The 144,179-nt window shown below is 45.3% G+C and overlaps 1 long non-coding RNA gene and 1 other non-coding gene across 3 annotated transcripts; one reads left to right on the forward strand and one right to left on the reverse strand.

Moving 5' to 3' along the window:
• Window positions 1-49,411: 49,411 nt before the first annotated feature.
• Window positions 49,412-115,610, reverse strand: LOC147355336 (uncharacterized). 2 transcript variants are annotated; one of them, XR_015144435.1, is made up of 2 exons: window positions 115,448-115,610; window positions 49,412-52,000 (listed from the first exon to the last, which is right to left on the reverse strand). It is a non-coding gene; the product is annotated as an uncharacterized LOC147355336 (long non-coding RNA). The 2 variants fall into 2 exon arrangements; XR_015144434.1 differs by lacking the exon at window positions 49,412-52,000 and adding an exon at window positions 56,452-56,520 and having other exon boundaries at window positions 115,448-115,609.
• TRNAF-AAA (transfer RNA phenylalanine (anticodon AAA)) lies at window positions 76,376-76,448 on the forward strand. The gene has a single exon. It is a non-coding gene; the product is annotated as a tRNA-Phe (tRNA).
• Window positions 115,611-144,179: the final 28,569 nt, after the last annotated feature.

Raw genomic sequence — 144,179 nt, forward strand, 5'->3', positions numbered from 1 at the left:
TTTCTCAAGATTGCTTTGGCTATTCAGAGTCCTTGATGGTTCCATATGAATTTTAGACTTATTTTTTCCTTTTCTGTGAAAATGCCGCTGGAACTGAGATAGGGATTGCTTTGAGTCTACAGATAGCTTTCAGTAGTATGGACATATTAAGAATATCAACTCTTCCAATCCATGAACCAAAATGTTTCTGAATAGCAAAGGAAAGAATCGACAACATGAAATGGCAAACTACAGAGTGGGAGAAAATATTTGAAATATTTTGAAATATTTGAAAACTATTGGTATATATCTCCGACAGGGAGCTAATAGTCAAAATATATAAGGAACTCATATCAACTCAATAGCAAAAAATAACCCCCCCACACACAAATAGCCTAGTTAAAATATGAGCAGACGGCTCGAGTAGACATTTTTATGAAGAAGACATACGAATTGCCAATAGATATATTAAAAGGTGCTGATCAACATCACTGATCATCAGATAAATACAAATCAAAACCACAATGACCTATCACCTCACACATGTTAGAATGCTGTTATCAAGAAGACAAGAAATAACAGGTGTTGAGGAGGCTGTGGAGAAAAAGGAACTCTCATGCACTGTTGGTGGGAATGTAAATTGGTACAGCCACAAGGCAAAACTAGATGGAGGTTGTTCAAAACCTCAAACATAGAACTACCAAATGATCCAGCAATCCCACTTCTGGGAGTATATCTAAACTATCTCCAGAAGATACCTGTACTCCCACATTCATTGCAGACTTATTCACAGGTGCCAACGTCTGTAAACAACCTAGGTTTCTGTCAACAGATAAAGATGTGTGTGTTCAGTCACTCATTCATGTCCAACTCTTTGTGAACCCGTGGATTGTAGCCCACAAGGCTCCTCTGTTTATGGGATTTTCCAAGCAAGAATACTGAAATGGGTTGCCATTTCCTCCTCCAGGGGGGTCTTCCCAATCCAGGGATCGAACCTGTGTCTCCTTGAGGCTCCTGCAGTGGCAGACAGATTCTTTACCACTGCGCCACTTGGGAAGCCCACAAAGATGTGGTATAAGAACATATAATGGAATATTATTCAGCCATGAGAAAGGAGGAAATCTGCCATGTGTGACAGCATGGATGAGCCTAGAGGACATTACGTTAAGTGAAATAAGTCAGACACAGAAAGACAAATACTGTGTGACCTCACTTACATGTGGAATCTAAAAAAGTCGAACTCGTAGTAACAGCATAGGATGGTGGCTGCCAGGGGCTGAGGGGTGGGGGAGATGGGGAGATGTTGGTCAAAGGGTACAAACTTTCAGCTATGAGTAACTTCTGGATAGCTAGTGTACAGCATGGTGACTGACTGCAGTTAATAACACTGTATTGTATACCTCAGATTTGCTAAGAGAGTCCATCTTGTGTTCTCACCACACACACGTAAAGGAATTACGGGAGGTGATGAGTGTGTTAATTAGCTTTATGAAGCCATCACTTCATAATGTATATCAAAGCATTACCCTGTACATCTTAAAGGATATCATGGTTATTTGCCAACTGTATCTCCACAAAACTGAAAAAAAAAAAAAGAATATAATTTTTCAAGTCCATAAAGGCTCATATAGAATGAACTTGTTTATATGAAATTCTAGATAAGGCGAAATCAATAGCGACAGAAAGACATCAGGAGTCACCTGAAATTAGACGTTGGGGCTGAGGTTTACTGCAAAGGGGCACGAGGGAGCTTGGGGGTGATTGGAAAGTTCTAGATCATGACACCAATGTGGAATTCAATTACCAAAATCTGTCAGACTGTACTCTGAATAAAGCCCCAAAAAGCTGGGAAAAGAAGGTCCAGAGCACAGAGTGTGGCTACAAAGAGAGAGGGAGAATGGGCACCATTAAAGCAATCCACCGGAGAACAGGCGATGCATCAGACCCTAGGGTCTCCCGCGAGCGTTTGAGTCCCAGAGCAGAATGGCTTTGTGAAGGGTTGGCTCGGACCCCTACCAAGAACCTGCCACCGAGGATCCTCTCCTTTTTTGGCACGCACCCTCAGGTCCCGGAAATAGTGGTCACATGTGAGTTGTAGGCAGGGGCTGACTGGTTTGCAGGGGTCTCAGAGCTGGGGGGCGCACAGAGCCCTGTTGTTACCTGAAAATCCAAGGTGCTGAGGTCAGAAGTCTTCCCACCTCTACCTGCCTCCCCAGCAAGTACAAATGCTGTGCAGATCTGTACAAACCTATCCCAGCCCCCTTCTCTGATCAGTTCAACCTTTGGGTATCCAGAGCCCTGCAGGGGCCCTCCCGTCCCCTGTCCCCCAGAGTTGCAACCCCAGCTCCTCGTTTGCTCCTGGTTCCCACCCCAGTGAGCAGAGCTGGCCACTGCCTCCCGCCTTCAAATGTTTCCGAGGTCTTTTGCTTCCTGACTCTGCCCCCACTGAGACCGTCTTACTGCAGCTGTGATGGGAGCTTCCCTGCCCCAGGTCCTCCTCGCTGCCTTGGGTCCTCGGATCACAAACAGAATGACATGAAACAGCAATATCGCTTGACCTCCCCACTGCCACCTGGACCAGCTTTAGCGTCCAGCATTTCTTCACTTAAAATGTCCCCATCCCCTCCAATTCCTTGGCTGCTAAATACACCTACTCATGCCTTCTTTTACAATGACGATGATACATTTCAAACATTCAAGAAATATACATATATAACGAGCCTTTCTGTGCCTGCAACCCGTGTTTAGGAGATAAAACATTTCCAATCACTTGAGGCCCTCTGGGTACCCTTCTCAGAGGGCATTTCCCTCCTACCTGCCCCTCCCCTTCTCCGGCTGTGCCCAGTGCCCTGAACTTGGTGCTGATCATTCCTAGATGTGTCTTAGCCATTTTGCTACCTGTGTGTGAATTCCCCAAGCAGCACCTCTGTATTGTTTTGCACAGTTCAAAATCCTACCTACGTGATGTAATGTCACGGGCATTTGTCTAAGTTTGGGTTCATTTAAAAGCAGAGGCTAAGAGGGTTTAGTGCACAGTTTATGTGGGAGGTGAGGCCAGGGAGGCAGGGAAAGACAGGGAGCAGGAGACAAGGCAGTGAGGGCTGAGCTGGTGGCGGGGGGCTGCGGTGGTTAGGCTGTGTCCCCTGGGCTCCCTGAGTGTATAGAGCAGCCCTCAGAGCGCGAGCTGAGGGCTAGGATGCTGGAGTACCCGTGCCCTCCCACGCCTGCAGGGGAGTTACACCTGCAGGCAGAGGAAGTCTTTGCAGAAGGGTCACAGGTGCCTGGGGCTTCCCTGGTATCTCAACCGGTAAAGAATCTGCCAGCAATACAGGAGACCCTGGTTCAATCCCTGGATCAGGAAGATTCCCTGGAGAAGGGATAGGCTACCCACTCCAGTATTCTTGGGGTTCCCTGGTGGTTCAGAAGGTAAAGAATCCACCTGCAATGCGGGACACCTGGGTTCAGTCCCTGGGTTGGGAAGATCCCCTGGAGTAGGGCATAGCAACCCATTCCAATATTCTTGCCTGGAGAATTCCATGGACAGAGGAGCCTGGTGGGATACAGTCCATGGGCTTCCAAAGAATTGGACACGACTGAGCAACTAAGCACAGCACAGCACACAGGTGCCTGAGAAGGGGGAACAATAGCCATGCCTCTGCCAAGGGCTGGGGGTGGGGGCGGCCAGGGGGATTCGGGCCACTGTCAGCAGCATCTGTTCCTCGTTCTCCCGAAACTTGGCTTTCCCTTCTTTGTTCTATGAGATACATTCACATTTGGTGCGATGTAGCTCCAGTATTCACCCTCCCACATCCTCTTTTCTTTAGCCTTTAAAAATGCCTATAGGGACTTGCCTGATGGTCCAGTGGTGAAGAGTCTGCCTGCCGATGCAGGGGACATGGGTTCAATCCCTGGTCTGGGAAGATCCCATGTGCTACAGGGCAACTAAGCTGGTGTACCACAACTGTGAAGCCCATGCATCCTCGAATCCAGGCCCTGCAACGAAAGAAGTCACCACAGTGAGAAGCCCAAGCGCCTCAATGAGGATCCAACACAGCTAATAAATAAATAATTTTAAGAATCCGTATAGCACACAATTCACCAGTAGTGGCATTTAGTACCTTCACCACGGTGTGCAGCCACTGCCTCTATCTAGTTCTGGAATATTCTCATCATCCCCAAAGGAAACCCCATACCCATTAAAGCATCACACCTCATTCTCCCCTCCCTCGGCCCCTGGCAACCACCAAACTACTTTCTATCTCTGTGTATTTACCAATTCTGGAATGATACAACACACAGCCTTTGGAGTCTGGCTGATTTCATGTGGCACAACATTTTCAAGGTTCATCCATGCAGCAGCCTATGTCGGTGCTTTGCCCCTTTTAATGGCTGAATAGTATTCCACTATGTGGATGAACCACGTTTTGTTTATCCATCCAACTCTCCATGGACACTGAGATGTTTCCACCTTTTGGCTATTGGCAATAATCCTATCATTTTCATTCCAATCCCAAAGAAAGGCAATGCCAAAGAATGCTCAAACTACCACACAATTGCACTCATCTCACATGCTAGTAAAGTAATGCTCGAAATTCTCCAAGCCAGGCTTCAGCAATACATGAACTGTGAACTTCCAGATGTTCAAGCTGGTTTTAGAAAAGGCAGCGGAACCAGAGATCAAATTGCCAATATCTGCTGGATCATCGAAAAAGCAAGAGAGTTCCAGAAAAACATCTATTTCTGCTTTATTGACTATGCCAAAGCCTTTGACTGTGTGGATCACAATAAACTGTGGAAAATTCTGAAAGAGATGGGAATACCAGACCACCTGACCTGCCTCTTGAGAAACCTATATGCAGGTCAGGAAGCAACAGTTAGAACTGGACATGGAACAACAGACTGGTTCCAAATAGGAAAAGGAGTATGTCAAGGGTGTATATTGTCACCCTGATTATTTAACTTCTATGCAGAGTACATCATGAGAAACGCTGGGCTGGAGGAAGCACAAGCTGGAATCAAGATTGCCGGGATAAATATCAATAACCTCAGATATGCAGATGACACCACCCTCATGGCAGAAAGTGAAGAGGAACTAAAAAGCCTCTTGATGAAAGTGAAAGTGGAGAGTGAAAAGTTGGCTTAAAGTTCAACATTCAGAAATCTAAGATCATGGCATCTGGTCCCATCGCTTCATGGGAAATAGATGGGGAAACAGTGGAAACAGTGTCAGATTTTGTTTTTCTGGGCTCCAAAATCACAGCAGATGGTGATTGCAGCCATGAAATTAAAAGCCGCTTACTCCTTGGAAGGAAAGTTATGACCAACCTAGATAGCATATTCAAAAGCAGAGACATTACTTTGCCAACAAAGTTCTGTGTAATCAAGGCTATGGTTTTTCTAGTAGTCATGTATGGATGTGAGAGTTGGACTATGAAGAAAGCTGAGCGCGGAAGAATTGGTGCTTTTGAACTGTGGTGTTGGAGAAGACTCTTGAGAGTCCCTTGGACTGCAAGGAGATCCAAACAGTCCATTTTAAAGGAGATCAGTCCTAGGCATTCTTTGGAAGGAATGATGCTGAAGCTGAAACTCCAATACTTTGGCCACCTCATGCGAAGAGTTGACTCATTGGAAAAGACTCTGATGCTGGGAGGGATTGTGGGCAGGAGGAGAAGGGGACGACAGAGGATGAGATGGCTGGATGGCATCACTGACTCGATGGACGTGAGTCTGAGTGAACTCTGGGAGTTGGTGATGGACAGGAAGGCCTGGCGTGCTGCGATTCATGGGGTCTCGAAGAATCAGACATGACTGAGTGACTGAACGGAACTGACTGAACATCTGTGTACACATGTTTGTTAGAACACCTGCTTTCAGATCTTTGGAGCGTATACTCAGGAGCAGAATTGCTGGTTCCTATGGTAACTCTACGTTTACCCCACTGAAGAATGGCCAGACTGTTTTCCACGTCAGCTGCCCCATTTTACACTCCCAGCAATAAGGCACAAAGTTTCCAACGCCTCTCACATCTTCACCGACACTTGTTATTTTCTGCGTTTCTCATCTAGCCAGGATATGGGTATGGAAGCTGGTATTCCTTTGCACGAATCCATCAGTCAATCTCTCCCATCTGCTGATGGACATTTAGGGTCTTTCTGAGCTGGGGTTGCTACAGACCACAATGCTGTGCACACTCTCCCACATGACAGCTGCTGTGCCTCTTCACTTTGGACTTTGCCCCATCCTGCTCTCATTTGGGAGAATCGTTCCCACCTTCCACATCCTTCCTGTCTGATGTGTTCATCTGAGGCAGTGGTCAGGGGAAGCCAGCACCCATGACTTTGATCCACGCTGTCCAATTCTGCTGCCACTAACCTCACATAGCTGTAAGATGCTCACACTGCGGCCACTCCAAACTGAGATGGGCCATGAACAAACGATACACACAGGATTTTAAGGATGCAGTGTGGAAAAATGTGAAATATCTCACTAACAATAAAAGTAACGTTCTGTATCAATAATGTTGAGATGGAAATGTGTTAAATATACTGATGAAAATGTGTTAAAATTTTATTAAAATTAATTTCAGCACTTCCCTGGTGGTGGTCTAGTGGCTAAAACTCCATACTCCCAATGTGGGGGGCCTGGGTTCGATCCCTGGTCAGGGAACTAGATCCCACAGGCTGCGACTAAAGACCCTGCACGTAGCAATGAAGATCTCCTGTACGGCAGCTAGGACCAGGTGCAGCCAAATCAATTCAATAATTTAAAATTTTTAATTTTACCTGTTTCTTCTCACGTCTTCAAACATGTGGGTACTAGAAACTTTAAACTACTTGTCTTGCATTTGTGGCTCACATCTTTTTTCTAGAGGACAGCACAGGGTTCCTTTCTGTTTCTTTACCTGGGTTGTCCACTTCCTGAGAGACAGGAAGTGTCTCACCTTTCCTTCTTTCAGCACAGAACAGCTTTGCAGATGGTGGAAATTTAGGCAGAGTGATCTTTCAAAGAGCGGATATCTCCCAACCCCAGCTCTGTCTCCCTTTGATTGTTCAATGATTTCTATTGCCTTTGAGATAAAGTGAGACTCTTCAGTGTGGCTGTAAGGCCCTGTGGGCTCTGGGCCCTGCCCACCTTTGCATACTCCCTTCACCCCCTGTGCCCTGACCACTCTGGGGTTCTTTCCTCCTTATTGCTGCCACTGGGCCTTTGTATGTGCCAGTCTATCTGTTGGAAATGTCCTTCCTTTCCTTCACCACCAGTACCTTCTATCCATCCTTTGAATCTAAGCTCAAACACACTAGGCTGACTCTAATCAAGGCTCAGGACCAGAGAGTGTTCCCATACACCTAAAAATTGGCAAACTCCGTAATGCACTTTCATTTTTAAAATATTTATTATATTTATTTATTATTTATTTGGCTGCATTGGGTCTTAGTTGAGGCATGCAAACTCTCAGTTGTGGCATATGGGATCTAGTTCCCTGACCAGGAATCAAACCTGGGCCCCATGCATTGGAAACATGGAGTCTCAGCCCCTGGACCACCAGGGAAGTCTCCCTGCCCCTGCAATGCATCTCTTTGAACTAATTTGTACGCACCCTGTGAATTCCAGGCCCTGTGAACCAGCCAGGTAACATTCCTGCAACGTGTTCACCAGACTAGCCGGAGGAAGACACCTGAACTAGGGGATTCTGTACCTGGGTTTCAAATGTCTTTGAAATGAAATTTCAGTCCAAGAATAACATTGGCAATAAGATGCCTCGTGTCAATTTTATGGGCTGCAAATACCTTCCAGTTAGACCATGAGGTAAGTTACAGGCCTGAGCACACCCTGAGAAGCTGCCAAAATGTTTCTCAGTTGCTCTTCTAAAAATGTCTTTGTCCTTGACTCTGGGGCTGGCCACCCCTGGCCAGTGGGCACGGGGAGCAGCCAGCAGTTTCTAGCTAGGACATGATCAGGGGTCCAAGGCAGCGTTCGGGGCAAACAGGCCCACTCTGGGCAGCCAAACAATCACTGCTGTCCAATGTTGGGACATCCGAGCCACCGTGGGGATGTGAGCACCTCGCAGCCCCAGCCAGTGTGCCAGCTTTTCGGTAGAATTGATGCCAGATTTCACACGGAGACAAAGGAAACTTTCCCCCTGAGGTTGGAGGGAAAACAGGTGAGCTGTCATATCTGTGACTGCGAGCGGGCAGAGAGAGGACATCACCCCAGTCAAGTCACGGGACAGCACGGGGCCACCCCTGCGCTTTGTCTCCCTCTTTTAAGCACTCCCTAACTTTTAAAGATGTTTCACTGAGGGACTTCCCTGGTGGTCCAGTGGTTAAGAATCGCTTTCCAATGCAGGGGACGTTGGTATGATCCCTGGTCGGGGAACTGTCTGGTCTTCCCGGCCCAGGGATGGAACCTGAGTCTAGTAAATACAATTTTTTAAAATTTCTTATTTATTTTATTTAATTGAAAATAAATGTAATTATTTATTTCATTTAATACACAGAAAGGCTTCCCTGGTGGCTCAGAGGTTAAAGCATCTGCCTGCAGTGCAGGAGACCTGGGTTCGATCCCTGGATCTGGAAGATCCCCTGGAGAAGGAAATGGCAACCCACTCCAGTATTCTTGCCTGAAGAATCCCATGGATGGAGGAGCCTGGTGGGCTACAGTCCACGGGGTCGCAAAGAGTCGGACACGACTGAGCGACTTCACTTTCACTTTTCACTTCCATACACAGAAAAGTGTATAAATCAGACACACACAGTTCACTGGATTTTCACCAAGTGCACACACCCAGATAACCAGCACCCAGACGGAAGACCAGCACCTTCCCGGTTCCCCAAATATCTGCCTTGGGCCCCGCCCCAGCGTACACTCAAGGAAACCACCATCCTTGCCTCCCAACTCGAGGACGCATGCCGGCTCCCAAACTCCATGTCAAAGGAATCAGTCAGCGGGTCCCGCTCCCTGTTCTGCTCAACACCACGTATGTGGTTTTTCCGAGTTGTGCGTAGCACATGTCTGTCGATCTCACAGATGGCCCCTCGCATAGAGACCCCACTTGTCCTGTTCACCTGCTGAAGGAACTTTGGATGAGCCCCAAGTTCAGGGCGGTTTCAAAGAGTCCTGCTCTGCACATTCCAGTACGTGATTTTTGGTGGCCATACGCACATGTTCATAGAATGGCTGGGTCATAGGGTTGGTGTGTGTTGAACATTCTGAGAAACTGCTCAACCTCTTTCCCGAGTGACCGCACTCTTCCCTTCCCACCCACACTGTAGGAGAGTGTTCCACATTTTCACGTGGTATGGCTGGTCCTTTCCATTTGGGTTGGCCTTTCAGGTAGGCACTGGTGGGTATGAATATTCAATACCCATAATAAAAAAGTCCATGAACATGGAAAGTTTGAGGGAGGGCAAGACTCCTTTGTTTTGTGGGGAGGGGGTTAGAAAGATGCATACAGAAGTTTTTCTTGTATGTTTGCTTTTAATTCTTAATTTATTCTAGTGGCTAATATACTCATATCACTTGGACCTGGATAAGTAGAAACAGGAGTATGTTGAATAAGGTGTGTCTCTGAGTGAAAGAGAAAAACAAATATCATACATTAACGCATATTTGTGGAATCTAGAAAAATGGTACAGGTCAATCTATTTGCAGGGCAGGAATAAAGACTTATGGATACAGTGGGGGAAGGAGAGGGTGGAACAGCTGAGAGACTAGCATTGACATATATACACTGCCATGTGTATGCCATGTGTAACGTAGGCAGCTAGTGGGAGGCTGCTGTCCAGCACAGGGAGCTCAGCTCAGTGCCCTGTGATGACCTAGAGGGGTGGGGTGGGAGGGGGAGGGAGGCTCAAGAGGGAAGGAATATATACATACGTGAAAACGTGAAAGTGAAAGTTGCTCAGTCGTGTCCGATTCTGCAACCGCATGGACTATACAGTCCATGGAATTCTCCAGGCCAGAATACTGGAGTGGGTAGCCTTTCCCTTCTCCAGGGGATCTTCCCAACCCAGGAATCAAACTGGGGTCTCCTGCATTGCAGGCAGATTCTTTACCAACTGAGCTACCAGGGAAGCCCATACACACACACACACACACACACACACACACACACACACACATAGTTGATTCACGACTGAAGCGATTTAGCAGCAGCAGCAGCATAGTTGATTCATGTTGTTGTGCAGCAGAAACTAACACAACATTGTAAAGCAATTATATTCCAATTTAAGAAATTTTTTGAATCGGCAAAAAAAATAGAGACATGTCTCTGAGTAAAGCAAGGGGTGGACTAGCACCCCTGCTCCGTCCATCCTCAGGCTCCCAGACCCGGGCAATGGCTGTCGCCCTGGGGAGCCCTCCCGGGTGGGTCAGGTAGCTCCTGCCAGGGCACCCTGCCACAGCCCCATCCTACTGGGAGCAGGGGAGCCGTCCCAGGCCAGGGGAGGGCAGGCTCGTTCTCAGCTCATAAACTCCCTCCTTGGCATTTACAGTCAGCGTTTGATCTTATAAAGGAGTCCTCTCGACTGCTCACCAAGTTCCTCATTTCACAGAATTATTTATGGTCTGTGCCACTTACTATTACTCTATCCACTCTATTTAGTTATTTATTTATACAGACATATATTTTTACCAGGGGCTGAGGTGGTGAAAACGAAATACGCATGAGCTCATGGGGCCGAAGGAGTCTTGGCAGCCGCTGGGGCCTTGGGGACTGTGAGCTGACAGCCGGCCCTGCCTTGATCAGCTTCTTTGAGGTCCTCTCTCTGGCCAGTGATGGCCAGCAGGGCAGAGACTGGGGACTTGAGAGACTGATCAAGAAGGAGGCTGGGAAGGGGGCTAACAGCCTGGACTTTGAGGTGAAGGGCATGGACTCAAAGCTTCTCCCCACTACCTAAAGCTCTGTGCCTCAGTTTCCACATCTGCCAAGTGGGGCCACCCTGAGGATTAAATAAAGTGATGGATGTAAAGCGCTTACAGCAAAGTCTGGCACTCAGTAAGGACCCTATAAGAGTTAGTGGCTATTATTAACAGCCTAAATGACAGGGCTAATGAAATCATAGCCCTTCAGTGGCCAACCCTCCCTGTCTGCCAGAGACCAAGGACACTGGACTTTCAGTGCTAAGCCCGGGAAGGTGCCAGGAAACTGGGACAAGTCAGTCACCCGACAGAGCCTTGTCATTGGATGAACCAGCAGGGACCCATCTCTTCACTTCAACAGAAAGTCCAAATGAGGAAATAAATATTGATTAGGCATTCATTCATTCAGTAAACATTTATTAACTTCTGTTCTGTGTCAGGCATTGTTCAAGGACCTGGGAACACAGGAGAGAAGAAACCAACGTCCCAGCTGCCCTCATGCAGTCAACATTCCAGTAGACAAGGTAGATAATGAGCAAATAAACAAATAAATATTGGACTTCCCTGGTGGTCCAGTGGCTAAGACTCTGTGCTCCCAATGCTGGGGGCCTGGGTTTGATCCCCGAGCAGGAAACTAGATCCCACATGCTGCAACTAAGACCCGGCATAACGAAATAAATATATTAAAAAGAAAAAACAAATAAATATTATAGCAGCAGGTAACATATTGCTGATACACAAAGGTAAACATGGTGAGAAAAAAATGCAAGACGGGCGATAACCAAATGAGAAGGTTAAAGAAAGACCCTTTAAAGAGATGACATCTGAAAAGGAAAATAAAGTCAGAGAACAAGCCCTGGGACAATCCAAGCAACGGGCACAGCAGGTGCAAAGGCCCCGGGCGGGGGAGGTGCTATCACCAAAATGCTTTAAGGAAGAAATACCCTGATTGGTTTCATCTCAACTAACCTTAATCATCATTTGGAAACCAATGCCAAGCACTGTCAGTCAGTCAGTTCAGTTGCTCAGTCATGTCTGACTCTTTGTGACCCCATGGACTGCAGCACACCAGGCCTCCCTGTCCTTCACCAACTCCTGGAGCTTGCTCAAACTCATGGCCATCGAATTGGTGATGCCATTCAATCATCTCATCCTCTGTCATCTCCTTCTCCTGCTGCCTTCAATCTGTCCCAGCATCAGGGTCTTTTCCAATGAGTCAGTTCTTCGCATCAGGTGGCCAAACTATTGGAGTTTCAGCTTCTGCATCAGTCCTTCCAGCGAATGTTCAGAACTGATTTCCTTTAGGATTGACTGGTTTGATATTCTTGAAGTCCAAGGGACTTTCAAGAGTCTTCTCCAACACCACAGTTCAAAAGCATCAATTCTTTGGTGCTCAGCTTTCTTTATGGTCCAACTCTCACATCCATACATGACTACTGAAAAAACCACAGCTTTGACTAGACGGACCTTTGTCGGTAAAATAATGTCTCTGATTTTTAATATGCTGTCTAGGTACGTCATAGCTTTTCTTCCAAGAAGCAAGCGTCTTTTAATTTCATGTCTGCACTCACCATCTGCAGTGATTTTGGAGACCCAAAAAATAAAGTCTCTTACTGTTTCCATTGTTTCCCCATCTATTTGCCATGAAGTGATGGGACTGGATGCCACGATCTTCATTTTCTGAATGTTGAGTTTTAAGCTAGCTTTTTCGCCAAGCATTGTAGGGATAAGCAACATCAGTTTTCTCTCTGGGAAGTTACAGGTGGTGCTAAGGAAAGCTTACAATGAGAAAGAAAGTATGGGGACTTCCCTGGTGGTCCAGTGGTGAAAGCTTGGGTTTAATCAGGGAACTGGATCCCACGTGAACTGGGAGTTCACATGCTCCAGCTGAAGATTCTGCATTTGTTGTTGCTCAGTCGCTCAGTCGTGTCCAACTCTTTGAGACCCCATGGACTGCAGCATACCAGGCTTCCCTGTCCATCACCAACTCTGGAGCTTGCTCAAACTCATGTCCATTGAGTTAGTGATGTCATCTAACCATCTTGTCCTCTTTCGTCCCCTTCTCCTGGTGGGGAGTTCTGACAAAATGTGGTCCCTTGGAGAAGGGAATGGCAAACCACTTCAGCATTCTTGCCTTGAGAACCCCATGAGCAGTATGAAAAGACTCTGCATGCCACAACGAAAAGATTCCACACATCACAACGAAGATAGAGGATCCTGTGTGCCACAGTGGGACCTGGCACAGCCAAACACATATATACATATACATAAACATATGGATAAATAAATATTTTTTTAAAAGAGAGAGAGAAAGCCAGTATAATGTCATGAAAAGAACACTGCTCAGAGAGGGAGGGAGACTGGAGCCTCCTTGTGGGTGCTGGGTGACCCTGGTCAAGTCATTTAACTTCTGCCTCTCTGGACTTCCCTTTCCTCAGGCTTAACATGGGGAATAAGAGAGAAGCACTCACTGTGAGTAGGCCATAAGGCCTGATTTGAGGATGTCTCTTTAGAGGACCATGACACAGCAGGAGAGACTGCTACTTCCCAAGTGTTTGTCCTTGGCAGTGACTGAAGCTGGGGCAGGGCTGGGATCCATGTTCATGGCCCAGCTCCAAGCCTCCAAGCTTTCTCAAGTGGGCTCAAGGATGGCTATGCCCACCGAGAAAACTGGCATAATTGAGGCTCAGAAGGAGAAAGTAGCTTTCTTGCTTACCAAGAAAGAAGCTTTCTTGCTTCTATTGGTTGGGGACTCCTAGGCAGAACAGAATAAACTGCAAGATGATTTCAGAAATATCCTTCTGAGAAAACCTGTAAACGAATGTCCCATGGGCGTGGTGCTCAGGTTCTAGATCGAGCACTTCCTGGTTCATTCAAAACTGCTCTTTTTGGTGACAATTCATCTCTCTCCCTGTGTGTGCAGTGCGTGAAAAGTCTAATTCCCTGGTTTGGTTTCCACTATGGAATAGGAGCCCTGCCCCTGGTCAGTTTGGATTTCAGACAAACAGATCTGTTGTCTGTTATCACATGGCCTCTTCCTGGCTCTTCTCAGACAGGTGAAATGTAGGTCGAGTCAGTGATATGCCCTTTGATTCAAGGAGGGAGAGACTACTCCACCTATAGACCTTTTCCAGGGTGAAGCCTGTTCTGTACTGTAGACTTTTCCCCTTGTGGGGGCAGGTGATTGAACAGAGGGCACAACCCAGTGTCCGTGGCCAAGCCATCGGCTGGCTGGCAACCAGTGAGGAGGCTGAGCATGAAGATTCTACCCAAATAGGAAAACTGAGACCGAAAGATTTTACCTCTGGGGAATCTGAATTGGGAATGTGGAGAGGACTAGGTGGTTGGTGACAGGAACCAAAAGGCATGAGGTTGACAGAAGACATGGGCAGGAGGGGCACTAGAGAGCCGTGAGCAAGACAAAGCTATGCCCAAGATCAGGGTGTCTGAATGATGGAGAGAGGATACACAAGCGGGCACAGAGAGAAAAGTTGAAACAGACTAGTGGAATCCTGCCAACGGATGTGCCCTGGAGGGAAGCTCCCTGGGACCTGCAGCTGGGGCCTTTGCACTTTCTTGGGAATTTGGGCTTTCCAGTTGCCATCTCCAAGAGGCAATACCCCATGGTTGCTGCACATAGCTGTATAGGGTGTACACTGAATGTGCCATGCATAAGGTGCTGTGTACCTCCTGCAGTTGTGCAGTGTACAACATCTACAACTATACATGACGATCTTGACCAGGGCTCACTTTCTGGGTATTTGGAGACAGCCAAATATCCATTGTATGTTTATTCATTCATTCATTCAACACATCATTTTCAGGTATGTTTTTAACTGCCTGGCACTGTCTAGGGAGTAAGAGACACGATCCCTGATCTCATGAGGAGAAGAGAAAGAAAACGAACAAGTAAATGAAATCATTTCAAAATGACAACTGCTTTGAAGGCAAAATTAAATAAATATGATGGACAATGACTTGAAGGGGAGAAAGGCTATATTAGTTAGGTGGTCAGGGAAGACCTCCTGGAGGAGGGGACATTTGGACACGTATTTAAAGAATGAGTCAGAGCCTAGCACTCAAACAACTGAGGGAAGAGTGTTCTGCATGAAGGAATAGTATGTGTAAAGGCCCTGAAGCAGGAATTGCCCCAGACAGGGCCTGATCAGGTAGGACCTTGCAGCGTTTACTCTCACTGTGATGAAAAGCATTTGGAAGGCACTGGCATTTATCATAGCCTTGCAATGGTCCCATTACTTGAAAGAGCCAGTGCAAGTCTCTTTTCTTTGCAACTAAAATAGCACACAGTTTGCTGGAGTATTACTATCCTTCCTCCACTCCCCAAGAAGGATCCACTTTCAGCTCAAATGAGGTCACAAGGAGTCATCACACAAGAACCATGTCAGATTAGCTCCTTGAGGAATTACCTTCACCGTATCGGCTTTCATCCAAGATTATTTCAAGAAACCATCATGGGAATCCTATATTTGCATTTACTCAAAAATGGTTGTCCAGAGCATGGTAACTTGATATCCTTTATATAAAGCCCAATATAAGAAATTTATAGAATTTGGTATCAGAAATAAAGAATTGCTGTTTCATTCTTTCTATTATGAGAAAGATGAGATGTCCTGTGTTTCCCTTTTTGACCTGGCTACCAGGAAGCTCGGGGCTGAGTCATATGCTTCATCACAGAAATGGTTCATCCTTATTGTCAGCATAGTTACACCCTCTTTCACTGGACCTAATATACTGTTTCTGTTATACCAACATTTTCATTTTAATTTTTTTAATGAGATCCTTTGTTGTAAACTGTAGTCTCATTCCTTTTTTGGAAAGAAGTGGAGAGAGATGTAAATAAAGACTATTTTCATCCAAAGTGTAAGCATATGCAAAGTCTGGTTGACCTAGTTCCACAAGACTTAAGACTTGTAAATTCAAACACACCTAAAGAAAAACAAACATGAATTTCATTTCTTACAATTAGCTTTGGGGTTAGAAAGGAAAACAAATATATCTCCTGGAATAGCTCATAATTCACCCATGCCCTGACATTTGCTGCTGTTTGCGGACTGAGACAAGCCCATTTTATTCCTAACACCGCCTCTCTGGGTGGCGTCTGTGTTCCAGTAGAGTGACGTGACCCTTCTATAAGAGAACCGTGAACCCAACAAAGCAGAACAGAAACCGTTTTCAATTAAAAAGTTGCTCGTGCTCAGGCTGACAGCTACCTCTGACAGCTACCTCTGACAGCCTGGTAACCTGTAATTTTTCTCCATTGCAAGGACGATTATGTTCCTTCAAATGGCAGCGTAATTAACCAGGTCTCTTACAGGCTCCCACATTTGTGTAGTTTTGCTGGGCTGTTTCTCCAGAGCTGGGGAACCCATCACTGGACCTGCTAATGAGCCCTTGCCTGTTGGGGTACCTCTCACCAAGTGAGGCCATGGGCGGCATTTCCTCTGGCAAAGCAGGGACACGGACCCCCACCAGGCTGCCCCTCTTCCTGCAGCATCTCAATTCTCACCCCAGGGGGAGAAAGTAGCACCAGCAATTCCATTCACACTCCCAAGGTTGCTATTCTTTTATCCCAACCCCTCCCCCGCAAAATTAAGCAGGCAGTTAAGACGGAGGAAGTCTAGCATGCAAACCATTTGTGCTCAGGACTTAAAACAGGCCAGCGGTTCTCAGAGTGTGGTCCCCAGCTCAGCAGCATCTCTTGGGAACTTGACAGAAATGCAGCTTCTCTAGCCTAACCCAGACCTGCTGAATCAGGCATGGGCTGGAAATCTGTGTTTCCACAGGCCCTCCAGGGGAATTCTGATGCACGCTCAAGTTTGAGTATCACTACTGGAATGGAGCTGAGCATCCCTGGATTGTAAACTCTGGAAGACTTGAGACCTGTTCATCTAACCTGTGCACAGAGCCCAGGATGAGGATTGAGAACGTACAAAAAAAAAAAAAAAACTGAGTCTTAATTCTGGTGTTCAGCTTGCTTTATTCCATCACTTCTCTCTGCATTTATGAAGAGGAGGAAACGGCAGTATCGGGGGGAGTGGCAGGGGGTAGCGCAGGAGAAGGATCTGAAGGGATGAGGAAGTAGAAAAGAGAGGATGTCAAAGAATATGCAGCCATGCTTGAAAACCTCCTCAGACAATAAAGGGCTTTCCTGGTGGCTCATACAGTCAAGAATCTGCCGGCAATGCAGGAGACCTGGGTTCCATCCCTGGATTGGGAAGATCCCCTGGAGGAGGGCATGGCAACCCACTCCAGTATTCTTGCCTGGAGAATTTCATGGACAGAGGAGCCTAGTGGTCTATAGTCCATGGGGTCGTGAAGAGTCAGCCATGACTGAGTGACTAACGCTTTCACTTCACTTTTACGGACAATAAACAGAAGACAAATGAATAAGCAAAAGAATTATTGATCATAGCAACTGCTATGAAGAAAGGAAACAAGAGGGGAAAGACCACATTTCACTGAGCAGTGGTTCTCATCTAGGGTGATCGTCCCCCCGACAGGGGACACTTGGTTACTCTGGCCTCCTTTCTGTTCTGACTTTTTTCTTTTGAAGACCACTCTAGTGATTGGAAGGAGAATAAATGCAAGAAAGGAAGTGGGGAGACTATGAGAGACTGTAACTGCCACCCCAGTGAGCAGTGATGGTGACTTTCAGGAGTGGGCTAGGAGCAAATGCTTCTGTTTCTTGGGATCTCCTGGACAGAAGAACAACTTGCAAGTTCATTTCCAAATCCCAGGGGCTTGACGCTGAGGATCTAAATCTAGCTCTTGCCAGTTCATCCAAAGCTGCTCTGTGGTGAAAAATCATAGCTTTGCCTGTGTGTGACATAGTTGGGTAAGAAGCCTGATTTCCTCGTTGGTTTTCCCAGTGGAATAGGCGGCCTGGCCAGATGGCAGAGGGAGATGTGAGACAGAAAACTCGCAAGGTTTCCTGATGTGCGAGGTGAGGGGGAGGGTTCCAGGCGACTCCTGAGAGCAGCAGGGGTGGACATGAACCTATCCTGCAGCTCCTATGCCAGGGACTGATGCCTGGGGCGACAGAGGAGAGGGATAAGATGAAGGAAACAATAGTAGACCTCCTGGGAGAGAGGTCTCTAGGGTGTCCACAGCGCCTGCTGGTTCGCTAACTCCCTGGGGACTAGGAAACTCAGCTGTCCCCACTGGAGCCTGGCATTCACTCCCAAGGTTACAGACAGACCCCCGCACCCAGGGAGAACTAGGTCCCCTTCACATGCCAAGCAGGGTGCTGAGCACACTCCCTGAGTTTCACAAGCATCCGACACAGACTGGAGAGCCAGCATGGCTGTCCAGCCCCTGCAGGGACCATGGATAGAATCCAACCATCATCTGTCATCTGTAATATCTGGAGATTAGGAAGCCAGAGAGGGCTGCGTGTGCTTTTCACATTCATCCTGCAACACGAGACTGCCCCAACCCCATTCCCCACCCCCCCACGCCGGAGCCAACGATGGCGCCAGGAGAGCTTTCACAAAAAGACGTGAGCAAGCGAAATTTTCCATTCCTTTCATTGCCTTAAAAATTGTACTTACAGGCTCTGGCCTACATTTGAACTTTCCAGAATAAGGCGATTATTGTTTTTCTCTTTTGTTTTTCTTGGTTACCTGCTGCTTGGTCCCTGGGCTGGGCTGTTTTGGAATTTCTGTAAAAGGATTTCTAAGCACGTGTCACGGTTCTGGTTTGTGGTGATGATGGATGTGCTCAAGAGAGAAATTTTCATGCCGGGGGGGTCCTCCTTAGCTTAAGCTGGGCATGTGTCCGAATCAAACCACAGAGCATCTCTCACAGACCATCCAGCATGTGAAAAAGGTGAAAATGTCAGCCACTCAGTCGTGTCCGACTCTCTGTGTCCCTATGGACTGTAGCACACCAGGCTCCTCTGTCTGTGGGATTCTCCAGGCAAGAACACTGCAGTGGGGAGCCATTCCCTTCTCCAGGGGATGTCTTCTGCCTTGAAGGCAGATTCTTTACCATCCGAGCCACCAGGGAAGCAGGCTATTATTTATCCTCTGTGTCAAGCTAAGCCTATGCGATTTTCATGTTCTCGTCATTCTCAGGCCTTGGGCCTCAGAGAGGGTAAAGCACTTGTCTGAGGTCACACAGCAAAACAATCTACATATTTTCCTAATTCTGATCTTCTGCTCTAAGGAAGGAGGAATCCTTCTTCTCTAAGGATGACATCAATCGTTTGTATTTTATGTAAGAGTCTGGTAATAATGAGAACAGTTCAAATATGGAACAGACTGCCTTTTGATTCAGTAAGTGCCTCCTTGATAGAGAGCAAGGATATCATGGAGGGTAATAGTGGCGTGTTAAAGCTGGTTCCCGCAACTCACTGGAGGCTATACTGTGCCCCAGGGCTACATGCAGTGACATCTCATGAATGCATGCTAAGTCATTTCAGTTGCATCTCTTTGTGACCACATGGACCATAGCCCACCAGGCTACTCTGTCCTTGGAATTCTCCAGGCAAGAATACTGGAGTGGGTTGCCATACCCCCTTCCAGGGGATCTTCCAGACCAGGGATCAAACCCGCACCTCTTGTCTCCTGCACTGGCAAGCGAGTTCTCTACTGCTAACGCCACCCAGGGAGCCCGCTACGACATCTCATGTGTAGCTTAAGATCAGTCATGGTGATAGTTTTTATACCATGGAAACTGGTAAACGCTACAAACCAAGGCTTTTTGCTTTTGTTTTTTTCCCAATAGAGCCAGTTATTCAACTAGGGTTTACCAGCACATTCCTAGGACTGACTCATTCATTCATTCATCCGTTTACTCATTCAGCCCACAAACCCTGATCAGGTATCTGTTGTATGCTCGATACTGGGCTAGGTGTTGGGTCTCAAAGAATCGAAGGAGAGTCTGCTTTTTAAAGAGATGCACAATATGAAAATGGGGGATAAATACTCACCCCCTCAACTTCATTCAGGGGTTTCCCCAGTAGCTCAGTGGTAAATTATCTGCCTACAATGCAGGAAACCCGGCTTTGATCCCTGGGTTGGGAAGATCCCCTAGGGGAGGAAATGGCAACCTACTCCAGTATTCTTGCCTGGGAAATGTCATGGACAGAGGAGACTGGTGGGCTACAGTCCAAAGGGTCGCAAAGAGTTGGACATGACTGAGTGCCTATGCGTGCAGCCAATTATGTGCCAAGCACTGTACCGAGGCTCCGAGTGCGTTATTATCTCATGTGATCCCTACAACAGCTTATAAAGTCCATGGAAGAGTGTATCACTGTAGCATATCCTGCTCCTCCCCCTAGTTCCCTGACTCCCCATCGTCACCCCAGCCCATCCAAGGAAGAACAATAATTCCCACCCTGTGGTACTTAGGTGTGGCTATATATGACCCATTTTAGTCAATGAAATGTGAGCATCAGGGTTGTTTTCCACTTCCGAGTGAAAGCTTTAAGAGACAGTAAGTGTTTTGTCTCACAATCTATTCCCTCTTTCAGGAGGCTGGCAGTGTTCCAGATTGACGCTCCATCAGCCTGGTTCTGAACTGACGATGAAAGGGAGCAAAACCTTCTGCTTCCCAGGAAGGCTGTGGAGTAAATGTGAGAAATAATACTTTGTTATAAGCAACTGAGATTTTGGGGGCCATTTGTTACTGCAGCATAACCTAGCATATCCTGACTGATACAATGTAGGTAATAATTCATTTCTTCACAATATAAATGAGGAAATTGATTCCCAGAGAGGTTCTTGAACCCAAGGAGGCTGCAGCTAGAATTTGCACTATTAACCGCTCCATCATGGAACTGTGGGGAAGGAGTCAACCGATATTTTGCTCTAATCCTGACTGACATTTTGGGTCCTAGCAAAAACCTAAAACTGAGTCTCTCTCCAATCCACTGTTGCTTAAAACCCATGTTTATTTTGAAAGGAATTTATTCCGTATGTTTCTGACCCTCCTTCACTTAAGCCACTCTAACTGTATTTGGGCAGAGTTTGATATTTGGAGAAACTTCTTTTTCTTCAATAAAAGAATATCAGATGTTGCCTAGAGGCAAAGTGACCCAAGCGGGCTCCAGAGGGTAAGACTGACGGCAGAGTTCCTCCGCCCACTCCTCCAACCACTGCAGTTTCAGAGATGATAGGAGAAGAAAGAGTATTTTCAGAAAAATTCTAAGGGAACCAGAGTGATGGTAGATGGCTAAAAGATTGTATCTGTTTTGCAGGAGCATGGGGGGAAAATGTAGACTTGCCTAGAGTGGAATTCTTGCTTGTTGATCACATGAGGGATGGGCAGTCTTTATCCCTAACTATCTTTAAAAATCAACAAATGGAGGTTTGGGGAGGCTGAGGATGAGACAAAGAACAGACAGCAGTTCTCAGATGGGTTGGTAACAGGGCATCCTGAGTTGAAGGGTGGCCCCTCAAAAGATATGTCAGCATCCACATACCTGGAGCCTGTGAATATGACCTTATTTGGGAAAAGGGTCTTTGTAGGTATAATTAAGTTAAGGATCTTGGTATGAGATCATGCCGGATGGTCCAGGTTGACCCTAAATCCAATGACAAGTGTGTGTGTGTGTTTCAATATTTATTTATTTGGCTATGCTGGGTCAAAGCATGCAGGACCTTTGATCTTTACTGTGGCATGAGGGATCTTTTTTTTTTTTTTTCAGTTGTGGTGTGAATATTTTTAGTTGCAGCATGTGGGATCTAGTTCTGACCAGGGATCAAACCCAGGCCCGCTGCATTGGGAGCTTGGAGTCTTAGCCACAGGACCACCAGGGAAGTCCTGACAAGTGTTCTTATGAGAGAAAGGCCTGAGGAGATCTGAGACAGAGAACAGAAGACCAGGTGAAACTGCAGGTGGAGACTGGAGTGATGTAGCCACGAGTCAAAGAAAGGCAGGAGCTACCATAGCTAGATTCTCTGCTAGAGCCTTCGGAAGCAGTGTGGCTCTGCCAACACCCTGATTTGGGCCCAGTGATACCGATTTTGGTCTTCTGGCCACCAGGACTCTAAGAGAATAAATTTCTGTTGTGTTTGGCCTCCAAGTTTGTGGCAATCCATGATGGAACCCTGGGGCACTAATGCACAGGGCTTCTTTACATGCTTTAAACTTCCTGAGGACTCCTTAAGAGCTTTGTGTTCCACGCGCACTGTATCTGTTGATACTCACTGTATCAAGAACTAAAACTGAGGGGCTTCCTTGGTGGTCCAGTGGCCAAGGCTCCCAAGGCTGGGGGCCCGGGTTTGATCCCTGGTCAGGGAACTAGATCCCACATGCTGCAACTAAGACCCGGTGCAGCCAAATAAATTTTTTTTTTTAAGAATTAAAATTGAGAAATTTAAAAAATATCCATATAGATAGCATATTGAAAAGCAGAGACATTACTTTGCCAACAAATGTCCATCTAGTCAAGGCTATGGTTTTTCCCATGGTCATGTATGGATGTGAGAGTTGGACTGTGAAGAAGGCTGAGCACCGAAGAATTGATGCTTTTGAACTGTGGTGTTGGAGAAGACTCTTGAGAGTCCCTTGGACTGCAAGGAGATCCAACCAGTCCATTCTGAAGGAGATCAGCCCTGGGATTTCTTTGGAAGGAATGATGCTAAAGCTGAAACTCCAGTACTTTGGCCGCCTTATGCGAAGAGTTGACTCATTGGAAAAGACTCTGATGTTGGGAGGGATTGGGGGCAAGAGGAGAAGGGGACGACAGAGGATGAGATGGCTGGATGGCATCACTGACTCGATGGACGTGAGTCTGAGTGAACTCCGGGAGTTGGTGATGGACAAGGAGGCCTGGCGTGCTGCGATTCATGGGGTCGCAAAGAGTCAGACACGACTGAGCGACTGAACTAAACTGAACTGAACTGAATTCATTTTAAAATAACAATAACCTATCTATTACATGTTGACACAAATAATCCTCTTTTTCAGAACGAGTAAGTTTTTCCAAAACAAAAAATACAGCGAGAAGTGTGGCACTGGTTTACACTTTGCAAGTTTCTTTGATGTGTTTAATTTCTTTTTATCCAAGGAAAATCTCAACTTCTGGAATCCAAAGATAGCTAGATTCTTACCTCTGCGTCTGCATCTTATCTGTTGTGATATATCATTTTGGTTGAAGCACATGAAGAAAATCCTGCCACATATAGATAGATTGTTGGAAGGAGGGAGTAGAATTGTAACAGCCTTTTTAAATAATCGTGGATATGTTGTTTTGCCTCTAGAAAACTCTGCTGGGCATTCACAAGAGCACAAGAGCAATAAGACAATCCTCTTAATACTATTATAAAAATAGTATTGACCTTGTGGACCCCTGAAAAGCACTCCCTCAAGGTTTCCCTGGGCCATACTTTGCGAATCAATGTGACAGCAGCTGGAAGTGAAAGGAAAACGAAGAAACCAAGACTCCTCTACATGACCTGGATAAGCCAAGGGAAGAAAATGGTGCTGGTTTGAAGGCAAAGCCCTTCTCACCCTCCTGCCACGGAAGAGTGCAGGGACCGAGCCCCAGCCAAGGGGGAGGGTGTTTTTCTTCTCGTAATTCTGATAGAGAAAGTCCTCAGCTTTTGTTTTGGTGCCAAGACTAATGATGTTTGCGACCTCTGCTACACACGGCAGGGCAGCCGAGGGTTTTGAGCCCAGTTGAGAGCTGTATTCCAGGTTTCCAGTAGTCACGTACAGATGTGAGAGTTGGACTATAAAGAAGGCTGAGTGCCGAAGAATTGTTGCTTTCAAACAGTGGTGTTAGAGAAGACTCTTGAGCATCCCTTGGACCACCAGTCAATCCTAGAGGAAATCAACCCAGAATATTCACTGGATAGACTGATGCGGAAGCTCCAATACTTTGGCTCTGATGTGAAGAGCCGACTCATTGGAAAAGACCCTGATACTGGGAAAGATTGAGGACAGGAGGAGAAGGGGACAACAGAGGATGAGACTGTTGGATGGCATCATTGACTCAACAGACATGAGTTTGAGCAAACTCTGGGAGATGGTGAAGGACAGGGAAGCTTGGTGTGCTTCAGTCCATGGGGCTGCAAAGAGTCAGACACGACTGAGCAACTGAACAGCAAAAACCTTAGAGGAACCACTGACTGAAACTACCCGCCCTGATTCGGCAAGACAGTAACCTCTTGCATGAGTTATCTTACACAGGACGTCCCGGAAAGGAAGGTAGATCTAACAGACTGCCACCAAAGGGGATATCCAGGAAAGGCCAAAGGACAAAGGAGATGCTCGTCCACATGTCCTTCCAGAGCCTGTCTAGCTGGGATCCATGTTGGCTGAGGGATGCCTGTGCCACCGTGAAGGACTCTGAGTCAGAGTGATTGCCAGAGACAACCCAGAAACTAACCCCATTCCATAAAATCTGAGCCTGTGAGCCACATGGCAGAGCAGTCCTTCTGGGTTCTCTCACCCTGCCGCTCTCTACCTGGGCACCTTTCCCAATAAAGTCTCTTGCTTTGTCAGCACGCGTGTCTCCTCGGACAATTCATTTCCGAGCGTTAGACAAGAGCCCATGCTTGGGCCCTCCCCCTTTCTGCAACAAACACAGCAGCTTGGAGTGCCCTCCATGACAAAAAAGGGTGACACGCCTGCTCTTTCTCCCCCACTGAATGAGCAAGAGGACCGCTGAGATACACAGGTGAAGGGCGTTCAAAAAGCACAAGCATTTCCCCACATAGGCGAGGCTCCCATTTTCAATCTGTAATAAGTGACACCAAGTTTCCCTGTCGGTTTTGTGTTGGTTATTTTGCCTCTCTGGACTAATCATCAAGCCATTCTCCTTTGGTTTCCTTATCCATAAAATAAGCCTGGTGACAAATCATCCTTTCTCCTTCCTTTTGCAAGAATCCAATGAGATAAAATATGCTGATGTGTCTTGAGGAAGTGAAGACAAGAGAGAAATGAAAAACCCCTCCCTCCCTTCTTCCCAGAAACATGTGTGGAGCGCCTCGCACGTAGGTGCAGTGATAGCAAGGGAGCACCAGGTGCGGTGTTGAAATGTATGTAAGTTACATGCAAATAGACACCTCCTACAAACCCTGTTCTCCCACCTGGGAGTCCTGGGCTTCCACCCAGCTGTCCGAGGCAAATCAGCACGAGCATCACAGTAATATGCTCTTCCAGAGCCATCCTACCAACCCAGCAGCACCCGAGGTTATGCTCACTCATAGCTCTGTTGCATGGGTGTTGTCAACCCTATTTGTGACATGAGATTCCTGTTGGAAAAGTCAGACTCAAGTTGTGATGAGATCAGGATGTCAAACTCATCTTTGGGGGGTGGTCTCTCTGACAAAGCTCCGGGCAGGAAAGGGAATAGGGTAATATGGCACGGAGCCAAACCAGCTTACTGCTCCCTCCTCACATCCAGAATTATTCTGCTTGGTATCCCGTCTCTGCTAAAACTTGCCTCAGACTCCGAAACTTTAACAGCAAAAGCATTAAAGAGAGGAGAAGGGACCTCTAGTTTTTCCAGGTGGTTGGCTTTCTTGATCTCAGGTTGACTGAGATCTAGCTATTCAACACCCCAGCAAACCCTCTCTTAATTCTAAACTTGCCAATGACCTTCCATCAAATTAGCATGCGGAGGACTCTAACTCAACCCTAGTGGAACTCACCTTGTAAGATGGGCATATTGATTACAAGGAAATTTGACTTTATGGGGGAAAGAGGAGGAAAGTGACTCCAATGAAAAGGTTTTTCAGTAAAAGAAAAAAGAAAAGACCGAGAAAATGCCCAGAGGTCAATCCATCCATGAATCAGAGAACCTCCAGAGTGAAGACCCAAGAGTTTTAGGAAAGAATTACAATCCTTTCAGGAGCTTCGACCGCATGCCAGGCACTGTTCTAAATGCTGTATGTGTCTTACTTAATCTGGCCCCCCAGGGAAGAATTTCCACTGCCGCATTAACAAGGATATGATCACAGTAGGACAAGGAGCAGACCAGGGTAGTATCAGACAGTAAAGCACCTGCCCTACAATGTGAGAGACCTGGGTTCAATCCCTAGGTTGCGAAGATGTCCTGGAGAAGGAAATGGCATCCCACTCCAGTATTCTTGCCTGGAAAATCCCATGGACGGAGGAGCCTGGTAAACTACAGTCCATGGGGTTACAAAGAGTCGGACACGACTGAGCGACTTCACTAAATCATTACAGAAAACAGTAAACACACGAGACCACAGATGCAGAGAATCAGTAAAATGGAAGACCCTAAAAGCATAGACAAAGATTTAGGAAGAAATTTACAGAGAGAAGAAGAATAGGAGAAAGGATGGAAAGTTCTTCAACTTCCCAAGCAGAAAAGACAGATTTCTCTCAAAGACACCCAAAGCAGGATATTTCTGGGGACCCTCCTGCTGCAAGGACCAAACCAAAAGTCAGTCTTCAAAAACATTAAAGAGAGTGATGATGGCTAAGGAAGTGGTCCAAGCTGTATTCTTCAAACGTGACTGCTTCAGAAGGATATTCGTACGCTCACAAACTTCCACAAAATTTACCACCTAGGTATCATTTTGTCAGACATCAGTAGGGAAGACATTGTCAAGAACTCCAAAGACTAAAGAAAGAGGAAAGGAATTTCAAAACACTTGTTGTTTTGGAAAAAGTTATGTGTGATGACCAGAGTTGTTTAGACAAAATAAATAATGTAAATTGGGATGGCAAACTTTGGGGTTAAGATGGTTGATGGAACATATACATTTAACTTTGTTCCCTCCCAAAACCTCACTAAAACTACAAGAAAGGCAGTTTTTTGGTTTTGGTTATTTTGAAGCTGAAACTTTCAAGGGAAGGAGGGAACAGCAAGAATATTTTAGAAGCTGAGAGGTAAATGGGATGAGTCAAAACTGATTTACCAGACCTGAAAAGAGCCAAATCCTAAACCAACAATGGGAAAAACTAATAGCAAAAAAGAGCCTAGCTCTCATGGATGATGTTCAAATATAGTTCTTTGCCTTTTAAACATACTGTTTATAATGGAAAACAGAATGTTGACAAATTAAATTTGTTCTAGGAATGTGAGACTGTAGAAGCCAGCTAAGAGCAAACAAAATCAATTAATCAAAAAGAAAAGCAAAACTGTTATAACAAATAACAGTTTTATAACAAATAAATGTAAATAGTCCAGATTTATTTATTAAAAGCATAGGGCCTGAAACTGGTCATTCAGAAGAGACACAAAAATCAAATAGAAAGGCAGAATATAATGGCAAATGATCTTCAGTCAAATTCATATGAAAGAAAAGGGTTGATACTCAATAACACAATGTATAAAGCAAAATATTTATCAAGATAAAATTGGCTATTATTGAAGTTAGTTTGTGACGAAATCAAGATAAGGATTCATAAACTATCAGCTAAATAACATTAGTATTAATGAATAGAATAAAAACTGTTAGTAATATAAGGAAAATTAATAAAAGGGAGTGTATTACAGATCTGCGAGTTCATGAAGAAAGGAAATAAACAACGAACTGACTACATAGAACTCACAGACTTGCCAAACTTACACTACATAAGCAAGAATTAGACCTTCATTTGAGAGTTCACAGTTCTTACACAAAAATTATCCACAAAGACTCAATTTAAGGAACAGAAAGAAAATATGCATGTGCATAAATATTCAATGCAGCATAATCTACAAAGTAAAAGCTTAGAAACCATCTGCAAGAGAATAATAACTTCATAATTCATGGTCCAGCATCATGATGAAATCTTATGGAAGGAGATCAGTCCTGGGTGTTCATTGGAAGGACTGATATTGAAGCTGAAACTCCAATACTTTGGCCACCTGATGTAAAGAGCTGACTCATTTGAAAAGATGCTGGGAAAGATTGAGGGCAGGAGGAGAAGGGCACGAGAGAGGATGAGATGGTTGGATGGCATCACCAACTCAATGGACGTGGGTTTGGGTGGACTCCGGAAGTTGGTGATGGACAGGGAGGCCTGGCATGCTGCGGTTCATGGGGTCGCAAAGAGTCGGACACAACTGAGAGACTGAACTGAACTGAACTGAATATAAAGTTATTTTGAAGACTATGTGGAAACATGGGGAAATGTTTACCATGCCAAGTTAAAAATGTATGAATATTTTTTAATGTATGAATACAAAATATTATGGACATTTTTATTTCATAGTAAGTGGAAGAAAATGTCAAAAAATATGATTAGCTTTATATAAAACGATCAAATTATTGCAGCTTTACTACATGAATGTTATCATTATATTAGTTTCCAATTAAAATAGATACAACAAGATAAGTCAAAAAATTAATAAGACAAAAATCCAGGGAAAAGAAAATAGAACTTTCTTACCACACTGTATCTCCTGTCAGTAAGTTTTTTTTTTTTTTTAAAGTTTATATAATTGTATTAGTTTTGCCAAATATCAAAATGAATCCATCACAGGTATACATGTGCTCCCCATCCTGAACCCTCCTCCCTCTTCCCTCCCCATACCATCCCTCTGGGTCGTCCCAGTGCACTAGCCCCAAGCATCCAGTATCGTGCATTGAACCTGGACTGGCATCTCGTTTCATACATGATATTTTACATGTTTCAATGTCATTCTCCCAAATCTTCCCACCCTCTCCCTCTCCCACAGAGTCCATAAGACTGTTCCATACATCAGTGTCTCTTTTGCTGTCTCGTACACAGGGTTATTGTTATCATCTTTCTAAATTCCGTATATATGCGTTAGTATACTGTATTGGTGTTTTTCCTTCTGGCTTACTTCACTCTGTATAATAGGCTCCAGTTTCATCCACCTCATTAGAACTGATTCAAATGAATTCTTTTTAATGGCTGAGTAATACTCCATTGTGTATATGTACCACAGCTTTCTTATCCATTCATCTGCTGATGGACATCTAGGTTGCTTCCATGTCCTGGCTATTATAAACAGTGCTGCGATGAACATTGGGGTACACATGTCTCTTTCCCTTCTGGTTTCCTCAGTGTGTATGCCCAGCAGTGGGATTGCTGGATCATAAGGCAGTTCTATTTCCAATTTTTTAAGGAATCTCCACACTGTTCTCCATAGTGGCTGTACTAGTTTGCATTCCCACCAACAGTGTAAGAGGGTTCCCTTTTCTCCACACCCTCTCCAGCATTTATTATTTGTAGACTTTTGGATCGCAGCCATTCTGACTGGTGTGAAATGGTACCTCATAGTGGTCTTGATTTGCATTTCTCTGATAATGAGTGATGTTGAGCATCTTTTCATGTGTTTGTTAGCCATCTGTATGTCTTCTTTGGAGAAATGTCTATTTAGTTCTTTGGCCCATTTTTTGATTGGGTCATTTATTTTTCTGGAGTTGAGCTGTAGGAGTTGCTTGTATATTTTTGAGATTAGTTGTTTGTCAGTTGCTTCATTTGCTATTATTTTCTCCCATTCTGAAGGCTGTCTTTTCACCTTGCTGATAGTTTCCTTTGATGTGCAGAAGCTTTTAAGCTTAATTACGTCCCATTTGTTTATTTTTGCTTTTATTTCCGATATTCTGGGAGGTGGGTCATAGAGGATCCTGCTGTGATGTATGTCAGAGAGTGTTTTGCCTATGTTCTCCTCTAGGAGTTTTACAGTTTCTGGTCTTATGTTTAGATCTTTAATCCATTTTGAGTTTATTTTTGTGTATGGTGTTAGAAAGTGTTCTAGTTTCATTCTTTTACAAGTGGTTGACCAGTTTCCCCAGCACCACTTGTTAAAGAGATTGTCTTTAATCCATTGTATATTCTTGCCTCCTTTGTCAAAGATAAGGTGTCCATATGTGCGTGGATTTATCTCTGGGCTTTCTAGTAAGTTTTTGAATATTTTATAAAACAGCTGAGTGGATAAGGTATCGGCACAAGGGATAATCTGAATTTTTTTTTTTATCATTTGGATAGGGTCAAAACTTGCTGATAAATACTCCTTTGGAACAGAAATTAAATGATTTAGTAGATCCCAAACCAAGAGGTGCAAAGAGAGGAATATCCATTCCCTCCAATCTAGGGACCCAAGTAGTTTGAGGACCCTTCCAATTCCTTGGTAGCTCAGTCAGTGAAGAATCTGCCAGCAGTGCAACTGGGGTTCAATCCTTGGGTCAGGAAGATCCCCTGGAGAAGGAAATGGCAACCCACTTCAGTATTCTTGCCTGGAAAATCCCATGGACAGAGGAGCCTGGCAGACTACAGCCTATGGGGTTGCAAGAGTCGGACATGACTTAGTGACTAAGCCAAGTTAATATTCTCAGCCTGCTCTCCTGCATCGCATTGTGTGCGTGCATGCGTGTGTGTGTGTGTGTGTGTGTGTGCACCCATGGGCACAGACAGGAAAGAATCTCTGTTTCTTTGTATCCACACCCCCTGGTTGAAGTCTCTTCTTCAATCCCCACCTAAGAAGCTCATTTTGGATTCCACTTGGCAGACCAGAGTGTGATGCAGACAGAGAAGGTTCCCTGGAACTGTTGACCCATTGGGAAGAGATTACAACTTTCCAATGAAAAGACAATGAAAAATGTATGTTACTTCTGGAAAAAGGGAATGTGTGGCTATTTTGACATTGCTTACAAGGTTATGTTCGCTGCAGACAGTAAAGAGGTGAAGGGGGTAAGAGGAAGAAAAGAAACACATGTCTGGCAGCCACTGTTTTTTGGAACAACGTTTAAAACCCTTTGTCTATTCTTGTGAAAAATCTGTGATTCTGACAAATCTTCAGCCTTCAGCAGAGGTGGGCTTGGTTTTTTGTAGACTGCCTAAAGTAATTCAGAGCTCAGTGTAGTGAATAAGTGTGGTAATTTATCTTGTTAATGATGTCATTATTAAAGCAGGTATACCTCAATAAGATTGATTTTCATGTGTAATTTACAGGCTGCCTTGAAAAGGAATTTATAAAGGTAATATTAATAGCATAGCCATTGCTAGAATAAGCATAAAACAACCCAAGGTCATTCCTTTGAAGGAAAACACTTGTTTGAGTTAAAAGACTCCATATATTTGTTCAAAAGTGTGGATTTATTATTTTATAGGTTATTTCATCCTTTTAAAACATAAAAAAAAATGCTGTTGGTTTTTCTCTAATTTTAAAAGCAGTACATGGAAATCATACATTGAAAAACACACAAGAGCTTGAAGAAGAAAGTAAGATTCTCATATTATCCTCCAGAGATATTCATTGTTAAGTTGCTGGTATGAATCACGTCACTTTTTTTTCACTTATAGACATTTTATGGGGAGGTAGATCTTAGAAGAAACTCTATTTCCACAGATTTCTGCTAACCACATGGAGGACAAGGGTTAGTTGGAGGGTTTGGCTAGGTGATCTCCCTGAAGGGTTCACAGAAAAGAATTTAGACAGCCGGGGAAGCCACACTTTCTTCATCTTGATCCATCTATCAGTGGGATGACATAAGATTCCTCCAAGGCCACCTTAAGTGCCTCAAATTACGTGAGGACCCCAAGTCTACATGGTAATGACTTTAATTAATCCTAAATGGAGGGACTCCACTGGTGCTCCAGCGGCTATGACTTGTGCTCCAAGGCAGGGGGCCCAGGTTCAACCCCTGAGCATGGAACTAGATCTCACATGCCATAACTAAGACTTGGCACAGCCAAATAAACAAAAACAAATATAGTTTTCAAAAAAATCCTGCATAGAAGGTTCTAGAAAAATGTAATTAGCACTAAATAATTGGGAAGGAAAACTGGTTAAGGGAAGAGTGTCTATCTACCAGTGTTGACCAATGGAATTTTTTTTTAAGATTTTTTTTTTAATGTGGACCATTATTTAAAGATTCATTTATTTTAATTTTATTTCTCGGATATTCTGGGTCTTTGCTGCTGAATGTAGGTTTTCTCTTGTTGCGGTGCATGGGTTCCTCTTGTTGCAGAGCACAGGCTCTAGGTACACAGGCTTCAGCAGTTGCAGCACACTGCCTCAGTAGTTGTGGCACGCAGGCTTAGTTGCTCCATGGCATGTGGGATCTTCCTGAACCGGGGATCAAACCAGTGTCCTTTGCATTGCAAGGCAGATTCTTAACCACTGAACCACCAGGGAAGCCCTATATGGGCCATTTTTAAACTCTTGATTGAATTTGTTACAACATTGTTTTGTTTCATGTTTTGTTTTTTTGGCCACAAGGCATGAGAGATCTTAGCTCCCTGACCAGGGATCAAACCCACACCCCCTGCATTGGAAGGCAAAGTCTAATCACTGGACCACCAGGTGAGTCCCAGACCCACAGAACTTTCTGCAGTGATGGAAATGTTCTACTTCTGTGCTGTCCAATATGGTAGCCACTTGTGGCCAGTGGAACTAAGGAACTGAATTTTAAATTTTATTTAATTTAAATGTAGAGAATCACATGTGCCTAGTGGTTACATATGAGCACAGCTCTATGCAAATACCCGGGCTTCCCAGAGGAGCCTGGTGGGCTACGGTCCATAAGGTCACAAAGAGTTGGACACGACTGAAGTGACTCAGCACACACGCATGCTTGGAAATATCCAGGCCCGAGATAGCAAAGAGGAATGTTGGAAAATTATTAACCTGGGAATTTGCTTTCCTGCTGGAGGTGCTTCCCCTTTCAAGTCATTTAACTCTGAAAATGTCCCTTTAAGTTCCCTTCCCACAGTTTTGAAAGATCAAGAAGATTTTTACTTAGAGCTACTGTTATAGAGGATGCTCATTTGGACTTCATAAATACTGGGTTCCCCAAGTTGGACTCATTAGTGCTTAAAAAGTTTAAAGCCACTGAGAAACAGGAAACAAAACAAAACAAGAGCTTTAAATGTTTCTAAAATGCATGCCAGCTTCAGTTCAAACAGACAATTGACAATATCCAAGCAACAAGGATGACATCCAAAGCCGAATACTGATGGAGTTAAATTCTTATTTTGCATGAATCTTTCTGATTTTCATTATGGAGGTTGCCTTTCAGGAGAACAATGCTTAGAGGAAGAACAAAGCCCCATCTTTCCTTAAGTGGACCTCCTTTCCTGGGTTTGGGTGGACGAGTTAATCAGGAATTCAAAGCCAAAAGAAACGAAGCTCGGACCCCAAGTTTCAGCGTAGAACTATGGTCACCTACAACATTTCTTTGTGGATTGAGGGAACATGGGTAGTGATGGAGCAAAGGGGAAAAGTGAGATGGGTCCCCGGTTCTTGGGCTGGAAGAAACACCTCGGAAAATGCACACGGTTTGGTTGAAAGTGTACTGAGCTTAAGTGCAGACCTGCTGTTCTCAGAGCCTTTTAACTTCCCTGATACCTGTAGTTGGTCTCAACAGCCTCACTGTCCTCTGAAGATGGAAAAAATTAAGAAAGTCAGAAGAGTCATGTGAAGTAGACAAGAGAATCACTTGGAGTCAAATCTGAGAATATGACTTTCCACTTTCTGTGTGTTCTCTCGGGGCCTGAGAGGCAAACTGGGGTATTGATCTGAATCGCTGGGTGGTTGTACATAGGAGCGAGACTGGCGAAAGCTTTATTGGTGTGGGGAATGGAAATGAACTGGGAATAGCTGACTGGCTTGGGTTTGGAAGTTACTGCGGTCAATAGATTTCCGGGGCCACTTCTGAGGACTCTCCACTGGGCAGTGTGTCCTCTGCACCGGGCCGTGGCACACCAGGTGACAGTCTGTGTTTGCAGGGTGGAGGCTGACGGCTTCAGTGTAGCCTGGGCAAAGCCCCAGGGACGCAGGGCTCCAGCTAAGGACATTGCTGTTCTGTTTCCAGCCCAGCTCAGAGCAACTCGGGCGGTAACCTCTGCAGGGCTCAAGAACCCACCCTACCTGCTTTGGGTAACTCCCTGGGGGCCTGATAAGGAGACTCAGAGATAGACGGTGTTTTTTTTCCCACAGAAGCAGCATCACCAAGTGCAACTGCTAAACCATATATCTCTATGCCAGGTTTATAGCAGTAAGATTAATTAAAGAGGACTTACATTGGTAACTTGCAAAATTCACATCCTAAGATACTCATTTTGAGAAATTCTAAACAAGAGTGCCTTAAATAACATAAATATATAATAGAAATCTGCAGTCAGGCAATTTAGGATTAAGTCAGGAGAAGGCAATGGCACCCCACTCCAGTACTCTTGCCTGGAAAATCCCATGGACGGAGGAGCCTGGTAGGCTGCAGTCCATGGGGCCGCTAAGAGTCGGACACGACTGAGCGACTTCACTTTCACTTTTCACTTTCCTGCACTGGAGAAGGAAATGGCATCCCACTCCAGTGTTCTTGCTTGGAGAATCCCAGGGACGCGGGAGCCCAGTGGGCTGCCATCTATGGGGTTGCACAGAGTCAGACACAACTGAGGTGACTTAGCAGTAGCACCAAGGATCTTAATCCTTCTATCTTGTGTCTCTTCCATTCTTTGCATGGACTTCTTCCTCAAGAAACAAAATGGCTATGAAAGCTCCAGCCATCATATCCTCATTCCAGTCAGCAAGAAGGAAGGAACAAATATCAGAGTGTCCTCTCCTTTGAAAGATACTTCCGGAAAATTACATATACGTCTTCCACTTGAATCACTGGCTAGAATTTAATCCCTTGCCCACTGCAAGGGAGGCTGGGAAATGTAGTCTCTATTTCAGATGTCCATATGCCTAGCTGAAAATTAGGAGTTCTTATACTGGGAGAAGTGATGCTTTGTTACTTTTGTCAGGCGAGTGTGTGCTTCTCGGTTCTTGTCTTGTCACAACAATGATTTGGAGTGACAGACATTAAAGCCCTCGGCGCGTCACAGCTCTCGGGTCTTGAACAAACCATGTCATAGCTCTTAGACAAATCAATGTTACAGCTCTATTTTATTTAGAAGATAGCAGGAGAATCCATCCTCGAAGAAGAGAAGAGAGTGGAGGAGTGCGGCGGTCGGGGTGGAGGGGGTGGGGGGTAGAGAGAGAGTGTGAAAGAGCGCTTGGCTCCTCCTTTTATATGTTTTCTGCCCCCTGGGTCTGCCCTATGCAAATTGGGCTTAGTCAGGAGTGCTGTTCTACCTGAAGTCCTCACTCTGGTCCTCAGACCTTCCTTTGACCTTCCTCTGTTATATTTTCACAGGCTTTTCTCTTCCTTGTCCTTTCAGTTTAGTTCAGTTGCTCAGTCCTGTCTGACTCTTTGCGACCCCATGAATTGCAGCACGCCAGGCCTCCCTGTCCATCACCAACTCCCGGAGTTCACTCAGATTCATGTCCATAGAGTCAGTAATGCCATCCAGCCATCTCATCCTCTGTCGTCCCCTTCTCCTCCTGCCCCCAACCCCTCCCAGCATCAGAGTCTTTTCCAATGAGTCAACTCTTTACATGAGGTGGCCAGAGTATTGGAGTTTCAGCTTTAGCATCAGTCCTTCCAAAGAACACCCAGGACTGATCTCCTTTAGGATGGACTGGTTGGATCTCCTTGCAGTCCAAGGGACTCTCAAGAGTCTTCTCCAACACCACAGTTCAAAAGCATCAATTCTTCGGCGCTCAGCTTTCTTCACAGTCCAACTCTCACATCCATACATGACCATTGGAAAAACCATAGCCTTGACTAGACGGACCTTTGTTGGCAAAGTAATGTCTCTGCTTTTGAATATGCTATCTAGGTTGGTCATAACTTTCCTTCCAAGGAATAAGCATCTTTTAATTTCATGGCTGCAATCACCATCTGCGGTGATTTTGGAGCCCCCCAAAATAAAGTCTGACACTGTTTCCCCATCTATTTCCCATGAAGTGATGGGACCAGATGCCATGATCTTACTTTTCTGAATGTTGGGCTTAAATCCAACTTTTTCACCCCTCTTTTTCACTTTCATCAAGAGGCTTTAGTTCCTCTTCACATTCTGCCATAAGGGTGGTGTCACCTGCATATCTGAGGTTATTGATATTTCTCCCAGCAATCTTGATTCCAGCTTGTGCTTCTTCCAGCCCAGCATTTCTCATGATGTACTCTGCATAGAAGTTAAATAAGCAGGGTGACAATATACAGCCATGACATACTCCTTTTCCTATTTGGAACCAGTCTGTTGTTCCATGTCCAGTTCTAACTATTGCTTCCTGACCTGCATATAGGTTTCTCAAGAGGCAGGTCAGGTGGTCTGGTATTCCCATCTCTTTCAGAATTTTCCACAGTTTATTGTGATCCACACAGTCAAAGGCTTTGGCATAGTCAATAAAGCAGAAATAGATGTTTTTCTGGAACTCTCTTCTTTTTTCCATGATCCAGTGGATATTGGCAATTTGATCTCTGGTTCCTCTGCCTTTTCTAAAACCAGCTTGAACATCTGGAAGTTCACGGTTCACATACTGCTGAAACCTGGCTTGCAGAATTTTGAGCATCACTTTACTAGCATGTGAGATGAGTGCAATTGTGCGGTAATTTGAGCATTCTTTGGCATTGCCTTTCTTTGGGATTGGAATGAAAACTGACCTTTTTCAGTCCTGTGGCCACTGCTGAGTTTTCCAAATTTGCTGGCATATTTGCTGGCAAATTTGCTGGCAGCACTTTCACGGCATCATCTTTCAGGATTTGAAATAGCTCCACTGGAATTCCATCACCTCCACTAGCTTTGTTCGTAGTGATGCTTTCTAAGGCCCCCTTGACTTCACATTCCAGGATGTCTGGCTCTAGGTGAGTGATCACACCATCGTGATTATCTGGGTCGTGAAGATCTTTTTTGTACAGTTCTTCTGTGTATTTTTGCCACCTCTTCTTAATATCTTCTGCTTCTGTTAGGTCCATACCATTTCTGTCCTTTATTGTGCCCATCTTTGCATGAAATGTTCCCTTGGTATCTCTAGTTTTCTTGAAGAGATCTCTAGTCTTTCCCATTCTGTTGTTTTCCTCTATTTCTTTGCATTGATTGCTGAGGAAGTCTTTCTTATCTCTCCTTGCTATTCTTTGGAACTCTGCATTCAGATGCTTCTATCTTTCCTTTGCTCCTTTGCTTTTCACTTCTCTTCTTTTCACAGCTGTTTGTAAGGCTTAGCCACCGCCATTTTGGACTCCTTTCCCCTATTCTAACTACCTAACACTTTCAAGGTTCTGTCATGAAAGGATGCACCTTCTACTTGGCTTTCTTTGGATGCTTGCTCTTGGGAACCAGCTGTCATGCTGTAAGGAAGCCCAAGCAGCCACAAGGAAAGGCCACATAAAAGTGTCCCAGCTCACAGTCCCCACCGAGGTTCCAGCCAAGCAGCAGCAGCGGCTCACAGAGGTGTGAGGGAGCAAGACTTCAGGTTATTTCAGACCTGAGTCATCAAGTCCCCGCCAACCTTCAGGTCCTCCCAGCTTGGGCCCCAGACACCATGGAGAAGAGGTAAGCTATCTCCTCTTTAATTCCTTGAACCTTTGGAGTGGTTTGAGCCGTTTTTGTTTTGTTATTGTTGTTGTTGTGTTTGTTTGTTTTTGGTGGTGGTAATGAGCAGCTTTCGAGACCTTAGGTCCCTGGGCAGGGATTGAACCCAGGAGTGAAGGCATCGAGTTCAAACCACTGCACTACAAGGGAATTCCCTGGGGTGGTGTGTTATGCAGCAAAAGTAACTGGCACAGAGGGCTACAGAGTTTAGCCATTGTTCTGTAAGTGGCACAGTGAGGACAAAAATAGGGAAGGAGACAACTGCAGCCTCTCTCCCAACACCAGGCCCACCCCCATCCCCCTTTCCAAGGGAGAAGGAGCTGCTGATCTGATCACAAGCACTGACTCCGCTAACAACAAAGCTGATGTTAGTTCCTTCTCTGATAGCATATCCTATATGTAGAGCAGCCCTGGGGCACGACCCCTCAATAGGAGAAGTGACTCCCAGGACATGATCCAGACATTCTTGGTTATAAGTCCATTTAAGGTCATAAAAGTCTTACGTCTCATCAAGTGCTGTTGTCAGGGTGTGTCTTACATGCATGTCTCTCTGGTGTAAAGGATGGATTTACTGATTTAATGCGGGGTGTGGGAGGAAGGGTACAAGACTGGAGGTGGAGCCACAATTAAGAGGCTGCTGCAGGGGCTTCCCTGGTGGTCCAGTGGTTAAGCATCTTCCTGTCAATGCAGGGGACACAGGTTTGAAGCCTGGTCTGGGAAGATCCCACATGCCTTGAAGCAACTAAGCCTGTGCACCACAACTCCTGAGCCTGCATACCCTACAGCCTGTGCTCTGCAACAAGTCACTGCAGTGATAAGCCTGCGCACCGCAACTAGAGAGTAGCCCCTGCTCGCTACAACTAGAGAAAGTCCAAGCGCAGCAACGAAGACCCAGCATAACCAAAAATAAATAAATAATTTTTAAAAAACGAGGCTGTTGCAATGTCCAGCAGAGAGACTGAAGAGCTTTCAAATGTGGGCAGTGCTAGAAAAGAGGTTTGAAAAACAGGAGGTAAAATTAGCAGAGTTGGGACACAAGCTGGATTGGCAGTGGGGGTTAGAGAAGAGTGAGGCATTCTGGATAATTCTGATATTTCTGGCTGGTGATGCCATGAACTGAAATTGACATTTAGGAAAGCTGATGATTTTTTTTTGGATATATGTTGAGTTATATCCAGCCAGCCAGGTGGAGATGTGTAATATGTGTGTGTATATGTGTTTCAGTGGGATTCTTCATCTGGGTAGGGAGGGGGTTAGATGTCAAGAAGATGGCCTGGATCATACTGGTCATCATTTAATAGAATAAATATATCAAAGACTTGAAGAAATATAAGTGCCACTTTCAAAGGTGACTCAGTGCATCCCTAGGCTGTTAGTAGAGTTAAGGAAGTTAGGAGTTGGGATGGGCATAAACGAAACAGGCTGTAGTTGATTACCAGCTCTTTCTAGCCACACTTCCTATCCACACACCTTGGCAAAAGCACTTTGTGGCCTCTCCCCTCAAGAAATGAATCTATTTCCTTTTCCTTTGATTTGAGCTCAGCCATGTGACTTGTGTTGGCCAACAGGATGTGGTGGAAGTGATGGTTATTAGTCTGCTGGAGGAGGAAGGATCCATGGAACTGAGCCAAGTCATCCCAGCTGAGCCAAGTTCAACCAGTCATCCCCCAGCTGAGGTATCCGCTGCCCCCAGATAGGCAGAGGTCAGCTAAGCCCAACCCAAATCAGCAGAACTGCCCAGCTGACCAACAGACTCATGAGTCATAACAAATGACTATTGTTTCCAACCATGATGTTTGGGAATGTTTTGTTACACAGCCTGTGTGACTGATACAAACCCTCTGGGAAATAAGCTGGGGTGGGGTCGTCCTGTACTATACAGCTTGTTTACTTGGGGACATTATACCCAAAAGAATAAGTCAGCCATGTGCACAAACACTAGTCATCCTTTGCTGCCACCTTCCTTCACACTCCCAGGACCTTGGTGATACCATCTATTTTGTGGCTCCAGTCTCAGCTGGGAACCTCTGAAGTGAAAAGACAAATGGCTGGGTTCTGAACCTCAGCACCTGAAGCACTGACACTTTAAGCCAGGTGACTCTTTGTGTGGGGGCCATTCTGTGCATTGCTGGATGTTCAGCAGTATCCCAGCCTCTACGCACTAGATGCCAGTAACATGCCTCCCTCCCAACTTGGGGCTTCCCTGGTGGTTCAGACGGTAAAGCATCTGCCCACAATGCAGGAGACCCAGGTTCAATTCCTGCGTTGGGAAGATCTCCTGGAGAAGGAAATGGCAACCCACTCCAGTATTCTTGCCTGGAGAATCCCATGGACAGAGGAGCCTACAGTGGGCTACAGTCCGTGGGGTTGCAAAGGGTCGGACACAACTGAGCGACTTCACTTTTTTTTTTTTTAACTTTTTATCTCCCAACTTGTGACAACGAAACACACTTCCACACATTGACAAATATCCCCTCGGAAGTAAAAATATCACCCCCAGCTAAAAACCACTGGGCTAAAGGATTCCAGAAAAACCATAAGACCAGCTCTCATAGAACAAACTAGCAAACCAAGGCCCCCAAAGAATATGCCAAAATGGCAGCCACAAGAGCATCATACACTCATTCTTGCATTCACAAGCAAACACTGGCTTCCTGCTGTGTGGGGATCACTGTACTAGGGGCTGGAGATGCCAGGCCCTGTCTAGGGGAACTCATAATCCAGTGAAACATAAACAAATAGACAGGCGCAAGCCCTGAGAAGTCACAAAAGAGGCACTGGATGTGGGAGAAGCATTCAGGGACAACTTCCTGGAGGAGGTGGCTTCTTAGCTGAATGTTAAGCACTGAGTCACACTTTTCCAGGATGAAAAGGGATGTGTTTGGAGCACATGAGCAGGTTCTACAGGGAATTGGGAATAACTGGTGCATGGAGTGAGGGAGCAGACTGCAGCAGCATCTTCAGGGACACATGACTTATTCTCCTGGGGAACTGTGATGAACCAAGTGCTCCCGGCCTCACATCACTTCCCATGAAACTACCATGAGACAGAAAGCAGGCTCAGGCAACTAAATGCCTGCAACAGAGCTGAGCTGGCCCCAGGGAAGGCTTGGCTCAGCCGGCAGGGTTCAGGCAGAGGACGGAGGAGAACAAGGCTCCACTGTGGGTCTCACCATGTGGGAAGGCCCAGCCCCGCCGCTCCTAAGGGCTGGCACACGGCTGCATCCGAAAGATGTGAAAAGCAACATTGTGGACGGGCCGGGCAGGAGGGGCTTTGGGCACCTCAGGTCCCTGCTTTCGTCCTTTCTTGATCCAAAAGACCCACTGGGCTGAAACAGAGTCTGACTGACACCCTTCCACCCCAGCTCTGTCTCCAGGCAGGTAAACGGAAATACCATTCATTCAGCAAATATTGACCAAGGGCCTGTGTACACAAGGCCCTGTATTAGGTGTGGCTGAGAGCATAGTCTCAAGGTTTATTGGGAGACAGGGGATAGTTCAGGGCATTCAATAGTAACTTCCAGAAAATAGTTATTGTGTATCTGCTCTGTGCCAGGTGCTGTAGTAGACGTCTGGTGTTGAACCGACCCAGAAGCTTCCTGGCATCACGGTGCTCACTTTCCAGCAAGGGGGATGGACAGCAAACCAGTAAATCAATAAACTGCCACATTTACCTGGTGGCTCAGTGGGAAGAAATCTGTCTGCCAATGCATGGGTTTGATCCCTTATCTGGGAAGATCCCACATGGCGTGGAGCAACTAAGCCCATGCACCACAACTATTGAGCCTGTGCTCTAGAGCCGGGGAGCCACAGCCTGTGAGCCTGTGTGCCTAGAGCCTGTGCTCCACAATAAGAGAAGCCACCGCAACGAGAAGCTCTCACACCGCGACCAGAGAGTAGACCCCTCTTGCCACTACTAGAGAAAAGCCTGAGCAGCACAAAGATCCAGTCCAGCCAAAAATAAATAAATGTAAATAAAATTATAAAAATCTAAATGAATAAAGTAATCTAAAAAATACACAGGATTATTATTGGAGCATAGTAAGTACCACTTAGGAGACAATGAAATGAGGCTTCACCAACTCAATGGGTTTGAGCAAGCTCTGGGAGTTGGTGATAGACAGGGAAACCTGGCATGCTGCAGTCCATGGGGTTGCAAAGAGTCAGACACAACTGAGTGAGAACTGAACTGATTACCTCATGAGAAAGATTTGAATGCAAAAGAGTTTTGGTGGGATGGCCACAGACAGCCTCTCTGATTGGGTGACAGGTGGGCTGCAACCTAGAGGATTTATTCATTCATTCAACCCATGTCTACTGGGCACTGCCCAGGCACCAGGTATTGGAATATAGCAATGAATGAAATGACAAAGATTCCTGTCCTCATGGAGCTGTTCTGGGAATGAGGAGAATTAAGGAAAGAACAACTACTTCATGAATAAATTATACTAAATGTTAGAAGGTGATGAAATGGAACAAGAAAACATGGGGCAAGAGAAATGAGACTGCAATACCAAGTCTAAGGGTGGGGGCAGAACAAGGCAGGGCAGGGAGGGGCTGGTCAGAGCAAGCCCTGCTGGGCGACATCTGAGCCCAGAGTCCAGGGACGGAGCCAGATGAACATCTGGGGAAGAGTGTCCCAAGTGAGCCCAGGGGACCTACAGAACTGTGGAGATAATAGCCAATGGTTGTTTTTAGCCACCAAGCTTGGGGATGCTCGTTACACAGAAGTAGATAATAGGAAAGCTAAAGTGAGTTCAGTACCTAGTCCAGAATCTGCCTCCCACTCAACTCCTTCCACTGTGCTGGGCTACGTCAGCTTTCTGTTGCATATAAGCAAACGTCTAATATCCTCGGGTCAAATTTCCTTGACTTCTTTCACATTGAGGGTCCTCTCTTCCAACCTGCTGCAGCATCTCCTTCCTGAGTCCACGTACCTGACTGTGGTGGGATCCAGATCTGTCCCACCTCTGAAGTGTCTGCTTGATGGCCATCACCCCTGTCTCCCTGTCCCTTCATTGCTTCGGTTTTTTAAGATTTTTTTTTTTTTCTGTTGTGGACCATTTAAAAGTCTTTACTGACTTTGTTACAATATTGCTTCTGTTTTATGTTTTGATTTTTGGGCCACAAGATGTGTGAGATCTTAGCTCCCCAACTAGGGATCGAACCCACACCCTCTGCATTGGAAGGTGAAGTCTTAACCGCTGGACTACCAGGGCAGTCCCTTCAGTTTCTTCTTTTGTGGACCTTGCACCTGCCGCTTCCAAGGCCCTCAGAACCTTAGTAACAGTACTCCTGTTGGTTGCATTTTATAAACCTTCTTTGATCTCATTCCTTTTTCCACTCACATCACCCCGACTTAGGACGTCTTCCTCATTTCTCCCGGGGTTATTGCAGCAACATACCTCTATCTCTGATCCTTTCCATTTGGCTTTTTCACAGCTGTGAGTGTGCACTCCCTAAGGCCCAAATGTGAACCTCTGAGGGGGTACAAACACCAGTACAGCCCTAAGGTCCCCCATAAAAGGTCCTTCCTATTGTTCCCACCCCCTTATCCCACTTCCTGAGGGCTGAGATTCCTCTGAAGACCCAGAGGTCCCCAAGTGGGTCAGGCTCTCCCACTGGTTCTCATATTCGCACAAGGCAGCCTCTTACCTAGATTCCCTTCCCCGACTTTGCCTTGGGATGCATGCCTTCACCTCATCAAAAGTCACCTCTCCTGGGAAGCTTTCTTCCCAGGAAGCGTTAGGATCCCCTAAGCAGAGTTGCCAATGTATCTGTATCACAGAACTGATCATATTGTCTCTGCTCTTCGTGAGTCCATCCCATTAATCAGACTGCGAGCCTCCTGAAGTCAGAGATACTGCCTCATCCATCCATAGCCTAATGCAGCATCCAAAATAGGGTAAAGATTTGTCTAAGTGAGAGATCAGCAAGGCACAGCCCACAGGACAAATCCAGCCTGTTTTTGTGCGGCCTATGAGCTAAGAATGGATTTTACAGACGAATGTGTACCAGCCATTTGGTGACAAGGAACACTAACTTTATACTCCAGTTGGGCAAAAATGTTGTCCTTCCCCAAAAAAGAACTCCATTCTCATTTTTAGATTTACATCATAAAACACTGTACTCAAGGGGTCTTCCTCAGTGGGCTAGTGGTTAAGAACCCACCTTGCAATGCAGAGGACATGGATTCGATCCCTGGTCGGGGAACTAGGTTCCCATATGCCACGGAGCAACTAAGCCCTCGAGTCACAATTACTGAGCCCTCAACCCGCAACTAGAGATTCCGTGTGCCCCAACGGAAGAACTCACGTGATGCAATGAAGATTCTCATGCCGCAACTAAGACCCGACACAGCCAAATAGTATGAAAAAATAAAACAGTGCACTCAATTGTGGTGATTATTTTCTTAATTTTATCAATAAAAATTTTGTGGAAATGTGTTCTATCTCTTATTGCATAAGAACCTGCATCGTAGATGGTGCCCCTTAGCTCTCAAAGTTGAAAATATTTATTAGCTGCCCCTTTACCAAAGAAAGTTTGCTGACAGAGTTCGTAAGACCTACATTTTCAAGTGCTGCCTTCATAGCTTTGAGCCTGAGAGCCTCGAAGGCCTGCCTGTCCCTCCTCTTATCAGACATGCTCCTCACCCAGCCATCTGGTCCTCTAATGGATCTCACCCCCCTCAATCTCTGACACGATTCAGAGGAGCCATCACATCCTGCCTTGGAAGCCGTGGCGCATCTCATCCTCTCGTTACCACGAAGCCTGCCACCCGCAGCCCTGGCTGGTTCCCATTGCCCCTGGGTGTTAGGTGGTGTCCTCCCCAAGGCTGTGAGTGTGGGTGGTTCAGAAACTCCTGCCAACTTCCTCTGTCCGGAGTTGGCGGATGTCGTGTTCGGCCACCTCATACCATTTGTGGCTGGGAATCCCACCTTCACCAATGGGATGAAAAAGAGGTGATCGGAACACTGATCCCCGGTCTGGATGAATGAACGAATGAATCTGCCTGATTCCGGATCCTGTTTCGTCTCCCTGGTGCCACCTCGACGCCTTGCGCCCACCCTCAGCTGCCAGGCTCCTCCCCTGCCCTCTATCTGAAACCCAGATTTCGCCCCTCGCCCCTTCTCTTGGTCATTTCACACCATCACACTACTTCTCCTGTGTGTCCTCCTGTCTGAAAGAATAAACCACCACATCCTGCCAGCTCCTTCTTAAAATCTTCTTGAAAGCTCGACTCAGCCCCCTCCTTTGATCCAAGAAAAAGAAGTGATTTTTGTGAATGTTTTGAGGTTGGAAGCCTTCGCCGGCTGGTCTGTCTGGACGCTGCATCAATAACCCTCATACTCTTATGAAAAGCCCTGTATGTGAAGGTGGGTTGGGGGTGCTTTTTTAAGGCAAGGCTGCCAGCTTCCTTCTTATTAGAAGTCTGATGGGTTTACATGACACCTGAGAAAATAAAGCAGGAACAGTGCCTGCGGCATGTTGATAAAGTGATCCAAAGTGGGGTGGGGGGAAACCACGAATGTGCCTCAAACCTGGGGACAGAACTTTGGACGCTTTGTGTTTCTTTTCAGCCCTCAGCCAACTCAAAAGCTTCAAACAGAAATGTCTCTCCAGTTTCGCTCAGCCGGAGAAAACCCAGTCCGCCGCTGTGTTTATTCTAAAGCGAATCTGAAGGGACTGTTGTCTGAAAATTTGCAAATGTGGGCATTTATCAAACATCTCTGCGTCTCCCTGGAAGAGACTGGGCTAACCCTGCAGCCAGGGAAGGGAGCAGGGTGTGCTACGCATTTATGTGTCCGCTTGTGTACCAAGCCGCTTTAGTCGTGTCTGACTCTTTGTGACCCCATGGACTGTAGCCCGCCAGGCTCCTCTGTCCATGGGATTCTCCTGGCAGGAATATTGGAGAGGGTTGCCAGGCCCTTCTCCAGGGGATCTTCCCCACCCAGGGGCTGAACCCGCGTCTCTTATGCCTCCTGTATTAGCAGGCAGTTTCTTTACCACCAGCGCCACCTGGGAAGCCCTTATGTGGGTAAAGCAATTCAGAAAGACAATTCCATGAATATGCCTCAATCATGGGGACAGGATGCCGGACTCTCTGGACCCCGCGAGGTGGTGGAGGGGGTGCAGGAGAGATGGAGAGAGACACTCTACTCTTTTTACTTTTTAATTTAATTTTACTTATTTGCTTTTGGCTGCACTGGGTCTTCTTTGCTGAGCACAGGCTTTCTCCAGTTGTGAGCTTCTCTTCATTGCAGTGCGCGGGCTTCTCATTGCGGTGACTCCTTGTGTTTCGAAGCACAGGTTCTAGGGTGTGCAGGCTTCAGTAGGTGTAGCTCTTCCCCTCCCAGAACACACGCACCTTTTCGATATTTGCAATGCGATTTTGTCCCTCCTCTTTCCCATAGGTAGAGTCTGCCTCTCCCCGCTCTTGAATCTGAGCTGGACATGGGACTTGCTTTAACCAATAGGATCTGGCAGAGGTGATGCCATATTGGAAACTAAGTCCAAAGAGTCTTTGCAGCTTCCGTCTTCTTGGAATGCTACCCTAAGAGTGCCGTTCAAGAAAGTCAGGCTAGCCAACTGCAAGATGGGAGGCCACGGGATGGAGACCCAAGGCCAAGTGCCAGCTACTTGTGATGACCCAAGGCCATCTTGAGTCTCCAGCCCAGTAGATCATCCAACAGAATGCACTACAGTGAATCCAAGTGACACCAACAGGGACCTCTGAGCCAACCTCCCAAAGCACGAGAAATGTGTTATTTTTAAGCCACTAAGTTTGGGGAGTGGCCTATTACACAGGTATAGACAACGGACACAGATGGATAGACAATCAGAGACTGATACACTTCAGACCAGCACAGTCCAATAGATATGTAGGGTGAGCCATATTTGTCTTTGTAAATGTTCTAATCATCGTGTTAAAAAAGGTAAAATGAGGGACTTCCCTGTCTGGGCTCTGGTATGGGAACTGGATCCCACAAGCTGTAACTAAGAGTTCACTTGCCACAACTAAAGATCTCACATGCCACAACTAAGACACGGTACTGCCAAATAAATAAATAAAAATTGCAAAAATAAGAAGAAAATGGTAAAGGTAAAACAAAACTGGTGCAACTCATTTTAATTATATCAATATATCTTATTTACCCCAATATATCTAAAATATCATTTTCAATACATGATCCATTTAAAAATTTTACTGGGTATTTTACATTATTTTTTATACTGATTTTAAGAAATGGATGTATACTTTACACTTACAGCACAACTCAAGTCCAGCTAGATACATTTCAAGTGCTCAGTTGTCACATGTGACTGGTGGCTGCCATATTGGAAACACAACTTCCAAAAGTGGGACGATGGCTTGGAAAGAAAGAGACCAAAGGCAGGATGAAAAAGTGGGGAGTTCTGAGAGGCTCAGACAGAAATGATCAGGTCTGAACTGGAGACCGCTGGGATGCAGAGAAAGTGACAGATTCCAATGACATTCCTGAGCTGGAAGTTGACAGCTGCAGTGGGATGAACAATAGCCTCCGCAGAAGGTGTGCCCAAGGAGTTGCTGTGAACATGACCTTATTTGGAAAAAGAGTCTTTGCAGATGTGATTAAGTTAAGGATCTAGAAATGTGAGGATCCTGGATTATCCAAATGGGCCCTAAATCCAATGACAAGGGACTTCCCTGGCGGTCCAGTGGTCAAGACTCCACATTTTCACTGCAGGGGGCTCAGGTTCAATTCCTGGTCAAGGAACTAAGATCCCATATGTGCCTTGGCATGGCAAAATACAAAAGTAAATGAAATGACAACCATCTTTATAAGAAGGAGAGAAAGGAGGCACCAAGGAAGACAAAGAGAGGGGAGGGGAAGGTCCTGTGCAGACAAAGGCAGAGACAGGGTGACGCAGCCCCAGGCCAAGGAACACCTGGGTCCGTAGAAGCTGAAAGAGGCCATGGAGGATGCTTCCCTGGGGCCTTCAGAGGGGACACAGCCCTGTGAACACCTTGATTTTGGACTGCTGGCCTTCAGAACTGTGAGGGAAGACACTTCTGTTGTTTGGAGCCTCCAGATCTGTGGTAATTTGTTACAGCAGCTCCTGGGAAACTCAGACACTGGGCTCTTAGATCCGGGTGGTCAGCAGACCCCTGGGCTTCAGGGTGGATAGGTGGGCAAGAGGGGGACACTGGGGCTAGACCAGGAATCACGGGGGCGGAGAGGTTCCAGGCAGGAGTGAAGGGGCAGCATGACTGTGGAAACACAAACAGCTAATGTTTGGCAAACAAGGGAGCGCGTCAGGCAGTTTCAAATGCCTTCCTTTTATGAGCTCCGTTCATCCCCAAACAGCGTCATGAGGCAGATGCTAATCTAATGGTCACTGTATAGATGATAATACTGAGGCACAGGAAGGGTATGTCAGAGACTTCCCTGGTGGTCCCACGGCTAAGACTCCACACTCACAGAGCAGGGGGCGTAGGTTTGACCCCTGGTCAGGGAACTAGATGCCACGTGCCACAATTAAGTCCCAGCTCAGCCAAATAAATAAATTTTTTAAAAAAGCATACCCTGCACAAGGTCACACATCTGGTAACTGGAGAAGCCTGGATTTGAACCCCAACTGTGTAACCTCATTTCTGCAGAGAGGGAGGGGGCACCAAGGCAGAGGCAGGCAAACCCTGGCTCCCCTGTGGTAAAGGGCAATTTTACCAATATTCACATCCAGGTCTTTACATGTGGATGAATTGTCTCTCAGTTCTCCTGTGCCCACCTGCTCAGAGGTCATTGCTGAGTGACCGGGGGCCCCACCGGACATAGGAAGCCTCCACAGCTGCCAGCAGAAATCCACCCAGTCGGCCCCAAATGGCAAGCAAAGGTTGCATTTTCCATTTCCAGAATGCAGCCTGCTCCTCGGTTTGGCTCCCTCCAGGAAATCCTGTTTGTACTATTTCAGGAAAATTGATGGCTTTTTTTTTTCTGGGCCTTCCAGAAACCCAACAGATGGTCTCAGATTTTCACACTGTCTCCAGGGTGGCATCTGAGACATCGTCTTGATGATTCTTTCTACTGTCGGGCATTTTAACCAGTATGTGTTGCTTCAACAAATGTTTTTTGAAAGCCCGCTTGTATGCAAAGTACTAGGTCCTGGGAGATGTATCAAAATGTGTTGATGGCACATGTGTTATGTTCTGGGGCACATGGGAGCCAACAAAATTGTAGGGGAGATCCTGTGGCATTCTGGGGGCTTGGGGCCCCAAACAAGGCTCCATGCCTGCCACTCCACTACATGTGCACACCTTTGGAACATTTTTATCTAAGCAAAATCAAAGAAATAACCATGGAAGCCTTAAAATGGAGGAAAAGTCACAAAAGAGCAAAGAGACCATTTGCCTTTATAGAGGAAGTTGTGTGTTTTATAAAGGGGAGTTTCTTGAACTTGTTGGAGACTTTATTTTCCTGTGTCCAGGGAAAAAGGAGGGGCACCAAATAGGGCAGACGGGAGCCTAAGGGTGTGGACTGTTTCGTGGAGATGATGCTGTTCCAGCTCTCAAGAAATTGTATTATAAGAAAGTCCAATGAAAAATGACCCATGTATTCCGTGAATTAAGCCACAGGCCCTGCATGGACTCTGCCACTACAGCCACCATACATGTTTGGCAGTAAGAAGGCTGGTTCTGGATTCCACAGACCAGATCCCATGGGTGAATGCCAGCTCCACCTGTCCAGGTGATTTCACATAGTAAATGATCTCTCAGGTCTTAGTTTTCCAATATGTAAAGTGGGAGTTAGAATGGTGTCGATCTCACAGGGTTGGGGTGAGCTTGAATGTGATAATGCTTGTCTCCCTGGCCCACAGCCAGTTCATTGCCACGCTTGGACTTGGACAGGTCAAGACTGATAAAAGCAGTCTCTACTCCTAGTGAATTCCATCTGGGATCCGGCTTCCTGGGGAAGATGAAACTTCTGAAGCAGAGTGATATTGTACTCTACGGAGAAATGGTTCCCAGACATACGGAAGAGGCCATAGCCTGTGTTGAATGTCAAGGTCAACTGCTCTCCTAACTCAACATTTGGGATGTGTTTGGGTAGAAGAGATCAGGAAGCCAGGCAGTGCCTGCTGCCCACACTGTCCCCACAGGACCAATCCAGTTCTCAAAGCTGATTCCTGCCACCTGCCTCAACTCCAGGTTGGCACCAGGAAAGACAAGAAGCTTCTCTGATCCTAAAGCTCTGCTTTAGAAAACATCAAAGAATTTTTTTTTCATGCAACATGTTAGATTTATTTTTTAAGTAGTGTTCTCCAAAAGCATTAATTTTTTTCTTTTACTGTTGACATTCTCAAGCACAAAGAGAAACAGAAATACATCTATTACCCAAAGTTAACAATTGTTAACATTTTGCCCTCTCTCTATCTCGCTAAACCACTTAAAAGTAAATTATAGCTTCTTCTGTTTGCTGGTCTCTTCGGTGTCTGATTTCCTCCAGGTTCGATGCACGATACTGGATGCTTGGGGCTGATGCACTGGGACGACCCAGAGGGAGGGTTTGGGGAGGGAGGAGGGAGGAGGGTTCAGGATGGGGAACACAGGTATACCTGTGGCGGATTCATTTCGATATTTGGCAAAACTAATACAATATTGTAAAGTTTAAAAATAAAATAAAATTTAAAAAAAAGTAAATTATAGATAAATTACATGGCACTTCAAGTAAATACTGTGCCATGTATCTCCAAGAAGAATAAGAGGATTCTCCCACATATCTGAAGTTCCTTTATCATATATAACTAAATTAATATAATTCCCCAATACGGTGATTTCCCTAGAGGCCCAGGGGCTAAGACTCAGCATTCCCAATGAACTCAGCCCAGGTTCCATCCCTAGTCAGGGAACTAGATCCCACATGTCACAACTAAGAGTTCTCAGGCCGCAACTAAGACTCAATGCAGCCAAATAAACAAATATATAAATATTTTTTAAAATTCCCTAAGAGCGTCTAATACCCAGTCCATATTCAAATTTCCCCAGTCTCTCACAAATTATCTTCCCAAAGGATTCTTAAGTGGAGTCTAGACAAACAGACATAGCAAATAAGGCTTATCACTCACGGAGGCTCACTGGGTCTGACATTAGTCTGAGTGGCCAGCAGCTGTCCATCAGAGTTGACTTTGCAAACGAATGACCGGCCGCACCACAGCACAGGGCTCGGAGCCTCTGGAGGGAAAGGAGAGTCTTGGGAGAAAAAGGCCTGGAACTCATTCTGTGTTTCTTTATGACTTTAGTTACTGGGAAAATGGTCTCTTGCATAGGCCTTGGCCAGCCCACTTTTTACAAAACTGGACCCCTTGGTCTCTGTTTTATATTAGGAAGGCAGAGTCTACAGTAAGGGGCGCTTTTCCTCCCTGCCCGTAAGAATCCAAACAAAATTCTTTGGTTATCAACTTTCTTTTCTGTGGCTGAACTCCTGGATCCACCACACCCTTTCTCTCCCACAGCGCCAAAGAGCTGCTGCCCAAGCCAGCTCACCCCCAGCAACACGCTCAAAACGCAGACACACACACACACACATACGCATGTATGGACATGCATACCCACACACAGGAGTGCACACCATACAGGCACGCACACTGAAGATACACATGTGCCCATTGCACACCTCTGCACTCATAAGCACACACATAACATCGACATGCATGTCGATGCACATACACACACACGCACACCCTGGAGTGCACAGGCACGCACACATGCATAGAGTGTGGATGCACTCGTGCACACACCCAGATACAGGCATGCCCACATTCACTTAAGCAGGGCACACACACAATCACACACTGAATGCACACACTCATGTGCACATCTATGCACATAGGGGCATACACACCCACGTGTGTACACGCACATACCTACACACAAGTGGAAAGCACAGGTCCTTCCCCCCAAGATCCAGGGGAAACTCCAGCTCCCAGAATGAGCCTTCCCCACCTCCCTCCTCCTCCTCCAACTCCACCGCCTCCAAGTCTCCCCCTAGCTTTTGTTAAGCCCCCTGGCTCCCTCCCACTAGAAAGAAGGTTGTAGTCAGTCAACCTCCGCTTATAAACAAGCTGACCTGGCATCCCCAGCTGGGTGGACAACAGAGAAGCCAAGCCTGTGTTCACTGGTTTCGTGGCCCCAGTGAGTCCTCTGGGCCTCTGTTCCCTCCCAGACCCCCTCCCCCAGCAGCCTACAGCAAGCAAGAGAGAGAATGTAAGCCCTTAGGAGCCACTGAAGTCCTGTAAAAAAGGATGTGGCCCCCAGGCAGGCTGTGTGGGGGAGGGGAGTGGGGAGGAGTGTTTAACAAGCGACCAGGGGCCAGGGGCAGGGAGAAACCAAGGGAAAGAAACTTGAGCCTCTGCTTTTAACAGGAATTTGATTCAAAACAGTAAGGATATTTCTCTTAATCAGCCCGCAGCAAATGTTTGCAAAGAGTCATTCAGGCGCGTGGCCTAACAGGCAAGTTATGCCTCAGTTTTACCTTAGTTTTACGGGGCTCTTAACAGCCCAGCATCAGCCACAGGTATGCTGTGTAATCACTTCCCTCTCAGGGGGGAGAATGACGCAAGATTGCTGCAGGAAGAAGGGCCACTCGCAGACATGGAATGTTCCAGTCCATTCCAGAAACCAAACCACACACAGCCTTGGAGTCTCAACTCTGACAGGTTTGCCCAGAGATTGTGGGCACCCGTGCGGCCCAAGGCGCTACCCCATAGTCAGTAACGGTGCTTACTGAGCACTAGACCCTTGAACTTGACCCTGCACTTGGGCATCCTGAAGCCGAAGAAACTGCAGTTCGGGCTCACAGAGAACCTGTAATTCAATTGGGGCATGAAAGAAAAACAGTTGATTGTCATTATTCCTGGAAGTTCTGTTCTATCAAGTCATCACAAACACAGAATTAGCAAGTACCAAACTACTGCGCCTATGGGAGGATCTGGGGTTGGGTTTCTGCAAGCCTCTGGTCACAACATTTTCATCAACCAGTCGAAGCATAAACTGGTTTTATATGTTGCTGTTGTTCAGTCGCTAAGCCGTCCAACTCTGCAACCCCACGGACTGCCACAGGCCGGCCTCCTCTGTCCTCCACTGTCTCCCAGAGTTTGCTCAGATTCATGTCCATTGAGTTGGTGATGCTATCTAACCATCTCATCCTCTGCCGCCTCCTTCTCCTTTTGCCTTCAGTCTTTCCCAGCATCAGGGTCTTTTCCAAAGAGTCAATTCTTTGCATCAGATGGTCAAAGTATTGGAGCTTCAGCTTCAGCATCATATCCAAAGAATATTCAGGGTTGATTTCCTTTAGGATGGACTGGTTTGATCTCCTTGCTGTAAGGGACTCCTGAGAGTCTTTTTGCAACACCACAACGAGGAAGCATCGATTTTTGTTTCTGTTTAAAGATGATTTGATTACTATATATTACGGATTCATTACCCCTGGACGCACAGCCGACAGCGCTGTCACTCACGTCTGAATGAAGTTTACATAAGACAGGTATTTTCTGCTTAAGGTGCATCACAGCCTCTTGCACTCAGGAACACTAAATAATGCGTTAGGACTACACACGGGGCCATTTTAAATAGCAGTTGCCTATAAAAAGCACAAGAATGCAACAAAAAAGAGAGAGAGACTGCAAAAAGGATACTTATTTACAGCATGAGGTGAGACAAGAAGACAGAATGGCCCTGTTTGCCCTCAGCTAGAACAAGCACACCCCACAGCTCTGTCTGCCAATGACTGAGAAAATGTCACGAGTATTGCCTTGGGGGTGACCGAAGGATGTTAGCGAGGACTTCTTTCAAAGAAAAAACCAAAATTGCAAATTAAAAATTAGATCTCCTTGGGGTAAGGGGATGTTTGCAGGAGAAGCCTGAAGTCAATTACTCCTTGGGGTAAGGGCATATTTGCATGAGAAACCTGAAGTTCAATTACCTGCCTAGTAAACCCATGGGTTTGGATCTTATACTGATACATAAACGAAGTCCTTGTCCATCTATTTCTTTCTTAATCAGTTAAAATAATTAAGCATGTCTTTTTATTTCCTACTCTGTGTGAAGCATAGCAGTGATCAAGACAAAGACCCTGCTCTCATGGGAGAGGCCTCTTTGGGATGGGGTTGGGAGACAGGAAATAAACACGCAAACCAATAAATCATACAGAAGTGCGGAGCGGTCTGCCGTTAGTGGAGAACTCAGATGGAGAAGTTAGTGGAGAAGGTCAGAGATGAGATTTTCTGATGAGAAACAGAAAGCTCTGTAGAACCCTAGGAGAACTTCTGGATGAAGGGAACAGAACATGAAGGGACAAGCATTCTGCACTTACGGAATACCAAGGTCAGTGGGCTAAAGTGAGTGATGCAAGATAAACTTGAAGAGACAGACAAGCGCAGATCAGGGAGAGCTTTGGAGACCATAGAGAAGACCATGGACATGATACTAAAAGCAAAGGAAAGCCAGTGGGAGATTTTAAACAGAGGATGATGCCATTTATGTTTCTGAAAGATTATTCTGACTACAGTGAGTAGAACAGATTATGGGGCACCTTTTTTATATTTATGCATTTAGCTGCACTGGGTCTAGTTGTGGCATGTAAGATCTTTCATTGAGCTGCCCAGACCCTCTAGTTGTGTTGCACAGACTCCAAAGTGTGAGGGCTCAGTACTTGCAGCACACAGACTTAGTTGCTCCGAGGCATATGGGATCTTTGTTCTCTGACCGTGTCCACTGCATTGCAAGGCAGATTCTTAACCACTGGACCACGAGGGAAGTCTCTATAGGGGAACTTGACTGCCATCTTTTGAGATCAGCATCTTGGGAGGCTGATCAGGTAAGGCTGGGACACAGGAGTTGAGCAACTAGAACTGAGACATCCACCCAACCTCACTCCTTACCCAACCTCCACTGCCACACTCTCCTCGCAGCTCATGAGAATCCGTACCTGGAACAAAGCCCTCAGGCTACTGCTTTGTTCTACTGGGAGCAAAGTAAAGACAGTATGAAAATGGTTTGGCCAACTGGGCCCCAGTGTGGCTTACATGGCTGTGGCTGGGCCCGTGGGATCAAGAACACAGCAATCGTGAAGAGCAGCGTCAGCCTCCCTTCCTGGGCCAGGGCTTCCCTAGCGAGGGCATTTTATTACACAGTCTGCAGTGGGTTTTTGGCAGTGGGAGCCCCACTGTCAGAGGGCTCTAGTCCCACTCAGTGAAGTTAGGTGGAGGGAAGAGTTTGCTTCAGCGTGTTTTGCTTTCATTTGGCAAGGCAATCCTGTGAGGGGCCCAAGGTTGTGGAATTAATTACAGCCAATTACCTAGCATATAATACTCAGGTTCCAGCTTGTTGAAAGCCTCTTAGAGGTGGGAGAAATTCATGGGCAAGCTGTCAAGTAAAGGCCTCCTCCCACTAATCTCACGGCCCAGCCTCCTGTGAATTTGCCCTTTAACGCCAACATTCTTTTTAAATAAATATGGTCTCCTTAAATCACTGTCTAAAATTCCCCCAAATAAGGATTATTGCAGTTAACATATAAAAATATGATTCATAGCTGCCTAAGTTTAAATGTTGCCTATATTCACCTCCCTATGTCTGTGCTTATTAATGAATGACAGAAGATCCCCTTTAAAATTGTTCTAAATCACAAAAATATATAAAAGATGCATTGCAGCCACCATATTGAAAAATGATAATAGTAATAAAGACTATCATCTGCAAATAATGATACATGTGTCTTCCTTTCCATCACTGGATCCCCTTTCTAATATTCATGTCTTATTGCATTGGCTTACTTGGCCCATCCAGAACTTTCAATAATGCTGTGCTACCAGGCATTCCTGTCTTGCTCCTGATTTTTAATGGGAATGCCTTTATGGCTTCACCATTTAATATGATACTAGTTGTCAAGCTTATGATAAATCATCTTTATCATATTAAGAAAAATTTAATTGGTTCCTAGTGGGTATTTTTTTTACTTGTAACTGTTTTTAATATGAAAGGGAGCATAGAAGGATATACAGTGAGAAATTACTCCTCTTTTCTTAACCCCCCAGTCCCCCTCCTCACAAGGTACCCTCTGTTAGTAGCTTCTTTGGCATCTTTCTAAAGCTTTTCCATGCTCATACAAGTGTCTTCTAAGGGTCATAATAAAACGTCACAGAATGGGTGCCTTAAATAACAAAAATGTGTTCCCTCACAATTCTGGAGGCTAAAGTCTGAGACCAAAACCCTGCGGGCAGGGTTGGTTTCTCCTGAAGTCCTTCTCCTTGGCTTGAAGACAGCCTTCTTCTCCTGTGCCCACCCATGGCCCCTCTCTATGCACGTGCACCCCTGGCGTCTTCCTCTTCTTATAAGGACATCAGCCATATTGGATTGAGCCCCACTCTCAGGATCTGCTTTCACTTAAATTATCTCCTTAAAGGTCCTTTCTCCAAATACAGTCACACTGGGGGTTAGACTTCAACATATGAATTTGGAGTCCACAACAACAAACAAATATGAATACGTGTGTGTGTGTGTTCCTTTTCTCCACCTTTTCCACAGATAGAGTGAAAGTGTTAGTTGCTCAGTCATGTCCAACTTTTTGTGACCCCGTGGTCTGTCCATGGGATTCTCCAGGCAAGAGTACTGGAGTGGGTTGCCATTCCTTTCTCCAGGGGATCTTCCTGACCCAGGGATTGAACCTGAGTTTCCTGCGTTGCAGCCAGTATCTTTACCATCTGAGCTACCAAGGAAACGCTTTTTCACAAATGGCAGTGTGCTATTCACATCTTGCTTTCTAAATATCTATCTGGGAGACCTACCCACACTAGTATACAGACAATTGTCTAGTTTTTAATGGAGTGTAATTTATGCAACCGGTCCTTTATGAATGGACTTGAAGTTGTTGCCAGTATCCTGCTATTAGGTATTAGAGGTAAACTGCCCTGTGCAGCTTTATCTATCATTTATCTATTTAAGCACCATTTCCCACTGGTGCATGTCTCTGTGGGATAAATTCCCAGGAGGGATATGTGCTTTTATCATGTTGACAAATGATAACAATCTGCCCGCCCCCATGTGTGGTTGAAGACCCATTACATTCCCACCAGTAATATAGGAGCATCCCTGCCAGCCAGCCAGCCAAAAGGATGCTTTCTTACTTCCGGTCCCTACCAACTTGATGGAAATGACATCACAATCTTGGTTCCATTTTTGCCTTTCTCTTACTTTGAAGGAGGCTGGGAATCTTTTCACAAGCACACGGGCCATCTGAACAGCATTTTTCTGTGGCTTCTGTCCATGTCCTCTGTCCTTTTCCCGATGTGTCGCTGTCCTCTGACTGTGGATCTGTCCAAGACCTTGACCTACAACAGAATGTCATCATCAGTTTGCAGACTGGTGTCTTCTCAGTCTGTATTGAGTCTTCTGGGTTTTACTCTGGTTTCTCCCTCAGGACCAGCCATCACTCCCCGCCTGAGTCACTTTTCTGTCATTCATATCTCATCACCTTTTCTGCATGTGTTCTTTCCTTCTGCACTTAGGGGAGCTCCTCGAACTTATCTAGATGGGTGTCTTTAGCAACAGGGAGCAGGAAATCCCCCTACCAGAGACTTAAACAATCAGAACCTCTGTGGTCTACTAATAAGAAGGTGGGAGGTAGATAGTCCCAGGTTTGCTTAATCGGTGACACAGCGCCTGGAGCCAAGTTCTTCCCTCTCTTCTCCACCATCTTTGGTGGCTAGTTGGAGGACATGGTTCCCGGCATCACATGCAGACAAGGTGACGTCCAGTAGAAGAGAGGGGCGAGCCTTTCCATGTGCCTCCAGCTTGTCCACCTTTTCCCTGCGGAGACCACCTCATGAGTCACTGGCCAGCGGGGCACCCAGGACCAGGCTTAAGACAATCATTGGCAAAGGGGGATGACACCCCTGTGGTTGACTTACATCAACCAAGATCCACCTCTTTGGGTCTTGGAGGGGCCAGTGCCTGCCCCCCAAAAAGTGCACAGGGATCCAGGAAGACAGAGTAATAAAGGTTTTGTTTGTTCCCATGGAAGAGGTGGGGAGCATGGATCTTGGCCAACAACCACCAGCTTCCTCCCTTTTCCTGAACATCACTGACTGAGTTTTCTACAGTTTCCATTGTTTCCCGATGCTTCCAGAGTCAGTGTCCATCCTTTGGGTGTATTGTTAATTCCCTCACGATCTTTTCAGACACACCCAGTTCCTTTACTGTTTCTGCCCACTCCATTTCATTACAATCCAGTGCCACATCATGTTGACCTTATTTTAGGATCATACGTCCTTCAGAATCCCCTGTGGTCCAGTGGTTAGGTCTTCCACTGCAGGGGGCACAGGTGTGATCCCTGGTCAGGGAACTAAGATCCCGCAAGCCACTGTTGTCAACCCAAGACAGAGGCTTTCTACAATTCATTTCCTATTCCTGCAGTAAGTCTTTTTTTCAAAAGTGTTTTCCTTCTTGAAGGTAAAGTTCCCCATCTTTCCTATGGTAGGATGATTTCATCAAATACTAGGGTTTCTTTTCTGGGGCCTTCCTGGGACCAGATGTCTGCTCAGGTTTGGTGTTTGGTGGGTGCTGGCTTTTTTGGTCCCCCTCCCAGTCCACCTGGTTGCTATCAGAACCCTCATTTCAGATGCTTAAGCCCGAGCCTTGGCTGTTAAGACCCAACCTGGAGCCAAGTTCCCTGCGTCTGGCAGCGATTTTCCTGGAGGGGCTGTGCTGGCTGAGGAGGCATCTTCCACTTCTCTGCCTGGCTGCCTGACAATCCAAAGGGAAATATATTCATAGATAATTTGAAACAGTCTGAAGTCCTTCCAATGCCAGAGAGAGTGCATAAAAAAATCTACAAGCCCCCAAGGGTAGCACTCCCACCACTGTTCCTGTCTTCACCCTTCTTTCTTCTAACTTGACATCCCAGAAATCAAGGACCACCACCCACCCACTTCTGCCTCAGGCCAGGTTCACTGCTGTGAATTCAAGCGCTGGACTGGGCAGGAAAGGGAGGTTCCAATGGAGGAGAGAGGTGTAAAGTGTCTACGGGAACCCCCAGAATACAGCCTCTGTGCAGCCAGGGGTGGCTACCCTCTCTGTGGTCAGAAATAGCCCTAAGTCACTGAAATGATGCCCGCCATGATGGAACCCACTTACCGCCTTTCTGCTTGGCCCCACCACCCTGCCATTTGATGGCATCACAGATGCTTTTTCCCTTGGGTTTGACAGACGGAAGCCCATATTCCTAGTTGTCAGGACTCTTGCAGTTCTTTCTAATCAGGAAGGGCAAAGCTGGTCCCTTTGACTCCACATGCATTGTAGTTTCTATTCCTCAATAGCGCACTGAAGCATTTCCCACCACCCCCCCTTTGTTTGCTTGTTTGTTTTGCTAACGTGCCAGCAGGCAAAAAAAAAAAAAAAAATCATCCGGATCTTTGTTTTTCTCCATATGAATCTCCAGCTGGTTCCTATTCTGGGATCCCATTCCTGTCAGCATAACCAACTTGTGATGATTCCGCAAGCAAAGCTAGTGTACTTTTTTGTTCTATTTTTTAAAAACTCAAACAGAAGCCCCAAACTGCCCCCCATTCCCAGGACATCCACAATCCATCTGTGTCGGATCCCAAGGGTATGTCACCAGGACAGCCTGCTTGCAGCCATGGCAGCATCGTGGCAGCTGCCAGCTTCTAGTTTGTTCTGTACCCCTTGGTGGTACCCTCCCAAGTCAGCACGCTCTTGGCTCAGCCCATCACTGTGTCCAGTTTCCTCTTCCCCATTCTTGCTCTGTTAAAAGACGCTCCAGGACCACGCAGTCAGTGTGGATCCACTCGGTGACCTCGGGGATGGATCGTCCCACAGAAGCTGGTCACTCTGGTGCCTGCTTCTTGGAGCCAAGTGAGGTGAACCAGCTGACCGGCCACCTTTTCTCCTCCTTGGTCAGGCTCCCAGCCCAGAACACCCTGATGATCACTTGTCTCTGCAGAAGGGAGCCTGGCCGCAGAAGTGGAGGCCGGGGGTGTGAATGGTTAGGGTCTTCACACTCCCTGAGGAGCTGGCACACTCCCCAGGCTGCTTGATAGGTGTGCATCACCGATGGATGGACGATGGATATTTGAGTTGATAATTAAAAGCAATATATTTCATTTCCATTCCAGCAAAAATGAATGCTGTTAGAAAATGTATAATGCGTGGGTATCCTGAATGCTTTAGGAAACTGATCCTTTTCTTTGCTTCAACAGTGGGTTTTCCATTATACTTTATTTTCCAAAAGCCATGCCTTATTTTCTTGTAGTTAGTATAGTTGTTCAGTTGCTTAAGCCATGTCTGACTCTTTGACTCCATGGGCTTCAGTAAGCCAGGTTTCCCTGTCCTTCACTATCCCCCAGAGTTTGTTCAGACTAATGTCCGTTTAGTCAATGATGCCATCCAACCATCTCATCCTGTCACCCCCTTCTCCTTTTGCCCTCAATCTTTCCCAGCATCAGTCTTTTCCAATGAGTTGGCTCTTCATATAAGGTAGCCAAAGTATTGGAGCTTCAGCATCAGTTCTTCCAATGAATATTTTCTTGTGGCCCCTTATGAAATGAATAGTACGGGTTGAATGGGTTCACCTAAAATCGATGTGATGGTATTTGGAGGTGGGGCCTCTGGAAGACCATTAGGGTTAGATGAGGGTGGGGCCCTCATGAGGGGATTAGTGGCCGTATAAAAAGGAAACAAAATCATTCTCTCTCTTTCCCATTCTCCTTTTTCTCCCTTGTTCTTACCCTCTCTTCCTCAAACCCTCAAGTGCAGACCATATGAGCACACAGCGAGAAAGCAGTTGTCTACAAGCCAAGAATCAGGTCCTCACCAGACATGGAATCTGCCAGCCCCTTGATCTTGAACTTATAGCCTCCAGAACTGTGAGAGGCAAATGTCTATTGTTTAAATCTGTGGTATTTTGTTATAGCAGCCTGAGCTGAATAAGACAGGCAGAATGGCAGTTTGGTTCTCATTCTACAGATAGGAAGACTGAAGCCTAGAGAGGCTAATGGCTCGTCCAAGAATATGTAACCATTTGGGATTAAAGCCAGGATAGAAACATATACCCCCAGGATTTAAAACAGGACTCAGTTTCTCAGACCACTACGACTCAAATCTGGTGAGATTATGCTGAATAAGGGAATACCACCCACCAGGACAGAGGGAAACTAGCGCTCACTGGCCACCTTCCATATCTTAGGAGCACCAATTAGCACTTTCCTGCTGGTTCTCATTTTCTATAAGTTAGAACTCAGAAGATCAGAAACGTTAAGTAACTGGCCCAAAATCACACAGCAAATAATAGGGACGGGATTTGACCACAGGGATGTCTAAACAATACAATGCTTTCTTCCTAAGCCACCTGGTCTCCAGGTAGATAGATTTTGGAGAAAGGAGATAAAAGTAGTGAATAGAAAAGTAGGCAGGCCAAATAAACCAATCATTGAGGTTCAGATCTTTGCCTGGAGTTGAGATGTCATGACTGCCACAGAGTCAAGGGGAAATGTCCCACCCAACTTTCCATACCATTTTCAAACTGACCCCACAGGCACTGAAAATCTATCCTATACAAGCAAAGTTGTACAAAGGTGGTCAACACCATTAGGGCCTAAAAGAAGTAGAGAATCCTTGGGTTTTCCCACCAGGCTAACTGGCTCTTAAGGAGATTTGCTTGCTTTTGTTTTTTAACTAGAATCTAAAAGGTTGATTATTTCTGCATTTCATAATGAAGGGTGTAATACAGACCAATTTTTTCCATTTTTCAATTATAATCATTCTTCGATAGTGATATCACGACCATGTTCCATATGCAGAGTGCTTTATTATGTTCACACTCATCTCCATTAATCCACACAAGGACTCTGAGAGACAGAGCTTTTCACCCAGGTCTTGAAGAAGCTGAAGTTCAAAGCCATTCTGGCGAATTGACTAAGTGGGGATTCAATTTGTGGTCTCTAAACCTCCAAAGACCCTGGGGGCCTTCTCCAGGAAATGCTCCGGGATCTGGGCATAGCCAGCTTCCTCTCTTCCAGGAATGCTATGGAAATGTCCTCAAGGATCACTGCTGTCCCAACAGATAGCTCTTATACTCACCCTAGAAATAAGACTGCAGGGACTTCCCTAGCAATCCAGTGGCTAAGACTCCACACTCCCAATGGAGAGGGTCTGGGTTTGATTCCTGCTCAGGGAACTATATCTCACATGCCATGACTAAAGATCCCACCTGCCACAATGAAAATCAAAGATCCCACAGCTGCAGCTAAGACTCAGCACAACCAAATAAAATAAAGAAATACTTTTAAAAAAATGAGGCTGTGAATTGGATTTGGGACCAGGAAAGGCCCATTTCCTAATGCTGATAGCACTTCCTGGGATGTCTCAACCCTAGGCAGTGACAAGCATCGTGGGGAAGGCTGACTAATGGACCCCGAAGATGTCTGCAACCTAATACCCAGAACCTGAGAATATGTAACCTTACACAGCAAAGATGTGATTTGATTGTGATTCAGTTAAGAACCCTGAGACGGCGAGACGTTCCTGGATTATCTGGATGAAAGGGAAAAGTGAAAGTGAAAGTTGCTCAGTCATGTCTGACTCTTTGTGACCCCATGGACTATACAGTCCATGGAATTCTCTAGGCCAGAATACTGGAGTGGGTAGCCTATCCTGTCTCCAGCGGATCTTCCTGACCCAGGAATTGGACCGGGGTCTCCTGCATTGCAGGCGGATTCATTACCAACTGAATTACCAGGGAAGCCCTTGGATTATCTGGATGGGCCCATGTAATCACAAGACTTTTTATAAGAGGAAAGGAAGGCCCAGAGTCACAGAAGGAGCTGTGTGGACAGAAGCGGAATTTAAAGTGATGTGGCCACGAGCTGGGGAATGTGGGCAGCCTCCAAATGCCAAAGCGTCAGGGATGGGTTCTCCCCTAGTGCCTCCAGAAGGGACACAGCCCTGCTGACACCTTGATTTTAGCCCCATGAGACCCAGTTTTGATCTTTTGACCTCCAGAAATGTAAGATGATAAATTCATGTTGTTTTAAGCCATTCGGTTTGTGGTAATTTGTACAGAAACAATAGCAAAAACAATGCAAGGGCTTCCAACCAGTCAAACTGAAAGGAAGTCAACTCTGAATATTCACTGGATGGACTGATGCTGAAGCTGAAGCTCCAACACTTTGATGCGGAGAGCTGACTCATCAGAAAAGACCCTGATGCTGGGAAAGATTGAAGGCAAAAGAAGAAGCCTGCAGCAGAGGATGAGATGGTTAGATAGTATCACTGACTCAATGGATACAAATTAGAGCAAACTCTGGGAGATAGCAGGACAGGGAAGCCTGGTGTGCTGCAGTCCATGGGGTCAGGAGAAGTCAGACACGACTTAGCAACTGAACAACAATAGCAAACACACCCCTGGCATCCCAGGTGGAACCTAGCCACATTCTCCCAAGCTCACAGGCTGCGTCTCCACGGCAACAAACCCATGGAAGGGACTGCCAGTGTCGGCTCCATCAGACCATGTGACAAGTTCCACTTTAGGGTCCAAGTGTTTCCAGTCCAATTCACCGGCAGCGTGCCGTGGAGTCAGAGCGCCCTGTCTTGCGGGCCTGGCCTGGAGGCCAGAAATCAGTCATTTCCCCTCAAGCAACAATTTCAATCCATTTCACATTCATTCTTACGAGAAAATATTCCCCCCTTCAGTTTTTCCACGAATGTGGCAAGGCTGCAGTCCAGGAAACAGAAAATAAAAGTATCACACGATTTCAGAACTCAAGAGAAACTAATTAAATCCAAATTTTCACGGAACGTTAAAAGTTGAACTCAACTCAAAACACACTTGAGAGTTAGAGTCAATTTCAAATGCTTTCTGAGAAGGGAACGACAATCAAACCAAAAAAAAAAAAAACAAACCCAAAATCCAATGACTTTTCTTTAGAAGGTTCTCCCTCCACTTACAGAAAGGAGCCAGAATTGAAGGGACCACAGGAGAATGTGGGAAGACCGTGCGGTTTTTAAGGGAAGGCTAAAAAAAAAAAAAAAATTCAGGGTTGTCTCTTGATTCTCAGTAATCCTGGGGTCTAGACAGACCCCATGGGATGAAACGAGTATCAGGAAATACTGCTTGGTATGTGGAACCTGGGCAATTTGAAACGGGGCATAAATTAGGCAGCGAGGGAAGGGGTATCGCTCATTTGCGACGTGCAAAGTAAAGGAAACAGGACGCTTTCACCCAGAAGCTTGCTGAGAAGAGGCGATTGAAGGCTAGAGCTGGGAGTTTCTCTCTGGAAAGAACATCACCACAGGTTCATTTTATTTGTAAAGACAGAATGATCAACTCAAGAGTGTCTCCGGAGAGTGAAGGGTCTCTCCAGAGAACACTTTAACCTCACAAAAATCATGCCAGTAGTAGCCAACATTTAGTCATTACAGTAAGTCCCCTACATACGAACCTTCCGGTTGCAAACTTTCCAAGATGCGAACATGCGTTCCCACGTCCAATCATGTCAGCAATGACTAAAATTGCAGCTTGCCCTCCATCTCCTACCAATGAACACCCAGGACTGATCCCCTTTAGGATGGACTGGTTGGATCTCCTTGCAGTCCAAAGGACTCTCAAGAGTCTTCTCCAACACCACAGTTCAAAAGCATCAATTCTTCGGCACTCAGCTTTCTTCACAGTCCAACTCTCACATCCATACATGACCACTGGAAAAACCATAGCTTTGACTAGATGGACATTTGTTGGCAAAGTAATGTCTCTGCTTTTGAATATGCTATCTAGGTTGGTCATAACTTTCCTTCCAAGGAGTAAGCGGCTTTTAATTTCATGGCTGCAATCACCATCTGCAGTGATTCTGGAGCCCAGAAAAATAAAGTCTGACACTGTTTCCACTGTTTCCCCATCTATTTCCCATGAAGCAATGGGACCGGATGCCATGATCCTAGTTTTTTGAATGTTGAGCTTTAAGCCAACTTTTTCACTCTCCTCTTTCACTTTCATCAACAGGCTCTTTAGTTCTTCTTCACTTTCTGCCATAAGGGTGGTGTCATCTGCATATCTGAGGTGATTGATATTTATCCCGGCAATCTTGATTCCAGCTTGTGCTTCTTCCAGCCCAGCATTTCTCATGATGTACTCTGCATATAAGTTAAATAAACAGGGTGACAATATACAGCCTTGATGTATTCTTTTTCCTATTTGGAACCAGTCTGTTGTTCCATGTCTAGTTCTAACTATTGCTTCCTGACCTGCATACAGGTTTCTCAAGAGACAGGTCAGGTGGTCTGGTATTCCCATCTCTTTCAGAATTTTCCACAGTTTATTGTGATCCACACAGTCAAAGGCTTTGGCTTAGTCAATAGGAAGAAGTAGATGTTTTTCTGGAACTCTCTTCCTTTTTCGATGATCCAGCAGATGTTGGCAATTTGATCTCTGGTTCCTCTGCCTTTTCTAAAACCAGCTTGAACATCTGGAAGTTCACAGTTCATGTATTGCTGAAACCTGGCTTGGAGAATTTTGAGCCTTACTTTACTAGCGTGTGAGATGAGTGCAATTGTGCGGTAGTTTGAGCATTCTTTGGCATTGCCTTTCTTTGGGATTGGAATGAAAACTGACCTTTTCCAGTCCTGTGGCCACTGCTGAGTTTTCCAAATTTGCTGGCATATTGAGTGCAGCACTTTCACAGCATCATCTTTCAGGATTTGAAATAGCTCCACTGGAATTCCATCACCTCCACTAACTTTGTTCATAGTGATGCTTCCTAAGGCCCACTTGACTTCACATTCCAGGATGTCTGGCTCTAGGTGAGTGATCACACCATCATGATTATCTGGGTCATGAAGATCTTTTTTGTACAGTTCTTCTGTGTATTCTTGCCACCTCTTCTTAATATCTTCTGCTTCTGTTAGGTCCCTACCATTTCTGTCCTTTATTGAGCCCATCTTTGCATGAAATGTTCTTGGTATCTCTAATTTTCTTGAAGAGATCTCTAGTCTTTCCCATTCTATTGTTTTCCTCTATTTCTTTGCATAGATCACTGAGAAAGTCTTTCTTATCTCTCCTTGCTATTCTTTGGAACTCTGCATTCAGATGCTTATATCTTTCCTTTTCTCCTTTGCTTTTCGAGTCCCTTCTTTTCACAGCTATCTGTAGATGGTGACTGCAGCCATGAAATTAAAAGACACTTACTCCTTGGAAGAAAAGTTATGACCAACCTAGATAGCATATTCAAAAGCAGAGACATTACTTTGCCAACAAAGGTCCATCTAGTCAAGGCTATAGTTTTCCTAGTGGTCATGTATGGATGTGAGAGTTGGACTGTGAAGAAAGCTGAGCACCGAAGAATTGATGCTTTTGAACTGTGGTGTTGGAGAAGACTCTTGAGAGTCCCTTGGACTGCAGGGAGATCCAACCAGTCCATTCTGAAGGAGATCAGCCCTGGGACTTCTTTGGAAGGAATGATGCGAAAGCTGAAAATCCAGTACTTTGGCCACCTCATGCAAAGAGTTGACTCATTGGAAAAGACTCTGATCTGGGAGGGGTTGGGGGCAGGAGGAGAAGGGGACGACAGAGGATGAGATGGCTGGATGGCATTACTGACTCGATGGACGTGAGTCTGAGGGAACTACAGGAGTAGGTGATGGACAGGGAGGCCTGGTGTGCTGCGATTCATGGGGTCGCAAAGAGTTGGACACGACTGAGAGACTGAACTGAACTGAACTGTAAGGCCTCCTCAGACAGCCATTTTGCTTTTTTGTATTTCTTTTTCTTGGGGACAGTCTTGATTCCTGTTTCCTGTACAATGTCTCAAACCTCTGTCCGTAGTTCATCAGGCACTCTGTCTATCAGATCTAGTCCCTTAAATCTATTTCTCACTTCCACTGTATAGTCATAAGGGATTTGATTTAGGTCATACCTGAATGGATGACCTTCAGGTAATGGTTTTCTCCACTTTCTTCAATTTCAGTCCGAATTTGGCAATAAGGAGTTCATGATCTGAGCCACAGTCAGCTCCCGGTCTTGTTTTTGCTGACTGTATAGAGCTTCTCCATCTTTGGCTGCAAAGAATATAATCAATCTGATTTCAGTGTCGACCATTTGGTGATGTCCATGTGTAGAGTCTTCTCTTGTGTTGTTGGAAGAGGGTGTTTGCTATGACCAGTGCGTTCTCTTGGCAGAACTCTTTCAGCCTTGCCCTGCTTCATTCTGTACTCCAAGGCAAAATATGCCTGTTACCCCAGGTGTTTCTTGACTTCCTACTTTTGCATTCCAGTCCCCTATAATGAAAAGGACATCTTTTTTGGGTGTTAGTTCTAGAAGGTCTTGTAGGTCTTCATAGAACTGTTCAACTTCAGCTTCTTCAGCATTACTGGTCGGGGCATAGACTTGGATATGTGATATTGAATGGTTTGCCTTGGAAACGAACAGAGATCATTCTGTTGTTTTTGAGATTGCATCCAAGTACTGCATTTCGGACTCTTCTGTTGACTATGATGGCTACTCCATTTCTTCTAAGGGATTCCTGCCCACAGTAGTAGATATAATGGTCATCTGCGTTAAATTCACCCATTCCAGTCCACCTTAGTTTGCTGATTCCTAGAATGTCGACGTTCACTCTTACCATCTCCTGTTTGACCACTTCCAATTTGCCTTGATTTATGGACCTAACATTCCAGGTTCCTATGCAATAGTGCTCTTTACAGCATCGGACCTTGCTTCTATCACCAGTCCCATTCACAACTGGGTGTTGTTTTTGCTTTGGCTCCATCCCTTTATTTTTTCTGGAGTTACTTCTCCACTGATCTCCTGGGTATTCATTGGAATACTGATTTTGACGCTGGGTATTCATTGGAATACTGATTTTGACGCTGAAACTCCAATATTTTGGCTACCTGATGTGAAGAGCTGACTCATTTGAAAAGACCCTGATGCTGGGAAAGATTGAGGGCAGGAGGAGAAGGGGACAACAGAGGATGAGATGGCTGGATGGCATCACCGACTCGATGGACAAGGGTTTGGGTGAACTCCGGGAGTTGGTGATGGACAGGGAGGCCTGGCGTGCTGCGGTTCACGGGGTCGCAAGGAGTCGGACTTGATTCAGCGACTGAACTGAACTCCATCTGCTGTTGCAGACGATCCGTCAGCTCTGCCATCATCCACCTCGCTTCCCCCTTCAGTCAGTAATTCTTCTTGCTTGTTCACTTAGGGCCAGCTCCTGTATGCCAGCTGTTGTACTGTGCTACTGCACTTTTCAAGGTCCTGTACTCTAAGATTAAAAATGTTTTATTTTTATGTTTTGTTTTTTTAATGATCTATTTGTGTGAAAAGTATTATAAACTTATTACAGTACAGTACTATATAGCTGACTGTGTTAGTTGGGTACCCAGGCTAACTTCAATGGATTTACAAATTGGACTTATGAACGTGTTCTTGGAATGGAACTCATTCATATGGGGGGGACTTACTGTATTATATATTATAAATACAACTGAGTGTTTGTTGAGACTGGACCCCAGGCACTATTATGATCTCCACATAGCCACAGGGCATTGGTGTGGGGCCCTCAAAGCTTCAGGCTGCAGTGGTTTCAAAGCCCACCTTGGGATTGAATCCTGAAGCCCTGGGAGAGGGAGGCAGCTCTCTTTCTGCCCGGGTAGGTAGGTCTATGCAACTGAGGTGTCCCGCACCGTTAGGAAAGGAAAAGTTTGGGAATGCCAGCTCTGACACATGCTAGCTGTGTGTTTTGGGCAAGTTACTCCGCCTGTCTGTGCCTCTGTCGCCTCATCTGTACAAGGAGGTTGTGCCTATAACCAGCTCCTGGGCTTGCTGTGAGGATTGAGAGCAGGTGAGGGACTAACCCAGGGTGTGACACAGTGAGGGCTCAAACGCTGCTCTCTACGGCGGGAAAACCACGGGCCCCTCCTACCTCAAAGCGTAAGTGCAGTGAACGGAGGTAGCCGCGACACCAAAGCTCCTTAGCTGTTACTGTCGTCAGCTCTCCGGTCCCACGCCGAGAGTAGACCCAAACTGGGCATCCCCAGCAGTGAGCGCCCCCTACTGGACAGATGGCCCCTCCGTTCTTGATTTAATTCAGCAAACATTCTGGAGTGCCCATGGCAGTCAGACTGAAGATACAGGCGGAAGACGCCTCCCACCAGGGGATAAGGTGCCAAGAATTAATAGTACAGGGGACTTCCCCTGGTGGTCCAGTGGTTAAGAATCTTCCTTCCAGTGCAGAGGGTGGGGGTTCGATCCTTGGTCTGGGAACTAAGATCCCACATAGCGCGGGGCAACAAAACCCGAGCGCCACAATGATAGAGTTCTCGGGCCGCGACTAAGACCCAATGCAGCCCCAAAATAATTAATTAATTACTTTAAATCTCCGGAGAAGGCAATGGCAACCCACTCCAGTACTCTTGCCTGGAAAATCCCATGGGCAGAGGAGCATGGTAGGCTGCAGTCCATGGGGTCGCTAAGAGTCGGACATGACTGCGCGACTTCACTTTCACTTTTCACTTTCATACATTGGAGAAGGAAATGGCAACCCACTCCAGTGTTCTTGCCTGGAGAATCCCAGGGACGGGGAAGCCTGATGGGCTGCCGTCTATGGGGTCGCACAGAGTTGGACACCACTGAAGCAACTTAGCAGCAACTTTACATCTCAAATTTAAAAAAGAGTCAATAGTACAGGGCGGCATGGGTGACCAGCCAGGGAAGGGATGTCCAGGAGTAGCCAGGAGGGGGGTGGTGGTCAGGGAAGACCAACACCCCCATCCTGCCCGCCTCTCTTCTGTCCTCCTTTTTCCCCTCTGCCCTCCTTGTTTCCCTTATTTAACACCCACGTGCTGTGTACCTGCCCTGAAGATGTGGGAAGAAGAAAACTAATTATAAAAAAAAAGAATAATATCCTGAGTACAAGGCACTTAGCAATCCAGGCAGTGTTCAAAGCCTTTTGCTGATATTAGTTCATTTAATCCTCACGATAACCACTCAAAGTTACCCTTGTCCTTTTACAGAGTGGAGCATAGAGAGGTTGAGTAACCTGCCCTGGGCCACAGAGCTCCAGATGGTGGAGCTATGGTTTGTCCTGGGATGATGCGCTTTATGGCTGGGAAAACACAGGCTCCTCTTACATCCAAGCATGAGAGCAATGAACAGAGGTGCCTGTGACACCAAAGCTCACGGGGGCCTCGGAGGCGCAGAAAGGGCACGGGTTACTCCAGGGACGCCTCTGGAGAGGTGAGAGCCAGGGTTGCATCTGGAAGGGTGAGTATGTCAGGAAGAGAGGTGGGGGCGTTCCCGGGAGAGGAAGACACTTGAACGTGGGCTGGGGCGGGGCGCTGGAATACCTGGCACCTGGAGAAAACTCGGGTCCCGCCATGCTGGGCCCGCCAGTGTGCGTTCGTGCGTGTTCACTGGGCATTGCAGCGTGGGCAGGGTATTGCTCGGGGCTGTGTGCTTTCTTCTGTGAGTAGTTCACGGTTGCCAGGCTCTGTTCAAGGGATGTGTTTAGGGGATGCACACATGTGATGCTTGCTTACACAAAGATGGATATGGCTGCCTGTGGATGGACTAGAGGGAAGGAAAAGTAGGGAGTAGGGAGCTTGGGCGGGGGGGCGGGTGGTGACTGGGAAGCTGCCATTTCCAAGGCAGAAGCCCAGTGGTCACACCAGGGCTGGAGTGGTTGGATGTAGGGTGCCAGGGGTGTGGGAGGAAAAAAGGACCAGGTCTGATGAGGTGGGTGGATCGTGGAGTCACTGGGCCCCCCTGGTGTGACAAGAGCTACAGAGCAGGGGAGACTGGTGGGCGGGGTGGGGGCAGGCAGCCTGGATTTTATACTAAAGGAGGTGAGCTGGGCGTGTCGTGGAAGGAAAATGGCATGGACCACTCTGTATATTAAAAACATCTCTCTGGAGGAATAAACAGTACAAAAAATGTAGATTTTATATGTACTAGGATCCAGCTTGTATAAAAGTTTAATATACCATAAATGTAGCATTACAAATCAATGCAGAAAGAAGGGATTAGTCACTGGTGCTGGGACGACTGGTTAGGTACTTAGGGAAAAAAATAATGTTGACTCCTCAACATCATAAACCAAAATAAAATCCAGATGGATACAAGAAGCAAATTCAAAATAATAATAATGATAAATCTCCAAAACAAGCAGGGAGAAAATAAAGGTGAATACTTATTTGATTTCTGGATAAGACAGAGCTTTTTTAGCACCAGTGAAAGAAATCTGTGATTGATAGATTTGGTATATTAAAGCAAAACCTCAGAACACTGGAGAATGTTACAAATAAAATTTAAAATCATATACTGATGATGGATCAACGATCAATATCCTTTATATATAAAAAGTCCTTAAAAACAAATAAGAACCAACATAATATTGTAAAGCAATTATCCTCCAATTAAAAATAAATAAAGCACACACACACACATACAATAAGAAAATAGGCAATCATTCTAACAGAGAACAAAAGACCTTTGTAGAAGAAGGGAAGCACATGTTTAATAGATGAATGAAAAAAGTTCACCTGCATAATTAAAGATATGCAAAAATATATAAGTAAGACAATATATTTTAAAAGCTCACCAAACTAATAAAAAATTTCATAATAATTTTTTAAAAAACAGTGTTAGTGAGGATACAGACACTGGTGGGGTTATAATTTGGCTTTTCCACTAGAAAAAAAGTGGTAACAGAAGAAGCCCTGAAAATGTCCTCACACTTTGGTCCAGTAATTCCAGTTCTAGAAATCTACTGTCAGGACATAATCAGAGACGTAAGCAAAGGTTCACACAGGTGAATTATACTGCAACATAGTAATGTTAAAAAAGGAGAAATAATTCAGTATCCCAAAAAAGAATAGTAAACAAATAAGATGTGGTATATCCATGTGCTTGAATATTAAATAGCAATTAAAATCAAGTTTCCAAAGAGTATTTAAGGACATGGATAAGCCTTAATAAAATAATACTATGTGAAAAAACTGAAAATAATAAATATTTCATATGATTCAGAAATCACTTATTGCACAGATTATATATTACATACCACATACAGTATATATAAAATTATATACAGTATACTTACTATACACAACTATAGAGTGCACACATGCTAAGTCATTTCAGTTGTGTCTGACTCCGTGACCCTATGGACTATAGCCCACCAGGCTCCCCTGTCCATGGGATTCTCCACGCAAGAATACTGGAGTGGGTTGCCATGCCCTCCTCCAGGGGATTTTCCTGAATGAGGGACTGAACCCCCATCTCTTGTGTCTCCTGCATTGGCAGGCAGGTTTTTACCACTAGCGCCACCTAGGAAGCCCAATTATGTAGTATGCTATGCCAAATATTCCTGGAGAAGGAAATGGCAACCCACTCCAGTATTCTTGCCTGGAGAATCCCATGGACGGAGGAGCCTGGTGGGCTACAGTCCACGGGGTCGCAAAGAGTCGGACACAACTGAGCGACTTCACTTTCACTTTCATGCCAAATATTATATATCATATAAATTGAACCACAGCAGAGCTTAGGAATGCCAGAAACCTCCATGAAGTTGAAAATTCACACATGACTTATATTGGGCTGTCATATCTGCCATTCCACATTAGCAGATTTAAGCAACCATGAGCCCATGCAGTACTGCAGTATTTATCATTGAAAGAAATCCATGCAGTTCAAACCCATGTTGTTCCAGGGTCAACTGTGTCATATTTTATGTACATATATAGTATGTATTATGTATATTAGTGTCTGGTCTACAAAGGGCTGCCTTCTCATTGTGTTGTTGTTATTATTATTGAAACCACTGGAAGTAGAACCTCCAGAGGCCAGTAAAGCCAACTTCAGGGAAACAGTCTGGAGACCCCCCTGCCCCCAAAGCTAATCCAAGTCATAGGCATTCCCTGGTGGTCTAGTGGTCAGGACTCTGCACTTTCACTGCCGAGAGCCCGGGTTCCATCCCTGGTAGGGGAACAAAGATCCCGCAAGACAACCAAAAAATACCAAAAATGTCCACACCCAGAGAGCCACTGAGAATGGCAACAGCCCCAAGAGGAAGCCAAGGCCTCCAGGGCACCACCTGGTGGTGACAGAGGTTATACCCTAAGCACATAGCTATGCACAGCTCTTACTTATAATTCAAACTCAAGTGCGTCATTTAAATCCGCCTCACTGGCTCTAACAACACCCCAGCAAATTCTGTGGGTGGGTGTTGTTCTGGTCAGATTGCAGGATATCAGAATTTGCTTAATAAAAGGAATTCTGTTCCTAATTTTCTTCTGTAAGAGAAGCAGACAGGTTGCCATTACATAAAGACATTAAAATCAATTCGGGTATTATAGTTCCCCTACTTGGGATTTCCAGAGGACTTTCCTTCAACAGTATTTCCAGGGGGCAGGTTTCATACTGAGGGTACCTGTGTCCACCTTGGAGCCCATTACTCTTCCCTTGGCTAATCTAAGTATCTTAAAGGAAGGGATGATGTAATGGGTTGACCAAAAAGTTTGTCTGGGTTTTTCCATTACATCTTATAGAAAAACACGAGTGAACTTTTTGGCCAACCCAATATATACGGTTCATTTCTAGAGCCTCAAGCTGAATGTGAGGCACATAATGGAAACTCAACAAACGGTTGGTATCACCAATCATTTATTATATAAACCATGTGCCAGTGCATATTAGTTACCTATTGCCGTGTTACAAATTACCCTAAAACTTAGCAGCTTAAAATAACAACACGTATACAGTCTCACCCAGTTTGGGAGGGTCAGGAATTTGGGAGTGGCTTAACTGGGTGGTTCTAGCTCAGTGTCTCCTACGTGATTGCAGCCAAGAGGTTGGCCAGGGCTGTGGACATCTGAAGGCTTGACCAGGGCTGGAGGGTCCATTTTCAAGTTGGCTCTTCCATGCGACTGGCCAAATAGTGCTGGCTGTTGGCAGGAGACCTCAGCTCCTCGCCTTGTAGACCTGCCCAGAGGGCTGCTTGAGTGTCCTCCTGACAGGGCAGCTGCTTTTCCCAGAGAAAAGGATCCAAGAGAGAACAAGATGGAAGCAGCAGTGTCTTTTGTGACCTGGCTTTGGAAGTCATGCAGCGACGTTTCTGCACTGGTCTGTGTCAGAGGGGAACACCAGGAGGCCAGGATCGCTGGAGCCATACTGGAGGCTGGCTGCCACACAGGGACTCTACTGGCCATTTGTATATATTGCTTCTAACCCTCACGACACTGCTATGGGTTGGGTTTTTTGTCCTCACTGATTGGATTAAAAAAAAAAAAAAACCCAAAGTAATTAAGTGTCTTGGGACTTCCCTGGTGGTTCAGTGGTTAAGAATCCGCCTGCCAAATGCAGAGGACATGGATTCGGTCCCTGGTCCGGGAGGATTCCACATGCCAAGGGGCAACTAAAACCATGCTCTACAACTATGGAAGCCCACATGCCTAGAGCCCATGCTCCAAAATGAGAGAAGCCACCACAATGAGAAGTTCATGTTCTGCAGCTAGAGAGTAGCTCCTGCTTGCCTCAACTAGAGAAAGCCCAAGTGCAGCAACAAAGACCCAGCACAGCCAATAAATAAATATTCTATATTAAAAAAATTTTTTTAATCAAAGTAGTGAAGCATCTTACCCTAGAGCAGAAAGTTCCAAATGATAAATGGCACCTTTATAGGAAGGACTCCAAAGCCACATGACAAAGGCATGGACTTGGGATGTCCTAGTTGGACACCTCAGTGGTGAAATACCGCTTTCCCCTCTGTCAAACTGTTTCCTCATTCATTGGAAAAAAATGTACCAGCCATGTACTTGAACACCTTTAAATACTTATTCTAAACATCTCCCTAGTTAAGAATCCTTTTCTTATATCTAAATCTTCGTCTTTTATAAAGACATGAACCTCCTGCAGTTAGAGGTTGTGCTCCTGGAGGAGTCAAACTTTTATAAAGAAGGCATTATTTGATTCAGGTATGAAAGTTCTGCTACATTGGTGAATCTCTTCCAAATTCTAAACAACTGCCTAAAATGTATTAAGTTTAACTTCGATGAGACACTTTAAAGGAAGAAAGCAGCAAGCCTTCTGGAAGTTAGAATAAAGACCCAAGATATGAAGTTCGCAGGCTCTTTCCCCAGTCAGCCCCATTTCCCCGTCTCTGATACTGGAATCACAATAGTGATGATGATGATGTATATTATCTCATTTGAGTTTCCCCTTAACCTCAGAAGCCAGAATAATTATTTGTCCTTAGTTGTATAGATGATGATGGAAAGGGTAAGTGATTTCCCCAAAGTCACGTGGCTCATCTTTGGAGCAAAGTTGGGTTAGATCCTGAGTGTCCTGCCTCCCAATCCTGTGATATAGTTTTCACTGCTCCCAAAACTTGAAAGCCCCCTGGTGTTCTGTGATGACTTAGAAGGGGCAGAAAGTAGGAGCAGTGGGTGGGAAGCTCAAGTAGGATGCTCAAGAGGGAGGAGATATATGCATGTGTTAATTAACCTGATTGTAATAATCATTTCACAAAATATATGTGTAGCCAAAAAGAAGAATTTATGGGTCGAAATAAAACCTTGACCAATAAAAAAACTATTTGAAAGCCAGCAAAATGATGAACCAGGGGGTGGGGAGAGTGAAATGAATTCTCAGGGTGTTTGTGGGTTTCTCATTAGAAGGGTTCATTGTTTCTTTTCATTGCTTTTCCATTGCGGCTGTTCTGTATTTTGAGTTCTTTTTCTTCCCCTGATTTGAACATGAACCATCTCATTCAGATACACCCAAACCTAGCTTCCAGGAACTGTGCACCTCACTCCTCCCATTTTCTCTCTTCTCTTTTTCCAGGGTCAGCTGCAGGCTGAGCCCCCAGCGGCTGCTCCTCAGTGGCTGGAAAGCCCTGTCAGAGGGTGCATTTTTGGAATCCAGTTGGCCAAGGCACTGTGTTATTCTATCATCAGCAGGCGTTTCCCCTAGAAGTCCTGCCAAACCTTTGTAGGATGCCCTGACAGTCTAGCACTGAGCTGGAAGAAACAACTGCACACGATTAAGGCTAATAAAACGGATTCCATCTTAAAAAATGGCCAAATGCTCCCGAGATGGCAGAAATGGAGAGAACAGAGATTTTGAGAGTTACCTCTTGAAAGAAAATAACACATCATCGCTCAAGTTCAAGGAATTTCCTGGTACTATCATTGGAAAAGTGGAAAAAAGGTCCCAAGCCACAAGTTGAAAGTTAGAAAGAACAGAACCAGAGAAAGCCAGGGACCCGGGGCCAGCTGCTCGGGGCCACCCAGCCTACTGCTCCCAAGGTTAGCATGCATCCCAGAGCTGCTCAGGGTGGCCAGCTCGGGAATCGTCCGTCGAGGGACTGAGCTAGGTGCACTTGTAGGTAACACTGGCTAATCGCTCTCGTAGTCTCTTTCAGTGAAGAGTGTCCTTGTTCAGCTCCTCTGGGCCTCTGTCGACTGTGCTATCGTGACTCCTCTGTGCCTCTGTGGCAGCCTGGGACACCCTGGGTGAGGTTCTCAGTCTCCCAACACAAGGTTTAAAGGGCTGGTCAGTTGCATCAATTCCCTGACCCAGTTTAATGAATGTGAGAGAACTCTCCATTTAGGGGCTCAAACTGAGGTTAAAAAAGGGTTGGCTGTTGTTGTTTTTTATTTTTTTCTTTCTATCATTTATTTAAACAATATTTACTGAGCATCATCTATATGCCAGGTTCTGGAGAGGAAGCAGTGAAGAAAATGATCAAGTTCCTGCCTTTCTGGAGCTGACAGTGTAGTGAGGGAAACAGGGAATATTCACCAGGTATTAGTCAATTGCATACTTTGCTAGAAGAAAAGATAGAGCAGGAGGCCTGCGTGGTCAGCATAAGCCTCACTGAGAAAGTGACACTGGAGTAAATATCCAGGATCAGGGGACTTCCCGGGTGGCTAAGACTCCAAATTCCCAGGGCAGGGGGCCTGGGTTCAGTCCCCAGTCTGGGAGCTAGATCCCACATGCCACATGCAGATCAAAGATCCTGCATGCCATAACTAAGACCCGGTACAATCAAATAAATGAATATTTTTTATTAAGATTCAGGATCAGGAAGTGTGGCAGATAATATAATTCCCCAAAGATGTCCACATCCCAATCCCCAAACCTGTAAATGGCATTGTGTATGGACCTATGAATGGGTGGCCAAAGTAGTTCAGTTGGGAGAGTGTTAGACTAAAGATCTAAAGGTCCCTGGTTCAATCCTGGGTTTCAGCAACTGTTTCTGACCCTTTGCTTCCCTGGTGGCTCAGCTGACAAAGAATCTGCCTGCAATGCAGGAGACCTGGGCTCAATCCTTAGGTTGGGAAGATCTCCTGGAGGAGGGCATGGCAACCCACTCCAGTATGCTTGCCTGGAGAATCCCCATGGACAGAGGAGCCTGGTGGGCTACAGTCCATGGGGTCACAAAAAGTCAGATTCAACTGAGAGACTAAGCACAGCACACAGACCTTAGGTGGCAAAAGGGCTTTTGCAGGTGTGATTCAGTTAAGGATCTTGGGATGGGAAAATTATCTGGGTGAGCCCAATGTCATGGCAAGAGTACAATGTGTTGATCTGTTACACTTGTATGTTGCAAAATGATCACCCCCAAAGCATTAGCCAACACCTCCATTCCATCCCATAATTGCCATTTCCTTTTTTTTATTTTTTCTCTTCTTTTCTTTTCTTCTTGGTCACACCACGAGGCTTATGGGATCTCAGTTCTCTGACCAAGGATGCAAGCTGGGCCCTCAACAGCGACAGCGAGGAGTCCTAACCACTGGACCACCAGGGCAGTCCCACCATTTTGTTTTCACGGTGAGAACATTAAAGCTCTACTATCTTAGCAACTTCAAGTATATAACGTGATCACCATGGTGTACATTAGATTTCCAGAAAAACCAATTTGTCTCTTTTTTAAAAATGTATTTCTTTCTTTACTGGGTTGTGCCAGGTACTAGTTGTGACACGCAGGATCTTTCAGTCAAGGCATATGAACTCTTAGTTGCGGCATATGGGATCTAGTTCCCTGACCTGGGATTGAACCCAGGCCCCCTGCATTGGGAGCATAGAGTCTTAGCCACACGACCACCAGGGAATTCCCCATATTTGTCTTATAATTGGGAGTTTGTACCCTTTGGCCAACATCCTCCTAATTCTGCCAACCCCCCAGCCCCTGGTAACCACCATTCTATCCTCTGCTTCATAAAACTCATGACACTGCGGCTTTTCTCGATTCCACATATAAATGAGATTATACAGTTTTTCTCTCTCTCTGTCTGACTTATCTCAGCCTAATGCCCTCAAGGTCCATTCATGATGTCACAAAGGGCAGGACTTCCTTTTTTTCTATGTCTGAATAATATTCCATTTCGTATATAACGCATCTTCTCTATCCATTCATCCCTTGATGGACATTTAGGTTGCTTCCATATCCGGGCTATTGTGAAAAATGTATTTCCTGTGTCTTCAACCCAGCACCTAGACACAAGAACTGACCTATTATTCTGAGGTAAAGAAAAAAATATAGCTTCCTGTGCCCCCTACATGGTATTTTAGAAGTTAGTAAAAATAACTATACTGCCCCAAAATACCATCACTCTTATCACAGTGCCTGAAATTCCACTATTTGACATTCACTCCTTTAGATACAATCCCCTATGCCTCCATTCATTCAGTGCCTGCCATGTTGATTGAAAGCTTGCCGTGTGCCAGACACTATTCTTTATGCTGAGAATTTAGCAATAAACAGTGATGTTTGGGGAAGACAATGAGGCCGAAAATTCGTAACTAGTGCAGTAGGAGAATAGAGCCTCGGAAGCCAGGGAAAGAACGCGTTTTAAGAAGGAGGTATGGACTTCCCTGGTGGTGCAGTGGATAACAATGCAGCTGCAAATGCAGGGGACACGGGTTTGACCCCTGGTCAGGGAAGATTCCACATGCTACAGAGCAACCGAGCCCGTGCACCACCACAACCGAGGCCTGGCTGCAGAGCCTTCAGGCCGCATACTAAGCTCGTGTGCCTAGAGACCCTGCTCCACAGCACGAGAAGCCGCCACAATGAGAAGCCTGCACACGACAGCAAGGAGCAGCCCCCGCTTGCCACGGCCAGAGAAAGCCTGTGGGCAGCAATGAAGCCCCGGTGTAGCCAAAGACACAATCAATAAATATTAGAACAAAAAGGAAGGAGGTGTGATTGACAAACGCTGTCGGCCGCTAAACAGGGCAAGGGGAAGACTGAGAATTTACCTTGGGATTTGGTAAGATGGATGTCACTGAGAACCTTGACAAGAGCTGTTTATCTGGAGTAGTGAAAGAAATACATGATAGGATTAGGTTCAAGAGAGCCTGGTAATTAAGGCAGTGGAATCACCGAGAATCGCCCAAGCCTCCCATTATAGATCTACAAGTCATACACTGCACAACACAGAGGTGCCCCTGATGTAGGCCATGGTATGAATGCTGCTTCTTGGAGTTCCCAGATGGGCAGTCCTGGTACAGATGGATCTTTCTGGAAGTGTTGCTATAAAGGGCAACAGAGAAATCGGGCAATAGTTATAAGTGTATGTGGAATCAAGGAAGAATTTCTTTCAAGATAGGATTTATAATGACAAGCTTGTCACTAATAGGAGTAACTTAGTAGGAAATGACAAATTGATTGAAACCAAATATCCCATAAGATGTAGTGACTTACCAGCTAGGGAGAAATTCCTTGACAGCAAACTAAAAGCAAACTAGTGTGTGAGGAAAAGCCTGGGAGGAGAGAAATAAACTCAACAGGTTCAAAGATGAACTTCATTGGTTCCCTGCTTCTACTTTAATCTGAGATGATGTTCCCAGAAAGGGAAAACATAACAGAAAAGGATGCTTCTCTCATATGTGAATTCCATGCACAGTGGCATCTGGATAAGAGAGGGGAAATTTGATAGGTATATCAGCTAGGAATAGTTTTGGCTGTAAATAACAGAAAATCCAAACTATTAGTAGACTGAACAGCATACAAGTTTATTTCTTCCTTACTTAAAAGAAGCCCGTAAATAGGCAGCCAAAGACTGGCATGGTGGCAATATGATGCCACCTTCTATATTTCTGTTTCATTCTCCCAACATGAAGCTTCCATCCTCAAGGTCATCTTGAAAGGTTGTTGTTGAATCACGCAAATACACCGGGATTCTTGGCCCCCGGAGGAGAAGAATTCAATCCGGGGCCAGAGACGAGGCTTGATCGCTCAGAGCTTTTGTGTAATAAAGTTTTATCAAAATATAAAGGAGATAGAGAAAGCTTCTGACACAGGCATCAGAAGGGGGCAGAAAGAGTACCCGCTTGCTAGTGTTAACAATGAAGTTATATAATCCAAAGAATATCTGGAGGTTGTAAAGACCTCATCAGACCTACTCCCATAATTTACATTTTAAGATAACACTGTCTTCAGGCAAGATACATCCTTGTAAAGACTAGGTCTACTCCCATAATTCACATTTTAAGATAACAGAAGGTTGAATCCAAAGACTGTCCTTAGGCAGGATACATTATTGGTATATAATCCTAAGGAATGTGGAGAAAGAAAAAAAGTTTGTCCTTTCTTCCTCCTTGAGAATTCCAGACCCCTTTCTCCTTGGGGACCCCTAGACTCCCTATCAACCTGCCTAGGAACTGACTCTCTCAATCTCATGGTCCAAGGTGGCTGCTGGAGCTCTAGCCATCAAGCCTACCTTCCAGGCAATAGGAAGAAAGACCAGAAAGGACTCTCCTCCCAGCTGAGTCAGCTCTCTTTAAGAACACTGCTTGGAAGTGCCATGCCACACTTCCACTTCCACTGGTTCAGAACTCAGTCTCAAGGGCAGACTCAGCCACAAGGAAAGCCAAGAAATGCAGTTTGTGGTTGGGCACAGTATCCGGACTCCTTCTGAGGAACAAGGAAAGAATGGCTATTTAGGTAGGCAACTAGATGTCACTGACTCAGAGAGTTTTTCCCAGAGTCATTCAAATGATGCCTCATCACCAATACCGAGGTTAACCTCAGACCAACCCCAGGGGAGAGAGGGGGTGCAGAATGGGGAGAGCCTTGACCTTGAGCTTGGAAAGGACAGAGAATTCACATTTAAATGTGACAGCTCCGTGTGGGTGGAGACACAGCTACTGTTGGGAATGTGATGACCCTCACAGACCAGCTGCCAGCTCCCCAGGGCACCCCAAAGTCACGTGCAAGACCTGGGCCTTGTAGCATTAACCCTGGGATGCCCGAGGTGGGCGGGGTGGGGGTGGGGGTGGTCCTAGATTTTCCGGGGACTTATTCCCAGGAGGCAAGCAGCAAGTCCAAGCCTCTGGGCCAGCTCCCACTGCCTTGGCTGGTGTGTTTTATCTCATTGCAGCCTCTGTACTTTGTCAGAGAATGTAAATTCCTACCTCTTCCCTTTACTTTCCTGCTCAGGAATTGGTGGAAAAGATGTTAGGGTCCCAGGACATGCCTCATGTAGCCCAGTATTCCTCGTGGCGGCTGAGCTGACATCAATTCACGAAATTTTTTACAACAGGCTTCTCTCTTCCTGCTGAGAAGCTCCCTGGATAGAACAACAGAGAGACCTATGGGGGGTTCAGCCAGGAAGAAAGGGCTGTGAGTAAGTCAGACCTCATGGCTCCTTCGAACACTCAGAGGTAACATTAATCTGGACACTTGGATGAAAGGCCCAGCTCTGCGTGCCAGGCCATTTCTAAGCCACACGGCCAGAAAGCATCTCTGGATGCGGAGACCTGTGGCTCTCCTTCGCGGGGTGTGAGCCCAGGACTGGGAAGACTCATGCTTTCCCTGGGCCGTCTCACTGTCTTTCTTTCCGCTACCAATTTAGAAGCAGTGTTTAATAAGAAAAACAGAAGCCACAGGAAGAAGGAGACCCTGGAAACAATATATGTGGCAAAAGCCTTTGCGTCTTGGTTGCTCTCAATTAGGACACCCCATTGTTTCTAGGGCAGGAAGCCTGCCAGGAATTAAAGACCAGTGATGACCACATCTGAACCCAGCCCCCAACCCCACCCCAGGGAATGTTCTCTGCAAACCAGAGCAAGGATGGCCTCCGTGGACCCGCTGCTCCCCTCTCCTGGACGTGGGCTGCTTTTTCTTTCTCCCCTCCTTCCTTCCCTTCTGCTCTCTGTCCACCTCTTCTTACTTTTTCTTTTCCCTGTCCTGTTACCCTTTCCCCCTTCCTTGTCAAGGTCTTTAGTCCTCTTAGGAGACATCTCTCAAGTTGGCTCCCTTGAGGGATTCCAGGATTAGAAGACATCCCTCTAATACTTGAGAATGAGGTTTAGAAACAACATATATAAGTGGCCAATAGAGTCCCTGTGTGGCAGCCAGCCTCCAGTATGGCCCCAGTGATCCTGGCCTCAAGCATTACAGGTTGACTGAGCGTCATGAAGGGCTAAATGCGTTCCTGCTTAAGACATCACATGTCAAAGAGAAGGATTAGTCATAACAATAGCTATGTTTACTGATTGCTTATGAGTTCTTTTTTTTTTCTTTTTTGGCTGCTCTGTGTAGCTTGTAGGATCTTAGTTCCCCCACCAGGGATCAAACCCGTGCACCCTGCATTGGCAGCGTGGAGTCTTAACCCCTGGGCCACCAGGGAAATCCCTTACTGATTGCTTATTATGTGCCAGACACTGTCCTCAGCACTTAACAATCGTTAGCTCATTGGTTCCCCAAGACAATCTCACGTTGCTGGTATTTATGTTTCCTCCATCGAATAGAGAAGGTGGCCTTCAGATTAGAAGGTCTGAGGAAAGATACTGAGTGATTTCTTCCTGTTCTGCTGCTTCTGTGGGGAGCTCCTCTTGAAACTCCCCCATGGGGTCCTTGTGAAGTTCATTTCCTTCACGGAGGCTGAGGAAGGCGTGTGCTTATGATCAGGCTATAAAGAAAGGCAGGGGATGGGACTTCCCTGGTGGTTCCGCAGTTAAGACTCTGTGCTCTCAATGCAGGGGGCCCAGGTTCAATCCCTGGTCAGGGAACTGGATCCCACAGGCTACAACTAAAGACCCCCCATGCCACAACTAAGATGAGGCACAGCCAAATAAATGTTAATTTTAAAGGCAGCAGACTTCTTCTTCTACGGGCACAGGTTGATGCAGCAGGTGATAATGGGTGGCAACTAGTATGGGATTCTACTTGGTCACAACCAGCTAACCAGTTGTCACACCTCTTACTTCTGCCCCACGTGATTTGGAGTTATTGAATCAGTCAGCATGCATGTCTTTGGAAGTAGCAGGAAGCCCAAACAAAAGTGTTTCAATGTTGGAGACACTGAACATCTCCCTGAGGGAGACATCCAGAGGCAGAGTGGTCCCAGGGTAGATTAATTCAGCAGCTCATTGATGGCATCAAGGACTCAGATTCTTTCTCTTTCTGACTGTCATCTTCAAAGTCACCCCTCAAGGTGGCTGTCACAGCTCCAGGCCAACATCCACACACAACATCCAGACGTGGAAAGAGGGCTGCTTCCTCCTTGTGTCTCTTTATAGGAGCAAAAAATCCTTTCCCGGAACCCCCAGGAGACTTCTCACACCCCATTGGCTGGAACTGGTCACATGTCCATGTATAAACCAGAAACGGGCAAAAGGGATGGAGCCACATGTTTGCATCAGTGGATCAGGATTTACCCACCCTGGGTGGGGGGAGGGGTGGGCATGGAAGAGGCACACACCTATTAGGTGGCAAATTAGTATATTCTGCCTCAGGCATCTTCCTTACTGACACGTTCCATCTACCCTACCCTTACAAACTTTCAAGCCGATGAGTTCAATATTCAGCTTCTTTGCAGGCTAGGTGCTCTTCCATGGTGGCTCAGCGGTAAATACGCTTGCAATGTAAGAGACACAGGTTCAATCCCTGGGTTGGGAAGATCCCTTGGAGAAGGAAATGGCAACCCATTCCAGTATCCTTGCCTGGGAAATTCCATGGAGAGAGGAGCCTAGGTAAACTACCTGCTCTAAATGCAAAATACGTGAACTTCATCTTTTACCAATTCTTTCGCCTTGCCACACAGAGCTTTGCCTTGCCAGTCTGTAACTGATCAAACATCAATAATGATACAGTAAAACAAAAATGGGTGCAAGTTCCTGGCTTGCCTTGATTCAGAGACAAGCACGTGCAGACGTTTGAGGTGTTTCTGCAACAAACTCTGAGCTCTGCCTGGGCTTAGAAAAGACTGGTGTCACACAGAAGACGCACGGGGCCAGGGAAACTTTAGGCTGATTCAGTAGTGGGTCTGAAAGAGGGAGCCAGAGACAGGAGAGATTGAGATGGACATATGGACAACATACAAAGATACAGACAGACAGGGAGAGAGCTTGTAGTAGGTTTCTCTCATCTCCTTCCCATGTAGTGACATGGAAATACTGCTCCAAAGAAACAGACATCTGAGCCCTTAAGATGCAGAACATCTCATAGAATCCCAAATAATGTCACCATATCATCCCATAATCAGTCCTAAATCCTAGACCATAGGACCACTTGCACAAAATCTCACAGCTGGCCCCGAACAGAACTGGGTATGCTTAGATCCCACCCGCAAACCTGGCACTGTTACAAAATAAGAAAAGAAAAGAAAAAAGTGTGTTAAGCCTTCAGCATGTGCCAAGGACTGTCCTCGGTGTTTCCTCTTCCTCACCTCCTCTGATCTTCCCAAGAATGATGGAAGCTGGGTGTTATTTCTAATGCTGGCTTTTCAGGTGCCCATTATATACTAACAACTTGGTGAGGCTTCTCAGGAAGCCACCTGAGGCTCCCTAGCTAGGAAGTGGTAGAACCAGTGTATCCTAAGCCCATCTGCCTAATAAGCTAGTCCCTGGTGGCTCAGACAGTAAAGAATCTGCCTGCAATGCAGGAGAACCTGCAATGCAGGGTTTGACCCGTGGGTCGGGAAGATCCCCTGGAAGACGGCATGGCTACCCACTCCAGGATTTTTGCCTAGAGAATCCCATGAACAGAGCAGCCTGGTGGGCTACAGTCCATGGGATCACAGAGTCGGACATGACTGAGTGACTAACACATTCTCATCAAAACATCGGAAAGGGACACAGACACTCTCCTTCCAACAGGTAGGGTGAGAGCTGATAGTCCAAGAACCGCTGATGCTGCAGCTAGTAACCACTCAGGCACGAGGCTGCTTGATAAAGTCCAATGGCGATGTGCAGAGTAGCCCCACGGAACCATGTAAGAACATTTTAAGAAACCAGGATATGTTTCTGTTGGCAGAAGGTCCACAGAACCAGATTGGAGAAGCAGCAAAGCACCACCACTGAGAGATTTGACCGCATATCAGAAAGACTGGCTGACGGTGGATTTGCCTTCGGGAAACACCTATGATATACGCATGTTAGAGAAAAATGCAGTCGCTAGGTCTGCAATCAGCTTTGTCCTCCAGGAGGGATGGAGATCACTGAATTGGCACTGTGCTTCCTCTGACATCAGTTACTTTTTAGACAAAGTCTCATGTGTTCCTGATTTGAAATGTCATTGTGTGGGGGTGATGGGGGTGGGGGATTGGGGGGTCGGGATCTGGTTTCTGTCTGCTTGGGATGGGAGTGGTGGGGCCAGGTGGAGAAGAAAAGGAGTCAGGCAGTAGCTAAGGGGCTGGCAGAGGGAGTTCCCTGCCACAAACGTCCAAGCACCTCTTTGGTTGAGAAAGAGGAAATTGCAGTGACCCTCAACTTTTCATTTTCCAAAGCTGGATGACTGTCAACTGCGCATGAAAACACATCTCAGTGACAAAGTCATGATGGAACATAGGCTCCAGATTTCCTAAGAGGGAGGATAGATGGCCTCCATCTAGTGGAAGGGAAGGGGGAATCCCAGCCCTACACATGAAACAAAGAACATCTAGAAACTATATGGATCCATTGCTTCTGCAGGACCTGCCCCCCACCCACCAGGAGTAGCATGCGTGTTGTCCAAGAGGATGTTCCAACAGGCTGGCTTGTCCCGTTGGAGGTGGTACATGATGATGTGACAAAAGGCAGAGCCCTGACCTCCTTAGGTTCCTTCTTCTGTCGCTGCCTTACCTCCAGTGCCTGGATCAAGCTAGGCTTTCTCCTGGTCCTTTCAAAGTCTTCCCCATGGTGCATCTTTGCCCCACTGGACCCTCTCTGCCTTCCACCAATTATAATAATTTTCTTTCCTTGTCTGGGCTCAAGACATCATTATGACCCAACCATTCTCACAGTTATTTATGTACTTCTTGGAGGTTCCCCCTCTTGGTTCCATTGACCTCTGTGGACTCATCTTCCCCTCCTTGGGGACACCTGCTACTGTCTAGCACTTCCCCCCCTGCACTGGGACCACCCCACCCCATTAAAACATCATCAAGTTTTAAATCTCACCCACAGTAAACATACGGGTATCTTTCCAGTTCAGCACACTTACTGAGAATCATTTATCCAGGTATTGAGAGTTTTCACATTTATATGAGAACTTTGGAAGATTTGAATGACCCATGTTTCATCAATGCTGTGGAATATTATGCAGCTGTTAAAATGAATGCACAAGGCACATGTGTTGATCTGATCAGATCAGATCAGTCGCTCAGTCGTGTCCGACTCTTTGCGACCCCAAAAATCGCAGCACGCCAGGCCTCCCTGTCCATCACCAACTCCCGGAGTTCACTCAGACTCACGTCCATCGAGTCAGTGATGCCATCCAACCATCTCATCCTCTGTCGTCCCCTTCTCCTCTTGCCCCTAATCCCTCCCAGCATCAGAGTCTTTTCCAATGAGTCAACTCTTTGCATGAGAAGGCCAAAGCTTTAGCATCATTCCTTCCAAAGAAATCCCAGGGCTGATCTCCTTCAGAATGGACTGTTTGGATCTCCTTGCAGTCCAAGGGACTCTCGAAGAGGCAGTTAAAAAAAAAAAAGGACTTCCCTAATTGTTGCGACTCCTCACCCCCAGTGCAGGGGGCCTGGGTTCAATCCCTGGTCAGGGAACTGGAGCTTGCGTGTTGCAAACTAAAGAACCTGTGTGTTGCAGCAAAGACCTGGTACAGTCAATTTTTTAAAATTACATTAAAAATTAAGTTTAAAAAATCAGCATGCAATCAAGGTTAACCTCATCAGTGATAGGCTGATCATATGCACTGCTGACATGATGTGATAAGAATTTGTCTCTGTGTTCTTCCTCCCTCAAAACCATTCACAGTCTAAGCAAGAGAAATAAATCAAAGACACATATAGGGGCATTCTACAAAATAATCGGCCAGTATTCTTCAAAAGTGTCAAGGTCATGAAAGACACAAAAGGACTAAGGAACCAGATTGGAGGAGGCTAAGCAGGCATGATGACTGAATGCAGTGTAGTGTCCTGGAGGGGATTTAGGGGGGAAACTGGTGACATATGAATAAAGGGTGAAGTTTAGTTAATAGTAAAATGGGGCTATAGTTAAATGGGGCTTCCTTGGTGGCTCAGACAGTAAAGCATCTGCCTGCAATGAGGGAGACCTGGGATCAATCCCTGGATCAGGAAGATCCCCAGGAGAAGGAAATGGCAATCCACTCCAGTACTCTTGCCTGGAAAATTCTATGGATGGAGGAGGGCAATACCCCATGGGGTCGCAAAGAGTCAGACATGACTGAGCAACTTCACTTCGCTTCACTTAGTTAATAGTAATGTGTTGGAGCTGGTGTCTTGGTTTTGGCAAATGTACCATGGGAGAGACTGGGTGAGGGCTATATGAAAGCTCTGCAAATTGCCTACAAATCTAAAACTATTCCAAAAGTGAAAGCGTTAAAAACAATAACAAGTTGTAATGTGACTAGAATACTGACTGTGTGGATCACAGCAAACTGTGGAAAATTCTTAAAGAGATGGGAATACCAGACCACTTTACCTCCCTCCTGAGAAACCTGTATGCAGGTCAGGAAGCAACAGTTAGAATGGGACATGGAACAATCGACTGGTTCAAAATTGGAAAAGGAGTACGTCAAGGCTGTAACTTGTTACCCTGCTTATTTAACTTATATGCAGAGTACATCATGTGAAATGCCTGGCTGGATGAAGCACAAGCTGGAATCAAGATTCCCAGGAGAAATATCAATAACCTCAGATATGCAGATGACACCACCCTTATGGCAGAAAGCAAAGAAGAATTAAAGAGTCTCTTGATGAAGGTGAAAGAAGAGAATGAAAAAGCTGGATTAAAACTCAGTAGTCAAAAAAACTAAGATCATGGCATCTGGTCCCATCACTTCATGGCAAATAGATGGGGAAACAATGGAAACAGTGACAGACTTTATTTTCTTGGGCTGCAAAATCACTGCAGATGGTGACTGCAGCTTTGACATTAAAAGATGCTTGCTCCTTGGAAGAAAAGCTATGACATACCTAGACAGCATACTAAAAAGTAGAGACATCACTTTGGTGACAAAGGTCTGTCTAGTCAAAGATATGGTTTTTCCAAAAATCATGTATAGATGTGAGAGTTGGACCGTAAAGAAAGCTGAGTGCCAAAGAATTGATGCTTATGAACTGTGGTGTTGGAGAAGATTTGAGAGTCCCTTGGACTGCCAGGAGATCCAACCAGTCAATCCTAAAGGAAATCAGTCCTGAATATTCATTGGAAGGACTGATGCTGAAGCTTAAGCTGAAGCTCCAATACTTTGGTCACCTGATGCAAAGAACTGACTCATTAGAAAAGACCCTGATGCTGGGAAAGATTGAAGGCAGGAGGAGAAGGGGATGACAGAGGATGAAATGGTTGGATGGCATCACTGACTCAATGGACATGAGTTTGAGCCAGCTCCAGGAGATGGTGAAGAACAGAGAAGTCTGCAGTCATGGGGTCACAAAGAGTCAGATGTGATTGAGCAACTGAACAACAACAAATTTGTTTTTTAAAATTGAAACCAATAATGAATGGAGCTGGAGATGATTGTAATAAGTGAAGTAAGTTAGAGAGAGAAAGAAATTTTATGATATCACATATGCAGAATCTAAAAAATAGGTCAAATGAACTTCTTTACAAAACAAAAATAGACTCACAGACATAGCAAACAAACTTATATTTACCAAAGGGGAAGGAGGAAAGGACTAAATTGGGAATATGGGATTAACAGATATACATTACCATATATAAAACAGATAAACAACAAGGATTTCCTGTATAGCACAAGGAATTATATTCAATGTCTTGCAATAAACTATAAGGGAAAAAGAATTGAAAAAATTATATAGATCTCCACACATATGTATAACTGAATAAGTGTGCTGTACACCTGAAATTAACACAATATTGTAAACCAACTATACTTTGATTAAAAAAAAAAACAGCTAAACAAGCTCATAAGTACAAACATGGCATAGAAGAACTCACGCTAAACTGTTACTGCCTGTTACCTGGGTGGCTATTATTACATCTCACATTATCCGTAAGAGGGAATTATTAACACCTTTACATTACTTGAACTTCTGCAACTACCTACCTGTTTTTATGCTATTTGACCTGTTGCAGAGAGTAAAATATGCAATTTAAAAAAATCTAATAGTTTGGGGATGAAATACTTGCTTCTCTATCTCTAAAAGCAGAGGCAGGAAAATATTTATTGGAGCTTTAAAGAGGAGGGCCAAATTACAACCTCCCCCAACCTCTGAAAGAGTTCCTCTCTCCCGACACACAGTGGTATTTCCACTGGCCCCATTAGGCAGTTAAACTGGATGCCAAGTATGAGAACAATTATTACCCAAAGTTTGGCAGCTTGTAAATAATAGCCCTCAGTGGTATCCCACAAAGAATTTTATATATTAAGAGAGGTTTAGGGGAAAATGTCCACTTCACACTACCCATGAAATCTGAAGATGCTGAATATGTTTTTGACTCGTGGAATAGAGGGGTTCTGGTAGGGAGTGGATGGTGTGGGATGAAACAGGGAAAGTAAAGTGGAACAAGCTCTAAGAAGATGTGGAGGGAATTAAAGATCAAGAAACCATGTGTGGGACTTCCCTGGTGGTCCAGCGGTTAGGAATTAGCCTACCAATGCAGGGGATATGGGTTCGATCCCTGGTCCAGGAAGATTCCACTTGCTGCAGGGCAACTAAGCCCGTGCACCCCAACTACTGAGCCTGTGCTCTACGGCCTGTGCTCTGCAGCAAGAGAAGCCACTGCAATGAGAAGACTGTGCACTGCAGCTAGAGAGGCGCCCCCGCTCACTGCAGCTGGGGAAAGCACGAGTGCAGCAATGAAGACCCAGCACAGCCACTAAATTTAAATTTTTTTAATGTTACCTTAAAAATAATAGAAACTACTTGTGACTCCTGGGAGAAGAGAGGAAGCCAAACTGTAGCACATCTGAGGAGAGAAAGGGGGCAAAGATTCCCATGAGGAGAACCAGCTGGAAAAGTGTTATAACTAAGAAGCATTGATAGGGTGGCCAGATACAAGATAAATACACAAACGTCAACAACTTTCCTTTATGACAGCCTCAACCAGTGACACAATATCAGGGGGCCAAAAGATCCATCTATGTAAGAAAACAAAATCAGAGAGTACTGAGGCATAAAGTTAGAAGAAATGCCCAAGACCAATGTGAGAACACTTATAAAACTTCACTGGAGAATATGCGTAGGCCTGAATAATGGAAAGTCTTATCTTATTCTTTGGGTAAAAAGGCTCAACATTATAAAGATGTTGATTTCACCCCCACTTTAATCTAGCACTTCAATGCAATTCCAAGCAACCTCCTAATATAAATAAAAGGCTGATGCTAAAATTCATCTAAAATTAAAAACCATGAAACTGTGTAAAAGACAGTGACAAGATGGTAAAACACACTACAAAGCTGTAATCATCAAAAAGGTGTGGTCTCATGTACATACTGCTATGTTTAAAATGCTTACCAAAAAGGACCCACTGTATACAGCACACAAAACTCTGCCCTGTGTTATGTGGCAGCCTGGATGGGAGGGGCATTTGGGGGAGAATGGATACATGCATGTGTATGGCTAAGTTCCTTCACTGTTCGCCTGAAACTATCACAACATGTTAATTGGCTACACCCCAATACAAAATAAAAAGTTTTCTTTAAAAGAGGTATGGTCTCAGCAAATGGAGATTCTCAGCAACTGTTGATTCTTTGCAATCCAGAGCATCTAACCTCCCTTTCCCAAAGAGCACCCCGAATAGCCAGGGTCTATGTGGGACCGACTTCATCCTCAGCTCTAGGATGGAGTCTGACTGGCATAAGCCATGTTCCATTCTCCTACCCCGATGCTGTGTTTAAATCAGATAAAAAATGAGGATAACTTAGCCTAATTCCAGAGGGCCTGTTTACGTAGACTCTCGTTTCCCTGTTGGATATGACCAAGGAAGCATGTAATCTTGGAGCTCCTGGATTCAGACCAAGGTAGCACCAAGACAAAGAAAGCAGAGCTGACAAATGCAGAGAGAAAGTTGGTCCTTACTGTGTCATCTGGGCTGTGAGATCCTGCCTTGCCTGAAGCCCCAGACTTCTCAAGTATAAGTCAATAAATCCATTGCATTGTTTTAATCACTTTCAATTGAGTTTTCCTTGTTTGCAACTAAAAATATCTTCCCTCCTTCAATACAGATTGGATACATAGATAAATAGAAAAACACAGAGAATCCAGAAAAGGGTGTGTGTGTGTGTGTGTGTGTGTGTGTGTGCATGTGTGTGTGTGTGTGTCTGTGTTTCACATCCCAGGGTGGACATGTGTTTCTGCAAGAGTGGTTCTACACCATCCTCATCAGCATCACTTAGGGGCCTTGGAGGACTTCTGAAATGAAGGCTGCAGCCCAGCAGGGTTTGAGTGGGTTATCTACATCTGTAACACACTTCCCAGCTACTTCTTAGGCATGAAGAAGTTTGAGAGCTACCAGAAAAGAGAAGTGTTCCAAACTGTGGGTCCTGAGCAATCAGTGGGTTGTGAAATCAGTTTAGAAGCTTTGGGTCAGCACTTTTTTAAGCAAAAGAATGGGCTGGGGTGAAGTGGAACAAAACAGAATGAAACAGAACAACATCAGAGAGTGTCACAGCAGAAAAGCTAAGTATTGCTTTACGAACTTTTGTTTCAGGTATGTATATATATATGCAAAGCTGAGATTCAGCTGGCATTCGGCATTACAACTATATCCATTGTTAAAGTACTCAAATGCATTTCTACTGGTTGGGGGACAACTGTTGCCTGACCATGTCCTCCTCCTGCTGCCCTGGGATACCTTCTCCCCACAACCCCTTTCAGATTCAGCAACAAAAGGGTTAACTTCTGGCACAGCAGGGGGTTTCCAGGCCTGGCTCCGTTTTAAGACCAAATTCTGATGGGTCAGCCTCTTGGCCCCACCAGATGTTAAATATTTTGACTCTCACCTCCGTACATGTGTGTGAGTGTAATGGATTGGAATATTGAAATGGACTGTGATTATTGAGAAAGTTTGAAAAGCATGGTTAAGGGGCCAAGGGTTCTCGGTGGGTCCTGGGGAAGGGAGAGGGGGTGGGGGCACTGAGTGCATTCAGGTGCTGTGTCCAGCCCATCACCTGACTGGGCTTCACAAGGCAAAGCAAACAAGGAAAGGCCTTTGCTTCCTTCGCACATATTTGATCTGAAAACAAACAGTGGAAGGTGTGTAAATACACTCACCAGACCTGCCACTGGAGGAGCAGGTGGTGAGAACACCAGATCGAATGGGATGATAATGACATGTGGTTTCTGCCCAACGTCCAGAGAGGATCCAGAGATTATCCAGATGTTGGGAGGAAACCGAGAAGATGGAAAAGAGATGCTGCTTCCCGGGTCCACTAAACAAGCAAGATCAGATCCTGGGACTGATGAGAATTTTAAATACATCAGTTCTTCAAATGCTAATAAATCTTATGTTTTGAGATGAAATTCAGTAAGAGCCTCTCATTTCACGAATTCAGTGTGGCCAATATCATTCAAGGGCTTCTCTGGTGGCTCAGTGGTAAAGAGTCTGCCTGCAATGCAGGAGCCACAGGAGACGCAGTTTTGATCCCTGGGTCAGGAAGACCCCCTGGGGTAGGGCATGGCAACCCACTCCAGTATTCTTGCCTGGAGGAATCCCGTGGACAGAGGAGCCTGGCAGGTTACAGTCCCATGGGGTTGCAAAGAGTCAGACCACTGAAGAGACTTAGCACACACACATGCACAATATCATTCAAACCTTAGATCCAAATAAAATCCATTTCCTAAAACACTGCCATCTTGTGACTCATTGTCTTCCTGTTCCACTCACTCACTTAAATATGATCCACCGCCTTTTTAACTTTTTTAATGTTTATTTACTTATTGGCTGTGTCAGGTCTCAGTTGCAGCACGCAGAATCTCTGCTGCGGCATGCAGGATCTCTAGTTGCCGAGCACATGCTTAGTTGCCCCTCAGCATGAGGATCTTAGTTCCCCATCCAGAGTTCAACCCATGTCTCCTGCACTGGAAGGAGGATTCTTAACCCCTGGACCACCAGGGAAGTCCCCACCCCCTTAAAAAAAAAAAAAAAAAAAAAACTGTTGATCTTCACATCGACTCTCGATGAGTTTGGAAATAAGTATACACTCTTGAAACCATCTCCACAATTAGATGCCATAAACATATCCATCACTTACAAAAGTGTCTTCCTGCTCTTTTATTTTGGGGCGTGATAACAACACTTATTAAACTTATCCTCTTAACCAAGTTTTAAACCTACAAATCAGTATTGTTAACTGCAGGTACTGTGGTGTACAGGAAGTCTCCAGGAATTAATATTCCTTTTGTATAATTGAAACTTTGTGCCGTTTGACAAATCTTTGCTGTGTCCTCCTCCCCTCAGCCCCTGGCCACCCCTATTCTACCATCTGCTTCTGAGTTCAATTCTTTTAGATTCATCACATAAGTGGTATCATGCAGTATTTGCCCTTCTATACCTGGCTTGTTTCATTTAGGGTAACAGCCTCCAAGTTCATCCACGTTGTCACAAATGGCAGGATTTCCTCCTTTTTCATGGCTGAATACCATTTCATCGAATTACAAGCCACAGCTTCTTTATTCATTCTTTCGTCAGTGGACATTTAGGTTGCTTCCATGTCTTGGCTACTGTGGATAATGCTGCCACGAGCATAAAATAAGAATAATGCTGCAGCTTTGAGATACTGATTTCAACTCCTTTGGCTGGAAGTGGGGTTGCTGGATCGTATGGTAGTTCTATTTTAAATATTTTGAGGCACCTCCACACTGTTTTCCATAGTGGCTGCACCAATTTACATTGCCACCTACAATGCACAAAGTGAACGTGAGAGTCTCTCAGTCCTGTCTGACTCTTCGCAACACCATGGACTATATAGTCCATGGAATTCTCCAGGCCAGAATACTGGAGTGGATAGCCTTTCCCTTCTCCAGGGGATCTTCCAAATCCAGGGATCAAACCCAGGTCTTCCGCATTGCAGGCAGATTCTTTACCAGCTGAGCCACAAGGGAAGCCCAAGAATACTGGAGTGGGTAACCTTTTCCTTCTCCAGTGGATCTTCCCAACCCAGGAATCAAACTGGGGTCTCCTTCATTGCAGGCAGATTCTTTACCAACTGAGCTATGAGGGAAGCCATGCACAAAGGTTCCCTTTTATCCACATCCTCACCAACATTTGTGGATAGACATCCTAACAGGTGTGAGGTGCTACTTCATTATGGTTTTAATTTGTCTTTTCTTGATGATTAGTGATGCTGAGCAAAAATCTTTTCATGTACCTATTGACCATCTGTATATATTCCTTGGAAAAATGTCTAGTTGAGACCTTCACCCATTTTTAAATTAGGTTATTTGATTTTTTGCTATTGAGCTGTAGGAGTTCTTTAGCTATTTTAGATATTAACCCTTTATCAGATAGATGATTTGCAAATACTTTCTCCTACTCCATAGGTTGTCTTTTCAGTGTGCTGACCGTTTCCTTTGTTGTAAGGATCCAGCTGTTGCCAGCACTTGAAAAAAATGTTTCCCAGGAAGATGAGCAGGATGAAGCTCACTGCAGTGCTCAATTTACTCCAGTAAATTTCTCCAACCCCGTCTCAATTCTAGATTCCTCTGACCCTCAATCCTACTGCTAGGATGTACCCCACAGATGTGCACTGGGGAGAGGGTCTAGGTGGGGAAGGGAGAGGATTGCCAGGCACAAGATAGGGTGCCAAGTTAAAACTGAATTTCAGATCAACAAAAGAATTTTTAGCATAAGTGTGTCCCAGGCAATATGCAGGATATACTTACACTAAAAAAAAAAAAATGTTGTTTATGGAACTTCCCTGGTGGTCCTGTGGCTAAGATTTTGTGCTCCCAATGCAAGGGGGCACGGGTTCTGTCCCTGATCATGAACTAGATCCCATAGGCCACGACTCAGAGTTCACGTGACACAACTATCAAATAAATACATTTTTAAAAAACACTCTTTATCTGCAATTCACATTGAACTGGATATCCTGTGCCTTATTTTGCTAAATCAAGCAGCCCAAGAAAGGAGGGTCTGCACGAAAGAGGGGAGATGTTCATCTTCCACGTTGCACTTCTTTGTACTGTTTGCGTTTTCAAGTGTTTATAAAATTTAGGACTTTTTTAATGTGAGCAGGAATTATATGAGACCTGAACCATTCCTGTGGATTTGTTTTCCTCTTAATTCTTTGCCATTTTTGTGCATTTCTGAATGGTTAAAGACATCTTTTAAGATTTAAAAAAAAAATTCAGCTCAGTGTAAGTAGGAAAAAAGAGCAATAGTGAAGCGCTTTCTGGATTAACAGATGGGGGAAGAAAGGGTTAAGGTTAAATATGGAAAGTGACCTGAAAATCAAGGGCTGTTTGAACAGTAAATGAACTGAAAGAAAATACCAGAGATGGAAGCAGAGCCAAAACACGGCAAGAGTGGAAGTAGAAACAGCAGTGGGAAGTCAGCGTCAGGTGGCTGCATGGTAGACCTCCACGTCTTATTTTAAATAGCCCTGAACGCTCCCCAGTATTTATTTAAGCGTGACTCTTATAAGATAAACTGCATCTCTCTCATTCCTATCATTCTGGTTTCAACACTCTCATTGCACAATCTATCCGCAGAATACAGACAATCCTGAATAATTTACACTTTGCTTCCGTGACTCTGGAATTCACACACTTATGAATTTAAGATTTTCGCCCGAGGCTGAAAATAAATATTTTTCTCTGTCCTTCTGGACAGCATTTCAGTCAGGCAGCCGGAAACTTTCCCCTGGAGGCTGGACAATTGTCCTTCAGCCCACAGGGACCTGCCAGCCCCAATTGGACTCCCAGAGGCAATTCAGAAAATCGGGTGAACATTTTCCATGAAATCCTGTAGGAGCATCATTTATCTTTCTCAAAACTTTCTTGGAAAAATTTCCTTGTGAAAACCCAAAAAAAAAAAAAAAGTCATTTTGTAAACTGTGAAATGTGGCATGCACTGCACTGCTCAGGAAGGAGCTGGTCTGGCCAGGCCAGGAATTCTGGAAAGTTCTGTCTGCCTCAGGCTGCTTTGTTTGTTCTGTACACTGGCCCTTGTGGTTGGGAATTCACAGCAGCACAAAAGGAGCTTTCTTGGAGTGAAGAGAAATATCCCAGAGGCCTGGATAACAGGGGGTGGTAATGAAGCCAGTGGCTAAAGCGGCGTGTGTGTGTGTGTGTGTGTGTGTGCATGCGTGCATGCGTGCGTGCACGCGCGCTCAGTCACTTAGCTGTGCTCAACTCTTTGCTACCCCATGGACTGTAGCCCGCCAGGCTCCTCTGTCCATGGGATTTTCCAGGCAAGAATACTGGAGTGGGTTGCCATTTCCTCCTTCAGGGGATCTTCCCCACCCAGGGATCGAATCCGCATCTCCTGCATTGGCAGATGGGTTCTTTACCACCGAGCCAGCCAGGAAGCATGAGGTACCCAAAATATGCATGTCATTTGGGTTGCATCCTTGGGAGCCCTGGGGTTGGGTGGCCCAGTGTGAGAGCATCCTGATGAAGTCTGCCTTTATCTGGTCCCCACTTGTTCAAGGCTAGGAGCATGAAGGGCTAGGTGGGACACAGTTCCTCTCATTCCTTCCAGCTCTGGTTTTCCTCCTTGATTCAGGAAACACATCAACTCCACTCCCTGGAACCTGGAGCTTGGCACAGGCAAGGCTGCTCCTGCCCAGAGACCTCCAGGGGCCCAGAGCAGAGACCCAGGAGGGAAGGCTAGAGGGCACCTTGAGACAGTGGACAGGCCTGGGCTCACCAACCATGCCTTCTGTAGCCCAGCTCACTTGCAGAGGGGAGCATCCTCGCTAACACCAGGCAGACTGGTCCTCTGGTTCCATCCACAAGTGCCAGGCACTTGAGAAAGGAAACAAAATGACCTCTGGGTGACATTCAAGACACAGTGGGAGACTTCCCTGGTGTATACTGGATAGGAATCCACCCGCCAATGCAGGGGACAAGGGTTCAATCCCTGGTCCGGGAAGAGTCCACATGCCGTGGAGCAACTAAGCCCATGTGCCACAACTACTGAGCCCGTGTGCCACAACTACTGAGCCCGTGTGCCACAACTACTGAAGCTTGAGTTCCAGCGCCTGTGATCTGCAACCAGACAAGCCACCACAATGAAGACCTAGCACAACCAAAACATGATAATGACAAATGAATTAGCTGATTAATTTTTTAAAAAGATGTAGGGGAAAAATTGCACAGGGTGAAGGGCCCAGAACTTGAAGCTAGGCAGTCTGGGTTTGAATCCTACACCATCACTCCTAGCTGTGACCCCAGGGAGGGGCTGAAAAGCTCAACGTCTCCATCTGGAAACTGGAGATGGAACTTCTGCCTCAGGGGGTGACAGTTTCATTCATGGGCACACTTAGAGCCATGGTACATTCCAGGTGTCCTGAGTACAAGTTGTTGCTATTCTTACAGTCAAACAGGTCATCTTCTTTGGCAAATTTCCACTGAAAAAGTTGGAGAAAAACTGGATGAGTGTCCACACAGAGATCAGCAGACCAGCACCTCTGACGTAGCCAACACTGCAGGGCAAGGAGCTTGATAAAAACTTGTTCTTTCCTTGGATGTGATCCTCCTCGGCTCTCTATGCCCTTGCCCTTGGAAGGCTTCCATCCACCCTTGGAAGGCTAATCAAACAGCAGGGGAGGAGAGTTCCCTGGTGGTCTGCCTGGGGCCTGGGTTTGATCCCTAGTCCGGGAACTAAGGCCCTGTAAGCTGGACAATGCAGCAAAATAAATAAAAATAAAAATATGTGACAATATCCAGCACTGGAACACACACACACGAAGAAAAAGGGCAAGGGAAAGATGGTGGTGCCCAGTTTGTGCCAGGCAGCTAGTGGGGGTGCCGAACAGCCTTGGTGACCCATTTGGTTTCTGCAGTGAACTCGAGCAGGTGCAAGTATTCAAAGGCTGAATGAAAATGCCAAGATGCATTTGAACCAGAAACCATGTATTCATAAGAAGGGGCTCAATGCAGATGGACAAAGATGTAAAAAAGCTGTACCCAGTGTACGAGGCATTTCAACGCCCCATTACAGAAGTGGACGCCCAGTGTCCGTCTAACGCAGTGGTTCCAAGCTCACGTTCTTGATCCAAAAGCACTGCGTTCAAACCCCGACTCTCCCACTATCTAATTGTGTGATGTTGGGAAAGATGTTTACTCTCTCCAGCAGTGCTGCCTGGCAGAACTTTCTGCAGGCGAGGAAATGGTTTGCATCCAGGCTGGGCTGTGTGTGGAGCACTTGAGACATTGGCTAGCCCACACTTTAATTAATTTATGCTCAGTTTTGATTTAATTAATTTTAATTTATCAGCTGCACTGCTCTTTACGGTAACCTCTAGCCATATGTAACTTTTTTTTATTGAAGCATTTGAACTGTGGTGTTGGAGAAGACTCTTGAGAGTCCCTTGGAATGCAAGGAGATCAAACCACTCGACCCTAAAGGAAATCAAACCTGAATATTCATTGGAAGGACTGTTGCTGAAGCTGAAGCTCCGATACTTTGGCCACCTGATGCAAAAAGCCGACTCACTGGAAAAGACCCTGATGCTGGGAGAGATTGAAAGCAAAAGAAGGGGTCGGCAGAGGATGAGATGGTTAGATAGCAACACCGACTCAGTGGGCATGAATTTGAGCAAACTCCAGGAGATAGTGGAGGACAGAGGAGCCTGGTGTGCTGCAGTGCGTGGAGCCTCAAAGGGTCAGACAGGACTTAGCAACCTAACGACATAGTTGGCTTACAGTTTATATACATTCTTTTTCACACTCTTTTCCATTATAGGTTATTGGACGATATTGGGGATAGTTCCCTGTGCTATCCAGAGGTCCTTGTGATTTACCTATTTTATGCATAGCAGTATGTATCTGTTAATCCCAGACTCTTAATTTATCCCTCCCTCCTTTCCCCTTTGGTAACCATAAGTTTGTTTTCTATGTCTGTGAGTACATTTCTGTTTTAAGTAAGTTCATTTGTATCACTCTTTTAGATTCCATATATGAGTGATATCATTGGATATTCGTCTCTGTCTGACTTACTTCACTCAGCACGATAATCTCGAGGTCCATGTTGCTGCAAATGGCATTATTTTGTTCTTTCTTACGACCAAGTAGTATTCCATCCTGTATATGGAATACAGGAATCGAACTGGGATCTCCTGCATTGCAGGTGGATTCTTTACCAACTGAGCTAACAGGGAAGCCCACGCATATATGTACCACATCATTATCCATTCATCTGTCGATGGGCCACATGTGACTATTAAAATTGAATTAGCTAATTTATTTGATTTCATAAGCCTCTGCTTTTCCTCCTCTGTAACATGGGTAGAATAGTATCCACTTCACAGAATTAAATGAGATAAAGTCTGAAAAGGGTCAAGTTCATGGTAAGCATTTAATAAATGTTAGCTATTATTCTGGTGAATTTTCCTGGGTACATAGTAGTCTCTCACCTCCTTGCCGGAGGCTTTCTGTCCTCTCGTGTGACTCGTTCATTCCACCTTGGGGAGGCAGAATAGCAGCCTTCCAAAGATGTCCATGGAGTACTCCCCAAGCCTGTCAATCTGTTAGGTTACAGGGCAAAGAGGAATTAAGTTTACATGTGGAATTAAGGTGGCTAATCAACTGACCTTACAATAACAACATAATTTTGGACTGTCCAGTTGCGGCCTTTGTAATCATAAGAGTTCTTAAAAAATGGAAAAGGGAAGAAGAGAAGGACAGAGGGACGTGGCATGAGAAAAGACTCAAATGGCCATTGCTAGCTTTGAAGATGGAGGAAGGGGCCACAAGCCAAGGGACAGGACAGGCTCTAGAAGCAGGAAGAGTCAAGAGACAGATTCTCCCCTAGAACTTTGGAGCCAACCCTGCTGACACCTCCACTTTAGCTCAGTGAGACCCATTTCCAGACTTCGGACTTCCAGAACTGCAAGATAATAAATGCATGTTGGTTTAAGCCTCTAAGTCACGGCAATTTGTTACAGCTGAGGCAGGGGACGAGTACAAACGCTGACTTGCTGATTCTGTGACAAGATTGCCCGCCTGGCCCCAGTGAACCTGCAGCAGCGTCCACTTTGGATCTGACTGGTCAGTGTCATGGTTAATCACAAACCTATAAATCAGATGGAGGCAGGAGGGGGGAACCTGAAAGACCTCTTATTTAAAACGTCTTTTCTGCAAGAGAAGGACCTGTGTTCCATTATGTTTTCAAAGTTCCATTTATATGTTTCAAGTCCGTTCTTCTCTAAATGGTGCTGAATGAATTGTAGTCCCCAGCGCACACCCTTTGGAGGACTGTGGGGTTAAATGAAAAGAAACGGACAGTGGGTGTGTATGTTCCTTGCAGTGAAGTAGCCCTTTCTTTGCCAAACCGCTTCTCCATTTCTGAGACACCCTCCAAGGAAACAGGGCCATTCTAGGAGGGTACCTTGGATGCCTTAAATCCAGAGGGATGATAAAGGTGGTGGTGGTTGGGGGAGGGGAGGTTGTACCAGCTCCAGGGAATCTGGCCTGACCCTGGGAGGAGGGAAGACAAACCCGCAATGACTTTCAACTTTTGGTTCTGTATCTCTCCAGCTCACCCACATCCCCTACCACAAAGGCGTTCCTCTTCCCCGCTCCAAAAGCACAACTTGGCTTCCAAGAAACAGAGAAGCAACATTTTGTACCAGATTCTGCTCGATTTGGTCAAAGATCAGATGCACACTCTTCAGCAAAGCAGGAATCATACTGCCAGTTTCCCAGATCAGACTCACTTCTAATGTCAGGAAAGAAGATACAAATCCACAACCCCTTACCCACAAATCTGAAGTCCAAACAGGTCTGAACACTAAAAGTTTCCTCATCACTCATCTGCATCAAAACCTGAGCCAGGTCACTGTAATGTGACATGGTTTTTATTTATCCAGCTTAGTGTGATGGCTTCTCAAGTAGCTCTGCTGGGAAAGAATCCACCTGCAATGCAGGAGACTTCAGTTATATTCCTGGTCACAAAGTTCCCCTGGAGAAGGGATAGGCTACCCATTCCAGTATTCTTGGGCTTCTCTGGTGGCTCAGATGGTAAAGAATCTGCCTGCAATGCGGGAGACCTGGGTTCCATCCCTAGGTTGGGAAGATCCCCTGGAGTAGGGCATGGCAACCCACTCCAGTATTCTTGCCTGGGAAATCCTATGGACAGAGGAGCCTGGCAGACTCCAGTCCATGGAGTCACAAAGAGTCTGACATGACTGAGCAACTAAGCACAGCACAGCACAGGGTGACTATTCCTACAACTTACTGCAGAAAACAATGTGCTATTATTACAGAGTTCTTCCCCAAATCCTGACTGCCACAGGCAAGACCCACCAGTGGATGCTACAATCATTGGGCCAAAGTTTGAGGAGAAACAGGATATTTGCAAGGTCTCCAAGGGTCTCCCCCAGTAGCATTATTCATTACAAAGGGAAAACGGTGATGTTACAAAGGAGAAAGTTGCTACTTTAACCAAGGGATCAAGGTTAACATCACTAGCAGGAAGACTTATGGACCACATTGGCCTCGGCTATGATGCCACAGAGAACAGCTCAACACTGTCCCTCTGGCTTTCTTGCCAAAAACGTATCTCATTTTAAAATGTGTCTCGGGACTTCTCTGGTAGTCCCCTGGCTGAGACACTGACCTGCCAATGCAGGGGACTGGGGTTCGATCCCTGGTCAGGGAACTACATCATACATACCACGGCTGAGAGCTCGCATGCCACAGCCAAAGGTCCTGTGGGCCGCAACTAAGACCCAGAGCAGCCACATAAATACATACTCTTTACAAAATAAATAAATGAAAATAAAGTGAATCTCATGTTAGGGAATTCCCTGTCAGTCCAGTGGTGAGGACTCCATGCTTCCACTGCAGGGGGCAACAGTTTGATCCCTGGTCCGACCACTGAGATCGCCCAAGCCACACGGTGCAGCCAATAAAATAAATAAATAAAAAATTAAATGTATCTCATTTTAAATCTCTAAATTTAAATTGAGACACATCTTAAATACACTTAAACGTGAATGTATCTCTGTTTTAAACATGGGAAAACATCAGACAACACAAACCGAGGGCCATTCTCAAAAATCACTGACCTGCACTCTTCAAAAATGTCAAGGTCAGGCCAGACCAGAAAAGACAGACATTGTCACAAGGTTAGAAGAAACCAAAGAGACCCCCCCCAGCTCACTGCACTGTGAGATCCCAGGAGGGATCTTGGAACAGTAAAAAGACATTAGTGGAAAAACTTGTGAAAATCGGGTAAGGTTTGTTGTTCAGTTAATCGCATCCTATTAACATCAATTTCCTAGTTTTGATCTTTGAATAAATGTGTAAGATTTCAATATCAGGGGAAGCTGGGTGAAGAGTATATGAGAACTCTCTGTGCTATTTTGCAAATTTTCTGTAAGTCTAAAGAAGTTATTCTAAAATAGAAAAGTTCTTTTTTTTTTTGAAAGAAGGGTTAGGCTACCCGAGGAGGGAAGGAACTAAGGATTTATACATCAGTTGCCCAGAGACATTGATTGAGGGCTTCTGACTGGGTGGAGATCCCCCAGCACTTCCAGCTTGCTGGCTGGGCAAAGCGACCTACCAGGTTTCAGAGAAGAGGTTTCAGGCAGTGGCAGCTAGGTGAGCGAGTCAATGGCCAACTGAGAGACACAGGTGGGGCCCTGGGCAGCATCCCCTCCAGACGCTCACTCTGAGAGGCAACAAGAACAGTTCAGGGGCTTTGAGATTATCTATCTCTTCCTTCCCTGCTGGCAGTCTTTCCAATCCATTTCTGTATAACCAAATAGCCATTCAACACTGACTCCTTCCCTTACTGGAAAGGACCTGGTGACCTAGCCCCTTCATCCGTGACACAGTCTTTTGTCTTTGGGATGTCTACATCCTTGGGCAGAGGATGGAGTCTTCTTGTTATTTTAGAACAAAACTCAATATAAAGTTCAGTAGAGGAACTTTACTGGTGGTCCAGTGGTTACGAATCCACCTTCCAAAGCAGGGGACTCAGGTTCGATCCCTGGTCGGGAAACTAAGATCCCATATACCTCAGGGCAACTAAGTCCATGGTCTGCAGCTACTGAGTCTGTGCACTCTAGAGCCCAAGTGCCACAGATACAGAATCTATACGCCACAACACAGAGCCTGCACTGCAATGAAGAGACGTTGTTGTTCAGTCTCTAAGTCGTGCCTGACTCTTTGCAATGAAGATGCCACTTGCCAAAGGCTCAATGCAGCCAAATACATAATAAAATAAATATTTTAAAAAATGCTTCCACATACCTTAAGCCATTTTCTAAAAAAGTTCAAAAGATAATGAGTGGTGAATTAAGCAAACAAACCACAAAACACCACCATGTATTCACAATTCCATCAAAGCATGTAAGTCCGGACTAAATTCAAACGAAATTATCTGTGACAAGGGATAGGTCTTTCTTTCCACTGCACCTCAAGGAATCATCGTTCCCTTCATTATAGAATCCACAGAAAGTAAGCACATTGTGCTGTCAGCTTAACTCAGACAGCACCCACAGGCCCCCGGCTCTCAGAGTTATGGTCTTTTCTTAGGAAAAGTCACCTCTTTGTGGATCTGACGGTACATTTATTTTGGAAAAGAGGGAGAGTTCCTTATATACATTCCCAACCTCTGTTTTAAATTATTGCTTCAGACCTTCCTGCCAAACCCATCATGTATAAAGGGACTCATGGCTAAGTGTGTAAATAATTTTTAAAATTCCACTGGTAGTGATTTGGAAATAAGAGGGTTTTTCTCTTCTTTCTTTTTTTTTTTTTCCTTTCTTTCTCCCTGCTAGGGTTACTCAAGAATTTAACATTGTTTTAATTTGGAACACAAGTCAAGTCTATTAAAACCTCTTGTGCCCTGTATATAAAACTTGTGCTTTACATCATCATAAAGCTTTAGAATATTAAGTAATTGATTTAATTAAACATGCAATTTTATTTTTTGCCCTCAGGCCCCACCCTGGATGTGAAAAGGTTTTATAAATTTCAAAGAACATGGAGACATGGGGTCAATGTTATGGACCTAAGAAATCAAGGTCATCGCTCATGCAGGTAGATCAGTGAACAAAGGCCTGGGCTACCCCCTGGTTTAGGCAAATTTGAGAGCCTTTAAATATCCTTATTTTATCATAATAGGATTTGATCAAGCAGAGAGCTGATGCTTTTGCTGCCCAACTTTCATGCATTTTCTTTTGGAAAGGCTCTCAATTTCCTTCTATGGTGTCAGTCCCTGAGTAACACCAATAATAAAGGATACAGATGGGGTTTCATGCAGGGATCCAGGGACCCAAGGCCACAGTGATTGGTTCAGGGGATGGTCATGTGACTGAATAGGAGCCAATGAGAAGCCACTGGGATGTGGATGGGAATGCTGGGACCAAGGAACTTCCTCTGTTTGTTTTGTTTTGATTTTCTGAAGCACTAGATCTGGTGCTGCCATCTTGTGACCGCCAGGGGTGAAAGTGCCAGGGGCCACCAGGAAAAGCTCAAGGATGGACTCAATGAGGAAAAGATGGGGCCAAGAATTAGAAAGAAAAAGAGAGGGGGAAAAAGAGCATCCTACTTGTATAGTTTAGACCCCTATTTCCAATTATGCTCAAAGTCAGCAGTTGCAGAGAGATGAGACAAGAAATTATTTTTAGTACTTAACCCAGTTGGGGTTTCTGTCATTTGCAACCGAAACAGACAGAAGCCAGTTTGTCTGGGAAATTAACAAAGCAGAGCCCTAGTAAGTTAAAAATTACTCCTGAGATGTACTATGTCAGCTCCTCTCTTCAACCATTGATGTTGCCTGAAGGATCGTGAGACTTCTCTCAGGGTTGGGGCGGGAAGGAGATCGGCCCTGGGATTTCTTTGGAAGGAATGATGCTAAAGCTGAAACTCCAGTACTTTGGCCACCTCATGCAAAGAGTTGACTCATTGGAAAAGACTCTGATGCTGGGAGGGATTGGGGGCAGGAGGAGAAGGGGACGACAGAGGATGAGATGGCTGGATGGCATCACTGACTCAATGGACATGAGTCTGAGTGAACTCCGGGAGTTGGTGATGGACAGGGAGGCCTGGCGTGCTGCGATTCATGGGGTTGCAGAGTCAGACACGACTGAGCGACTGAACTGAATTGAACTGAAGGGCTCTGGGCTCTGATTCACGGGTAACTTTGGACAGTCACTTCCTCACTCTGGTACTTAGTTCCTAAGAGAGGAAGTGGATAAGGTAGTCTTTCAAATGCCACCTCCACAAATATTTTTTTAAAAGGAACTTCCCTGGTGGTCCAGTGGCTAAGACTCCATGCTCCCAACACAGGGAGCGCAGGTTCTATCCCTAGTCAGGGAACTAGACCCCACATGCTGCACCTAAGAGTTTACAAGCCACAGCTAAAGATCCTGCATGCTGAATGAAGAGTGAAGAAGATTCTGTGTGCCGCACCTAGGACCCAGTGCAGCCAAATCAATATTAAAAAAAAAAACCATAAAGCAATATACTGTGTTATCCACACACTTGTTTGAATAAAATAATATATTTTAAAGCAAAAACTAAAAAACCATAAAGCTGTATATTTATTTATTTTTGGCTGCTCTGGGTCTAAAATTTTAAAAACTAAATAAAAATTACATTAAAATGAAATAAAATGCCACCTCCAGAATGGTCCGATCTGTGATTTTAGAGACTGTGATGAGAGATCACAAATCTCCTGATACTACACATGTGCATGCACACACACATATATACTCACATACTCATGCACACATATACATAGATACACACACACATAGACACACATAAATATAAATACATACACACAAGTCTCTCCCCCAACACACCCCTTATTCCACAAACTACTCAGTCTTCCTTTGTAGGAGTCACTTCTCTCTGGAGCCTAAAGACCGGGTGCCCCCTGGACCCCACAGTGGCACAGAGAAAGTGGGGCACAAAAGCTGAGGCAGCACTTGCTTAACCCACACAAACCCCTCAACCCCATCTTAGAATGCCCATGGGAGGAACAGAAAAGCTGCGTATACAGCATTCCACACTTGAATTCCTGGGATGCCCCTGTGGAAATTTAAAGAACCAAAAAAAAAAAAAAAAAGAGTCCTCCTTCATGAGCAAGGGAATCACTGCAGTGACCACAGCATGCTGCCTCTGGGTGATGCCCAGCGTCTCTCCAAGTGTTTTCTGGTGTTTCTACCCCTGGTCATGTTTGTAGAACCAACTCTAATTCTAACACCTGCTCAGTTTTAAATCACTGAGATGCATAGAATGACCTCCAAAGGTGCCAACGGGGCGTTAGAAAAACCCAACTTCCAGTTTAAATAAATTTTAATGGAAACTGAATCCCTTTGCTATACACATGAAACTAACACAATATGATTAATCAAGTATACTCCAAAAAATACAGAAAGTTTCAAAAAAATGTTTAACAGAGGGAAGTGGAAATAGGATATACTCTCAACTACATACCCACCCACACATATCCACATACACACACACACACACACACACACACACACACACACAGCATGTACCTGTACTGGATGGCAGGTATACATCATATATTCTGCACCACGAAGAGCCTTCTGCACACCCAGCCCCACTCACATCCCCTGGAAGCTGCTTGTGGGCCACCCCTCACATCTGGAGACCCACACACCAGCAAGGTGGTCTATCCCAGGCCCAGGATATTTGGTCAGGGATTCTGGGGTTCCAGGTACCAGGAAATCTGGGGTCCCGGGTATCAGGAGTTGTCTGGAGCCAGGGCTGGGATGAGGGTGGGGCAGGGGAGGGGCTTCCTCTCACACCCACCCTTGGACTCGTGTCCTCTGAGGGGAGAGCCTGGACAGAGTCAGCTCCCTAAGTCTCAGACCCAGGGCAGTCCCCCTACAGCCCACCGCCAAGTTCAAGGGCATTACTGGCCCCTGGGCACCCCCATCCTCCCCCGTAGGACCATCATAGAACATCATCTAAAAACCAGAACCCTAGGACTTCCCTGGTGCTCCAGCGGTTAAGACTTCACCTTCCAATGCAGGGAATAAGGGTTCCATCCATGATCTGCGAGCTAAGATACCACATGCCTTGTGGCCAAAAAACCACAGAAGCAACATTGTAACAAATTCAATAAAAGACTTTAAAAAGTAAAAAAGAAAAAAAAAAAAAGCCCACAGCCCTAAAGTATATATGTCAACCCTTGGCCCCCAAGCATCCCCAAAACACCCCCTCTGGGAGCCCTATTATTGGTTCCCTGAGCAGAGGCACCCCCCTCCCCTGTACTTCCCCCAGATACAGCCTCTTTCAGGACCAGACATCCAGAGCACAGAGGTTTCCTACCATTTGGAAGAACAGAATTTCAGTTTCCTCTGTCACAGCCAGCTTCAAAGGCATGGGGACAAATTGATTTTTCCAGGACTTCCTTAATGTCCCAGAGAAGCACTTGAATCTCCTCTATCTGATTCTATTTTCAGAGATCTGTTTCTCGGGGCACCTCTGACCCTTCTCAGAGGCTGGAAAGGAGCCCTCTGCCGCTTTGCGCTGACATGAACTGAGGTTTCAGGAGGAGGGGATGGGGGTCTGAGGGACGCCTGCCATGCATGGCTTCCACCTTAATGCAACTAATCGTGGCGCCTGGGGTTTGTAAAGTTCTATTCTTCCCAGGAACACGGAGCTTACTTCTCTGTTAACCTCATCTACTGGCATATCTGTCAGATGAGGGAACAAGGCAATATTTTAAAAGGAATCACTTGTGTTTTTAATTAATTTATTTATGGCTGTGCTGAGTCTTCATTGCTGTGCTCGAGCTTTCTCTAGTGGATGCAAGCAAGGCTACTCTTCATTGCAGGGCACAAGCTCCTCACTGTAGTAGCTGGCTTCTCTTGTTGCGGAGCACAGGCTCTAGGCACATGCACTCAGCAGCTGCAGCTCCCAGGCTCTAGAGCACTGGCTCAGTAGCTGTGGCACACGGGTTTAGTTGTCCTGCTGCATGTAGGATCTTCCCAGATCAGGACTCGAACCCGGGTCCCCTGCATTGGCAGGCAGATTCTTTACTAGTGAGCCACCAGGGAAGCCCCAGGATAAGACATTTTTAACAGCAGACTGGAAGCAGACCCCAAATCTCAAGTCCCGTGGGTCTGGTGCACTGTCAAATCTGAGGGGGCAAGGCTGCATTGCTTGGGTGTCAAGGCAGAGACCCACCTTCCTCTGGCATTTTTTCATGGACTGTCCTGGGGAAGGCTCAAATTGAGTTAAATAAGCCATTTTTTTTTTCTAAACCAAATACCAAAGTCACTTTCACGGAACTTAAAATTGTCCTGTGACCATGGAGTGATGGGGGCAGGGGTGGCTGGGTGATGCTTGGCTTGGAAAAAGGCTGTGATGAGAAGATATGGGAGGAGACACAAGAGAAAGCCTCGGGCACGAAATGGTCCCACTCTTGGTTTCACCATTTGAAAGCGAGCAGACAATTATTTCCACTGGAACCCAGAGAGGACTGAGAGTCCCAATTTTCCTACAACGCAGGAAGGAAATTGAGACTTTCAGTTCTGGTTCATTCACTTCAGCTCAGAATCACTCTTCAGTTGGAAAACTCCTGTGGCCTTTGCAGGTTGAATTTTTATGCCTGCATTTCTGCCAACTCCCTGTGCATTTAGCTCCAGATCTTTCCCCCTTCGGGCTCCAAACTATTGTTGCAAAATTATCCTTCTGTTGGGAATTTACGATACCTCTACCCTTTGAAGGTCTTCCATCAGATACTTCGACTGTAAAAAACTAACTGTTGTGGACTTCCCTGGCAGTCCAGGGGTTAAGATGCCATGCTTCCAATGCAGGACGGTGCAAGTTCAAACCCTGGTCAGGGAACTAAGATTCCACATGCCGCACAGCCAAAAAAAAAAAAAAAGTTTAAAAAACAACCATTGTTTCTAGACCTCTGTTGCTATTTATGGACTTACAGGGTATCAATTCTTATTGAGATGTCCAGGGTACCAGTGTCTATATACACATTTGTCCCCCAGTTAGTTGTTCCTCGGACTCAAGTCAAGGATGCTGTGTTTTAGGGGAGGAACAGGATATATGACTGCCCCATGGTGGATTATTACATTTGCTTCAGATCAGCACACACTTCAAACCCTGAGACCGTAGACAACCCTCCATCAACCTCCAAACACAGACCCTCATGGAAACTCACAGACTGCCAATCACTGGCCCACATGGTCCCCCATCACCCATCAACACAGGACATCTCCACAAGGAAGCATGGCTGTGATGAGTCCTGTGCTTAGTCGCTCAGTTCTGTCCAACTCTTTGCAGCTCCATGGACTGCAGCCCACCAGGTTCTTCTGTCTGTGGAATTCTCCAGGCAAGCATACTGGAGTGGGCTGCTATTTCCTACTCCAGGGGATCTTCCTAACCCAGAGATCGAACCGAAGTCTCTTGCATCTCCTGCATTGGCAGGGGGATTCTTTACCACTGCTCCACCTGGGATGAATCCTGGCCACCGTCAAGCAGAAGACAAGTGTATGCTGGGAAAGACATAATTCATTTCATGCCAATTCTTTTCATTTCCTTGTAAAAATATAAAATAGGAAAAGAATCTTTTTGGAGGGAGGGAAAGAGGTGGAGATGGGGAAAGTCAAGGTAGAATCTAAACCCATACTGCCAACAATTGCTATTTTCTGGAACAGAAACTTGGCCCCTTCATACTGTTCCATATATTTGTCAAAGTCATCCTTCTCCACAACGCATGTTCCCTGGCAGCCACCACCAGGAATACAGTCCTGTCCCTTTGGAAACTTACTTTAAAACACTCTCCATGTCCTACTTAAATGTTAGAAAGTCACAGCTTCCCCGGCCTGGAAACAGAGAGAGATTTTAAAAGATTCTTATCATCCCACTATTTTAAGACTTGTATTATAAAAGATTCGCATGTGTCGCCACCAGCTATAAAACAAAGTAGCTCTGTAGTCTGTACGGTGTCAAAACAATGCATATGTTAGGTCCCCGATACATTCATCGAAGTAATTTAACGTGTGTTAATTTCCTCAGGCGGGAGGAGAAGGGGACAACAGAGGATGAGATGGTTGGATGGCATCACAACTCAATGGACATGAGTTTTACTAGGCTCCAGGAGTTGGTGATGGACAGGGAAGCCTGGCGAGCTGCAGTCCATGGGGTTGCAAATAGTCAGATACGACTGAGCGACTGAACTGAACTGAACTGAATTTCCTCATCTGGAAAAATGAGCATAAAAGTGTTTGCCCTGCCAAAGCAGAAATGCATGAGAAGCAAAGAGGCCATTTCAATGACTTTCCATAAATAGCCAACCTTCATGAGATACCTTTTTTGTCACTTAGCTCAGTCATGGTGTTTTCCAGTGAGTTACTGCTGCATAGTAAGCAGGTCCAAAACAAAGGCACTTAATAGAACCATCTGGGGCGTACCCTGGCAGTTCAGTGGCTAGGAACACAACTTTCACTGCAAAAGGCTTGGGTTCAATCCCTGGCTGGGAACTAAGATCTCACATGCTGTGGGGCAATTAGTCCCGAGTGCCATAACTACTGAGCCTGCACGCTAGAGCCTGTGTGCCCCAACAGAAGATCCCACATGCCACAGTGAAGATGCCACGTGTCACAACTAAGATCCTATGTGGCCAAATACATAATTTTTTTTAAAGAGCCAGAACCACTGAATGAGAATTTCTGAAGACAGAGCATGACTACTCAAAAGAGCTGATCTGTAGCATCACAGATGTTCATAATATGCCCAACTACTGTTCCTTTTTTCTCTTTCTCTCTTACTTTCATTCTCCTCTTTAAATTCCTCTATTTTTCTCCAGTTATTTTTTTTCCTTTCATTCAACAATATGTAATTGAGTAACTGTCCAATTCTAGGCCAAAGTCTAAAAGAAGTAAGAGATAATCACATAATCTTCAGTTCAGTTCAGTCTCTCAGTCGTGTCTGATTCTTTGCGACCCCATGGACTGCAGCACACCAGGCTTCCCTGTCCTTCACCAACTCCCGGAGCCTGCTCAGACTCATGTCCATTGAGTCGATGATGCCATCCAACCATCTCATCCTCCGTCATCCCCTTCTCCTCCCACCTTCAATCTTTCCCAGCATCAGGGTCTTTTCCAATGACTTGGCTCTTCGCATCAGGTGGTCAAAGTATGGGAGTTCCAGCTTCAGCATCGGTCCTTTCAATGAATTTTCAGGACTGATTTCCTTTAGGATGGACTGGTTGGATCTCCTTGCAGTTCAAGGGACTCTCAAGAGTCTTCTCTAATACCAAAGTTCAAAAGCATCAATTCTTCAGTGCTCAGCTTTCTTTACAGTCCAACTCTCGCATCCATGCATGATTATTGGAAAAACCATAGCTTTGACTAGATGGACCTTTGTTGGCAAAGTAATGTCTCTGCTTTTTAATATGCTGTCTAGGTTGGTTACGACTTTTCTTCCAAGGAGCAAGTGTCTTTCAATTTCATGGCTGCAGTCACAATCTGCAGTGATTTTGGAGCCCCCAAAAATAAACTCTCTCACTGTTTCCATTGTTTCCCCATCTATTTGCCATGAAGTGATGGGACCAGATGCCATGATCTTAGTTTTCTGAATGTTGAGTTTTAAGCCAACTCTTTCACTCTCCTCTTTCACTTTGATCAAGAGGCTCTTTAGTTCTTCTTCGCTTTCTGCCATAAGGGTGGTGTCATCTGAGTATCTGAGGTTATTGATATTTCTCCCGGAAATCTTGATTCCAGCTTGTGCTTCATCCAGCCCAGCATTTTGCATGATGTGCTCTGCATATAAGTTAAATAAGCAGGGTGACAATATACAGCCTCGACGTACTCCTTTCCTGATTTGGAACCAGTCTGTTGTTTCATGTCCAGTTCTAACTGTTGCTTCTTGACCTGCATACAGATTTCTCAGGGGGCAGGTCAGCTGGTCTGGTATTCCCATCTCTTGAGGAATTTTCCACAGTTTATTGTGATCCACACAGTCAAAGGCTTTGGTGTAGTCAATAAAGCAGAAGTAGGTGTTTTTCTGGAACTCTCTTGCTTTTTGATGATCCAGTAGATGTTGGCAATTTGATCTCTGGTTCCTCTGCCTTTTCTAAAACCAGCTTGAACATCTGGCCGTTCATGGTTCACATACTGTTGAACCCTGGCTTGGAGAATTTTGAGCATTCCTTTGCTAGTATGTGAGATGAGTGCAATTGCGCAGTAGTTTGAACATTCTTTGGCATTGCCTCTCTTTGGGATTCTTTGGGATCGGAATGAAAACTGACCTTTTCCAGTCCTGTGGCCACTGCCAAATTTCCTGGCATATTGAATGCAGCACTTTCACAGCATCATCTTCTAGGATTTGAAATAGCTCAACTGGAATTCCATCACCTCCACTAGCTTTGTTCATAGTGATGTTTCCTAAGGCCCACCTGACTTCACATTCCAGGATGTCTGACTCTAGGTGGGTGATCTCACCATCATGATTATCTGGGTCATGAAAACCTTTTTTGTATAGTTCTTCTGTGTATTCTTGTCACCTCTCCTTGATATCTTCTGCTTCTGTTATGTCCATACCATTTCTGTCCTTCATTGTGCCCATCTTTGCGTGAAATGTTCCTTTGGTATCTCTAATTTTCTTGAAGAGATCTCTAGTCTTTCCCATTCTGTTATTTTCCTCTATTTCTTTGCATTGATTACTGAGGAAGGCTTTCTCATCTCTCCTTGCTATTCTTGGGAACCCTGCATTCAAATGGGTATATCTTTCCTTTTCTCCTTTGCCTTTTGCTTTTCTGCTTTTCTCAGCTATTTGTAAGACCTCCTCAGACAACCATTTTGCCTTTTTGCATTTCTTTTTCTTGGGGATGGTCTTGACCACTGCCTCCTGTACAATGTCATGAACCTCTGTCCATAGTTCTTCAGGCACTCTATTAGATCTAATCCCTTGAGTCTATTTGCCACATGATCTTAATAACAACTATATCATTGCAAACTGAGATCAACGCTCTAAAGCAGGGGTCTGGGTCTGCAAACGTATGCATAAAGGGCCAGATAGTAAGTCCTGTAGGCTCTGTAGGCCACATGGTTTCTGTTGCGACTACTCAACTCTGCCATGGTATCAAGAAAACAGCCACAAACATTATTCACAGGAGCCAAGACATGGAAACAGCCTAAGTGTGCATCAATGAAAACAAATATATATATATATATATACATATATATATATATATATATCGGAGAAGGCAGTGGCAACCCACTCTTGCCTGGAAAATCCCATGGATGGAGGAGCCTGGTGGGTTGCTGTCCATGGGGTCACTAAGAGTCAGACATGACTGAGCGACTTCACTTTCACTTTTCACTTTCATGCATTGGAGAAGGAAATGGCAACCCACTCCAGTGTTCTTGCCTGGAGAATCCCAGGGATGGGCGAGCCTCATGGGCTGCCGTCTATGGGGTCGCACAGAGTTGGACACGGCTGAAGCAACTTAGCAGCAGCATATATATATATATATATAAAAAACAATGGAATATTACTCAGACTTTCAAAAGAAGGAAATCCCACCATATGCAACAGCAGAGATGGACCTGGAGGACATGATACTAAGTGAAATAAGTCAGGCACAGAAAGACAAAGACAGCATGAACCCAAGTATATGAGGGATCTAAAACAATAGTCGAAGTCACAGTAACAGAGAGTAGAATGATGCTTGCCAGGGACCAGGGGTTAGGAGCAAGTGAAGATGCTGGTCAGAGAGTGGTTCTGGAGCTCGAATGCACAGCATAGTGACTATAGTTAATAATAACATACTGTATACTTGAAATTTGCTAAGAGAGTAGATCTCGTGTGTTCTCACCACACACATACAAAGAGTAACTATTTCAGGATGGATAGATTCTTTAGCTTGATTGTGGTGCTCATTTCACAGTGCCTACAGATAGCAAAACATTATACTGTTTTGCTAATATATACAACCCAAATATATACAGTTTTGTCAGTCATACTTCAGTAACTCTGGGGAACATTTTTTTTGTTAAAGGGAAAAGAAACCATCCATAGACAATACATGGACAATACATAAACCAATGAACGTGGTGGTGTGCACACAAAACTTTATTTGCAAAAGCAGATGAAGGGCCAGGTTTGGCCCAAAAGCTGCGGTTTATTTACCTCTAATCTGGAAGAACTTGATCTACTATGGTATGGGAAGAAGAGAGAAGGGTCTTTCCCTGAGGAAGTGCCTTTATTAATAAAGAGGTGTTTACCAGGTGAAGGGATGTACAAAAAGATGGTGGGGACAGGTCAAAGAGGAGGTGTCATCGGAAGAAGTTTAAAAAGGCCAGTTTGGACAGAGGGAAAATGGATCAAGGGAAATTAGCAAGAAATGAGACTGGGAAGATGTTGACAGTGGCCAAATCATGCAGGTCTTGGTAATCATGTTAAAACTGGAAGATCTTTGATCTCAAAGCAATGGAAAACCAAAGAAGGATTTTAAGAGTTAAGGAGGAAAAAAAATAGTTACACATAATTTCCTTTTCTCTCAAGTAGGTCCCATATTGACATATCTGAATGAGCTGAGGTTCCATTTTTCTTCCAAAGAGCTAATTTGTTAAAGAAGAGAAGGTGATGGTGATGCTAGGGAGCTGGGGTGTCACATTTTGGTGGTCTTTACAACCATGGAGGAAGGTCTCAGAAATAAAGTCACACATTCCAAGGGATCAAAGAGGATAACGGATGGAAAAGTACTTTGTCAAAGTATTAAAATGCTTCTCAAGCATAAGGTCTTACTAGTCAAAGTTGGTACTCTGGAGGGATTCCTTGAATAATTAACTAATTGGTCTCATATTTCTTACCCTGGATTTAAAATTTGTTTTTAAGTATTTGGCTCCAAAGGTTTCTAAACTATTCTGTTTCATGGTGTTAATTTTTCCATTGTCTAGACAGCTGTAGCTGTCAGACAGAATTATCAGGAGGAAAGAGGCGATTTATGACTGAAAGTCAACCTTCTCAGCCAATGGAATTTACATACTAATGACCACTGTGGCAGCTGTCATAAGAAACCTTTACAAACTAAACCTTTTCATGTTTGTGCATTTCTGGAATTTGGCATTGGGTAGATATTTTGCATTTTTAATACACACAAAAGACCTTCTAATAAAACCTCACAGAAGAGAGATTGATGAGTGTGTACTTGGGGGAGGTAGAGGGATCTGGGCTTAATTTTAAAGGATAAATCAACTTTCTGAAGTCTTATAAGAAATAAGATGAATTCTAACGTCCTTTTTAAGATAAAGAGGGAAGGGAGGCATTCTATGGCCACTTTGCTTTGACAGACTCAAAGGCAGAAAATGTACCCATTAGAATTGGGTCATCAAATTCAGAGTAAGAGGAGCATCAGAGGTCACACTATTTTCTGCTTGTACCCCTTTTCCTGGTAAAGAATCTGCCTGCCAACGCAGGAGACCCGGGTTTGATCCCTGGGTTGGGAAGTTCCCCTGGAGAAGGAAATGGCAACCCACTCCAGTATTCTTGCCTGGAAAATCCCATGGACAGAGGAGCCTGGTGGTCCATGGGGTTGCAAAGAGTCGGACATGAGTTAGTGACTAAACAACAACAAGCCCCTTCCCCCATCCCCCAAATGGGTGTTCCATTCCTGTGGAAATATCTCTGTTGATAAGGAAGGAGCTCACTGACTTCCTAATTGGAATAACTTCTTTCTACAAATGATACCTTCTTTATTGAAGTTTCCATTTATTGGTCCCAGATTCAGCCTCTGAAGCCAGTGGAAGATGCCCAGCCTCTCAGATAGAATGTTCTTCTGCTTCCTTCTCTTTACTGGGGAACATTTCTTCAAGGCCTCAAAGTGGTTACTCCACCTCCAGCCTCAAGTCCCTGGTGGAAGCAAGGTGAAAAGAATAATGAGGAAGAGGAGTGGTACTTAATAAGAAAAGCAACACAATCTCAGAAGTCTCCATTGGATTTCCACTTGGAGCTCATTAGCCAAAACTGAGTCATGTGACCACCTAGGACATAGGTTCTTTAAACAGATATAGGTGCTGAGACAGAAGTGTCAAAGGCTTTTAAAATGTTCTCAACTTCAATGTGGCAAGCACCTATCCTGGACAGAACTTTGTGTTTAAGGATGTTCATTCCAATAGAAGAACATGAATGCCCACAAATAATAAAACACGGCTTCCCTGGTGGCTCAGTGGAAAAGAACCCACCTGCAATGCAGAAGATGCAGGAGAAGCAGGTTTGATACCTGGGTCTGAAATATCCCCTGGAGGAGGGCATGGCAACCCACGCCAGTATTCTTGCCTGGGGAATCCCATGAACAGAGGAGCCTGGTGGGCTACCGTCCATGGGGTCACAAAGAGTTGGGCATGACTGGAGCAACTGAGCACCCACACATGCAAACTGTTAGGACCAACCAGTGACATGAGGCAGACATTGAAAATGGCTTGTGAGGTTATGTTCTCTACATCTGTGACTCTGTTTCTGCTTTGCATGTAAGTTGATCTCTACCATTTTTCTAGATTGCACATATTTCACAGTTGCTTGTGAGGTCGGAGATAGTTTGTAATAGAACTCAGTAAGACATCCATCAGTAGGAGAACAAATGAATAAATTATCTACTCATAGAATTTTATATTCATGCTGCTCTTTTTTATTCATACCATTGAATTGTACTTCCTCAGCAACAACAAAGAAAAACTTTGCTGATTCATGAAGCAGCATAGACGAATCTCAAAAAAGATAGTGCAGAGTGCAAGATGGATAAACAAAGAAGAAAATACACTGGGCAATTCCATTTACTGCAACTTCAGAACAGATAATAAAAGATGTGGGAATTGGAAGAGTGGTTGTTTGGATTGGACAAAGGGGAGGCTAACTGAAAAAGTGTTCAAAGGACCTTTCTGGAGTGCTGGAAAGAGTCTAGAGCTTGACTGTGATAGAGGTTACACAGGTGGTTATATTTGTAACATACATTTTTTAAAAAAATTAATGTAAATGTGTATTAATGTATACATTTTAAAATTAATTTTTATTGGAGTATACTATATGCCCGAAATTCAGTCCAGGCAATATACAGGTTGTGCGTACATGCAAAGTCACTTCAGCCATGTCTGACTCTGCAACCCTATGGACGGTAGCCCACCCGGCTCCTTGGTTCTTGAGGATTACAGATCTTCCCGACTCAGGGACTGAACCTGTGTCTCCTACATCTCCTGCATTAGCAGGTGGGTTCTTTACCACTAGCGCCCCTGGGAAGCCCACGGTTACAGGTTAATATTCTGTAACCCCCTAGAGGCTTCCCAGGTGGCTCAGTGGTAAAACATTCTCCTGCCAATGCAGGAGAAGCAGGTCTGACCCCTGGATCAAGAAGATCCCCTGGAGAAGGAAATGGCAACCATTCCAGTATTCTTGCCTGGAAAATTCCATGGACAAAGGAGCCTGGTGGGCTATGATTCATGGGGTGATAGAAAGGTTTTGGAACTAGATAGAGGTGTTTGTGGAGAAGGCAATGGCACCCCACTCCAGTACTCTTGCCTGGACAATCCCATGGACGGAGGAGCCTGGAAGGCTGCAGTCCATGGGGTCGCTGAGGGTCGCACACGACTGAGCGACTTCACTTTCACTTTTCACTTTCATGCTTTGGAGAAGGAAATGGCAACCCACTCCAGTGTTCTTGCCTGGAGAATCCCAGGGATGGCGGAGCCTGGTGGGCTGCCGTCTCTGGGGCAGTGACTTAGCAGCAGCAGCAGCAGAGGTGTTGGTCGCAAAACATTATGGATGTAGTAAATGCCACTGAAATTACTCACTATTTATTTATTTGTTTGGCCGCACCTGGTCTTGGTTGTGGTATGCAGATTCTTCAATCTACGTTGGGGCATTCGAGATCTAGTTCCCTGACCAGGGATTGAACCTGGGCCCCCTGCATTGGGAACTCAGAGTCTTAACCACGGGGCCACCAGGGAAGTCCCTGAATTGCTCACGTTAAAATGGTTAATTTTACATCATGTGAATTTCACTTCCATTAAAAAAAAAATTTAAATGATGGTCATGTCCAAGGGGAGAGATGATACGAGAGAGATGATGTCGACTGATGGTTTTTGTCATCCTTCCCTTCCATTACCCCCTTTGCATTTCCTGCAGTGAGCACACATTAGCTTTATAATTATGAGATAACTAAGCAATTGATCTTTAGCAGAGACATTTGGGAGTTTGAGAGGGTAGAAGCAGAGCCAGCTTTCCTGTGCGACCCAGCTCCCGAGGGAGCTCTGGGCACAAAGGAGATGAATGTAGTGAGTGTTTTCTGCTCTCCTGTGTCTTATGTATGTGCTCCCTGCCACCCGTCACAGCACTGGGTGACAGATTCCTGCCCTTGCCCATAGCAACCTTCTGCCTCACGGAGGCCACCAGAGAATAAGGTGAAATGTACCTTTCAGATACTTTCCGGGCAAAATGCAAAAGCAATGACCCCCCTCCTTGCCTGGATATTGATGCCCAGGCTGCTTTATGTGGATTGTCCAAGCTGCCTGTGTCATTGGAGGTTTGAGCAGAGTTGAGGCTAATAGGGGTGGGAGCTCCCAGCTCCAAAGTAAGAGACTGGGAGCCGTGTCTTGGATGGCTTTCCTGGGGGAGAGTCCTTTGTAAGGGGTCTGAACACCCCAGCTCAGGGCTCCAATCTGGACTCTGTCCAGACTCAGAGCAGAAACCCAACTGAGAAGCAGGCACCATGGCTGCTCCAAATTCCAGATTCTTGAAATCTTTGAGGTGAGGGAGGGGTCACAGTCTTGGTAAGGAGCAGCTCAGTCTCCGCAAGCCGTCGCCCTGCAGTAAAACAGGAATTCCTACAAAGGGGGCATTGTGCGAGCTACGGGAAGTCTTTTAAGGAGGCATCAATCTTGTGTCAGCCAGAGATGTTTATCCTGAAGGCAATGCCATGTGGCCAAGAGCAGGCAGCGTCTTGGGCAGACGTCCTGGTCCTGGGGGTGGAGGAGGGGGACAGTGAGTCAGAAGGAGGCTGAGCACCAGCAGAGCCCATGTGCCAGATCCATCCAGGACCAGCATCCAAGAGAGGGAGGTACCCAAAGAATATGAGACAACTGGTCTTGTCAGCAAGAACAACACCTGAGTCAAGAACCAAGCAAGTGGCAGAAGGACCTCAGTCTTATGAGAAATGAGGACCTTGGAGCAGTGGGTCAGATGGCTGAGTGGAACCATGTCCATCTCTTACAGAGGACCCTGGGGCAGAAACTTGCACATTGCGGGGAGTTGATGGGACACTCCAAGGGCTTTACCCCTACGTGAAGTCCTGGAAGGCTGGTAAGCGACGAAGACCCCAGATTTATCCTCACATCAGAGAGCCAGGGTCAAGATCTAAGATGGATGGCCTTCCCATTCACAGAGCCAGCAACAGAGGCAGGTAATGCAAACATCAGAAAGGCCATCAGACTTCCCAGATGGTCTAGAGGTTAAGATTCCATGCTTCCAAAGCAGGGGACATGGGTTCAATCCCTGGTTGGGGAACTAAGATCCTGCATGCTCCATAGCATGGCCATAAAAAAGAAAGAAGAATAAAGGCCAGTTGGGGAGACCTCTGCCTTTGGGCTGACTCTGAAAAAGGCAGCACCAAAATATGAGAAGTGGAAAACCAGGGGGATCCAGGCAAATTGGGACCAGATTCCATGAGCCAGCTCTTTCTTCCTTTTCCCCCACCTCCCAGCGGAAGAGTCCAGAGAGCCCAGGCCAGTGGGCCCAGGTGCCGGAAGCCCCGGCTGCTGGTGCCATCACTGTGGCAAGCTGCCATGTGACACTGGGCGTTTAACCCTCTGTGGTCCAGTTTCCTCAGTGTTTCCATGAACAACACGTCAGAGACTCTCCTGATTTGGCAAGGAGCCAAATGCAGGTGCCGCCGTTATGAACGGTCACTGGCTTTTAGCATCCAGTTCCCACCTCAGAGGACAGAAGAAACCTCTGAAAGAACCTCTGGCCTTTGCAAAATAACGCACATTCCTTCCTCACGGGCAGCATCTTTCAGCCAGAGCAGCCAACAGGCTCGTGTTTTGAGAGCTAGATTTTTCCATTTGGGGGCACCAAGGTTTTTTGGGAAAGAAAAGCCTCCTCATTTTACACGCCTGGCTCCAAGTGATACATTGTTTCAGTCCTCAGCTGGTCTCCTTAGCCAAAGCAGACGGAGTGACACCAGAAAGGGCAGTGGGGAGAAAGAGGGACAGAACCAGTGAGGTATTTCCTGAAACGAAATCCAATCTGATTGAACTTAAAAATAGCAGGAAAATCAACACTTCAGAGAGTGGTCAGGGTGTGGGGCTGGAGAAGAGAAACCTCCCAGGTTTGGCCCCCAAATGCCAAGATCTTATTTGGCCAGAGGGATGGGTCAGAAGCCAGCAAAAGAAACACTGACCATCTGTCCTTACTGTGGTGGCAACAGGAGAAAGATGGGGTTTAGATTTTGAGGTACAGAGAAAAGGAAATAGGGCTGTGGCTTCCCTGTCTTTCTTGGAGATGGAAGAAAAGGTTCCCAGCTGGGGAAAACTGTTATATGGTGTTAATAGCTGGTTAAGAAAATGTAAGGGGGGCTTCCTTGGTGGTCCAGTGGTTGAGAATCCACCTGCCAATGCAGGGGACACAGGTTGGATCCCTAGTCTAGGAATATTCCACATGCCACTGGGCAACTCAGCCCATGCAGCACAAGAAAGAGCCTGAGCTCTAGAGCCCAATCACTGCAACAGGAGAAGCCACCTCCATGAGAAGCCCAAGCACCACCTCTAGACAGCAGCCCTAGCTCACTGCAACCAGAGAAAGCCACTCGCAGCAAGGAAGACCTAGACCCAAAATAAATAAAGTGTAAGGGGATTCCACACTGAAGCCATAGAATGGAACAGATGCCCACAGGAGGTTGTGCAGTCTCTGATTTATCCCACCAGATAACCCCAAGGATGTGGAACCAACCATGTGCCTCCTCTCTTCCAAGTGAGACAAAGATGAAGTGCTTCCCCAAGGGGTGTCCAAGAATGAGCAGAAGGGTCAAAAATAAGAAAGCAATGGGACTTCCCTGGTGGTTCAGAGGTTGACTCTGTGCTTCCAATGCAGGGGGCCCAGGTTCAATCCCTAGTCAAGGAACTAAATCCCACACGCCTTGCCGCATGGCCACCCCCTCCCCTCAAAAAAGAAAAAAAGCAATGGTGGTGATTTTACTAAGCCTCGTGTCCAAAGCTAGAATAACATGAGAAAAAAAATGATGATTTCTCACAGCGAGCTTAAGAACGGAGGCAAGGGGCTTCCATGGTGGGTCAGTGGTAAAGGGTCTGCCTGCCAGTGCAGGAGACACAGGTTTGATCCCTGATCTGGGAAGATCCCACATGCTGCGGAGCAACTAAGGCTGTGTGCCTGAGCGCACAACTATTGCGCCTGTGCTCTTGAGCCCGGGATCTGCCACTACTGAGCCTGGGCGCAGCAGTTACTGAAGCCCGAGTGGCCTACAGCCTGCGCTCTGCAGCAAGAGGAAGGAGCGGGGTTAGAAGCACTAAAGAGCAGTGACCCGCTCACCACAACTCGAGAAGAGCCTGTGCAGCAATGAAGACCCAGCCCAGATAAATATCAGTTAATTCTTTAAAAAAAAGAAGAAGAAATGAGGCAGGAAGTAAGATTTCAAATCCAATCCAGTATTGGCTGGAGATGGTGTTCTGGAGGTACCTCTCAGCCCTGATATGGGAATTGATGATTTGCAAAGGACGCTCTGGCCTCAAAAAGATTTGGGAGGAATTAAGAGACTGTGGAATTAAGGAATTAAGAGAAGGAAATGGCAACCCACTCCAGTATTCTTGCCTGGAGAATCCCATGGACGGAGGAGCCTGGTGGGCTACAGTTCACGGGGTCTCAAAGAGTCAGACATGACTGAGTGACTTCACTTTAAGAGACTGTGAGTCCTTTCTGGTTCAGGAGGAACAAACACTGGAAAAATAGGTTGATGAGGGTCAGAGAGTGAAACATGCTTATTTTTGTCCTCGATTTTTGCCTTCCTTTGGAGTCTGGGTTGCAGTTACCTTTATCTTGGCATGTGGGGCCTTTCAAAATGCTGCCTCAGGAGGCCTGTGTCTTCTCTGCGGGAGCCCGGGCTCCACTCCTCTGTCTGCCTTCTGCTCCACTGCATTCATTTTCCTCAGGCGACTCTAATTTTCCTTCTCGCAGCACTTTCTCCCCTTCCTGACTCCCTCCAGCACCTGTTAGCTGCCTCGTCCTGTGAGACACCCAATTCTATTTCATTCGCCCTTTGAGGCACAGTTTGGATGAGCGTGCTAATTGTTTAATTTATTTCTCACCCGCTTATTCTCTCCTGGCCCCCTCCAAGGTTACCTCCTGCCCAGCTCTTAAATCTTCTTCTCGTATCCCCCGATGAGGCTCCTCCATCAATTCACCCTCTCTCCTGTCGATCTAATCTCTCCCCCTACATTTGTTCCCGCTCCTCGGATATAAATTACCCAGGTCTCTGCAAGAGCGTGAGCGATGATTCTCAGCTTGTCTCTCTCCTAGCCCACATCATCCGCCTCCACAGAAATGCAGTCCTGGCCTCGGTTTCCCTTTGCCTCTCCTTGACCCTCATCCCTTGCAATGTACCTTTCTGCAAAGTGATTCCATCTATGCTTCTCAGAGACCTTCTGGCCACCAAACCCCAGGACACCCAAAACAGAACTTAGAGTCACCTGGTCTTACAAACAAAGGGACAGAACCCACAGGGTAGAGAAACCTTGCCTGAGCTTACACCCCTAGTTGGTGACATAGTTATCCTAGCCCTGTGTTAGTGCGAACCACAGAGGCAGTTTTTAATTTTCTAGCAGCTACATTTTTTTCAAAGTGAGACTAATTTAAAAACTAGGTGTTATCTAACTCAACATTTCCAAAATCTTACCATCTCAACATGTAGTCAACATTTTTTTAAAATTTATTTTATTTACTTGGTTGCGCCGGGTCTTGGTGGTGGCTCACAGGATGTTTGATCCTTGTTGCCACGTGCAGGGTCTTTAGTTGCGGTATGCGAACTCCTAGTTGCGGTGTCTGGGATCTAGTTCCCTGACCAGGATTGAACCCTGGGTCCCCTGCACTGGGAGGGTGGAGTCTTAGCCACCCGACCACCAGGGAAGTCCCTCAACATAGATTATTAATGAGATTGCCTACATGCTTTTTCGCATCCTGGGTGTTTGAAATCCAGTACGCCTTTTACACTTGCAGCCCATCTAGATTCAGACGAACCCCCTCCTTGGCACTCTGGGGCCACATGTGGTGGGTACCTGCCAGATTGAAAGGCCCAGCTATAGAGTTCCACAGACAGGGTCCTGTCCAGTGCTTTCTCCACCACACCCAGCTAGGCGAGGCCCCTGGGGTCTCTGCTGTCACACCTCCCACACTTCGAGACTGGGCGTCACCACCTCCTGCTCACACCTGAGATGTCCCTGACATTGTACCCTTCTGGTTTTCCTTTGTATCCCTCTTTCCACTGTGGCTCTCCCTTCCTCTTCACACTCCAAATGTGGGCATCCCTCAAGATAAATATATTTAGGGACTTCCCTGGTGGTCCAGTGGGTTAAGAATCTACCTTGCAACGCAAGGGGTGTGGGTTCAATCCCCAGTCAGGGAACCACGTGCTGTGGGGCAACTAAGCCTGTGAGCCACAACTATTGAGCCCATGTGCTCCAGAGCCTGAGCACCACAATTAGAGGGGCCATGACTCTCAACAGAAGATCCCACATGACGGGATGAAGATCCCAAATGCTGCAACTAAGACCCAACGTGGCCAAATAAATTAAAAAAAAAAAAAAAGATAAGTATATTTAGGCCAGTAACAATCTTCTCCATCATTATCATCATCATCAATGTGATACTGACCCATGCACTGTTCCAAGTGCTTTCCATGTAATAATTCACCCAGTATAGCTACTCCAAGAGAAGTACTACGGTTATCCCCCATAATAATCAAGGGATAATTTCTGTTTGCTGCTGTAACAAAAGGAGTTTCCTTTTGCTGCTGTAACAAATGATCACAGACTCAGTGGCTTAAAGTGGCCGAATGTATTATCTTGTAGTTCTGTAGTTGGAAGTTTAACCCAGTCTCACTGGGCTGAAATAACAGTGTCAGCAGGGTGTCTTCCTTCTGGGAGCCTCTGGGAGAGAATTCATAGCTTTGCTTTTTCCAGCTCCTAGGGGCCACCTGCATTAACTTGCTTATGTTTCCTCTTGTTCTGCCTTCAAAGCCAGCCAGCCACGGCGAGCTGGTTCTTCTCTCCAGCGCATCACTTCAAGCTCCTCTCCTGTCTCCCTTTTGGTTGGTTCCACCTGGAAAATCTAGGATAATCTCACCATGTTCAAGTCAGCTGCCATCTTAATTCCCCTTTGCCTTGTAATCTAACATCATCACGGGTCCCACATATTAGGAGAGGGGGGTTTCCCCAGTGGCTCAGCAGTAAAGAATCTGACTGCAGTATAGGAGCCGCAGGAGACGCAGGTTCAATTCCTGGCTTGGGAAGAGCCCCCAGAGGAAGGTATGACAACCCACCCCAGTTTTCTTGCCTGGAGAATCCCATGGACAGAGGAACCTTGTGGGCTATAGTCCATGGAGTTGCAAAGAGTCACACACGACTGAAGCGACTTAGCTTGCCCGCATGCATCTTTGAGGGAGGGGCATTATTCTGCCTCTCACACTCCATTTTACAGATGAGGAAAGAGAGAAGTTAAGTAACTTGTACAAGGTCACACAGCTGTCACTCTCCCCCTGACTCTGAAGCTTTGACATCTTTCAGACCCTGACCTCCCATCATTCCCACTGCTGGCATCCTCTTGAGGAATCAGTGACCTCAGACTTCAGGAGGCACCACCACCAAAGCCTTTCCTTCTGAATCCCAGGCTTGTTTATAGCTGTTGTTTCCTGGGTGCCTTATGCTGTATTACTTAAAAGAAAAGTCAAAAGAAAGTGTTAGTCACTCAGTCATGTTCAACTCTTTGCGACCCCATGGACTGTAGCCCACCAGACTCCTCTGTCCATGGGATTCTCCAGGCAAGAATCCTGGAGTGGGTTGCTATTCCTTTCTCCAGGGGATCTTCCTGACCCAGAGACTGAACCCTGGTTCCCCACATTTCAGGTAGATTCTTTACTGTCTGAGCCACCAGGGAAGCCCACCAATGGATTAAATCAGAAAGTGTAAAGAAAGATGGATTCTGTGAAGTATTATCCCATTGAAATAGAGCCTTTCGCAAAAATTCAGATTCAACATCATGCCCTTCATGGGCTGCGCACACAGCGGGTCAGGGTGCTCCAAGCGCACACAGGGGGCGATCCAGTCCATCACCTCACCCTCACACCACCCAGACAAAGGCAGCCTTGATTGAAATGTGCTTCGGAAAGGCTAGTTCCAATCAAGGTAACCATTCTCACCCTAGCCAAGAAAAACAGCGGTGCTTGTTTCCAGATCATTAAGCACTGTCTCCCCAGTAGCCTGGTTTCCTTTGCTTTTGTATACAGACTGTTCAGGAGGAGAGAGAAAACCTCAAATCCATTCACCCGCTGCAGCTGAACGTTCCGGAAAGGTGAATTTGGGACAAATCACCCGCAGGCTTCTCCGGCCTCTGCAGCTACCCCCCAGGTTCGGAAGCCCCCTGAGCCCCATAGAGATGGATGAATGACGCACCCTGCTCCCCCACACCCCACTCCAGGCGCCTCTGGCTAATTCCTGGTGAAGGACACAGAGACCCGTGGAAAGAGAGCCAAGAGTGGCCGCAGCGCCAGTCCTGAATCCACCCAACTGGTCAGGTCAGGTCCTTGGTCCTGTCTCCTTACATACTGCCCCAAATTTAACTCAGAAATAAAGGTCACAGAACTTTCCTGGCCATCCAGTGGTTGGGACTCTGTGCTTCCACAGCAGGGGTATGGGTTCAATCCCTGGTTGGGGAACTAAGATCCTACATGCCCAGTGGCACAGCCAAAAAATAAAAATAGATAAAATAACAATAAGAATAATAAAATAATTTTTTAAAAGAAATACTTGGGAAAAAATAACAGTCACTCTTAAATATTGAAGGAGCCAGAAGCTACAGCTGCTTAAATTCCTGAGAATTCACAGACCCACTTTATATTCACTAGAATGTAAAAAAAACTAGATTCCATCTCATGATATTGTGATTTATAGTAAGAAATATGTATTTGATCTTCGTCCCTGTTCCTGGCACAGAGCTCCTAAAACCTTTGGAATTTCCTCAGTGATAAGAGAGATAAAGTTATGCTTGCTATTCTTAACAAGCCCCTTCTGACCATGGTTTATGTTAATGAGAAGACTTTGGGAAGCCCCTCAGGATGTGGGCTGGTTGCCAGGGGAACCAAGCACGTGCTTAGAGGCTTGGACCACTCAGTCCCACCTCCTGAATTCCCGCCTCCAAGGAGAGGAAAGGGCTGGAGGTTGAACATATCACCAATGGCCAGTGATTTCATCCATCATAACTGTGTAATGGAGGCTCAGTAAAAACCCCAAAGGATGGGGTTCAGAGAACTTCTGGGTTTGGTGACACTGGAAGGATGACACACCAAGGAGGGCGTGGAAGCCCCCAGGTCCCCTCCCACAGACCTTACCCCGTGCCTCCGTCCATCTAGCTGTTCCCGAGTTGTATCCTTTTATAATAACCAGTAATCTAGTAAGCACAATGTTCTCCTGAGTTTTGTGAGTCATTCTAGCAATCATCAAACTTCAACAGGGGTTTGTGGAAACCTTCTATTTAGAGCCAATCAGAGGGCTTCTCTCATGGCTCAGTGGTAAAGAATCCACCTGCAAATGCAGGAGGCACAGGTTTGATCCCTGGTCTGGGAGGATCCCACATGCCTCGGAGCAACTAAGTCTGCGTGCCACAACTACTGAACCTGTGCTCTAGAGCCCAGAAATCAAAACTACTGAGCCCACAAGCTGCAACTACTGAAGCCCGTGCAACCTAGAGCCTGTGCTCCACAGCAGTGAGAAGCTACTGCAATGAAAAGCCCAAGCACTGCCACGAAGAGTAGCCCCCGCTCCAGAGAAAAGCCTGCATGCAGCAACAAAGACTCAGCACAGCCAATCCTTAAAAAAAAAGAGCCAATCAGAAGCACAGGTGTTACGGGGAAGAACAAAATCTGACTCCATGTTGGGTCTGTTTCTTTGACTTTAACCTTTCCTTATGTTGCTTGTGTTCACTAAAAGGATACTATCTATACATAATGGCCTGCCTCAGGGAACCCTGCCCCTCTGCTGAATATTAAACCAAAGTGCCTTTGTTTCAGAGTCATCCAGACCCTGTCCACCTGTGAATGGCTATAGGAAGGAAGAAATTAACACATGTCCTCCCTGAGACTGGCCATTCCAGGAGATATTTGCAAAACTTATGACCTTTTTAGGAGAAGGCAATGGCACCCCACTCCAGTACTCTTGCCTGGAAAATCCTGTGGACAGAGAAGCCAGGAAGGCTGCAGTCCATGGGGTTGCTGAGGGTTGCACACGACTGAGTGACTTCACTTTCACGCATTGGAGAAGGAAATAGCAACCCATTCCAGTGTTCTTACCTGGAGAATCCCAGGGACGGGGGAGCCTGGTGGGCTGCCGTCTTTGGGGTCGCACAGAGTCGGACATGACTGAAGTGACTTAGCAGCTTAGCAGCATGACCTTTTTACTTTACTTCCTTTCCTCCTCCTCTTTCCTGTTCTATAAAAGAACCTGGCATCCAGACCCCAACAAGATGGTTATTCTGAGACATTAGTCTGCCATTTTCTTGGTCTGCCATCTTTCTGAATAAAGTCGTTATTCCTTGCCTCAACACCTTGTCTCAGATTTATTGGCCTGCCAGGTGGAAAGCAGAGCTAGCTTGGACTTGGTAACACAGGTGACAACCTGGACTTGTGACTGGCATCTGAAGCTGGGGTGGGGGCAGTCTTATGGGACTAAGTCCTTCACCTGTGGGATCCACCACTGTATTCTGATAGACAGAGTGGGAAGGTGAGCTCAATTGCAGGATGCCTAGCTGGTGTCAGGGAGCTGGAGAATTCCTTGTTGGGGGAGCCCCATCCACACCAGGTCATAGGAGTGTGGAGACTGGGAGTCCACTTCTGGCCCCAAGATCAGGCTGAGCTCTCCCTTAGCACCTGCAGGAGCCCCTGCCTATTTGCGTGCAGCTCGCCTACCATTGCCCATATCACGGAAGGTTGCACATCTGACAGACGCGTGCAGATGGGCCACAAAACTCATTTCAGGCCGCAGTTTGAACAGCTTTCTCATCAAATCTGCAATCAGAGCTCTTCCCCAGGAGTAACATGCACCTGTTTCAATTTCATCTCCTTTCACTTATTAAATGAAAATAAATGGAGGACCAAGAGACAAAGTGTGTGAGAGGACTTCCAAGGCTGCCCAGCAAGATCTGGAACTCGGGCTACAAATTCTTCCCCTGGGGGGTTTGCCTTGCAGGAGGGCCCAGGCCCCTTGGGATGCCCCGGAAGTGAACAGATGAGAAAAGACAGCACCCCACCTCAAGGAGAATATAAACATTAGATGCGTGTTCTTTGAGTAAATTAAAGATCCTGAAAATGGGACATCCCTGGTGGGCCCGTGGTAAAGAATCTGCCTTCTAATGTAAGGGATTCAGATTCCATCCTTGTTCAGGGAACTAAGATCTCACATGACTTGGAGCAACTAAAGCTATATGCTGCTGAGCCCATGCAACCAAAATAAAACAATAATTTTAAAAAACCTAAAAATGGAACAAACTTACAGGAAAGTGAGCATTCAAAGATGAAAGGCTTAGGGACTTCCCCAGTGGTCCAGTGGCTAAGAGTCCATGCTTCTACTGCAGGGGAGTGCCTGTTTGATTCCTGGTCAGGGAACTAAGACCCACATGCCATGTGGGTCGACCAAAAAGTTTTAAAAACTTTTGTTTTTTCATTTGTTTGCAGCATCCCTCCCTCCCTCCCCACAGCGCGACTGAACAAAGAGAAGAAATACAGCTCCACCCACCAGAACACCGACACAAGCTTCCCTAACCAGGAAACCTTGACAAGCCACCTGTACAAACCCACACACAGCGAGGAAACGCCACAATAAAGAGAACTCCACAAACTGCCAGAATACAGAAAGGACTCCCAAACTCAGCAATTTAAACAAGATGAAGAGACAGAGGAATACCCAGCAGATAAAGGAACAGGATAAATGCCCACCAAACCAAACAAAAGAGGAAGAGATAGGGAATCTACCTGATAAAGAATTCTGAATAATGATAGTGAAATTGATCCAAAATCTTGAAATTAAAATGGAATCACAGATAAATAGCCTGGAGACAAGGATTGAGAAGATGCAAGAAAGGTTTAACAAGGACCTAGAAGAAATAAAAAAGAGTCAATATATAATGAATAATGCAATAAATGAAATTAAAAACACTCTGGAGGCAACAAATAGTAGAATAACAGAGGCAGAAGATAGGATTAGTGAATTAGAAGATAGAATGGTAGAAATAAATGAATCAGAGAGGATAAAAGAAAAACGAATTAAAAGAAATGAGGACAATCTCAGAGACCTCCAGGACAATATTAAACGCTACAACATTCGAATCATAGGGGTTCCAGAAGAAGAAGACAAAAAGAAAGACCATGAGAAAATACTTGAGGAGATAATCGTTGAAAACTTCCCTAAAATGGGGAAGGAAATAATCACCCAAGTCCAAGAAACCCAGAGAGTCCCAAACAGGATAAACCCAAGGAGAAACACCCCAAGACACATATTAATCAAATTAACAAAGATCAAACACAAAGAACAAATATTAAAAGCAGCAAGGGAAAAACAACAAATAACACACAAGGGAATTCCCATAAGGATAACAGCTGATCTTTCAATAGAAACTCTTCAAGCCAGGAGGGAATGGCAAGACATACTTAAAATGATGAAAGAAAATAACCTACAGCCCAGATTATTGTACCCAGCAAGGATCTCATTCAAGTATGAAGGAGAAATCAAAAGCTTTTCAAACAAGCAAAAGCTGAGAGAATTCTGCACCACCAAACCAGCTCTCCAACAAATACTAAAGGATACTCTCTAGACAGGAAACACAAAAATGGTGTATAAACTCGAACCCAAAACAATAAAGTAAATGGCAACGGGATCATACTTATCAGTAATTACCTTAAACGTAAATGGGTTGAATGCCCCAACCAAAAGACAAAGACTGGCTGAATGGATACAAAAACAAGACCCCTACATATGTTGTCTACAAGAGACCCACCTCAAAACAGGGGACACATACAGACTGAAAGTGAAGGGCTGGAAAAAGATTTTCCATGCAAATAGGGACCAAAAGAAAGCAGGAGTAGCAATACTCGTATCAGATAAATTAGACTTTAAAACAAAGGCTGTGAAAAGAGACAAAGAAGGTCACTACATAATGATCAAAGGATCAATCCAAGAAGAAGATATAACAATTATAAATATATATGCACCCAACATGGGAGCACCGCAGTATGTAAGACAAATGCTAACAAGTATGAAAGGAGAAATTAACAATAACACAATGATAGTGGGAGACTTTAATACCCCACTCACACCTATGGATAGATCAACTAAACAGAAAATTAACAAGGAAACACAAACTTTAAAAGATACAATAGACCAGTTAGACCTAATTGATATCTATAGGACATTTCATCCCAAAACAATGAATTTCACCTTTTTCTCAAGCACACATGGAACCTTCTCCAGGATAGATCACATCCTGGGCCATAAAGCTAGCCTTGGTAAATTCAAAAAAATAGAAATCATTCCAAGCATCTTTTCTGACCACAATGCAGTAAGATTAGATCTCAATTACAGGAGAAAAACTATTAAAAATTCCAACATATGGAGGCTGAACAACACGCTGCTGAATAACCAACAAATCACAGAAGGAATCAAAAAAGAAATCAAAATTTGCATAGAAACGAATGAAAATGAAAACATAACAGCCCAAAACCTGTGGGATACGGTAAAAGCAGTCCTAAGGGGAAAGTTCATAGCAATACAGGCACACCTCAAGAAACAAGAAAAAAGTCAAATAAATAACCTAACTCTACACCTAAAGCAACTAGAAAAGGAAGAAATGAAGAACCCCAGGGTTAGTAGAAGGAAAGAAATCTTAAAAATTAGAGCAGAAATAAATGCAAAAGAAACAAAAGAGACCATAGCAAAAATCAACAAAACCAAAAGCTGGTTCTTTGAAAGGATAAATAAAATTGACAAACCATTAGCCAGACTTATCAAGAAACAAAGGGAGAAAAATCAAATCAATAAAATTAGAAACGAAAATGGAGAGATCACAACAGACAACACAGAAATACAAAGGATCATAAAAGACTACTATCAACAATTATATGCCAATAAAATGGACAACGTCCAAGAAATGGACAAATTCTTAGAAAAGTACAACTTTCCAAAACTCGACCAGGAAGAAATAGAAAATCTTAACAGACCCATCACAAGCACGGAAATTGAAACTGTAATCAAGAATCTTCCAGCAAACAAAAGCCCAGGTCCAGATGGCTTCACAGCTGAATTCTACCAAAAATTTAGAGAAGAGCCAACACCTATACTGCTCAAACTCTTTCAAAAAATTGCAGAGGAAGGTAAACTTCCAAACTCATTCTATGAGGCCACCATCACCCTAATACCAAAACCTGACAAAGATCCCACAAAAAAAGAAAACTACAGGCCAATATCACTGATGAACATAGATGCAAAAATCCTTAACAAAATTCTAGCAATCAGAATCCAACAACACATTAAAAAGATCATACACCATGACCAAGTGGGCTTTCTCCCAGGGATGCAAGGATTCTTCAATATCCACAAATCAATCAATGTAATACACCACATTAACAAATTGAAAAATAAAAACCATATAATTATCTCAATAGATGCAGAGAAAGCCTTTGACAAAATTCAACATCCATTTATGATAAAAACTCTCCAGAAAGCAGGAATAGAAGGAACATACCTCAACATAATAAAAGCTATATATGACAAACCCACAGCAAACATTATCCTCAATGGTGAAAAATTGAAAGCATTTCCTCTAAAGTCAGGAACAAGACAAGGGTGCCCACTTTCACCATTACTATTCAACATAGTTTTGGAAGTTTTGGCCACAGCAATCAGAGCAGAAAAAGAAATAAAAGGAATCCAAATTGGAAAAGAAGAAGTAAAACTCTCACTATTTGCAGATGACATGATCCTCTACATAGAAAACCCTAAAGACTCCACCAGAAAATTACTAGAAATAATCAATGACTATAGTAAAGTTGCAGGATATAAAATCAACACACAGAAATCCCTTGCATTCCTATACACTAATAATGAGAAAACAGAAAGAGAAATTAAGGAAACAATTCCATTCACCATTGCAACAGAAAGAATAAAATACTTAGGAATATATCTACCTAAAGAAACTAAAGACCTATATATAGAAAACTATAAAACACTGGTGAAAGAAATCAAAGAGGGCACTAATAGATGGAGGAATATACCATGTTCATGGATTGGAAGAATCAATATAGTGAAAATGAGTATACTACCCAAAGCAATTTATAGATTCAATGCAATCCCTATCAAGCTACCAACAGTATTCTTCACAGAGCTAGAACAAATAATTTCACAATTCGTATGGAAATACAAAAAACCTCGAATAGCCAAAGTGATCTTGAGAAAGAAAAATGGAACTGGAGGAATCAACCTACCTGACTTCAGGCTCTACTACAAAGCCACAGTTATCAAGACAGTATGGTACTGGCACAAAGACAGAAATATAGATCAATGGAACAAAATAGAAAGCCCAGAGATAAATCCACACACATATGGACACCTTATCTTTGACAAAGGAGGCAAGAATATACAATGGATTAAAGACAATCTCTTTAACAAGTGGTGCTGGGAAATCTGGTCAACCACTTGTAAAAGAATGAAACTAGAACACTTTCTAACACCATACACAAAAATAAATTCAAAATGGATTAAAGATCTAAACGTAAGACCAGAAACTATAAAACTCCTAGAGGAGAACATAGGCAAAACACTCTCTGACATACATCACAGCAGGTCCTCTATGACCCACCTCCCAGAATATTGGAAATAAAATCAAAAATAAACAAATGGGACGTAATTAAGCTTAAAAGCTTCTGCACATCAAAGGAAACTATTAGCAAGGTGAAAAGACAGCCTTCAGAATGGGAGAAAATAATAGCAAATGAAGCAACTGACAAACAACTAATCTCAAAAATATACAAGCAACTCCTACAGCTCAACTCCAGAAAAATAAATGACCCAATCAAAAAATGGGCCAAAGAACTAAATAGACATTTCTCCAAAGAAGACATACAGATGGCTAACAAACACATGAAAAGATGCTCAACATCACTCATTATCAGAGAAATGCAAATCAAAACCACTATGAGGTACCATTTCACACCAGTCAGAATGGCTGTGATCCAAAAGTCTACAAATAATAAACGCTGGAGAGGGTGTGGAGAAAAGGGAACCCTCTTACACTGTTGGTGGGAATGCAAACTAGTACAGCCACTATGGAGAACAGTGTGGAGATTCCTTAAAAAACTGGAAATAGAACTGCCTTATGATCCAGCAATCCCACTGCTGGGCATACACACTGAGGAAACCAGAAGGGAAAGAGACATGTGTACCCCAATATTCATCGCAGCACTGTTTATAATAGCCAGGACATGGAAGCAACCTAGATGTCCATCAGCAGATGAATGGATAAGAAAGCTGTGGTACATATACACAATGGAGTATTACTCAGCCATTAAAAAGAATACATTTGAATCAGTTCTAATGAGGTGGATGAAACTGGAGCCTATTATACAGAGTGAAGTAAGCCAGAAGGAAAAACATCAATACAGTATACTAATGCATATATATGGAATTTAGAAAGATGGTAACAATAACCCGGTGTATGAGACAGCAAAAGAGACACTGATGTATAGAACAGTCTTATGGACTCTGTGGGAGAGGGAGAGGGTGGGAAGATTTGGGAGAATGACATTGAAACACATAAAATATCATGTAAGAAATGAGATGCCAGTCCAGGTTCGATGCACGATATTGGATGCTTGGGGCTAGTGCACTGGGATGACCCAGAGGGATGGTATGGGGAGGGAGGAGGGAGGAGGGTCTAGGATGGGGAACACATGTATACCTGTGGCGGATTCATTTTGATATTTGGCAAAACTAATACAATTATATAAAGTTTAAAAAGAAAAAAAAGAAAAAAATGAAGGTCTTAGACATGGAATTAGACGTAGACATTGTGCTGCTGTGATGTCCTGGTTTTGATAATGTGCTATTGTCATGGGTTTCCCTGGTGGTTCAGATGGTAAAGAATCTGCATGCAATGCAGGAGACCCGGGTTTGCTCCTTGGATCAAGATGCCCTGGAGAAGGGAATGGCTACCCACTCCAGTGTTCTTGCCTGGAGAATTCCATGGACAGAGAAGCCTGACAGGCCACAGTCCATGAGGTTGCACAGGATCAGACACAACAGCAACTTTCACTTTCACACTACTGTCAAGGACGATGAAACTGTAGGGGAAAGCCAAATACAAGGTACCCAGGATGGTCTATACTATTAATATTTTTGCAGCTTTCTGCAGAGTCTATCATTATGGCAAGATAAAAAGTTTGTGTGGTTTTTTTTTTTTTTTTTTTACAAAAGGGGATGGGCTTGTCACTGAAAGAGAAGGAAAGGTGGGTGGGTGGGAGAGAGGGCAAGGCTGGAGAGAGAAGGGAGGGGAAGAGAGAGATAAGAGTAGGAAGACAGAGAGAGCCCCAGCCCAGTATCACCAGGTAACAGATGATGGGGTCTGGCCAGGGGAGAAGTGGAGGGGCAGCATGCTGCCTTTGGTTTGGACGCGCCCTGCTCTCTTTGGCTTCTGACTGGTCTGAATGAAAAACTATCTCCGAGAAGTGCTTGGAGGGGCAGATTTCTCTTAATATTTATTCTGGACCCATACCCAGTGGAAAAGTGCCTTGGAAGGCATTCGCCTTAGCTCCAGGGCCTGTTTTATTTGGAGAACAATTGGAAATGATGAGAGGCCTAACATGCAAATTCTCCTTGGCAGCCCCCCGACGGAGGCGGGAGAGATGCATTTCCCATCTGTGGGCCCACGTGCGGGAAGGACGAGGCGCAGGCCTAGACTCGCTGCGTCAACAAGGCAAGCGGGCTACTGGGTCTGTGTGTTATTTTCCTCGGAGGAATCAGCGTTTTCCAACCGCGAGGTGGGTTATTCCAATGGCTCTTGGCCTGATTTGCAGCAACGCTGATCCCGGAAGATTAGTTCCAAGTTCTGCCGTCTAAGGTGAAACATTTGAATGTGCTCGGCAAAAACTAGTTTTGTTTGACTTAAAGGAACACAGATCATGGTGACGGGGGGCAGGGAGATGGGGCTGGGGGGGCCTGGGGGTAGGAGTGGGCCTCAGCCTAAGCAGTGGAAAATTTATTCCAAAGCTCTGTTTCTCGCTTAAAAAAAAATTTTTTTTTTTGCCAAAGAGACATATATTTTTCTAACAATGTAGAACATAAAAAGGCAGCCTTCCCCCAGTGCTAACTTTCAGATCATATTCACAAGGTAAATAAAGCATAAATTAACCAATTACAATAAAATACTGGATAAATGCCTTTGACAACCCTGAATTTCCTGGGGAAAATGCTTCCAGCTGTGACCCCTACCTTGCGATGCACAGACTGAACAAGACCTGAGTTTGTTTATAAAGGATGGAGTTGTGTCTCCATCTTCACGCTCCAAGGGGCCTCTACCTTTCACATGAATGGAATCAAATAGAAGCAAAGCATTTCAAAAGTCCCTGACAGGCAGAGATAAGCCTCGATATTCCCAGGGCATTCTGTAATGATACATCAACCCCAAACCTGCTTTTTATAAGTTGGAAATAGACTCCTAAGGATGGAGCAGAAAGAATGCCAAAGTCAGCAGCCTTGATCTGGTCAGAGTAATATAGTTCATTAGACAGAGGACCAGAGGGGAAACAGGGTCTGAGGGCAGCATGGCCCACAGCTTGTTCTTGTAAATGAAGTTTTATTGGCATCCAGTGCATGCATGCATGCTCTCATGCTTGTTCCTTTTTTTAAAAAATTTCATTTGGCTGCATCAGGTCTTAGTGCAGCTCGTGGGAACTTCAATTTTCATTGTGGCACTTGGGATATTTTTTAGTTGTGACATGTGGGATCTAGTTCCCTGACCAGGGATCAAACCCAGGCTCCCTGCAACGGGAGCTCACAGTCCAGGCCACTGGACCACCAGGGCAGTCCCAGGCTTGTTCCTTCATATACTGTCTATGCCTGCTTTCTCGTTCTTCAGGCATAGTTGAGGTGTCCCAGAAAACACATAGCCTGTGAAACTGAAGATGTCTGCAGCTTACAAAATGGGGTGCTGAAATGACAGTCCCTGTGGTGGCTGGAATAAGAAAATGACAAGGAAGGTCATGGTTTGACATGGCAGAGTAACCAGTAGAGGGACTAAGGCAGCAATAGCCAGGCTGGGAAAAGTCACAGGGATGACGAGGAGTGGTGGGACAGAGCTCAAGCCTCACACCATCTTAAACTGGTTGTATTTGCTATCTATGCTGAGTAACAAAGTATCACAAGTTCAGTGGCTTCAAACAAAGTTTATCAACCCACAGCTCTGTAGCTAGGCAGTCTGGAGTTTCTGTTCAGCATCTTGCTTGGCTTAAAACTGCACTACCCGGCTTGCCTGGTGGTCCAGTGGTTAAGAATCTGCCTTGCAGTGCAAGGGACACTGGTTCAACCCCTGGTTCGGGAAGATCCCACATGCTAAGCGACTAAGCCCATGTGCCACAATTACTGAGTCTGCACTTTAGAGCCCACAAGCCACAAGTGCTGAAGCCCGAGGGACCCAGAGGCTGAGCTCCACAACAGGAGAAGCCATTGCAATGAGAAGCCCTCACACAGCAACTAGAGAGCAGCCTCCACTCACTGCAACTAGAGAAAGCCTGTGTGAAGCAACTGAGAGCCAGCACAGCCAAAAGTAAATAAAATAAACATTTTTAAAAAATAAACTGCACTGTTATCTGAAGCTTGGGGTTCTCTACCAAGGTCACGTGGCCGTGTCAGAATTCAGTGCCTTGGGCTCGTAGGGCTGAGTGACAGCTCTTAGAGGCCACTCAAAGTTCCTTGCCATCTCTAGCAAAGGCGTACTTCTCCAACATCAAATCTCCCTCAGCTTTTGAACCTTTGACTTACTCTGACTTCTAGACCAGAGGTAAAGAGCTCCTATGATTAGGTCAGGCCCATCTGTCTATCTCCCTATGGTAAAGTCAATTGATCAAGGATCTTAATTATACAGTTGCATCCAGAGTAGTTTTTGAACAATTAAGAGAAGGTATGTGTACACTTGGGGCCAGAATTCTGGGGCCATCTTACAATTTTGCCTGCTCCATCATCTTACATCATCCAGCACAACAGGAAGTCAATAGACAATGCCTAAAGTCGGTAAACCCAAAATAAACCACAGAAGCCTGTCATTTAGAGGCGTGGGGTACCCACTAGAACTAAAACCCAAAACTGTTCAGTTGAGGTTGGTTCCAGGGCCAAGCGAGGGGCAGGGCAAGAAGCTGTCACTCACCACTTGAACAGTCTTCTAGACTTTCTGACTTTTTAAATTATGTGCATATATTACTTTGATAGAGATTTTTCAGAAAATAATTTTAAAAAATTGATTCCACTGGATTTCTTTCCCTTGAAGTTCTTATCTCTGTTTTCTTGGTGTTCAAGTTACCTACCCCTGTAACCACCTTTGCATTCCTTTCTCTAACCCAAGCGTTCTTCCTCAAAAGCAACTGGCCTACCTGTGCCCTTGACCCCAAGCCTCCCTCAGCCTCTCCTGTGCCCTCACTCCATCCAATGAGCCTTGTCCATCCACCATCTGCAAAATCTCCCTCTTGGCGTGGGCTCCCCTAGAAGGAGACACTGAGGCTAAAAGGTGAATGTAAGTGGTTTATTTGGGAGGTGACCCCAGAAAGTATCAGATGGGGAGCAGGAAGTGAGACAGAGAAGAGAGGGCAGTTCAGAAAGTGTTTCCAAGCAGGTTACAATTAGGGAATTCTAGGGGGCCACATAAGCCCCACTCAGCCACCCCAACCAAGGAGTGAGTTGGTGAGAAGCAATCTGTTAAATTGTATAGGAGGCAGTGATCAAGACCATCCCCAAGAAAAAGAAATGCAAACAGGTAAAATGGTTGTCTGAGGAGGCCTCACAAATAGCTGACAAGAGAAGCAAAAGGCAAAGGAGAAAAGGAAAGGTATACCCATGTGAATGCAGAGTTCCAAAAAATAGCAAGCAAGATAAGAAAGCCTTCCTCAGTGATCTATGCAAAGAAATAGAGGAAAACAACAGAATGGGAAAGACTAGAGATCTCTTTAAGAAAATTAGAGATACCAAGGCAACATTTCATGGAAAGATGGGAGCGATAAAGGACAAAATGGTATGGCCCTAACAGAAGCAGAAGATATTAAGAAGAGGTGGCAAGAATACACAGAAGAACTGTACAAAAAAGATTTTCATGACCCAGATAACCACTATGGTGTGATCACCGACCTAGAGCCAGACATCCTGGAATGCAAAGTCAAGTGGGCCTTAGGAAGCATCGCTATAAACAAAGCTAGTGGAGGTGATGGAATTCCAGTTGAGCTATTTCAAATCCTAAAACATGATGCTGTGAAAGTGCTGCACTCAATATGCCAGCAAATTTGGAAAATTCAGCAGTGGCCACAGGACTGGAAAAGGTCAGTCTTCATTCCAATCCCAAAGAAAGGCAATGCCAAAGAATGTTTAAACTACTGCACGATTGCACTCATTAGTAAAGTAATGCTCAAAATTCTCTAAGCCAGGCTTCAACAGTATGTGAACCATGAACTTCCAGATGTTCAAGCTGGATTTAGAAAAGGCAGAGGAACCAGAGATCAAATTGCCAACATCCACTGGATCATCAAAAAGCAAGAGAGTTCCAGAAAAACATCTACTTCTGCTTTACTGACTATACCAAAGCCTTTGACTTGTGGCTCACAACAAACTGTGGAAAATTCTTCAAGAGATGGGAGTACCAGACCACCTGACCTGCCCTCTGAGAAATCTGTATGCAGGTCAAGAAGCAACAGTTAGAACTGGACACAGAACAACAGACTGGTTCCAAATAGGAAAAGGAGTACGTCAAGGCTGTATATTGTCACCCTGCTTATTTAACTTATATGCAGAGCACATCATGCAAAATGCTGGGTTGGATGAAGCACAAGCTGGAATTAAGATTGCTGGGAGAAATATCCATAACCTCAGATACTCAGATGATACCACCCTTATGGCAGAAAGCAAAGAACTAAAAGCCTCTTGAAAGTGAAAGAAGAGAGTGAAAAAGCTGGCTTAAAACTCAACATTCAGAAAACTAAGATAAATGGCATTCAGCCCCGTCACTTCATGGCAAATAGATGGGGAAACAATGGAAACAGTGAGAGACTTTATTTTGGGGGGCTCCAAAGTCACTGCAGATGGTGACTACAGCCTTGACATTAAAAGATGCTTGCTTCTTGGAAGAAAAGCTATGACCAACCTAGACAGCATATTAAAAAGCAGAGACAGTACTTTGCCAACAAAGGTCCATCTAGTCAAAGCTATGGTTTTTCAGTAGTCATGTATGGATGTAAGAGTTGGACTATAAAGAAAGCTGAGCACTTAAGAATTGATGCTTTTGAACTGTGGTGTTGGAGAAGTCTCTCGAGAGTCCCTTGGATTGCAAGGAGATCAAACCAGTCAATCCTAAAGGAAATCAGTCCTGAATATTCATTGGAAGGACTGATGCTAAAGCTGAAACTCCAATACTCTGGCCAACTGATGTGAAGAACTGACTCACTGGAAAAGACCCTGATGCTGGGAAAGATTGAAGGCAGGAGGAGAAGGGGATGACAGAGGCTGAGATGGTTGGATGGCATTATACAACTCACCTGGAATTTGGGTAAACTCCAGGAGTTGGTGATGGACAGGGAGGCCTGGCATGCTGCAGTCCATGGGGTCACAGGGTCGGACATGGCTGAGTGATTGAATAGAACTGAACTGAATCTGTTAAAGAACAAAGTCCCAGTTTGGAGAGAACCCTCGGGGTGTGCAGGGGAAAATTTGTGGTACCTGCTAATGTTCCTTGGGAATTCCCTGAAACAGAATGCAGAACTAGTATAAGACCAGATTTCCTGAGTGAAGTGAACAGGAACTCAAGCTGATTGTGCTGTGCTAAGCTGCTTCAGTTGTGTCTGACTCTTTTCCACGCTATGGACTATAACCCACCAGGCTCCACTGTCCATGGGATTCTCCAGGCAAGAATACTGGAGTGGGTTGCCATGCCCTCCTGCAGGGGATCTTTCCCACCCAGGGATCAAACCCTAGTCTCTTATGTCTTCAGCATTGGCAGGCGGGTTCTTTACCATTAGTGCCACCTGGGTAGCTGGTCACCAGGCATGAAAGAGAAATACACTATTCATATGCTGTATGCTCAGGCACATCCCTCCCGCCTCCACTCCCTTCTCTTGTTTTCTTTCCTGCTTGTTTCAAAGGGGATTTGAGGCAGATTACGAGGCAATTGTACAATTCATCATGATGGATTATGAGAAGATGAAAAAGAGAACTGGTCTGAGAATGAGGCTCCTTCAAGACTGTAGCCCAAATTACCCTCCCAACTTGAACTAGCAGATGCATGAATTTGACTGGAGTTTTCTAGAAGCTGCAGTAAAAGCAAAAATCTGATTATACAGCCTAATTCAGTGTCCCTAACAAAAGAATGGGTGATTTTGCTCAGCACTCTCAGGTGTTCTCAAAGAAAATGACTCAAAATATCAGGGCTGACATCCCCCAAATATTCCAAGTCTGGATAGCTTTTTAGTCAAGCCCTCTTGTCTTCAGTGCAAGCCATTCCCTGCAATTCAGCCAAGGCAATAATCACAGGTTAATACACAGCAACCCCCTAGAGGTTTCCCTGGTCACTTAGTCTTAGAGAATCCACCTGCCAATACAGGGGATTAGAGTTTGATCCCTGGGCTAGAAAAATTCCCTCAAGAAGGAAATGGCAACCTACTTCAGTATTCTTGCCTGGGAAATCCCATGGACAGAGGAGCCTGGTGGGCTACAGTCCATGTGGTTGCAAAAGAGTTGGACACGACTTAGTGACTAAAGAACAACAACCCCCTACACTCAGTCATCTGAGATAATTGATTCTATAGCGGCTGGCACCCCTCGGTCCCCAGAAAGCACCCTGTGCTGGTTCCCTTAATCCACCCAGATTTCAGATTATCTAGAGCAGGAGTCTGCAAACTACAGCCTTTGGGCCAAATCCAGCTCACAGCCTTGTTTTGTAAATAAAGTTTTATTGTCACACAGTCACGCCCATTCCTTAGTATATTGTTTGTGACTGTTTCAGAGGTGAGTAGTTGCCAACAGACCATTTGGCTCAAAAAACACAATATTACCATCTGGCCCTTTACAGAAAACCATGCAACCCCTGCTCTAGAGGAAATGGAAGGGCCACATGGTCTTCAAGTCAGTCCTCCAGAAGGTCTGTGCTCAGTGAAGTTCCCAACAGACGTGGAGCAGTCCTGAGTTCAACACCATATCTCCTGGCAGCAACCTGGCTTGCACTGCTCAATGCTGACAGTTATAAATGGTACCACATGCCTGAGCCAACATTGTGGGCTGACCTTGAGAATCTTAACAGGGACAGGTACCTGCCTAGGAACCAATATATTCCAGTTCAGCCATGAGAGAGGAGAACAGCCAAGTTGATCTTTGAAAATAACTCTGGGAACTTCCCTGGTGGCCCAGTGGTTAAGACTGCCTTCCAGTGCGGGGGTGAAGTTTCGGTCCCTGGTTCGGGGCGCTAAGATCTCACATGCCTCAAGCCAGAGAACCAAAACATGAAAGAGAAACAATATGGTAACAAATTCCACAAGGACTTTAAAAATGGTCCACTCACATTAAAAAAAAAAAAAACAAAAAACTAATAAATAAATAAATAACTCTGCATCCTCATCCACACACAGATCAGTTAGAAAACACCCACCAAAGTTAATAACATGGGCTTAAAAAAAAAAGTTGAAACTCTACCCTGGTTTGTTCTGGAAAAAATTACAGAGAGGAGCCAATTATCTGTTAAGACCACTCAAAGATGGCAATGACAACACCCTACCCTGCATATTAAAAAAAAAAAAATCATCTTACATGTGCCATCTCTGTGCTGGATGACAATTTTCTAAATACAGTAAGTCCACTAACTACAAATGAGTCCTGTTCCCAGAGTGCATTCCTACGTCCAATTTTGTTCATAAGTCCAACAAAGTTAGTCTAGGTACTCAACTAACACAATTGACTACACAGTACTGTACTGTAACAGGTTTATAATGCTTTCCACACAAACAATAGATTGAAAAACAAAGCAAAAAATAAACATTTTTGATCTTACAGTACAGGACCTCGAAAAATACAGCAGTATAGTACAACAGCCAGTATACAGGGGCTGGCATCGAATGAAGAGGCAAGAAGAGTTACTAATGGAGGAGGGAGAGGAGGTGGGAGATGGTAGAGCTGAAGATCGTCAGTAACAGGAGATGGAGGAGAAGCTGCAACATCACTCAGGCCTGATGTGATTGGACATGCGAACACACATTTGCATCTTTGAAAGTTCAGAACCTGAAGGTCTGTGTGTAGGGGACTTGCTGTATGTATCTGTCTCCCCTGCCGTGTCGTGAATTGCACGTGGGACAGAGGAGGCACCCGTCTTTTACAGGGTTAGCAGGTGTCCAACAGACTCACCTTCTAAAATGATCTGTTCGCTCTTTTTCACCTGTTCAGCGGTGGGGCATTTTCTTGGCATTTCTCACAGCTAGGATATTTCTCCTAAGGGTAACCCTATGGGACGTCTCAGTGATCAACCAGAAACTGAAACACTCAACACACAATGCCTTTCAGGTGACAAGACCCAAACATTCCTCACTGGGAGCCATATATCCAGCAAGATCTACATCTCCTCAACCTCTTTGATTTCAGCTTACCTTGAAATATCCATAAGTCCATTTCCTCTAAGGTTTAATCTAATTCTTACTTTCTGCCTCCCCCAACTGTCTCCTCCCACAGTCCTTATCTTTCTTGACTTTGAGTCTTTTTTTTTTTAATTAATTAATTTATTTGGCTGTGTCGGGCGGGTCTTAGTTGCAGCATGCAGATCTTTCCCAGCAGTGTGAAGTTCCCATTTCTCTGACCAGAGATCGAACCACACTGAGAGGTGGCTCTCAACCACTGGACCACGAGGGAAGTCCCTTGAAGACATTTTTTAAGTTAAAGAAGTCACAGTGTTTATGAAAGAAAATATAGAGACTTACAGGAAGGTGCAAAGAAGAAATGAAACTTGCATGTTTAGTCAGCATTGAAGTCCAATCATTGTTAGTTCTGAGGTTGGTGGATTTCCTCCCAGTCTCTTGTAGGGATCCCTGTGCGGAATTTTTTTTAATGGATACGATCATGCTATGAGGATCCAGCTCTTGTCCCTTAATATTATATCTTTGAGGTTAAGTTTTATGGTTAGGGTGGCTAGTGTGCAGTCTGAGGTCATAAAAGGCACAAGTCTGCATTTCTTCCTACATAAAATTCTTCAGAAATATGTTTGTGATATATAATATCTATCCATCATAAACACCGTTTAATGCATTCAGCTTATTTTATTTATTTATTTAGCTACATTAGGTCTTCGTTGCTTCATGAGGGCTCTCTCGTTGTGGCACAAGGGTCTAGCTGCCCCGAGGCATGTGGAATCTTAGCTCCTAGACTAGGGTTAGAACCCATGTCCCCTGCATTAGAAGGAGGATTCTCAACCACTGGACCCCACCAGGAAAGTCCCAAACACCTTTTTAAATGACAACAGAGTAACCCATGGAACAGATATCTTGATAAATATTGTTTCTACAAACATGTGTGTGCATAATCATCTTTAAGATAATTCCTTGAACTAGACTCCCAGAAGTGAAATTTGAAGCCCAAAGGGGATAAACCTTTTAGGTAGCCTATGAAGTATATAGATTTTGCACTACTGCCTGGGTTCAAATCCCATCTTAGCTGCTGTGTGATCTTGCAAATTACTTCTCTCTGCCTCTATTTCCTCAGCTATAAAATGAAGTGACAGTAACAGGCCCACCCATAGGACTGTTACCTTGTGAGAATGAAATGAGATGATATATACACACAAGATGCTACAAAGAGCAGAGTCAGTTCAGTTCAGTTCAGTCGCTCAGTCGTGTCTGACTCTTTGCGACCCCATGAATTGCAGCACGCAGGGCTTCCCTGTCCATCACCAA

This window comes from Bos grunniens, chromosome 17, assembly GCF_055505025.1.
Source record: "Bos grunniens cultivar Pamir isolate PY7600 chromosome 17, Bosgru_T2T1.0, whole genome shotgun sequence".
In the NCBI taxonomy this organism is placed as follows: domain Eukaryota; kingdom Metazoa; phylum Chordata; class Mammalia; order Artiodactyla; family Bovidae; genus Bos; species Bos grunniens.